Source organism: Mesoplodon bidens (genome assembly GCF_964165515.1).
Source record: "Mesoplodon bidens genome assembly, chromosome: Y".
Lineage (NCBI taxonomy): Eukaryota > Metazoa > Chordata > Mammalia > Artiodactyla > Ziphiidae > Mesoplodon > Mesoplodon bidens.
In genome coordinates this window covers 6,860,443-7,004,621 of record NC_138180.1, presented here as the reverse complement: position 1 = coordinate 7,004,621, position 144,179 = coordinate 6,860,443, and positions in this window count along the sequence as shown.

Below are 144,179 nucleotides of genomic sequence, written 5' to 3'. Positions count from 1 at the left end.
GAGGTCCCTGTTTTCTACAAGTGTTGGTGCAATACTCTCTCTAGAGGCAGGGACACAGACAGGGCTGCTTTGCGGGTCCCGATATGGGGCAGGGGCAGCCAGTGGCCGGTGGACCGGGCAGGATCATCTCCGCGTGTGTCGCAGGGACCCATCTGCCTGCGAACTTCGGTCACCTGGCAGGAAGCTACGATGCCCAGACCTATGGTTAGCTGTGCAGCGAGGTGTACTGCACGGACAGGTTACACACACACTTCAAGTAAGAGGGAGGGCTGCGTGGAAAGGTGAGAGTTTGGGCAGCTGTGCAGACAAAGATGGTGCCCTTTGGCCTGGGCCTAAATGCTTGTGAAACCGCACTGGGGCTGAATGCTCTGAGGGCCCTGCACTGGACGACCTGCTCCCCTGCTTTTGTTCAGTCACAGCAGAGATGGCCACACATTCTCCCTTAGTGAGGGCAGTGTTCCAGCCTCCCTCAGCCCCGCGCCCTCTTCGCAGGTTACCATGGACTACAGATGCTGCATTCTGAGGCCAGGGCGTTCCGAGAATGCCAAGGGCAGACAGGATGACCTTAAATGATTTCCTCTAATGTCCATTTTTATAAACTTTAGGAGCTAGGAAATGGTCCACTTTACAGAAATATTCAAATTTACTGGCATTCCATATATTCTCTGCGACAACATTCTCCGGATTTTTTCTGTATATTCTTTACTTATGTTTTGGTTTTCTTTAATCAAAGTGTGTATTTTAAATATTGTCAAAGAATATTCTATGGACTTACTACATCACCTGAATTTTATACGTTTTCTGTTGTATTAAGTTCTGCTCATAACTTTATTTATCTTTTTTCTATGCTCTCAGGGTTTATTGTTTTGATCATCTGATGTCAATTAAAACACTTGGTTATTCATTTTAATAAATCTTTTTACTTATAACGATTTGAAATTTTCAAGATTCCAGCTTACCTGTAAGTTTCTAAGGGTCAGGTCCTCTACATTGTTGCTGGCCTAAGGCTTAGTTCACAATATAGCAAAGTATACATTGACCTATTTTCCCCTCGACTTTCTGTGATTTCCTACATCTCACCTTTCTTTGCAGACAAGCCATTTGAAATACCCTTAACTTATTTCACAGCCAATAAGTCTTTGAAATAATGTGTATTTTTAGAGAAATCTTCTTATATATTTAGGCAGAAAATCTGACCTGCCATAGTTTTCAAAACAGCATAATTTCACTCTTCTCAATGATGAATCTGTTGTATTACACAACCTTTGAGTATTTAGCTTTATCAATGACATGTACTTTAAAAATGTTTTAGAGATCCTAACAGTCTTTGATAACATCCTTGTTCCTTGTTTCAGTTCCAGTTTCATGTATATTTTCTGCCTTGCACCTGATTATTCCAACGCCTTCTGTATGGCATAGGGAATCTAATTCTGGTATTGATTGTTTTTGCTGATTGTCTCCCCCTGTAGCTGATTTCTTCATTATTGTGTAAATTTAGATCATGAGCTCATGTTTAGCTAAACATCTGACCTTGTAAGAGGCTTAGGTGTGAACACTCGTAAGCTTCATCAGAAAGTCCGCAAAGATTTATTTGTGTCCCTCCAATGAGTTACCCGCGAGGACCCCGTTTACTACAAATGTTGGTCCAATACTCCCTTTAGAGGCACGGCCTCAGACAGGGCTGCTTTGTGCCCCACGATCTGGGGCAGTGGCATTGGGCGGCCTGTGGCCCGGGCAGGAGCCTCTCCGCGTGTCTCCCAGGGTCCCATCTGCCTGTGAACTTCGGTCACCTGGCAGGAAGCTATGATGCCCAGACCTATGGTTAGCTGTGCAGCGAGGTGTACTGCGCGGACAGGTTCCACACACACTTCAAGTAAGAGGGAGGCCCGAGTGGAAAGGTGAGAGTTTGGGCAGCTGTGCATACAAAGAAGGCGCCCTTTGGCCTGGGCCTAAATGCTTGTGACACCCCACTGTGCCTGCCGTGCTCTGAGGGCCCTGCCCTGGGCCCCATGCTCCCCTGCCCTTTGTTCAGTCATAGCAGAGATGACCACACCTACTCCCTCAGTGAGGGCAGTGTTCCAACCTCCCTCAGCGCCGCCCCCTCTGCGCAGGTTACCATGCACTACAGATGCTGCATTCTGAGGCCAGAGCGTTCCGAGAATGCCAAGGGCAGACATGATGACTTTAAATGATTTCCTCTTGTGTCAGTTTTGGTAAACTTTAGGAGCTAGGAAATGGTTCAGTTTACACAAATGTTCAAATTTACTGGCATTTCAGATATTCTCTGCTATAACATTGTCCTGATTCTTTCTGTATATTCTTTACTTATGTTTTTGTTTTCCTTAATCAACATGTGTCTTTTAAATCTTGTCAAAGAATATTCTTTGGACTTACTACATCACCTGAAATTTATACGTTTTCCGTTGTATTAAGATCTGCTCATAACTTTATTTTTCTTTTTTCTATGTTCTCAGGGTTTATTGCTTTGAACTTCTGATGTCAATTAAAACACTTGGGTACTCATTTTAATAAATCTTTTTACTTATAAAGATTTGAACTTTTGAAGATTCCAGCATCCTTGTAACTTTCTAAGGGTCAGGTCCTCTACATTGTTGCTGGCCTAAGGCTTTGTTCACAATATAGTAAAGTGTATATTGACCTATTTTCCCCTCGACTTTCTGTGATACCCTACATCTCCCCTTTCTTTGCAGACAAGCCATTTGAAATACCCTTAACTTATTTCACAGCCAATAAGTCTTTGAAATAATGTCTATTTTTTAGAGAAATCTTCTTATATAATTAGGCAGAAAATCTCACCTGCCATAGTTTTCAAAACAGCATAATTTCACTCTTCTCAATGCTTAATCTGTGGTATTAAACAACCCTAGAGTATTTAGGTTTATCAACGACATGTACTTTAAAAATGTTTTAGAGATCCTACCAGCCTTTGAAAACCTCCTTGTTCCTTGTTTCAGTTCCAGTTTTATGTATATTTTCTGCCTTGCACCTGATTATTCCAACATCAGATGGATGGCCTAGGGAATCTCATTCTGGTATTGATTGTTTCCGCTGATTGTCTCCCTTTGTAGCTGATTTCTTCAATATTGTGTAAATTTAGATCATGAGCTCATGTTTAGCTAAACAGCTGACCGTGTAAGAGGCTTAGGTGTGGACGCTGGTAAGCTTCAGCAGAAAGTCGGCAAAGATTTATTTGTGTCCCTCCAATGAGTTGCCCGCAAGGGCCCCGTTTTCTACAAGTGTTGGTCCAATACTCCTTCGAGAGGCAGTGGACTCAGACATGGCTGCTTTTCAGCCTTCGATCTGGGGCAGGGCCTGTGGGCGGCCTGTGGCCCGGGCAAGAGCCTCTCCGCATGTGTCCCAGGGACCCATTTGCCTGCGAACTTCGGTCACCTGGCAGGAAGCTATTATGCCCTGACCTATGGTGAGCTGTGCAGCGAGGAGTACTGCGCGGACAGGTTCCAAACACACTTCAAATAAGAGGGCGGCCTGAGTGGAAAGGTGAGAGTTTGGGCAGCTGTGCAGACAAAGAAGGCGCCCTTTGGCCTGGGCCTAAATGCTTGTGACACCCCACTGGGTCTGCCGGGCTCTGAGGGCCCTGCCCTGGGGCCCCTGCTCCCCTGCCCTTTGTTCAGTCACAGCAGAGATGGCCACACCCACTCCCTCAGTGAGGGCAGACTTCCAACCTCCCTCAGCCACGCCCCCTCTCCGCAGGTTACCATGGACTACAGATGCTGCATTCTGAGGCCAGGGCGTTCCGAGAATGCCAAGGGCAGACATGATGACCTTAAATGATTTCCTCTTGTGTCAGTTTTGGTAAACTTTAGGAGCTAGGAAATGGTCCGCTTTACAGAAATGTTCAAATTTACTGGCATTTCATATATTCTCTGTTATAACATTGTCCTGATTCTTTCTATATATTCTTTAATTATGTTTGTGTTTTCCTTAATCAAAGTGTGTCTTTTAAATCTTTTCAAAGAATATTCTTTGGACTTACTACCTCACCTGAATTTTATACGTTTTCTGTGGTATTAAGTTCTGCTCATATCTTTATTTATCTTTTTTCTATGTTCTCAGTGTTTATTGTTTTGATTTTCTGATGTCAAGTAAAACACTTGGTTATTCATTTTCATCAATCTTTTTACTTATAAAGATATGAACTTTTAAAGATTCCAGCTCACTTTTAAGTTTCTAAGGGTCAGGTCCTCTACATTGTGGCTGGCCTAAGGCTTAGTTCACCATATAGAAACGTATATATTGACATTTTCCCCTCGAGTTTCTGTGATTCCCTACATCTCACCTTTCTTTGCAGAAAAGCCATTTGAAATACACTTAACTTATTTCACAACCAATAAGTCTTTGAAATAATGTCTATTTTTTAATCTTCTTATATAATTAGGCAGAAAATCTCACCTGCCATAGTTTTCAAAACAGCATAATTTCACTCTTCTCAATGCTTAATCTGTGGTATTAAACAATCTTTGAGTATTTAGGTTTATCAACGACATGTACTTTAAAAATGTTTTAGAGATCCTACCAGCCTTTGAAAACCTCCTTGTTCCTTGTTTCAGTTCCAGGTTAATGTATATTTTCTGCCTTGCACCTGATTATTCCAACATCAGATGGATGGCCTAGGGAATCTAATTCTGGTATTGATTGTTTTTGCTGATTGTCTCACTTTGTAGCTGATTTCTTCAATATTGTGTAAATTTAGTTCATGAGCTCATGTTTAGCTAAACAGCTGACCTTGTAAGAGGCTTAGTTGTGAACGCTGGTAAGCTTCAGCAGAAAGTCGGCAAAGATTTATTTGTGTCCCTCCAATGAGTTGCCCGCAAGGACCCCGTTTTCTACAAGTGTTGGTCCAATACTCCTTCGAGAGGCAGTGGACTCAGACATGGCTGCTTTTCAGCCTTCGATCTGGGGCAGGGCCAGTGAGCGGCCTGTGGCCTGGCAGGAGCCTCTCCGCATGTGTCCCAGGGACCCATTTGCCTGCGAACTTCGGTCACCTGGTAGGAAGCTACGATGCCCTGACCTATGGTTAGCTGTGCAGCGAGGTGTACTGTGCGGACAGGTTCCAAAAACACTTCAAGTAAGAGGGCGGCCTGAGTGGAAAGGTGAGAGTTTGGGCAGCTGTGCAGACAAAGAAGGCGCCCTTTGGCCTGGGCCTAAATGCTTGTGACACCCAACTGGGTCTGCCGGGCTCTGAGCGCCCTGCCCTGGGCCCCCTGCTCCGCTGCCCTTTGTTGAGTCACAGCAGAGATGGCCACACCCACTCCCTCCGTAAGGGCAGTCTTCCAACCTCCCTCAGCCATGCCCCCTCTCCGCAGGTTACCATGGACTACAGATGCTGCATTCTGAGGCCAGGGCTTTCCGAGAATGCCAAGGGCAGACATGATGACCTTAAATGATTTCCTCTTGTGTCAGTTTTGGTAAACTGTAGGAGCTAGGAAATGGTCCACTTTACAGAAATGTTCAAATTTACTGGCATTTCATATATTCTCTGCTATAACATTGTCCTGATTCTTTCTATATATTCTTTAATTATGTTTGTGTTTTCCTTAATCAAATTGTGTCTTTTAAATCTTTTCAAAGAATATTCTTTGGACTTACTACCTCACCTGAATTTTATACGTTTTCTGAGGTATTAAGTTCTGCTCATATCTTTATTTATCTTTTTTCTATGTTCTCAGGGTTTATTGTTTTGATCTTCTGATGTCCATTAAAACTCTTCGTTATTCATTTAATAAATCTTTTTACTTATAAAGATTTGAACTTTTAAAGATTCCAGCTCACTTTTAAGTTTTAAGGGTCAGGTCCTCTACATTGTGGCTGGTCTAAGGCTTAGTTCACCATATAGCAATGAATATATTGACATTTTCCACTCGACTTTCTGTGATTCCCTTCATCTCACCTTTCTTTGCAGACAAGCCATTTGAAATACACTTAACTTATTTCACAGCCAATAAGTCTTTGAAATAATGTCTATTTTTTAGAGAAATCTTCTTATATAATTAGGCAGAAAATCCCACCTGCCATAGTTTTCAAAACAACATAATTTCACTCTTCACAATGCTTAATGTGTGGCATTAAACAACCTTTGAGTATTTAGGTTTATCAACGACATGTACTTTAAAAATGTTTTAGAGATCGTACCATCCTTTGAAAACCTCCTTGTTCCTTGTTTCAGTTCCAGTTTTATGTATATTTTCTGCCTTGCACCTGATTATTCCAACATCAGATGGATTGCCTAGGGAATCTCATTCTGGTATTGATTGTTTTTGCTGATTGTCTCACTTTGTAGCTGATTTCTTCAATACTGTGTAAATTTATTTCATGAGCTCATGTTTAGCTAAACAGCTGACCTTGTAAGAGGCTTAGGTGTGAACGCTGGTAAGCTTCAGCAGAAAGTCAGCAAAGATTTATTTGTGTCCCTCCAATGAGTTGCCCGCAAGGACACCGTTTACTTCAAGTGTTGGTCCAATACTCCTTCGAGAGGCAGTGGTCACAGACACGGCTGCTTTTCAGCCTTCGTTCTGGGGCAGGGCCAGTGGGCGGCCTGTGGCAGGGCGGAGCCTCTCTGCATGTGTCCCAGGGACCCATTTGCCTGCGAACTTCGGTCACCTGGCAGGAAGCTACGATGCCCTGAACTATGGTTAGCAGTACAGCAAGGTGTACTGCGCGGACAGGTTCCAAACACACTTCAAATAAGAGGGTGGCCTGGGTGGAAAGGTGAGAGTTTGGGCAGCTGTGCAGACAAAGAAGGCGCCCTTTGGCCTGGGCCTAAATGCTTGTGACACCCCACTGGGTGTGCCGGGCTCTGAGGGCACTGCCCTGGGCCCCATGCTCCCCTGCCCTTTTTCAGTCACAGCAGAGATGGCCACACCCACTCCCTCAGTGAGGGCAGTCTTCCAACCACCCTCAGCCACGTCCCCTCTCCGCAGTTACCATGGACTACAGATGCTTCATTCTGAGGCCAGGGCGTTCCGAGAATGCCAAGGGCAGATATGATGACCTTAAATGATTTCCTCTTGTGTCAGTTTTGGTTTACTGTAGGAGCTAGAAAATGGTCCACTTTACAGAAATGTTCAAATTTACTGGCATTTCATATATTCTCTTTTATAACATTGTCCTGATTCTTTCTATATATTCTTTAATTATGTTTGTGTTTTCCTTAATCAAAGTGTGTCTTTTAAATCTTTTCAAAGAATATTCTTTGGACTTACTACATCACCTGAATTTTATACGTTTTCTGTGGTATTAAGTTCTGCTCATATCTTTATTTATCTTATTTCTATGTTCTCAGTTTTTATTGTTTTGATTTTCTGATGTCAAGTAAAACACTTGGTTATTCATTTTAATAAATCTTTTTACTTATAAAGATATGAACTTTTAAAGATTCCAGCTCACTTTTAAGTTTCTAAGGGTCAGGTCCTCTACATTGTGGCTGGCCTAAGGCTTAGTTCACCATATAGAAACGTATATATTGACATTTTCCCCTCGAGTTTCTGTGATTCCCTACATCTCACCTTTCTTTGCAGACAAGCCATTTGAAATACACTTAACTTATTTCACAACCAATAAGTCTTTGAAATAATATCTATTTTTTAATCTTCTTATATAATTAGGCAGAAAATCTCACCTGCCACAGTTTTCAAAACAGCATAATTTCACTCTTCTCAATGCTTAATCTGTGGTATTAAACAATCTTTGAGTATTTAGGTTTATCAACGACATGTACTTTAAAAATGTTTTAGAGATCCTACCAGCCTTTGAAAACCTCCTTGTTCCTTGTTTCAGTTCCAGTTTTGTGTATATTTTCTGCCTTGCACCTGATTATTCCAACTTCTGTTTGATGGCCTAAGGAATCTAATTCTGATATTGATGGTTTTTCGTGATTGTTTCCCCTTGTAGCTGATTTCTTCATTATTTTGTAAATTTAGATGATGAGCTCATGTTTAGCTAAAAAGCTGACCCTGTATGAGCCTTAGGTGTGAACGCTCGTAAGCTTCAGCAAAAAGTCGGAAAAGATTTACTTGTGTCCCTCCAATGAGTTGCCCGCGAGGACACCGTTTTCTACAAATGTTGGTCCAATACTCCCTCTAGTGGGAGAGGACACAGAGAGGGCTGTTTGCAGACCCCAATCATGGGCAGGGGCTCTGGGCGGCCTGTGGCCCGGACAGGAAACTCTCCACGTCTCTCCCAGTGACCCCTCTGCCTGCGAACTTCGGTCACCTGTCAGGAAGCTACGATGCCCAGACCTATGGTTAGCTGTTCAGGGAGGTGTACTGTGCGGACAGGTTCCACACACACTTCAACTAAGAGGGCGGCCTGAGGGGAAATGTGAGATTTTGGGCAGCTGTGCAGACAAAGATGGCGTCCTTTGGCCTGGGCCTAAATGCTTGTGACACACCACTGGGACTGCCCGGCTCTGAGGGCCCCGCCCTGGGACCCTTGTTCCCCTGCCATTTGTTCAGTCGCAGCAGAGTTGGCCGCACCCACTCCCTCAGTGAGGGCAGTGTTCCAAACTCCCTCAGCCTCGCCCCCTCTCCGCAGGTTACCATGGATTACAGATGCAGCATTCTGAAGACAGGGCATTCCGAGGATGCCAAGGGCAGACATGATGACCTTAAATGATTTCCTCTTGTGTCAGTTTTGGTAAACTTTAGGAGCTAGGAAATGGTCCACTTTACAGAAATGTTCAAATTTACGGGCATTTCATATATTATCTGCTATAACATTGTCCTTATTCTTTCTGTATATGCTTTACTTATGTTTTTGTTTTCCTTAATCAAACTCTGTCTTTTAAATCTTTAAAGAAAATTCTTTGGCCTTACTGCATCACCTGAATTGTATACGTTTTCTTTCGTATTAAGTTCTGCTCATATCTTTATTTATCTTTTTTCTATGTTCTCAGGGCTTAATGTTTTGATCTTCTGATGTCAATTAAAACACTTGGTTATTCATTTTAATAAAACGTTTTACTTATAAAGATTTGAAATTTTGAAGCTTCCAGCTTACTTGTAAGTTTCTAAGGGTGAGGTCCTCTACATTGTTGCTGGCCTAAGGCTTAGTTCACCATATACCAATGTATATATTCACCTATTCTGCCCTCGGCTTTCTGTGATTTCCTACATCTCTGCTTTCTTTGCAGACAAGCCAGTTGAAATACACTTAACTTATTTCACAGCTAATAAGTCTTTGAAATAATGTGTATTTTTTAGAGAAATATTATTATATAATGAGGCAGAAAATCTCACCTGCCATACTTTTCAAAACAGCATAATTTCACTCTTCTCAATGATGAATCTGTTGTATTACACAACCTTTGAGTATTTAGTTTTATCAATGACATGTACTTTAAAGATGTTTTAGAGATCCTATCAGGCTTTGAAAACATCCTTGTTCCTTGTTTCAGTTCCAGTTTTGTGTATATTTTCTGCCTTGCACCTGATTATTCCAACATCTGATGGATGGCCTACAGAATCTAATTCTGGTATTGATTGTTTTTGCTGATTCTCTCCTCTTGTAACTGATTTCTTAATTATTGTGTAAATTTAGATCATGAGCTCATGTTGAGCTAAACAGCTTACCTTGTAAGAGGCTTAGGGGTGATTGCTAGTAAGCTTCAGCAGAAGGCGGCAATGGTTTATTTGTGTCCCTCAAATGAGTTGCCCGCGAGGACCCCATTTTCTACAAGAGTTGTTCCAATCCTCCCTCTTGAGGCAGGGGAATCAGAGGGGGCTGCTTTGCGATCCCCGATCTGGCGAAGGGGCAGTGGGCGGCCGGTGGCCCGGGCAGGAGCCTGTCCGCGTGTGTCCCAGGGACCCATCTGACTGCGAACTTCAGTCACCTGGCAGGAAGCTACGATGCCCAGACATATGGTTAGCTGTGCAGCGAGGTGTACTGCGCGGACAGGTTCCACACACACTTCAAATAAGAGGGCGGCCTGAGGGGAAAGGTGAGAGTTTGGGCAGATGTGCAGACAATGATGGTGCCCTTTGCCTGGGCCTAAATGCTTGTGACACCCCACTGGGCCTGCAGGGCTCTGAGGGCCCTGCCATGCTCCCCTTGTTACCCTGCCCTTTGTTCAGTCACAGCAGAGAATGCCACACCCTCTCCCTCAGTGAGTGCAGTGTTCCAACCTCCCTCAGCTCCGCCCCTTCTCCGCAGGTTACCATGGACTACAGATGCTGCATTCTGAGGCCAGGGCTTTCCTAGAATGCCAAGGGAAGACATGATGACCTTAAATGATTTCCACTTGTGTCAGTTTTGGTAAACTTTAGGAGCTAGGAAATGGTCCACTTTACAGAAATGTTCAAATTTTCGGGCATTTCATATATTCTCTGCAATAACATTGTCCTAATTCTTTCTGTATATGCTTTACTTATTTTTTTTTTTCCTTAATCAAACTCTGTCTTTTAAATCTTTTCAAAGAATATTCTTTGGACTTACTACATCAACTGAGTTGTATACGTTTTCTGTTGTATTAAGTTCTGCTCATATCTTTATTTATCTTTTTTCTATGTTCTCAGGGTTTAATGTATTGATCTTCTGATGTCAATTAAAACACCTGGTTATTCATTTTAATAAATCTTTTTACCTATAAAGATTTGAAATTTTGAGGATTCCAGGTTACTTGCAAGTTTCTAAGGGTCAGTTCCTCTACATTCTTGCTGGCCTAAGGCTTAGTTCACCATATAGCAATTATATATTGACCTATTTTGCCCTCGACTTTCTGTGAGTCCCTACATCTCACCTTTCTTTGCAGACAAGTCATTTGCAATACCCTTAACTTATTTCACAGCCAATAAGTCCTTGAAATAATGTGTATTTTTTAGAAAAATCTTCTTATATAATTAGGCAGAAAATCTGACCGGCCATAGCTTTCAAAAGAGCATAATTTCACTCTTCTGGACTATGAATCTATTGTATTACACAACCTTTGAGTATTTAGCTTTATCAATGACATGTACTTTAAAAATGTTTTAGACATCTTATCAGTCTTTGATAACATCCTTGTTCCTTGTTTCAGTTCCAGTTTTGTGTATATTTTCTGCCTTGCAGCTGATTATTCTAACATCTGATGGATGGCCTAGGGAATCAAATTCTGGTATTGATTGTTTTTGCTGTTGTCTCCCCCTTGTAGCTGATTTCTTCATTATTGTGTAAATTTAGATCATGAGCAAATGTTTAGCTAAACAGCTGACCTTGTAAGAGGCTTAGGTGGGAACGCTCGTAAGCTTCAGCAGAAAGTAGGCAAAGGTTTATTTATGTCCCTCCAATGAGTTGCCCGCGAGGTCCCTGTTTTCTACAAGTGTTGGTGCAATACTCTCTCTAGAGGCAGGGACACAGACAGGGCTGCTTTGCGGGTCCCGATATGGGGCAGGGGCAGCCAGTGGCCGGTGGACCGGGCAGGATCATCTCCGCGTGTGTCGCAGGGACCCATCTGCCTGCGAACTTCGGTCACCTGGCAGGAAGCTACGATGCCCAGACCTATGGTTAGCTGTGCAGCGAGGTGTACTGCACGGACAGGTTACACACACACTTCAAGTAAGAGGGAGGGCTGCGTGGAAAGGTGAGAGTTTGGGCAGCTGTGCAGACAAAGATGGTGCCCTTTGGCCTGGGCCTAAATGCTTGTGAAACCGCACTGGGGCTGAATGCTCTGAGGGCCCTGCACTGGACGACCTGCTCCCCTGCTTTTGTTCAGTCACAGCAGAGATGGCCACACATTCTCCCTTAGTGAGGGCAGTGTTCCAGCCTCCCTCAGCCCCGCGCCCTCTTCGCAGGTTACCATGGACTACAGATGCTGCATTCTGAGGCCAGGGCGTTCCGAGAATGCCAAGGGCAGACAGGATGACCTTAAATGATTTCCTCTTGTGTCAGTTTTGGTAAACTTTAGGAGCAAGGAAATGGTCCACTTTACAGAAATGTTCAAATTTACTGGCATTTCAGATCCTCTCTGCTATAACTTTGTCCTGATTCTTTCTGTAAATTCTTAACTTATGTTTTTGTTTTCCTTAATCAAAGTGTGTTTTTTAAATCTTTTCAATGAATATTCTTTGGACGTACTACATCACATGAATTTTATACGTAATCTGTTGTATTAAGTTCTGCTCATATCTTTATTTATCTTTTTTCTATGTTCTCAGGGTTTATTGTTTTGATCTTCTGATGTCAATTAAAACACTTGGTTATTCATTTTCATAAATCTTTTTACTTATAAAGATTTCAATTTGAAGATTCCAGCTTACTTGTAAGTTTATATGGGTTACGTCCTCTACATTATTGCTAGCCTAAGGCTTAGTTCACCGTGTAGCTATATATGTATTGACATATTTTCCCCTGGGCTTTCTGTGATTCCCTACATCTCACCTTTCTTTGCAGACAAGCCTTTTGAAATACCCTTAACTTATTTCACAGCCAATAAGTCTTTGAAATAATGTGTATTTTTTAGAGAAATCTTCGTATATAATTAGGCAGAAAATCTGACCTGCCGTAGTTTTTAAAACAGCATAATTTCACTCTTCTCAATGATGAATCTGTTGTATTACACAACTTTTGAGTATTTAGCTTTATCAATCACATGTACTTTAAAAATGTTTTATAGATCCTACCAGTCTTTGAAAACATCCTTGTTCCTTGTTTCAGTTCCAGTTTTAGGTATATTTTCTGCCTTGCACCTGATTATTCCAACATCTGATGGATGGCCTAGGGAATCTAATCCTGGTATTGATTGTTTTTGCTGATTGTCTCCCCCTTGTAGCTGATTTCTGCATTATTGTGTAAATTTAGATAATGAGCTCATGTTTAGCTAAACAGCTGACCTTGTAAGAGGCTTAGGTGTGAACGCTCGTAAGCTTCGTCAGAAAGTCAGCAAAGATTTATTTGTGTCCCTCCAATGAGTGGCCCGCGAGGACCCAGTTTTCTACAAGTGTTGGTCCAATACTCCCTCTTGAGGCACGGACTCAGAAAAGGTTGATTTGCTGCCGCAGATCTGGTGCAGGGGCAGTTGGAGGCCTGGTGCCAGGGCAGGAGCCTCTCCGCGTGTGTCCCAGGGACCCATCTGCCTGCGAACTTCGGTCTCATGGCAGGAAGCTACGATGCCCAGACCTATGGTTAGCCGTGCAGCAAGTTGTACTGCATGGACAGGTTCCACACACACTTCACATAAGAGGGCGGGCTGAGTGGAAAGGTGAGAGTTTGGGCAGCAGTGCAGACAAAGAGGGCGCCATTTGGCCTGGGCCTAAATGCTTTTGACACGCCACTGAGCCTGCCGGGCTCTGTGGGCCCTGCCCAGGACGCCCCTCTCCCCTGCCCTATGTTCAGACACAGCAGAGAGGGCCACACCCACTCCCTCAATGAGGGCAGTGTTCCAATTCCCTCAGCCCCGCCCCGTCTCCGCTGTTTACCATGGACTACAGATGATGCATTCCGAGGCCTGGGCGTTCCGAGAATGCCTAGGGCAGACATAATGATCTTAAATTGTTTCCGCTTGTGTCACTTTTGGTTAATTGTAGGAGCTAGGAAATGGTCCACTTTACAGAAATGTTCAATTTTACTGGCATTCCAGATGTTCTCTTCTATAACATTGTCCTGATTCTTTCTGTATATTCTTACTTATGTTTTTGTTTTCATTAATCAAAGTGTGTCTTTTACATCTTTTCAAAAATATTCTTTGGACTTACTACATCACCTGAACTTTATACGTTTTCTGTTGTATTAAGTTCTGCTCATATCTTTATTTATCTTTTTTTCTATGTTCTCAGGGTTTATTGTTTTGATATTCTGATGCCAATTAAAACACTTGGTTATTCATTTTCATAAATCTTTTTACTTATAAAAATTTGAACTTTTGAATATTCCAACTTACTTGTAAGTTTCTAAGGGTCAGGTCCTCTACATTGTTGCTGCCATAAGGCTTAGTTCACCATAGAGCAATGTACATATTGACCTATTTTCCCCGCGACTTTCTGTGATTCCCTACATCTCACCTTTCCTTGCAGACAAGCCATTTGAAATACCCTTAACTTATTTCACAGCCAATAAGACTATGAAATAATGTGTACTTTTTAGAGAAATCTTCTTATATAATTAGGCAGAAAATCTGACCTGCCATAATTGTCAAAACAGCATAATTTCACTCTTCTCAGTGATGAATCTGTTGTATTACAAAACCTTTGAGTATTTAGCTTTATCAATGACATGTACTTTAAAAATATTTTCGAGATCCTACCAGTCTTTGAAAACATCCTTGTTCCTTGTTTCAGTTCCAATTTTATGTATAATTTCTGCCTTGCACCTGATTATTCCAACATCTGATGGATGGCCTAGGGAATCTAATTCTGGTATTGATTGTTTTTGCTGTTTGTCTCCCCCTTGTAGCTGATTTCTTCATTATTGTGTAAATTTAGATCATGAGCTCATGTTTAGCTAAACAGCTGACCTTGTAAGAGGCTTATGTGTGAACGCTGGTAATCTTCAGCCGAAAGTAGGCAAAGATTTATTTATGTCCCTCCAATGAGGTGTCCGCGAGGACCCCGTTTTCTACATGTGTTGGTCCAATACTCCCTCTAGAGGCAGGGACACAGACAGGGCTGCTTTGCGGCCCCCGATATGGGGCAAGGGCTGTCGGAGGCCTGTGGACCGGGCAGGATCCTCTCCGCGTGTGTCGCAGGGACGCATCTGCCTGCGAACTTCGGTCACCTGGCAGGAAGCTACGATGCCCAGACCTATGGTTAGCTGTTGAGCGAGGTGTACTGCGTGGACAGGTTCCACACACACTTCAAGTAAGAGGGCGGGCTGAGTGGAAAGGTGAGGGTTTGGGCAGCTGTGCAGACAATGAAGGCGCCCTTTGGCCTGGGCCTAAATGCTTTTGACACCCCACTGGGCCTGCCGGGCTCTGAGGGCCATGCACAGACTCTCTGCTCCCCTGCCCTTTGTTCAGTCAGAGCAGAGATGGCCACACACACTCCCTCAGTGAGGGCAGTGTTCCAACCTCCCGCAGCACCGCCCCCTCTCCGCAGGTTACCATGGACTACAGATGCTGCCTTCTGAGGCCAGGGCGTTCCGAGAATGCCAAGGGCAGACATGATGACCTTAAATGATTTCCTCTTGTGTCAGTTTTGGTAAACTTTAAGAGCTAGGAAATGGTCCACTTTACAGAAATGTTCAAATTTACTGGCATTTCAGATCTTCTCTGCTATAATATTGTCTTGATTCTTTCTGTATATTCTTTACTTATGTTTTGTTTTCCTTAATCAAAGTGTGTCTTTTAAAGCTCTTTTCCACAAACATTCTTCGGACTTACAAAACCACCTCAATTTTATACGTTTTCTGTTGTATTAAGTTCTGCTCATATCTTTATTTATCTTTTTTCTATGTTCTCAGGGTTTATTGTTTTGATCTTCTGATGCCAATTAAAACACTTGGTTATTCATTTTCATAAATCTTTTTACTTATAAAGATTTGAACTTTTGAAGATTCCGACTTACTTGTAAGTTTCTACGGGTAAGGTCCTCTACATTGTTGCTGGCCTAAGGCTTAGTTCACCATATAGCAAAGTATATATTGACCTATTTTCCCCTCGACTTTCTGTGATTCCCTACATCTCACCTTTCATTGCAGACAAGCCATTTGAAATACCCTTATCTTATTTCACAGCCAATAAGTCTTTGAAATAACGTGTATTTTTTAGAGAAATCTTCTTATATAATTAGGCAGAAAATCTGACCTGCCATAGTTTTCAGAACAGCATAATTTCACTCTTCTCAATGATGAATCTGTTGTATTACATAACATTTGAGTATTTAGCATTATCAATGACATGTACTTTAAAAATGATTTAGTTATCCTACCAGTCTTTGAAAACATCCTTGTTCCTTGTTTCAGTTCCAGTTTTAGGTATATTTTCTGCCTTGCACCTGATTATTCCAACATCTGATTGATTGCCTAGGGAATCTATTTCTGGTATTGATTGTTTTTGCTGATTGTCTCCCCCTTGTAGCTGATTTCTTCATTATTGTGTAAATTTAGATCATGAGCTCATGTTTAGCTAAACAGCTGACCTTGTAAGAGGCTTAGGTTTGAACTCTCGTAAGCTTCATCAGAAAGTCGGCAAAGATGTATTTGTGTCCCTCCAATGAGTGGCCCGCGAGGACCCAGTTTTCTACAAGTGTTGGTCCAATACTCCCTCTTTAGGTACGGACTCAGAAAAGGTTGCTTTGCGGCCCCCGATGTGGTACAGGGTCAGTTGGCGTCCTATGGCCCTTGCAGGAGCCTCTCAGCGTGTGTCCCAACTACCCATCTGCCTGCGAACTTCGGTCTCCTGGCAGGAAGCTACGATGCCGAGACCTATGGTTAGCTGTGCAGCAAGTTGTACTGCATGGACAGGTTCCACACACACTTCACGTAAGAGGGCGGGCTGAGTGGAAAGGTGAGAGTTTGGGCAGGTGTGCAGACAAAGAAGGCGCCCTTTGGCCTGGGCCTAAATGCTTGTGACACCCCACTGGGCCTGCCGGGCTCTGAGGGCCATGCACAGACTCTCTGCTCCACTGCCCTTTGTTCAGTCACAGCAGAAATGGCCACACCCACTCCCTCAGTGAGGGCAGGTTTCCAATCTCCCTCAGCCCCGCCCCCTCTCCGCAGGTTACCATGGACTTCAGATGTTGCATTCTGAGTCCAGGGCGTTCCGAGAATGCCAAGGGCAGACATAATGTTCTTAAATGGTTTCCTCTAGTGTCAGTTTTGGTAAACTTTAGGAGCTAGGAAATGGTCCACTTTACAGAAATGTTCAAATTTACTGGCATTTCAGATCTTCTCTGCTATAATATTGTCTTGATTCTTTCTGTATATTCTTTACTTATGTTTTGTTTTCCTTAATCAAAGTGTGTCTTTTAAAGCTCTTTTCCACAAACATTCTTCAGACTTACTAAACCACCTCAATTTTATACGTTTTCTGTTGTATTAAGTTCTGCTCATATCTTTATTTATCTTTTTTCTATGTTCTCAGGGTTTATAGTTTTGATCTTCTGATGCCAATTAAAACACTTGGTTATTAATTTTCATAAAACTTTTTACTTATAAAGATTTGAACTTTTGAAGATTCCAACTTACTTGTAAGTTTCTAAGGGTCTGGTCCTCTACATTTTTGCTGGCCTAAGGCTTAGTTCTCCACATAGCAATGTATAAATTGACCTATTATTTTCCCTCGACTTTCTGTGATTCCCTACATCTCACCTTTCTTTGCAGACAAGCCATTTGAAATAACCTTATCTTATTTCACAGCCAATAAGTCTTTGAAATAATGTGTATTTTTTAGAGAAATATTCTTATATAATTAGGCAGAAAATCTGACCTGCCATAGTTTTCAAAACAGCATAATTTCACTCTTCTCAATGATGAATCTGTTGTATAACACAACCTTTGAGTATTTAGCTTTATCAATGACATGTACTTTAAAAATATTTTCGAGATCCTACCAGTCTTTGAAAACATCCTTGTTCCTTGTTTCAGTTCCAATTTTATGTATAATTTCTGCCTTGCACCTGATTATTCCAACATCTGATGGATGGCCTAGGGAATCTAATTCTGGTATTGATTGTTTTTGCTGTTTGTCTCCCCCTTGTAGCTGATTTCTTCATTATTGTGTAAATTTAGATCATGAGCTCATGTTTAGCTAAACAGCTGACCTTGTAAGAGGCTTATGTGTGAACGCTGGTAATCTTCAGCCGAAAGTAGGCAAAGATTTATTTATGTCCCTCCAATGAGGTGTCCGCGAGGACCCCGTTTTCTACATGTGTTGGTCCAATACTCCCTCTAGAGGCAGGGACACAGACAGGGCTGCTTTGCGGCCCCCAATATGGGGCAAGGGCTGTCGGAGGCCTGTGGACCGGGCAGGATCCTCTCCGCGTGTGTCGCAGGGACGCATCTGCCTGCGAACTTCGGTCACCTGGCAGGAAGCTACGATGCCCAGACCTATGGTTAGCTGTTGAGCGAGGTGTACTGCGTGGACAGGTTCCACACACACTTCAAGTAAGAGGGCGGGCTGAGTGGAAAGGTGAGGGTTTGGGCAGCTGTGCAGACAATGAAGGCGCCCTTTGGCCTGGGCCTAAATGCTTTTGACACCCCACTGGGCCTGCCGGGCTCTGAGGGCCATGCACAGACTCTCTGCTCCCCTGCCCTTTGTTCAGTCAGAGCAGAGATGGCCACACACACTCCCTCAGTGAGGGCAGTGTTCCAACCTCCCGCAGCACCGCCCCCTCTCCGCAGGTTACCATGGACTACAGATGCTGCCTTCTGAGGCCAGGGCGTTCCGAGAATGCCAAGGGCAGACATGATGACCTTAAATGATTTCCTCTTGTGTCAGTTTTGGTAAACTTTAAGAGCTAGGAAATGGTCCACTTTACAGAAATGTTCAAATTTACTGGCATTTCAGATCTTCTCTGCTATAATATTGTCTTGATTCTTTCTGTATATTCTTTACTTATGTTTTGTTTTCCTTAATCAAAGTGTGTCTTTTAAAGCTCTTTTCCACAAACATTCTTCGGACTTACAAAACCACCTCAATTTTATACGTTTTCTGTTGTATTAAGTTCTGCTCATATCTTTATTTATCTTTTTTCTATGTTCTCAGGGTTTATTGTTTTGATCTTCTGATGCCAATTAAAACACTTGGTTATTCATTTTCATAAATCTTTTTACTTATAAAGATTTGAACTTTTGAAGATTCCGACTTACTTGTAAGTTTCTACGGGTAAGGTCCTCTACATTGTTGCTGGCCTAAGGCTTAGTTCACCATATAGCAAAGTATATATTGACCTATTTTCCCCTCGACTTTCTGTGATTCCCTACATCTCACCTTTCATTGCAGACAAGCCATTTGAAATACCCTTATCTTATTTCACAGCCAATAAGTCTTTGAAATAACGTGTATTTTTTAGAGAAATCTTCTTATATAATTAGGCAGAAAATCTGACCTGCCATAGTTTTCAAAACAGCATAATTTCACTCTTCTCAATGATGAATCTGTTGTATTACATAACATTTGAGTATTTAGCATTATCAATGACATGTACTTTAAAAATGATTTAGTTATCCTACCAGTCTTTGAAAACATCCTTGTTCCTTGTTTCAGTTCCAGTTTTAGGTATATTTTCTGCCTTGCACCTGATTATTCCAACATCTGATTGATTGCCTAGGGAATCTATTTCTGGTATTGATTGTTTTTGCTGATTGTCTCCCCCTTGTAGCTGATTTCTTCATTATTGTGTAAATTTAGATCATGAGCTCATGTTTAGCTAAACAGCTGACCTTGTAAGAGGCTTAGGTTTGAACTCTCGTAAGCTTCATCAGAAAGTCGGCAAAGATGTATTTGTGTCCCTCCAATGAGTGGCCCGCGAGGACCCAGTTTTCTACAAGTGTTGGTCCAATACTCCCTCTTTAGGTACGGACTCAGAAAAGGTTGCTTTGCGGCCCCCGATGTGGTACAGGGTCAGTTGGCGTCCTATGGCCCTTGCAGGAGCCTCTCAGCGTGTGTCCCAACTACCCATCTGCCTGCGAACTTCGGTCTCCTGGCAGGAAGCTACGATGCCGAGACCTATGGTTAGCTGTGCAGCAAGTTGTACTGCATGGACAGGTTCCACACACACTTCACGTAAGAGGGCGGGCTGAGTGGAAAGGTGAGAGTTTGGGCAGCTGTGCAGACAAAGAAGGCGCCCTTTGGCCTGGGCCTAAATGCTTGTGACACCCCACTGGGCCTGCCGGGCTCTGAGGGCCATGCACAGACTCTCTGCTCCACTGCCCTTTGTTCAGTCACAGCAGAAATGGCCACACCCACTCCCTCAGTGAGGGCAGGGTTCCAAACTCCCTCAGCACCGCCCCCTCTCCGCAGGTTACCATGAACTACAGATGCTGAATTCTGAGGCCAGGGCGTTCCGAGAATGCCAAGGGCAGACATGATGACCTTAAATGATTTCCTCTAGTGTCAGTTTTGGTAAACTTTAGGAGCTGGAAATGGTCCACTTTACAGAAATGTTCAAATTTACTGGCATTTCAGATCTTCTCTGCTATAATATTGTCTTGATTCTTTCTGTATATTCTTTACTTATGTTTTGTTTTCCTTAATCAAAGTGTGTCTTTTAAAGCTCTTTTCCACAAACATTCTTCAGACTTACTAAACCACCTCAATTTTATACGTTTTCTGTTGTATTAAGTTCTGCTCATATCTTTATTTATCTTTTTTCTATGTTCTCAGGGTTTATTGTTTTGATCTTCTGATGCCAATTAAAACACTTGGTTATTAATTTTCATAAAACTTTTTACTTATAAAGATTTGAACTTTTGAAGATTCCAACTTACTTGTAAGTTTCTAAGGGTCTGGTCCTCTACATTTTTGCTGGCCTAAGGCTTAGTTCTCCACATAGCAATGTATAAATTGACCTATTATTTTCCCTCGACTTTCTGTGATTCCCTACATCTCACCTTTCTTTGCAGACAAGCCATTTGAAATAACCTTATCTTATTTCACAGCCAATAAGTCTTTGAAATAATGTGTATTTTTTAGAGAAATATTCTTATATAATTAGGCAGAAAATCTGACCTGCCATAGTTTTCAAAACAGCATAATTTCACTCTTCTCAATGATGAATCTGTTGTATAACACAACCTTTGAGTATTTAGCTTTATCAATGACATGTACTTTAAAAATATTTTCGAGATCCTACCAGTCTTTGAAAACATCCTTGTTCCTTGTTTCAGTTCCAATTTTATGTATAATTTCTGCCTTGCACCTGATTATTCCAACATCTGATGGATGGCCTAGGGAATCTAATTCTGGTATTGATTGTTTTTGCTGTTTGTCTCCCCCTTGTAGCTGATTTCTTCATTATTGTGTAAATTTAGATCATGAGCTCATGTTTAGCTAAACAGCTGACCTTGTAAGAGGCTTATGTGTGAACGCTGGTAATCTTCAGCCGAAAGTAGGCAAAGATTTATTTATGTCCCTCCAATGAGGTGTCCGCGAGGACCCCGTTTTCTACATGTGTTGGTCCAATACTCCCTCTAGAGGCAGGGACACAGACAGGGCTGCTTTGCGGCCCCCAATATGGGGCAAGGGCTGTCGGAGGCCTGTGGACCGGGCAGGATCCTCTCCGCGTGTGTCGCAGGGACGCATCTGCCTGCGAACTTCGGTCACCTGGCAGGAAGCTACGATGCCCAGACCTATGGTTAGCTGTTGAGCGAGGTGTACTGCGTGGACAGGTTCCACACACACTTCAAGTAAGAGGGCGGGCTGAGTGGAAAGGTGAGGGTTTGGGCAGCTGTGCAGACAATGAAGGCGCCCTTTGGCCTGGGCCTAAATGCTTTTGACACCCCACTGGGCCTGCCGGGCTCTGAGGGCCATGCACAGACTCTCTGCTCCCCTGCCCTTTGTTCAGTCAGAGCAGAGATGGCCACACACACTCCCTCAGTGAGGGCAGTGTTCCAACCTCCCGCAGCACCGCCCCCTCTCCGCAGGTTACCATGGACTACAGATGCTGCCTTCTGAGGCCAGGGCGTTCCGAGAATGCCAAGGGCAGACATGATGACCTTAAATGATTTCCTCTTGTGTCAGTTTTGGTAAACTTTAAGAGCTAGGAAATGGTCCACTTTACAGAAATGTTCAAATTTACTGGCATTTCAGATCTTCTCTGCTATAATATTGTCTTGATTCTTTCTGTATATTCTTTACTTATGTTTTGTTTTCCTTAATCAAAGTGTGTCTTTTAAAGCTCTTTTCCACAAACATTCTTCGGACTTACAAAACCACCTCAATTTTATACGTTTTCTGTTGTATTAAGTTCTGCTCATATCTTTATTTATCTTTTTTCTATGTTCTCAGGGTTTATTGTTTTGATCTTCTGATGCCAATTAAAACACTTGGTTATTCATTTTCATAAATCTTTTTACTTATAAAGATTTGAACTTTTGAAGATTCCGACTTACTTGTAAGTTTCTACGGGTAAGGTCCTCTACATTGTTGCTGGCCTAAGGCTTAGTTCACCATATAGCAAAGTATATATTGACCTATTTTCCCCTCGACTTTCTGTGATTCCCTACATCTCACCTTTCATTGCAGACAAGCCATTTGAAATACCCTTATCTTATTTCACAGCCAATAAGTCTTTGAAATAACGTGTATTTTTTAGAGAAATCTTCTTATATAATTAGGCAGAAAATCTGACCTGCCATAGTTTTCAAAACAGCATAATTTCACTCTTCTCAATGATGAATCTGTTGTATTACATAACATTTGAGTATTTAGCATTATCAATGACATGTACTTTAGAAATGATTTAGTTATCCTACCAGTCTTTGAAAACATCCTTGTTCCTTGTTTCAGTTCCAGTTTTAGGTATATTTTCTGCCTTGCACCTGATTATTCCAACATCTGATTGATTGCCTAGGGAATCTATTACTGGTATTGATTGTTTTTGCTGATTGTCTCCCCCTTGTAGCTGATTTCTTCATTATTGTGTAAATTTAGATCATGAGCTCATGTTTAGCTAAACAGCTGACCTTGTAAGAGGCTTAGGTTTGAACTCTCGTAAGCTTCATCAGAAAGTCGGCAAAGATGTATTTGTGTCCCTCCAATGAGTGGCCCGTGAGGACCCAGTTTTCTACAAGTGTTGGTCCAATACTCCCTCTTTAGGTACGGACTCAGAAAAGGTTGCTTTGCGGCCCCCGATGTGGTACAGGGTCAGTTGGCGTCCTATGGCCCTTGCAGGAGCCTCTCAGCGTGTGTCCCAACTACCCATCTGCCTGCGAACTTCGGTCTCCTGGCAGGAAGCTACGATGCCGAGACCTATGGTTAGCTGTGCAGCAAGTTGTACTGCATGGACAGGTTCCACACACACTTCACGTAAGAGGGCGGGCTGAGTGGAAAGGTGAGAGTTTGGGCAGCTGTGCAGACAAAGAAGGCGCCCTTTGGCCTGGGCCTAAATGCTTGTGACACCCCACTGGGCCTGCCGGGCTCTGAGGGCCATGCACAGACTCTCTGCTCCACTGCCCTTTGTTCAGTCACAGCAGAAATGGCCACACCCACTCCCTCAGTGAGGGCAGGGTTCCAAACTCCCTCAGCACCGCCCCCTCTCCGCAGGTTACCATGGACTACAGATGCTGAATTCTGAGGCCAGGGCGTTCCGAGAATGCCAAGGGCAGACATGATGACCTTAAATGATTTCCTCTAGTGTCAGTTTTGGTAAACTTTAGGAGCTGGAAATGGTCCACTTTACAGAAATGTTCAAATTTACTGGCATTTCAGATCTTCTCTGCTATAATATTGTCTTGATTCTTTCTGTATATTCTTTACTTATGTTTTGTTTTCCTTAATCAAAGTGTGTCTTTTAAAGCTCTTTTCCACAAACATTCTTCAGACTTACTAAACCACCTCAATTTTATACGTTTTCTGTTGTATTAAGTTCTGCTCATATCTTTATTTATCTTTTTTCTATGTTCTCAGGGTTTATTGTTTTGATCTTCTGATGCCAATTAAAACACTTGGTTATTAATTTTCATAAAACTTTTTACTTATAAAGATTTGAACTTTTGAAGATTCCAACTTACTTGTAAGTTTCTAAGGGTCTGGTCCTCTACATTTTTGCTGGCCTAAGGCTTAGTTCTCCACATAGCAATGTATAAATTGACCTATTATTTTCCCTCGACTTTCTGTGATTCCCTACATCTCACCTTTCTTTGCAGACAAGCCATTTGAAATAACCTTATCTTATTTCACAGCCAATAAGTCTTTGAAATAATGTGTATTTTTTAGAGAAATATTCTTATATAATTAGGCAGAAAATCTGACCTGCCATAGTTTTCAAAACAGCATAATTTCACTCTTCTCAATGATGAATCTGTTGTATAACACAACCTTTGAGTATTTAGCTTTATCAATGACATGTACTTTAAAAATATTTTCGAGATCCTACCAGTCTTTGAAAACATCCTTGTTCCTTGTTTCAGTTCCAATTTTATGTATAATTTCTGCCTTGCACCTGATTATTCCAACATCTGATGGATGGCCTAGGGAATCTAATTCTGGTATTGATTGTTTTTGCTGTTTGTCTCCCCCTTGTAGCTGATTTCTTCATTATTGTGTAAATTTAGATCATGAGCTCATGTTTAGCTAAACAGCTGACCTTGTAAGAGGCTTATGTGTGAACGCTGGTAATCTTCAGCCGAAAGTAGGCAAAGATTTATTTATGTCCCTCCAATGAGGTGTCCGCGAGGACCCCGTTTTCTACATGTGTTGGTCCAATACTCCCTCTAGAGGCAGGGACACAGACAGGGCTGCTTTGCGGCCCCCAATATGGGGCAAGGGCTGTCGGAGGCCTGTGGACCGGGCAGGATCCTCTCCGCGTGTGTCGCAGGGACGCATCTGCCTGCGAACTTCGGTCACCTGGCAGGAAGCTACGATGCCCAGACCTATGGTTAGCTGTTGAGCGAGGTGTACTGCGTGGACAGGTTCCACACACACTTCAAGTAAGAGGGCGGGCTGAGTGGAAAGGTGAGGGTTTGGGCAGCTGTGCAGACAATGAAGGCGCCCTTTGGCCTGGGCCTAAATGCTTTTGACACCCCACTGGGCCTGCCGGGCTCTGAGGGCCATGCACAGACTCTCTGCTCCCCTGCCCTTTGTTCAGTCAGAGCAGAGATGGCCACACACACTCCCTCAGTGAGGGCAGTGTTCCAACCTCCCGCAGCACCGCCCCCTCTCCGCAGGTTACCATGGACTACAGATGCTGCCTTCTGAGGCCAGGGCGTTCCGAGAATGCCAAGGGCAGACATGATGACCTTAAATGATTTCCTCTTGTGTCAGTTTTGGTAAACTTTAAGAGCTAGGAAATGGTCCACTTTACAGAAATGTTCAAATTTACTGGCATTTCAGATCTTCTCTGCTATAATATTGTCTTGATTCTTTCTGTATATTCTTTACTTATGTTTTGTTTTCCTTAATCAAAGTGTGTCTTTTAAAGCTCTTTTCCACAAACATTCTTCGGACTTACAAAACCACCTCAATTTTATACGTTTTCTGTTGTATTAAGTTCTGCTCATATCTTTATTTATCTTTTTTCTATGTTCTCAGGGTTTATTGTTTTGATCTTCTGATGCCAATTAAAACACTTGGTTATTCATTTTCATAAATCTTTTTACTTATAAAGATTTGAACTTTTGAAGATTCCGACTTACTTGTAAGTTTCTACGGGTAAGGTCCTCTACATTGTTGCTGGCCTAAGGCTTAGTTCACCATATAGCAAAGTATATATTGACCTATTTTCCCCTCGACTTTCTGTGATTCCCTACATCTCACCTTTCATTGCAGACAAGCCATTTGAAATACCCTTATCTTATTTCACAGCCAATAAGTCTTTGAAATAACGTGTATTTTTTAGAGAAATCTTCTTATATAATTAGGCAGAAAATCTGACCTGCCATAGTTTTCAAAACAGCATAATTTCACTCTTCTCAATGATGAATCTGTTGTATTACATAACATTTGAGTATTTAGCATTATCAATGACATGTACTTTAGAAATGATTTAGTTATCCTACCAGTCTTTGAAAACATCCTTGTTCCTTGTTTCAGTTCCAGTTTTAGGTATATTTTCTGCCTTGCACCTGATTATTCCAACATCTGATTGATTGCCTAGGGAATCTATTACTGGTATTGATTGTTTTTGCTGATTGTCTCCCCCTTGTAGCTGATTTCTTCATTATTGTGTAAATTTAGATCATGAGCTCATGTTTAGCTAAACAGCTGACCTTGTAAGAGGCTTAGGTTTGAACTCTCGTAAGCTTCATCAGAAAGTCGGCAAAGATGTATTTGTGTCCCTCCAATGAGTGGCCCGCGAGGACCCAGTTTTCTACAAGTGTTGGTCCAATACTCCCTCTTTAGGTACGGACTCAGAAAAGGTTGCTTTGCGGCCCCCGATGTGGTACAGGGTCAGTTGGCGTCCTATGGCCCTTGCAGGAGCCTCTCAGCGTGTGTCCCAACTACCCATCTGCCTGCGAACTTCGGTCTCCTGGCAGGAAGCTACGATGCCGAGACCTATGGTTAGCTGTGCAGCAAGTTGTACTGCATGGACAGGTTCCACACACACTTCACGTAAGAGGGCGGGCTGAGTGGAAAGGTGAGAGTTTGGGCAGCTGTGCAGACAAAGAAGGCGCCCTTTGGCCTGGGCCTAAATGCTTGTGACACCCCACTGGGCCTGCCGGGCTCTGAGGGCCATGCACAGACTCTCTGCTCCACTGCCCTTTGTTCAGTCACAGCAGAAATGGCCACACCCACTCCCTCAGTGAGGGCAGGGTTCCAAACTCCCTCAGCACCGCCCCCTCTCCGCAGGTTACCATGGACTACAGATGCTGAATTCTGAGGCCAGGGCGTTCCGAGAATGCCAAGGGCAGACATGATGACCTTAAATGATTTCCTCTAGTGTCAGTTTTGGTAAACTTTAGGAGCTGGAAATGGTCCACTTTACAGAAATGTTCAAATTTACTGGCATTTCAGATCTTCTCTGCTATAATATTGTCTTGATTCTTTCTGTATATTCTTTACTTATGTTTTGTTTTCCTTAATCAAAGTGTGTCTTTTAAAGCTCTTTTCCACAAACATTCTTCAGACTTACTAAACCACCTCAATTTTATACGTTTTCTGTTGTATTAAGTTCTGCTCATATCTTTATTTATCTTTTTTCTATGTTCTCAGGGTTTATTGTTTTGATCTTCTGATGCCAATTAAAACACTTGGTTATTAATTTTCATAAAACTTTTTACTTATAAAGATTTGAACTTTTGAAGATTCCAACTTACTTGTAAGTTTCTAAGGGTCTGGTCCTCTACATTTTTGCTGGCCTAAGGCTTAGTTCTCCACATAGCAATGTATAAATTGACCTATTATTTTCCCTCGACTTTCTGTGATTCCCTACATCTCACCTTTCTTTGCAGACAAGCCATTTGAAATAACCTTATCTTATTTCACAGCCAATAAGTCTTTGAAATAATGTGTATTTTTTAGAGAAATATTCTTATATAATTAGGCAGAAAATCTGACCTGCCATAGTTTTCAAAACAGCATAATTTCACTCTTCTCAATGATGAATCTGTTGTATAACACAACCTTTGAGTATTTAGCTTTATCAATGACATGTACTTTAAAAATATTTTCGAGATCCTACCAGTCTTTGAAAACATCCTTGTTCCTTGTTTCAGTTCCAATTTTATGTATAATTTCTGCCTTGCACCTGATTATTCCAACATCTGATGGATGGCCTAGGGAATCTAATTCTGGTATTGATTGTTTTTGCTGTTTGTCTCCCCCTTGTAGCTGATTTCTTCATTATTGTGTAAATTTAGATCATGAGCTCATGTTTAGCTAAACAGCTGACCTTGTAAGAGGCTTATGTGTGAACGCTGGTAATCTTCAGCCGAAAGTAGGCAAAGATTTATTTATGTCCCTCCAATGAGGTGTCCGCGAGGACCCCGTTTTCTACATGTGTTGGTCCAATACTCCCTCTAGAGGCAGGGACACAGACAGGGCTGCTTTGCGGCCCCCAATATGGGGCAAGGGCTGTCGGAGGCCTGTGGACCGGGCAGGATCCTCTCCGCGTGTGTCGCAGGGACGCATCTGCCTGCGAACTTCGGTCACCTGGCAGGAAGCTACGATGCCCAGACCTATGGTTAGCTGTTGAGCGAGGTGTACTGCGTGGACAGGTTCCACACACACTTCAAGTAAGAGGGCGGGCTGAGTGGAAAGGTGAGGGTTTGGGCAGCTGTGCAGACAATGAAGGCGCCCTTTGGCCTGGGCCTAAATGCTTTTGACACCCCACTGGGCCTGCCGGGCTCTGAGGGCCATGCACAGACTCTCTGCTCCCCTGCCCTTTGTTCAGTCAGAGCAGAGATGGCCACACACACTCCCTCAGTGAGGGCAGTGTTCCAACCTCCCGCAGCACCGCCCCCTCTCCGCAGGTTACCATGGACTACAGATGCTGCCTTCTGAGGCCAGGGCGTTCCGAGAATGCCAAGGGCAGACATGATGACCTTAAATGATTTCCTCTTGTGTCAGTTTTGGTAAACTTTAAGAGCTAGGAAATGGTCCACTTTACAGAAATGTTCAAATTTACTGGCATTTCAGATCTTCTCTGCTATAATATTGTCTTGATTCTTTCTGTATATTCTTTACTTATGTTTTGTTTTCCTTAATCAAAGTGTGTCTTTTAAAGCTCTTTTCCACAAACATTCTTCGGACTTACAAAACCACCTCAATTTTATACGTTTTCTGTTGTATTAAGTTCTGCTCATATCTTTATTTATCTTTTTTCTATGTTCTCAGGGTTTATTGTTTTGATCTTCTGATGCCAATTAAAACACTTGGTTATTCATTTTCATAAATCTTTTTACTTATAAAGATTTGAACTTTTGAAGATTCCGACTTACTTGTAAGTTTCTACGGGTAAGGTCCTCTACATTGTTGCTGGCCTAAGGCTTAGTTCACCATATAGCAAAGTATATATTGACCTATTTTCCCCTCGACTTTCTGTGATTCCCTACATCTCACCTTTCATTGCAGACAAGCCATTTGAAATACCCTTATCTTATTTCACAGCCAATAAGTCTTTGAAATAACGTGTATTTTTTAGAGAAATCTTCTTATATAATTAGGCAGAAAATCTGACCTGCCATAGTTTTCAAAACAGCATAATTTCACTCTTCTCAATGATGAATCTGTTGTATTACATAACATTTGAGTATTTAGCATTATCAATGACATGTACTTTAAAAATGATTTAGTTATCCTACCAGTCTTTGAAAACATCCTTGTTCCTTGTTTCAGTTCCAGTTTTAGGTATATTTTCTGCCTTGCACCTGATTATTCCAACATCTGATTGATTGCCTAGGGAATCTATTACTGGTATTGATTGTTTTTGCTGATTGTCTCCCCCTTGTAGCTGATTTCTTCATTATTGTGTAAATTTAGATCATGAGCTCATGTTTAGCTAAACAGCTGACCTTGTAAGAGGCTTAGGTTTGAACTCTCGTAAGCTTCATCAGAAAGTCGGCAAAGATGTATTTGTGTCCCTCCAATGAGTGGCCCGCGAGGACCCAGTTTTCTACAAGTGTTGGTCCAATACTCCCTCTTTAGGTACGGACTCAGAAAAGGTTGCTTTGCGGCCCCCGATGTGGTACAGGGTCAGTTGGCGTCCTATGGCCCTTGCAGGAGCCTCTCAGCGTGTGTCCCAACTACCCATCTGCCTGCGAACTTCGGTCTCCTGGCAGGAAGCTACGATGCCGAGACCTATGGTTAGCTGTGCAGCAAGTTGTACTGCATGGACAGGTTCCACACACACTTCACGTAAGAGGGCGGGCTGAGTGGAAAGGTGAGAGTTTGGGCAGCTGTGCAGACAAAGAAGGCGCCCTTTGGCCTGGGCCTAAATGCTTGTGACACCCCACTGGGCCTGCCGGGCTCTGAGGGCCATGCACAGACTCTCTGCTCCACTGCCCTTTGTTCAGTCACAGCAGAAATGGCCACACCCACTCCCTCAGTGAGGGCAGGGTTCCAAACTCCCTCAGCACCGCCCCCTCTCCGCAGGTTACCATGGACTACAGATGCTGAATTCTGAGGCCAGGGCGTTCCGAGAATGCCAAGGGCAGACATGATGACCTTAAATGATTTCCTCTAGTGTCAGTTTTGGTAAACTTTAGGAGCTGGAAATGGTCCACTTTACAGAAATGTTCAAATTTACTGGCATTTCAGATCTTCTCTGCTATAATATTGTCTTGATTCTTTCTGTATATTCTTTACTTATGTTTTGTTTTCCTTAATCAAAGTGTGTCTTTTAAAGCTCTTTTCCACAAACATTCTTCAGACTTACTAAACCACCTCAATTTTATACGTTTTCTGTTGTATTAAGTTCTGCTCATATCTTTATTTATCTTTTTTCTATGTTCTCAGGGTTTATTGTTTTGATCTTCTGATGCCAATTAAAACACTTGGTTATTAATTTTCATAAAACTTTTTACTTATAAAGATTTGAACTTTTGAAGATTCCAACTTACCTGTAAGTTTCTAAGGGTCTGGTCCTCTACATTTTTGCTGGCCTAAGGCTTAGTTCTCCACATAGCAATGTATAAATTGACCTATTATTTTCCCTCGACTTTCTGTGATTCCCTACATCTCACCTTTCTTTGCAGACAAGCCATTTGAAATAACCTTATCTTATTTCACAGCCAATAAGTCTTTGAAATAATGTGTATTTTTTAGAGAAATATTCTTATATAATTAGGCAGAAAATCTGACCTGCCATAGTTTTCAAAACAGCATAATTTCACTCTTCTCAATGATGAATCTGTTGTATAACACAACCTTTGAGTATTTAGCTTTATCAATGACATGTACTTTAAAAATATTTTCGAGATCCTACCAGTCTTTGAAAACATCCTTGTTCCTTGTTTCAGTTCCAATTTTATGTATAATTTCTGCCTTGCACCTGATTATTCCAACATCTGATGGATGGCCTAGGGAATCTAATTCTGGTATTGATTGTTTTTGCTGTTTGTCTCCCCCTTGTAGCTGATTTCTTCATTATTGTGTAAATTTAGATCATGAGCTCATGTTTAGCTAAACAGCTGACCTTGTAAGAGGCTTATGTGTGAACGCTGGTAATCTTCAGCCGAAAGTAGGCAAAGATTTATTTATGTCCCTCCAATGAGGTGTCCGCGAGGACCCCGTTTACTACATGTGTTGGTCCAATACTCCCTCTAGAGGCAGGGACACAGACAGGGCTGCTTTGCGGCCCCCAATATGGGGCAAGGGCTGTCGGAGGCCTGTGGACCGGGCAGGATCCTCTCCGCGTGTGTCGCAGGGACGCATCTGCCTGCGAACTTCGGTCACCTGGCAGGAAGCTACGATGCCCAGACCTATGGTTAGCTGTTGAGCGAGGTGTACTGCGTGGACAGGTTCCACACACACTTCAAGTAAGAGGGCGGGCTGAGTGGAAAGGTGAGGGTTTGGGCAGCTGTGCAGACAATGAAGGCGCCCTTTGGCCTGGGCCTAAATGCTTTTGACACCCCACTGGGCCTGCCGGGCTCTGAGGGCCATGCACAGACTCTCTGCTCCCCTGCCCTTTGTTCAGTCAGAGCAGAGATGGCCACACACACTCCCTCAGTGAGGGCAGTGTTCCAACCTCCCGCAGCACCGCCCCCTCTCCGCAGGTTACCATGGACTACAGATGCTGCCTTCTGAGGCCAGGGCGTTCCGAGAATGCCAAGGGCAGACATGATGACCTTAAATGATTTCCTCTTGTGTCAGTTTTGGTAAACTTTAAGAGCTAGGAAATGGTCCACTTTACAGAAATGTTCAAATTTACTGGCATTTCAGATCTTCTCTGCTATAATATTGTCTTGATTCTTTCTGTATATTCTTTACTTATGTTTTGTTTTCCTTAATCAAAGTGTGTCTTTTAAAGCTCTTTTCCACAAACATTCTTCGGACTTACAAAACCACCTCAATTTTATACGTTTTCTGTTGTATTAAGTTCTGCTCATATCTTTATTTATCTTTTTTCTATGTTCTCAGGGTTTATTGTTTTGATCTTCTGATGCCAATTAAAACACTTGGTTATTCATTTTCATAAATCTTTTTACTTATAAAGATTTGAACTTTTGAAGATTCCGACTTACTTGTAAGTTTCTACGGGTAAGGTCCTCTACATTGTTGCTGGCCTAAGGCTTAGTTCACCATATAGCAAAGTATATATTGACCTATTTTCCCCTCGACTTTCTGTGATTCCCTACATCTCACCTTTCATTGCAGACAAGCCATTTGAAATACCCTTATCTTATTTCACAGCCAATAAGTCTTTGAAATAACGTGTATTTTTTAGAGAAATCTTCTTATATAATTAGGCAGAAAATCTGACCTGCCATAGTTTTCAAAACAGCATAATTTCACTCTTCTCAATGATGAATCTGTTGTATTACATAACATTTGAGTATTTAGCATTATCAATGACATGTACTTTAGAAATGATTTAGTTATCCTACCAGTCTTTGAAAACATCCTTGTTCCTTGTTTCAGTTCCAGTTTTAGGTATATTTTCTGCCTTGCACCTGATTATTCCAACATCTGATTGATTGCCTAGGGAATCTATTACTGGTATTGATTGTTTTTGCTGATTGTCTCCCCCTTGTAGCTGATTTCTTCATTATTGTGTAAATTTAGATCATGAGCTCATGTTTAGCTAAACAGCTGACCTTGTAAGAGGCTTAGGTTTGAACTCTCGTAAGCTTCATCAGAAAGTCGGCAAAGATGTATTTGTGTCCCTCCAATGAGTGGCCCGCGAGGACCCAGTTTTCTACAAGTGTTGGTCCAATACTCCCTCTTTAGGTACGGACTCAGAAAAGGTTGCTTTGCGGCCCCCGATGTGGTACAGGGTCAGTTGGCGTCCTATGGCCCTTGCAGGAGCCTCTCAGCGTGTGTCCCAACTACCCATCTGCCTGCGAACTTCGGTCTCCTGGCAGGAAGCTACGATGCCGAGACCTATGGTTAGCTGTGCAGCAAGTTGTACTGCATGGACAGGTTCCACACACACTTCACGTAAGAGGGCGGGCTGAGTGGAAAGGTGAGAGTTTGGGCAGCTGTGCAGACAAAGAAGGCGCCCTTTGGCCTGGGCCTAAATGCTTGTGACACCCCACTGGGCCTGCCGGGCTCTGAGGGCCATGCACAGACTCTCTGCTCCACTGCCCTTTGTTCAGTCACAGCAGAAATGGCCACACCCACTCCCTCAGTGAGGGCAGGGTTCCAAACTCCCTCAGCACCGCCCCCTCTCCGCAGGTTACCATGGACTACAGATGCTGAATTCTGAGGCCAGGGCGTTCCGAGAATGCCAAGGGCAGACATGATGACCTTAAATGATTTCCTCTAGTGTCAGTTTTGGTAAACTTTAGGAGCTGGAAATGGTCCACTTTACAGAAATGTTCAAATTTACTGGCATTTCAGATCTTCTCTGCTATAATATTGTCTTGATTCTTTCTGTATATTCTTTACTTATGTTTTGTTTTCCTTAATCAAAGTGTGTCTTTTAAAGCTCTTTTCCACAAACATTCTTCAGACTTACTAAACCACCTCAATTTTATACGTTTTCTGTTGTATTAAGTTCTGCTCATATCTTTATTTATCTTTTTTCTATGTTCTCAGGGTTTATTGTTTTGATCTTCTGATGCCAATTAAAACACTTGGTTATTAATTTTCATAAAACTTTTTACTTATAAAGATTTGAACTTTTGAAGATTCCAACTTACTTGTAAGTTTCTAAGGGTCTGGTCCTCTACATTTTTGCTGGCCTAAGGCTTAGTTCTCCACATAGCAATGTATAAATTGACCTATTATTTTCCCTCGACTTTCTGTGATTCCCTACATCTCACCTTTCTTTGCAGACAAGCCATTTGAAATAACCTTATCTTATTTCACAGCCAATAAGTCTTTGAAATAATGTGTATTTTTTAGAGAAATATTCTTATATAATTAGGCAGAAAATCTGACCTGCCATAGTTTTCAAAACAGCATAATTTCACTCTTCTCAATGATGAATCTGTTGTATAACACAACCTTTGAGTATTTAGCTTTATCAATGACATGTACTTTAAAAATATTTTCGAGATCCTACCAGTCTTTGAAAACATCCTTGTTCCTTGTTTCAGTTCCAATTTTATGTATAATTTCTGCCTTGCACCTGATTATTCCAACATCTGATGGATGGCCTAGGGAATCTAATTCTGGTATTGATTGTTTTTGCTGTTTGTCTCCCCCTTGTAGCTGATTTCTTCATTATTGTGTAAATTTAGATCATGAGCTCATGTTTAGCTAAACAGCTGACCTTGTAAGAGGCTTATGTGTGAACGCTGGTAATCTTCAGCCGAAAGTAGGCAAAGATTTATTTATGTCCCTCCAATGAGGTGTCCGCGAGGACCCCGTTTTCTACATGTGTTGGTCCAATACTCCCTCTAGAGGCAGGGACACAGACAGGGCTGCTTTGCGGCCCCCAATATGGGGCAAGGGCTGTCGGAGGCCTGTGGACCGGGCAGGATCCTCTCCGCGTGTGTCGCAGGGACGCATCTGCCTGCGAACTTCGGTCACCTGGCAGGAAGCTACGATGCCCAGACCTATGGTTAGCTGTTGAGCGAGGTGTACTGCGTGGACAGGTTCCACACACACTTCAAGTAAGAGGGCGGGCTGAGTGGAAAGGTGAGGGTTTGGGCAGCTGTGCAGACAATGAAGGCGCCCTTTGGCCTGGGCCTAAATGCTTTTGACACCCCACTGGGCCTGCCGGGCTCTGAGGGCCATGCACAGACTCTCTGCTCCCCTGCCCTTTGTTCAGTCAGAGCAGAGATGGCCACACACACTCCCTCAGTGAGGGCAGTGTTCCAACCTCCCGCAGCACCGCCCCCTCTCCGCAGGTTACCATGGACTACAGATGCTGCCTTCTGAGGCCAGGGCGTTCCGAGAATGCCAAGGGCAGACATGATGACCTTAAATGATTTCCTCTTGTGTCAGTTTTGGTAAACTTTAAGAGCTAGGAAATGGTCCACTTTACAGAAATGTTCAAATTTACTGGCATTTCAGATCTTCTCTGCTATAATATTGTCTTGATTCTTTCTGTATATTCTTTACTTATGTTTTGTTTTCCTTAATCAAAGTGTGTCTTTTAAAGCTCTTTTCCACAAACATTCTTCGGACTTACAAAACCACCTCAATTTTATACGTTTTCTGTTGTATTAAGTTCTGCTCATATCTTTATTTATCTTTTTTCTATGTTCTCAGGGTTTATTGTTTTGATCTTCTGATGCCAATTAAAACACTTGGTTATTCATTTTCATAAATCTTTTTACTTATAAAGATTTGAACTTTTGAAGATTCCGACTTACTTGTAAGTTTCTACGGGTAAGGTCCTCTACATTGTTGCTGGCCTAAGGCTTAGTTCACCATATAGCAAAGTATATATTGACCTATTTTCCCCTCGACTTTCTGTGATTCCCTACATCTCACCTTTCATTGCAGACAAGCCATTTGAAATACCCTTATCTTATTTCACAGCCAATAAGTCTTTGAAATAACGTGTATTTTTTAGAGAAATCTTCTTATATAATTAGGCAGAAAATCTGACCTGCCATAGTTTTCAAAACAGCATAATTTCACTCTTCTCAATGATGAATCTGTTGTATTACATAACATTTGAGTATTTAGCATTATCAATGACATGTACTTTAGAAATGATTTAGTTATCCTACCAGTCTTTGAAAACATCCTTGTTCCTTGTTTCAGTTCCAGTTTTAGGTATATTTTCTGCCTTGCACCTGATTATTCCAACATCTGATTGATTGCCTAGGGAATCTATTACTGGTATTGATTGTTTTTGCTGATTGTCTCCCCCTTGTAGCTGATTTCTTCATTATTGTGTAAATTTAGATCATGAGCTCATGTTTAGCTAAACAGCTGACCTTGTAAGAGGCTTAGGTTTGAACTCTCGTAAGCTTCATCAGAAAGTCGGCAAATATGTATTTGTGTCCCTCCAATGAGTGGCCCGCGAGGACCCAGTTTTCTACAAGTGTTGGTCCAATACTCCCTCTTTAGGTACGGACTCAGAAAAGGTTGCTTTGCGGCCCCCGATGTGGTACAGGGTCAGTTGGCGTCCTATGGCCCTTGCAGGAGCCTCTCAGCGTGTGTCCCAACTACCCATCTGCCTGCGAACTTCGGTCTCCTGGCAGGAAGCTACGATGCCGAGACCTATGGTTAGCTGTGCAGCAAGTTGTACTGCATGGACAGGTTCCACACACACTTCACGTAAGAGGGCGGGCTGAGTGGAAAGGTGAGAGTTTGGGCAGCTGTGCAGACAAAGAAGGCGCCCTTTGGCCTGGGCCTAAATGCTTGTGACACCCCACTGGGCCTGCCGGGCTCTGAGGGCCATGCACAGACTCTCTGCTCCACTGCCCTTTGTTCAGTCACAGCAGAAATGGCCACACCCACTCCCTCAGTGAGGGCAGGGTTCCAAACTCCCTCAGCACCGCCCCCTCTCCGCAGGTTACCATGGACTACAGATGCTGAATTCTGAGGCCAGGGCGTTCCGAGAATGCCAAGGGCAGACATGATGACCTTAAATGATTTCCTCTAGTGTCAGTTTTGGTAAACTTTAGGAGCTGGAAATGGTCCACTTTACAGAAATGTTCAAATTTACTGGCATTTCAGATCTTCTCTGCTATAATATTGTCTTGATTCTTTCTGTATATTCTTTACTTATGTTTTGTTTTCCTTAATCAAAGTGTGTCTTTTAAAGCTCTTTTCCACAAACATTCTTCAGACTTACTAAACCACCTCAATTTTATACGTTTTCTGTTGTATTAAGTTCTGCTCATATCTTTATTTATCTTTTTTCTATGTTCTCAGGGTTTATTGTTTTGATCTTCTGATGCCAATTAAAACACTTGGTTATTAATTTTCATAAAACTTTTTACTTATAAAGATTTGAACTTTTGAAGATTCCAACTTACCTGTAAGTTTCTAAGGGTCTGGTCCTCTACATTTTTGCTGGCCTAAGGCTTAGTTCTCCACATAGCAATGTATAAATTGACCTATTATTTTCCCTCGACTTTCTGTGATTCCCTACATCTCACCTTTCTTTGCAGACAAGCCATTTGAAATAACCTTATCTTATTTCACAGCCAATAAGTCTTTGAAATAATGTGTATTTTTTAGAGAAATATTCTTATATAATTAGGCAGAAAATCTGACCTGCCATAGTTTTCAAAACAGCATAATTTCACTCTTCTCAATGATGAATCTGTTGTATAACACAACCTTTGAGTATTTAGCTTTATCAATGACATGTACTTTAAAAATATTTTCGAGATCCTACCAGTCTTTGAAAACATCCTTGTTCCTTGTTTCAGTTCCAATTTTATGTATAATTTCTGCCTTGCACCTGATTATTCCAACATCTGATGGATGGCCTAGGGAATCTAATTCTGGTATTGATTGTTTTTGCTGTTTGTCTCCCCCTTGTAGCTGATTTCTTCATTATTGTGTAAATTTAGATCATGAGCTCATGTTTAGCTAAACAGCTGACCTTGTAAGAGGCTTATGTGTGAACGCTGGTAATCTTCAGCCGAAAGTAGGCAAAGATTTATTTATGTCCCTCCAATGAGGTGTCCGCGAGGACCCCGTTTTCTACATGTGTTGGTCCAATACTCCCTCTAGAGGCAGGGACACAGACAGGGCTGCTTTGCGGCCCCCGATATGGGGCAAGGGCTGTCGGAGGCCTGTGGACCGGGCAGGATCCTCTCCGCGTGTGTCGCAGGGACGCATCTGCCTGCGAACTTCGGTCACCTGGCAGGAAGCTACGATGCCCAGACCTATGGTTAGCTGTTGAGCGAGGTGTACTGCGTGGACAGGTTCCACACACACTTCAAGTAAGAGGGCGGGCTGAGTGGAAAGGTGAGGGTTTGGGCAGCTGTGCAGACAATGAAGGCGCCCTTTGGCCTGGGCCTAAATGCTTTTGACACCCCACTGGGCCTGCCGGGCTCTGAGGGCCATGCACAGACTCTCTGCTCCCCTGCCCTTTGTTCAGTCAGAGCAGAGATGGCCACACACACTCCCTCAGTGAGGGCAGTGTTCCAACCTCCCGCAGCACCGCCCCCTCTCCGCAGGTTACCATGGACTACAGATGCTGCCTTCTGAGGCCAGGGCGTTCCGAGAATGCCAAGGGCAGACATGATGACCTTAAATGATTTCCTCTTGTGTCAGTTTTGATAAACTTTAAGAGCTAGGAAATGGTCCACTTTACAGAAATGTTCAAATTTACTGGCATTTCAGATCTTCTCTGCTATAATATTGTCTTGATTCTTTCTGTATATTCTTTACTTATGTTTTGTTTTCCTTAATCAAAGTGTGTCTTTTAAAGCTCTTTTCCACAAACATTCTTCGGACTTACAAAACCACCTCAATTTTATACGTTTTCTGTTGTATTAAGTTCTGCTCATATCTTTATTTATCTTTTTTCTATGTTCTCAGGGTTTATTGTTTTGATCTTCTGATGCCAATTAAAACACTTGGTTATTCATTTTCATAAATCTTTTTACTTATAAAGATTTGAACTTTTGAAGATTCCGACTTACTTGTAAGTTTCTACGGGTAAGGTCCTCTACATTGTTGCTGGCCTAAGGCTTAGTTCACCATATAGCAAAGTATATATTGACCTATTTTCCCCTCGACTTTCTGTGATTCCCTACATCTCACCTTTCATTGCAGACAAGCCATTTGAAATACCCTTATCTTATTTCACAGCCAATAAGTCTTTGAAATAACGTGTATTTTTTAGAGAAATCTTCTTATATAATTAGGCAGAAAATCTGACCTGCCATAGTTTTCAAAACAGCATAATTTCACTCTTCTCAATGATGAATCTGTTGTATTACATAACATTTGAGTATTTAGCATTATCAATGACATGTACTTTAGAAATGATTTAGTTATCCTACCAGTCTTTGAAAACATCCGTGTTCCTTGTTTCAGTTCCAGTTTTAGGTATATTTTCTGCCTTGCACCTGATTATTCCAACATCTGATTGATTGCCTAGGGAATCTATTACTGGTATTGATTGTTTTTGCTGATTGTCTCCCCCTTGTAGCTGATTTCTTCATTATTGTGTAAATTTAGATCATGAGCTCATGTTTAGCTAAACAGCTGACCTTGTAAGAGGCTTAGGTTTGAACTCTCGTAAGCTTCATCAGAAAGTCGGCAAAGATGTATTTGTGTCCCTCCAATGAGTGGCCCGCGAGGACCCAGTTTTCTACAAGTGTTGGTCCAATACTCCCTCTTTAGGTACGGACTCAGAAAAGGTTGCTTTGCGGCCCCCGATGTGGTACAGGGTCAGTTGGCGTCCTATGGCCCTTGCAGGAGCCTCTCAGCGTGTGTCCCAACTACCCATCTGCCTGCGAACTTCGGTCTCCTGGCAGGAAGCTACGATGCCGAGACCTATGGTTAGCTGTGCAGCAAGTTGTACTGCATGGACAGGTTCCACACACACTTCACGTAAGAGGGCGGGCTGAGTGGAAAGGTGAGAGTTTGGGCAGCTGTGCAGACAAAGAAGGCGCCCTTTGGCCTGGGCCTAAATGCTTGTGACACCCCACTGGGCCTGCCGGGCTCTGAGGGCCATGCACAGACTCTCTGCTCCACTGCCCTTTGTTCAGTCACAGCAGAAATGGCCACACCCACTCCCTCAGTGAGGGCAGGGTTCCAAACTCCCTCAGCACCGCCCCCTCTCCGCAGGTTACCATGGACTACAGATGCTGAATTCTGAGGCCAGGGCGTTCCGAGAATGCCAAGGGCAGACATGATGACCTTAAATGATTTCCTCTAGTGTCAGTTTTGGTAAACTTTAGGAGCTGGAAATGGTCCACTTTACAGAAATGTTCAAATTTACTGGCATTTCAGATCTTCTCTGCTATAATATTGTCTTGATTCTTTCTGTATATTCTTTACTTATGTTTTGTTTTCCTTAATCAAAGTGTGTCTTTTAAAGCTCTTTTCCACAAACATTCTTCAGACTTACTAAACCACCTCAATTTTATACGTTTTCTGTTGTATTAAGTTCTGCTCATATCTTTATTTATCTTTTTTCTATGTTCTCAGGGTTTATTGTTTTGATCTTCTGATGCCAATTAAAACACTTGGTTATTAATTTTCATAAAACTTTTTACTTATAAAGATTTGAACTTTTGAAGATTCCAACTTACTTGTAAGTTTCTAAGGGTCTGGTCCTCTACATTTTTGCTGGCCTAAGGCTTAGTTCTCCACATAGCAATGTATAAATTGACCTATTATTTTCCCTCGACTTTCTGTGATTCCCTACATCTCACCTTTCTTTGCAGACAAGCCATTTGAAATAACCTTATCTTATTTCACAGCCAATAAGTCTTTGAAATAATGTGTATTTTTTAGAGAAATATTCTTATATAATTAGGCAGAAAATCTGACCTGCCATAGTTTTCAAAACAGCATAATTTCACTCTTCTCAATGATGAATCTGTTGTATAACACAACCTTTGAGTATTTAGCTTTATCAATGACATGTACTTTAAAAATATTTTCGAGATCCTACCAGTCTTTGAAAACATCCTTGTTCCTTGTTTCAGTTCCAATTTTATGTATATTTTCTGCCTTGCACCTGATTATTCCAACATCTGATGGATGGCCTAGGGAATCTAATTCTGGTATTGATTGTTTTTGCTGTTTGTCTCCCCCTTGTAGCTGATTTCTTCATTATTGTGTAAATTTAGATCATGAGCTCATGTTTAGCTAAACAGCTGACCTTGTAAGAGGCTTATGTGTGAACGCTGGTAATCTTCATCAGAAAGTCGGCAAAGATGTATTTGTGTCCCTCCAATGAGGTGTCCGCGAGGACCCCGTTTTCTACATGTGTTGGTCCAATACTCCCTCTAGAGGCAGGGACACAGACAGGGCTGCTTTGCGGCCCCCAATATGGGGCAAGGGCTGTCGGAGGCCTGTGGACCGGGCAGGATCCTCTCAGCGTGTGTCCCAACTACCCATCTGCCTGCGAACTTCGGTCACCTGGCAGGAAGCTACGATGCCGAGACCTATGGTTAGCTGTGCAGCAAGTTGTACTGCATGGACAGGTTCCACACACACTTCACGTAAGAGGGCGGGCTGAGTGGAAAGGTGAGAGTTTGGGCAGCTGTGCAGACAAAGAAGGCGCCCTTTGGCCTGGGCCTAAATGCTTGTGACACCCCACTGGGCCTGCCGGGCTCTGAGGGCCATGCACAGACTCTCTGCTCCACTGCCCTTTGTTCAGTCACAGCAGAAATGGCCACACCCACTCCCTCAGTGAGGGCAGGGTTCCAAACTCCCTCAGCACCGCCCCCTCTCCGCAGGTTACCATGGACTACAGATGCTGAATTCTGAGGCCAGGGCGTTCCGAGAATGCCAAGGGCAGACATGATGACCTTAAATGATTTCCTCTAGTGTCAGTTTTGGTAAACTTTAGGAGCTGGAAATGGTCCACTTTACAGAAATGTTCAAATTTACTGGCATTTCAGATCTTCTCTGCTATAATATTGTCTTGATTCTTTCTGTATATTCTTTACTTATGTTTTGTTTTCCTTAATCAAAGTGTGTCTTTTAAAGCTCTTTTCCACAAACATTCTTCAGACTTACTAAACCACCTCAATTTTATACGTTTTCTGTTGTATTAAGTTCTGCTCATATCTTTATTTATCTTTTTTCTATGTTCTCAGGGTTTATTGTTTTGATCTTCTGATGCCAATTAAAACACTTGGTTATTAATTTTCATAAAACTTTTTACTTATAAAGATTTGAACTTTTGAAGATTCCAACTTACTTGTAAGTTTCTAAGGGTCTGGTCCTCTACATTTTTGCTGGACTAAGGCTTAGTTCTCCACATAGCAATGTATAAATTGACCTATTATTTTCCCTCGACTTTCTGTGATTCCCTACATCTCACCTTTCTTTGCAGACAAGCCATTTGAAATAACCTTATCTTATTTCACAGCCAATAAGTCTTTGAAATAATGTGTATTTTTTAGAGAAATATTCTTATATAATTAGGCAGAAAATCTGACCTGCCATAGTTTTCAAAACAGCATAATTTCACTCTTCTCAATGATGAATCTGTTGTATAACACAACCTTTGAGTATTTAGCTTTATCAATGACATGTACTTTAAAAATATTTTCGAGATCCTACCAGTCTTTGAAAACATCCTTGTTCCTTGTTTCAGTTCCAATTTTATGTATAATTTCGGCCTTGCACCTGATTATTCCAACATCTGATGGATGGCCTAGGGAATCTAATTCTGGTATTGATTGTTTTTGCTGTTTGTCTCCCCCTTGTAGCTGATTTCTTCATTATTGTGTAAATTTAGATCATGAGCTCATGTTTAGCTAAACAGCTGACCTTGTAAGAGGCTTATGTGTGAACGCTGGTAATCTTCAGCCGAAAGTAGGCAAAGATTTATTTATGTCCCTCCAATGAGGTGTCCGCGAGGACCCCGTTTTCTACATGTGTTGGTCCAATACTCCCTCTAGAGGCAGGGACACAGACAGGGCTGCTTTGCGGCCCCCAATATGGGGCAAGGGCTGTCGGAGGCCTGTGGACCGGGCAGGATCCTCTCCGCGTGTGTCGCAGGGACGCATCTGCCTGCGAACTTCGGTCACCTGGCAGGAAGCTACGATGCCCAGACCTATGGTTAGCTGTTGAGCGAGGTGTACTGCGTGGACAGGTTCCACACACACTTCAAGTAAGAGGGCGGGCTGAGTGGAAAGGTGAGGGTTTGGGCAGCTGTGCAGACAATGAAGGCGCCCTTTGGCCTGGGCCTAAATGCTTTTGACACCCCACTGGGCCTGCCGGGCTCTGAGGGCCATGCACAGACTCTCTGCTCCCCTGCCCTTTGTTCAGTCAGAGCAGAGATGGCCACACACACTCCCTCAGTGAGGGCAGTGTTCCAACCTCCCGCAGCACCGCCCCCTCTCCGCAGGTTACCATGGACTACAGATGCTGCCTTCTGAGGCCAGGGCGTTCCGAGAATGCCAAGGGCAGACATGATGACCTTAAATGATTTCCTCTTGTGTCAGTTTTGGTAAACTTTAAGAGCTAGGAAATGGTCCACTTTACAGAAATGTTCAAATTTACTGGCATTTCAGATCTTCTCTGCTATAATATTGTCTTGATTCTTTCTGTATATTCTTTACTTATGTTTTGTTTTCCTTAATCAAAGTGTGTCTTTTAAAGCTCTTTTCCACAAACATTCTTCGGACTTACAAAACCACCTCAATTTTATACGTTTTCTGTTGTATTAAGTTCTGCTCATATCTTTATTTATCTTTTTTCTATGTTCTCAGGGTTTATTGTTTTGATCTTCTGATGCCAATTAAAACACTTGGTTATTCATTTTCATAAATCTTTTTACTTATAAAGATTTGAACTTTTGAAGATTCCGACTTACTTGTAAGTTTCTACGGGTAAGGTCCTCTACATTGTTGCTGGCCTAAGGCTTAGTTCACCATATAGCAAAGTATATATTGACCTATTTTCCCCTCGACTTTCTGTGATTCCCTACATCTCACCTTTCATTGCAGACAAGCCATTTGAAATACCCTTATCTTATTTCACAGCCAATAAGTCTTTGAAATAACGTGTATTTTTTAGAGAAATCTTCTTATATAATTAGGCAGAAAATCTGACCTGCCATAGTTTTCAAAACAGCATAATTTCACTCTTCTCAATGATGAATCTGTTGTATTACATAACATTTGAGTATTTAGCATTATCAATGACATGTACTTTAGAAATGATTTAGTTATCCTACCAGTCTTTGAAAACATCCTTGTTCCTTGTTTCAGTTCCAGTTTTAGGTATATTTTCTGCCTTGCACCTGATTATTCCAACATCTGATTGATTGCCTAGGGAATCTATTACTGGTATTGATTGTTTTTGCTGATTGTCTCCCCCTTGTAGCTGATTTCTTCATTATTGTGTAAATTTAGATCATGAGCTCATGTTTAGCTAAACAGCTGACCTTGTAAGAGGCTTAGGTTTGAACTCTCGTAAGCTTCATCAGAAAGTCGGCAAAGATGTATTTGTGTCCCTCCAATGAGTGGCCCGCGAGGACCCAGTTTTCTACAAGTGTTGGTCCAATACTCCCTCTTTAGGTACGGACTCAGAAAAGGTTGCTTTGCGGCCCCCGATGTGGTACAGGGTCAGTTGGCGTCCTATGGCCCTTGCAGGAGCCTCTCAGCGTGTGTCCCAACTACCCATCTGCCTGCGAACTTCGGTCTCCTGGCAGGAAGCTACGATGCCGAGACCTATGGTTAGCTGTGCAGCAAGTTGTACTGCATGGACAGGTTCCACACACACTTCACGTAAGAGGGCGGGCTGAGTGGAAAGGTGAGAGTTTGGGCAGCTGTGCAGACAAAGAAGGTGCCCTTTGGCCTGGGCCTAAATGCTTGTGACACCCCACTAGGCCTGCCGGGCTCTGAGGGCCATGCACAGACTCTCTGCTCCACTGCCCTTTGTTCAGTCACAGCAGAAATGGCCACACCCACTCCCTCAGTGAGGGCAGGGTTCCAAACTCCCTCAGCACCGCCCCCTCTCCGCAGGTTACCATGGACTACAGATGCTGAATTCTGAGGCCAGGGCGTTCCGAGAATGCCAAGGGCAGACATGATGACCTTAAATGATTTCCTCTAGTGTCAGTTTTGGTAAACTTTAGGAGCTGGAAATGGTCCACTTTACAGAAATGTTCAAATTTACTGGCATTTCAGATCTTCTCTGCTATAATATTGTCTTGATTCTTTCTGTATATTCTTTACTTATGTTTTGTTTTCCTTAATCAAAGTGTGTCTTTTAAAGCTCTTTTCCACAAACATTCTTCAGACTTACTAAACCACCTCAATTTTATACGTTTTCTGTTGTATTAAGTTCTGCTCATATCTTTATTTATCTTTTTTCTATGTTCTCAGGGTTTATTGTTTTGATCTTCTGATGCCAATTAAAACACTTGGTTATTAATTTTCATAAAACTTTTTACTTATAAAGATTTGAACTTTTGAAGATTCCAACTTACTTGTAAGTTTCTAAGGGTCTGGTCCTCTACATTTTTGCTGGCCTAAGGCTTAGTTCTCCACATAGCAATGTATAAATTGACCTATTATTTTCCCTCGACTTTCTGTGATTCCCTACATCTCACCTTTCTTTGCAGACAAGCCATTTGAAATAACCTTATCTTATTTCACAGCCAATAAGTCTTTGAAATAATGTGTATTTTTTAGAGAAATATTCTTATATAATTAGGCAGAAAATCTGACCTGCCATAGTTTTCAAAACAGCATAATTTCACTCTTCTCAATGATGAATCTGTTGTATAACACAACCTTTGAGTATTTAGCTTTATCAATGACATGTACTTTAAAAATATTTTCGAGATCCTACCAGTCTTTGAAAACATCCTTGTTCCTTGTTTCAGTTCCAATTTTATGTATATTTTCTGCCTTGCACCTGATTATTCCAACATCTGATGGATGGCCTAGGGAATCTAATTCTGGTATTGATTGTTTTTGCTGTTTGTCTCCCCCTTGTAGCTGATTTCTTCATTATTGTGTAAATTTAGATCATGAGCTCATGTTTAGCTAAACAGCTGACCTTGTAAGAGGCTTATGTGTGAACGCTGGTAATCTTCATCAGAAAGTCGGCAAAGATGTATTTGTGTCCCTCCAATGAGGTGTCCGCGAGGACCCCGTTTTCTACATGTGTTGGTCCAATACTCCCTCTAGAGGCAGGGACACAGACAGGGCTGCTTTGCGGCCCCCAATATGGGGCAAGGGCTGTCGGAGGCCTGTGGACCGGGCAGGATCCTCTCAGCGTGTGTCCCAACTACCCATCTGCCTGCGAACTTCGGTCACCTGGCAGGAAGCTACGATGCCGAGACCTATGGTTAGCTGTGCAGCAAGTTGTACTGCATGGACAGGTTCCACACACACTTCACGTAAGAGGGCGGGCTGAGTGGAAAGGTGAGAGTTTGGGCAGCTGTGCAGACAAAGAAGGCGCCCTTTGGCCTGGGCCTAAATGCTTGTGACACCCCACTGGGCCTGCCGGGCTCTGAGGGCCATGCACAGACTCTCTGCTCCACTGCCCTTTGTTCAGTCACAGCAGAAATGGCCACACCCACTCCCTCAGTGAGGGCAGGGTTCCAAACTCCCTCAGCACCGCCCCCTCTCCGCAGGTTACCATGGACTACAGATGCTGAATTCTGAGGCCAGGGCGTTCCGAGAATGCCAAGGGCAGACATGATGACCTTAAATGATTTCCTCTAGTGTCAGTTTTGGTAAACTTTAGGAGCTGGAAATGGTCCACTTTACAGAAATGTTCAAATTTACTGGCATTTCAGATCTTCTCTGCTATAATATTGTCTTGATTCTTTCTGTATATTCTTTACTTATGTTTTGTTTTCCTTAATCAAAGTGTGTCTTTTAAAGCTCTTTTCCACAAACATTCTTCAGACTTACTAAACCACCTCAATTTTATACGTTTTCTGTTGTATTAAGTTCTGCTCATATCTTTATTTATCTTTTTTCTATGTTCTCAGGGTTTATTGTTTTGATCTTCTGATGCCAATTAAAACACTTGGTTATTAATTTTCATAAAACTTTTTACTTATAAAGATTTGAACTTTTGAAGATTCCAACTTACTTGTAAGTTTCTAAGGGTCTGGTCCTCTACATTTTTGCTGGACTAAGGCTTAGTTCTCCACATAGCAATGTATAAATTGACCTATTATTTTCCCTCGACTTTCTGTGATTCCCTACATCTCACCTTTCTTTGCAGACAAGCCATTTGAAATAACCTTATCTTATTTCACAGCCAATAAGTCTTTGAAATAATGTGTATTTTTTAGAGAAATATTCTTATATAATTAGGCAGAAAATCTGACCTGCCATAGTTTTCAAAACAGCATAATTTCACTCTTCTCAATGATGAATCTGTTGTATAACACAACCTTTGAGTATTTAGCTTTATCAATGACATGTACTTTAAAAATATTTTCGAGATCCTACCAGTCTTTGAAAACATCCTTGTTCCTTGTTTCAGTTCCAATTTTATGTATAATTTCTGCCTTGCACCTGATTATTCCAACATCTGATGGATGGCCTAGGGAATCTAATTCTGGTATTGATTGTTTTTGCTGTTTGTCTCCCCCTTGTAGCTGATTTCTTCATTATTGTGTAAATTTAGATCATGAGCTCATGTTTAGCTAAACAGCTGACCTTGTAAGAGGCTTATGTGTGAACGCTGGTAATCTTCAGCCGAAAGTAGGCAAAGATTTATTTATGTCCCTCCAATGAGGTGTCCGCGAGGACCCCGTTTTCTACATGTGTTGGTCCAATACTCCCTCTAGAGGCAGGGACACAGACAGGGCTGCTTTGCGGCCCCCAATATGGGGCAAGGGCTGTCGGAGGCCTGTGGACCGGGCAGGATCCTCTCCGCGTGTGTCGCAGGGACGCATCTGCCTGCGAACTTCGGTCACCTGGCAGGAAGCTACGATGCCCAGACCTATGGTTAGCTGTTGAGCGAGGTGTACTGCGTGGACAGGTTCCACACACACTTCAAGTAAGAGGGCGGGCTGAGTGGAAAGGTGAGGGTTTGGGCAGCTGTGCAGACAATGAAGGTGCCCTTTGGCCTGGGCCTAAATGCTTTTGACACCCCACTGGGCCTGCCGGGCTCTGAGGGCCATGCACAGACTCTCTGCTCCCCTGCCCTTTGTTCAGTCAGAGCAGAGATGGCCACACACACTCCCTCAGTGAGGGCAGTGTTCCAACCTCCCGCAGCACCGCCCCCTCTCCGCAGGTTACCATGGACTACAGATGCTGCCTTCTGAGGCCAGGGCGTTCCGAGAATGCCAAGGGCAGACATGATGACCTTAAATGATTTCCTCTTGTGTCAGTTTTGGTAAACTTTAAGAGCTAGGAAATGGTCCACTTTACAGAAATGTTCAAATTTACTGGCATTTCAGATCTTCTCTGCTATAATATTGTCTTGATTCTTTCTGTATATTCTTTACTTATGTTTTGTTTTCCTTAATCAAAGTGTGTCTTTTAAAGCTCTTTTCCACAAACATTCTTCGGACTTACAAAACCACCTCAATTTTATACGTTTTCTGTTGTATTAAGTTCTGCTCATATCTTTATTTATCTTTTTTCTATGTTCTCAGGGTTTATTGTTTTGATCTTCTGATGCCAATTAAAACACTTGGTTATTCATTTTCATAAATCTTTTTACTTATAAAGATTTGAACTTTTGAAGATTCCGACTTACTTGTAAGTTTCTACGGGTAAGGTCCTCTACATTGTTGCTGGCCTAAGGCTTAGTTCACCATATAGCAAAGTATATATTGACCTATTTTCCCCTCGACTTTCTGTGATTCCCTACATCTCACCTTTCATTGCAGACAAGCCATTTGAAATACCCTTATCTTATTTCACAGCCAATAAGTCTTTGAAATAACGTGTATTTTTTAGAGAAATCTTCTTATATAATTAGGCAGAAAATCTGACCTGCCATAGTTTTCAAAACAGCATAATTTCACTCTTCTCAATGATGAATCTGTTGTATTACATAACATTTGAGTATTTAGCATTATCAATGACATGTACTTTAGAAATGATTTAGTTATCCTACCAGTCTTTGAAAACATCCTTGTTCCTTGTTTCAGTTCCAGTTTTAGGTATATTTTCTGCCTTGCACCTGATTATTCCAACATCTGATTGATTGCCTAGGGAATCTATTACTGGTATTGATTGTTTTTGCTGATTGTCTCCCCCTTGTAGCTGATTTCTTCATTATTGTGTAAATTTAGATCATGAGCTCATGTTTAGCTAAACAGCTGACCTTGTAAGAGGCTTAGGTTTGAACTCTCGTAAGCTTCATCAGAAAGTCGGCAAAGATGTATTTGTGTCCCTCCAATGAGTGGCCCGCGAGGACCCAGTTTTCTACAAGTGTTGGTCCAATACTCCCTCTTTAGGTACGGACTCAGAAAAGGTTGCTTTGCGGCCCCCGATGTGGTACAGGGTCAGTTGGCGTCCTATGGCCCTTGCAGGAGCCTCTCAGCGTGTGTCCCAACTACCCATCTGCCTGCGAACTTCGGTCTCCTGGCAGGAAGCTACGATGCCGAGACCTATGGTTAGCTGTGCAGCAAGTTGTACTGCATGGACAGGTTCCACACACACTTCACGTAAGAGGGCGGGCTGAGTGGAAAGGTGAGAGTTTGGGCAGCTGTGCAGACAAAGAAGGCGCCCTTTGGCCTGGGCCTAAATGCTTGTGACACCCCACTGGGCCTGCCGGGCTCTGAGGGCCATGCACAGACTCTCTGCTCCACTGCCCTTTGTTCAGTCACAGCAGAAATGGCCACACCCACTCCCTCAGTGAGGGCAGGGTTCCAAACTCCCTCAGCACCGCCCCCTCTCCGCAGGTTACCATGGACTACAGATGCTGAATTCTGAGGCCAGGGCGTTCCGAGAATGCCAAGGGCAGACATGATGACCTTAAATGATTTCCTCTAGTGTCAGTTTTGGTAAACTTTAGGAGCTGGAAATGGTCCACTTTACAGAAATGTTCAAATTTACTGGCATTTCAGATCTTCTCTGCTATAATATTGTCTTGATTCTTTCTGTATATTCTTTACTTATGTTTTGTTTTCCTTAATCAAAGTGTGTCTTTTAAAGCTCTTTTCCACAAACATTCTTCAGACTTACTAAACCACCTCAATTTTATACGTTTTCTGTTGTATTAAGTTCTGCTCATATCTTTATTTATCTTTTTTCTATGTTCTCAGGGTTTATTGTTTTGATCTTCTGATGCCAATTAAAACACTTGGTTATTAATTTTCATAAAACTTTTTACTTATAAAGATTTGAACTTTTGAAGATTCCAACTTACTTGTAAGTTTCTAAGGGTCTGGTCCTCTACATTTTTGCTGGCCTAAGGCTTAGTTCTCCACATAGCAATGTATAAATTGACCTATTATTTTCCCTCGACTTTCTGTGATTCCCTACATCTCACCTTTCTTTGCAGACAAGCCATTTGAAATAACCTTATCTTATTTCACAGCCAATAAGTCTTTGAAATAATGTGTATTTTTTAGAGAAATATTCTTATATAATTAGGCAGAAAATCTGACCTGCCATAGTTTTCAAAACAGCATAATTTCACTCTTCTCAATGATGAATCTGTTGTATAACACAACCTTTGAGTATTTAGCTTTATCAATGACATGTACTTTAAAAATATTTTCGAGATCCTACCAGTCTTTGAAAACATCCTTGTTCCTTGTTTCAGTTCCAATTTTATGTATAATTTCTGCCTTGCACCTGATTATTCCAACATCTGATGGATGGCCTAGGGAATCTAATTCTGGTATTGATTGTTTTTGCTGTTTGTCTCCCCCTTGTAGCTGATTTCTTCATTATTGTGTAAATTTAGATCATGAGCTCATGTTTAGCTAAACAGCTGACCTTGTAAGAGGCTTATGTGTGAACGCTGGTAATCTTCAGCCGAAAGTAGGCAAAGATTTATTTATGTCCCTCCAATGAGGTGTCCGCGAGGACCCCGTTTTCTACATGTGTTGGTCCAATACTCCCTCTAGAGGCAGGGACACAGACAGGGCTGCTTTGCGGCCCCCGATATGGGGCAAGGGCTGTCGGAGGCCTGTGGACCGGGCAGGATCCTCTCCGCGTGTGTCGCAGGGACGCATCTGCCTGCGAACTTCGGTCACCTGGCAGGAAGCTACGATGCCCAGACCTATGGTTAGCTGTTGAGCGAGGTGTACTGCGTGGACAGGTTCCACACACACTTCAAGTAAGAGGGCGGGCTGAGTGGAAAGGTGAGGGTTTGGGCAGCTGTGCAGACAATGAAGGCGCCCTTTGGCCTGGGCCTAAATGCTTTTGACACCCCACTGGGCCTGCCGGGCTCTGAGGGCCATGCACAGACTCTCTGCTCCCCTGCCCTTTGTTCAGTCAGAGCAGAGATGGCCACACACACTCCCTCAGTGAGGGCAGTGTTCCAACCTCCCGCAGCACTGCCCCCTCTCCGCAGGTTACCATGGACTACAGATGCTGCCTTCTGAGGCCAGGGCGTTCCGAGAATGCCAAGGGCAGACATGATGACCTTAAATGATTTCCTCTTGTGTCAGTTTTGGTAAACTTTAAGAGCTAGGAAATGGTCCACTTTACAGAAATGTTCAAATTTACTGGCATTTCAGATCTTCTCTGCTATAATATTGTCTTGATTCTTTCTGTATATTCTTTACTTATGTTTTGTTTTCCTTAATCAAAGTGTGTCTTTTAAAGCTCTTTTCCACAAACATTCTTCGGACTTACAAAACCACCTCAATTTTATACGTTTTCTGTTGTATTAAGTTCTGCTCATATCTTTATTTATCTTTTTTCTATGTTCTCAGGGTTTATTGTTTTGATCTTCTGATGCCAATTAAAACACTTGGTTATTCATTTTCATAAATCTTTTTACTTATAAAGATTTGAACTTTTGAAGATTCCGACTTACTTGTAAGTTTCTACGGGTAAGGTCCTCTACATTGTTGCTGGCCTAAGGCTTAGTTCACCATATAGCAAAGTATATATTGACCTATTTTCCCCTCGACTTTCTGTGATTCCCTACATCTCACCTTTCATTGCAGACAAGCCATTTGAAATACCCTTATCTTATTTCACAGCCAATAAGTCTTTGAAATAACGTGTATTTTTTAGAGAAATCTTCTTATATAATTAGGCAGAAAATCTGACCTGCCATAGTTTTCAAAACAGCATAATTTCACTCTTCTCAATGATGAATCTGTTGTATTACATAACATTTGAGTATTTAGCATTATCAATGACATGTACTTTAAAAATGATTTAGTTATCCTACCAGTCTTTGAAAACATCCTTGTTCCTTGTTTCAGTTCCAGTTTTAGGAATATTTTCTGCCTTGCACCTGATTATTCCAACATCTGATTGATTGCCTAGGGAATCTATTACTGGTATTGATTGTTTTTGCTGATTGTCTCCCCCTTGTAGCTGATTTCTTCATTATTGTGTAAATTTAGATCATGAGCTCATGTTTAGCTAAACAGCTGACCTTGTAAGAGGCTTAGGTTTGAACTCTCGTAAGCTTCATCAGAAAGTCGGCAAAGATGTATTTGTGTCCCTCCAATGAGTGGCCCGCGAGGACCCAGTTTTCTACAAGTGTTGGTCCAATACTCCCTCTTTAGGTACGGACTCAGAAAAGGTTGCTTTGCGGCCCCCGATGTGGTACAGGGTCAGTTGGCGTCCTATGGCCCTTGCAGGAGCCTCTCAGCGTGTGTCCCAACTACCCATCTGCCTGCGAACTTCGGTCTCCTGGCAGGAAGCTACGATGCCGAGACCTATGGTTAGCTGTGCAGCAAGTTGTACTGCATGGACAGGTTCCACACACACTTCACGTAAGAGGGCGGGCTGAGTGGAAAGGTGAGAGTTTGGGCAGCTGTGCAGACAAAGAAGGCGCCCTTTGGCCTGGGCCTAAATGCTTGTGACACCCCACTGGGCCTGCCGGGCTCTGAGGGCCATGCACAGACTCTCTGCTCCACTGCCCTTTGTTCAGTCACAGCAGAAATGGCCACACCCACTCCCTCAGTGAGGGCAGGGTTCCAAACTCCCTCAGCACCGCCCCCTCTCCGCAGGTTACCATGGACTACAGATGCTGAATTCTGAGGCCAGGGCGTTCCGAGAATGCCAAGGGCAGACATGATGACCTTAAATGATTTCCTCTAGTGTCAGTTTTGGTAAACTTTAGGAGCTGGAAATGGTCCACTTTACAGAAATGTTCAAATTTACTGGCATTTCAGATCTTCTCTGCTATAATATTGTCTTGATTCTTTCTGTATATTCTTTACTTATGTTTTGTTTTCCTTAATCAAAGTGTGTCTTTTAAAGCTCTTTTCCACAAACATTCTTCAGACTTACTAAACCACCTCAATTTTATACGTTTTCTGTTGTATTAAGTTCTGCTCATATCTTTATTTATCTTTTTTCTATGTTCTCAGGGTTTATTGTTTTGATCTTCTGATGCCAATTAAAACACTTGGTTATTAATTTTCATAAAACTTTTTACTTATAAAGATTTGAACTTTTGAAGATTCCAACTTACTTGTAAGTTTCTAAGGGTCTGGTCCTCTACATTTTTGCTGGCCTAAGGCTTAGTTCTCCACATAGCAATGTATAAATTGACCTATTATTTTCCCTCGACTTTCTGTGATTCCCTACATCTCACCTTTCTTTGCAGACAAGCCATTTGAAATAACCTTATCTTATTTCACAGCCAATAAGTCTTTGAAATAATGTGTATTTTTTAGAGAAATATTCTTATATAATTAGGCAGAAAATCTGACCTGCCATAGTTTTCAAAACAGCATAATTTCACTCTTCTCAATGATGAATCTGTTGTATAACACAACCTTTGAGTATTTAGCTTTATCAATGACATGTACTTTAAAAATATTTTCGAGATCCTACCAGTCTTTGAAAACATCCTTGTTCCTTGTTTCAGTTCCAATTTTATGTATAATTTCTGCCTTGCACCTGATTATTCCAACATCTGATGGATGGCCTAGGGAATCTAATTCTGGTATTGATTGTTTTTGCTGTTTGTCTCCCCCTTGTAGCTGATTTCTTCATTATTGTGTAAATTTAGATCATGAGCTCATGTTTAGCTAAACAGCTGACCTTGTAAGAGGCTTATGTGTGAACGCTGGTAATCTTCAGCCAAAAGTAGGCAAAGATTTATTTATGTCCCTCCAATGAGGTGTCCGCGAGGACCCCGTTTTCTACATGTGTTGGTCCAATACTCCCTCTAGAGGCAGGGACACAGACAGGGCTGCTTTGCGGCCCCCGATATGGGGCAAGGGCTGTCGGAGGCCTGTGGACCGGGCAGGATCCTCTCCGCGTGTGTCGCAGGGACGCATCTGCCTGCGAACTTCGGTCACCTGGCAGGAAGCTACGATGCCCAGACCTATGGTTAGCTGTTGAGCGAGGTGTACTGCGTGGACAGGTTCCACACACACTTCAAGTAAGAGGGCGGGCTGAGTGGAAAGGTGAGGGTTTGGGCAGCTGTGCAGACAATGAAGGCGCCCTTTGGCCTGGGCCTAAATGCTTTTGACACCCCACTGGGCCTGCCGGGCTCTGAGGGCCATGCACAGACTCTCTGCTCCCCTGCCCTTTGTTCAGTCAGAGCAGAGATGGCCACACACACTCCCTCAGTGAGGGCAGTGTTCCAACCTCCCGCAGCACCGCCCCCTCTCCGCAGGTTACCATGGACTACAGATGCTGCCTTCTGAGGCCAGGGCGTTCCGAGAATGCCAAGGGCAGACATGATGACCTTAAATGATTTCCTCTTGTGTCAGTTTTGGTAAACTTTAAGAGCTAGGAAATGGTCCACTTTACAGAAATGTTCAAATTTACTGGCATTTCAGATCTTCTCTGCTATAATATTGTCTTGATTCTTTCTGTATATTCTTTACTTATGTTTTGTTTTCCTTAATCAAAGTGTGTCTTTTAAAGCTCTTTTCCACAAACATTCTTCGGACTTACAAAACCACCTCAATTTTATACGTTTTCTGTTGTATTAAGTTCTGCTCATATCTTTATTTATCTTTTTTCTATGTTCTCAGGGTTTATTGTTTTGATCTTCTGATGCCAATTAAAACACTTGGTTATTCATTTTCATAAATCTTTTTACTTATAAAGATTTGAACTTTTGAAGATTCCGACTTACTTGTAAGTTTCTACGGGTAAGGTCCTCTACATTGTTGCTGGCCTAAGGCTTAGTTCACCATATAGCAAAGTATATATTGACCTATTTTCCCCTCGACTTTCTGTGATTCCCTACATCTCACCTTTCATTGCAGACAAGCCATTTGAAATACCCTTATCTTATTTCACAGCCAATAAGTCTTTGAAATAACGTGTATTTTTTAGAGAAATCTTCTTATATAATTAGGCAGAAAATCTGACCTGCCATAGTTTTCAGAACAGCATAATTTCACTCTTCTCAATGATGAATCTGTTGTATTACATAACATTTGAGTATTTAGCATTATCAATGACATGTACTTTAAAAATGATTTAGTTATCCTACCAGTCTTTGAAAACATCCTTGTTCCTTGTTTCAGTTCCAGTTTTAGGTATATTTTCTGCCTTGCACCTGATTATTCCAACATCTGATTGATTGCCTAGGGAATCTATTACTGGTATTGATTGTTTTTGCTGATTGTCTCCCCCTTGTAGCTGATTTCTTCATTATTGTGTAAATTTAGATCATGAGCTCATGTTTAGCTAAACAGCTGACCTTGTAAGAGGCTTAGGTTTGAACTCTCGTAAGCTTCATCAGAAAGTCGGCAAAGATGTATTTGTGTCCCTCCAATGAGTGGCCCGCGAGGACCCAGTTTTCTACAAGTGTTGGTCCAATACTCCCTCTTTAGGTACGGACTCAGAAAAGGTTGCTTTGCGGCCCCCGATGTGGTACAGGGTCAGTTGGCGTCCTATGGCCCTTGCAGGAGCCTCTCAGCGTGTGTCCCAACTACCCATCTGCCTGCGAACTTCGGTCTCCTGGCAGGAAGCTACGATGCCGAGACCTATGGTTAGCTGTGCAGCAAGTTGTACTGCATGGACAGGTTCCACACACACTTCACGTAAGAGGGCGGGCTGAGTGGAAAGGTGAGAGTTTGGGCAGGTGTGCAGACAAAGAAGGCGCCCTTTGGCCTGGGCCTAAATGCTTGTGACACCCCACTGGGCCTGCCGGGCTCTGAGGGCCATGCACAGACTCTCTGCTCCACTGCCCTTTGTTCAGTCACAGCAGAAATGGCCACACCCACTCCCTCAGTGAGGGCAGGTTTCCAATCTCCCTCAGCCCCGCCCCCTCTCCGCAGGTTACCATGGACTTCAGATGTTGCATTCTGAGTCCAGGGCGTTCCGAGAATGCCAAGGGCAGACATAATGTTCTTAAATGGTTTCCTCTAGTGTCAGTTTTGGTAAACTTTAGGAGCTAGGAAATGGTCCACTTTACAGAAATGTTCAAATTTACTGGCATTTCAGATCTTCTCTGCTATAATATTGTCTTGATTCTTTCTGTATATTCTTTACTTATGTTTTGTTTTCCTTAATCAAAGTGTGTCTTTTAAAGCTCTTTTCCACAAACATTCTTCAGACTTACTAAACCACCTCAATTTTATACGTTTTCTGTTGTATTAAGTTCTGCTCATATCTTTATTTATCTTTTTTCTATGTTCTCAGGGTTTATAGTTTTGATCTTCTGATGCCAATTAAAACACTTGGTTATTAATTTTCATAAAACTTTTTACTTATAAAGATTTGAACTTTTGAAGATTCCAACTTACTTGTAAGTTTCTAAGGGTCTGGTCCTCTACATTTTTGCTGGCCTAAGGCTTAGTTCTCCACATAGCAATGTATAAATTGACCTATTATTTTCCCTCGACTTTCTGTGATTCCCTACATCTCACCTTTCTTTGCAGACAAGCCATTTGAAATAACCTTATCTTATTTCACAGCCAATAAGTCTTTGAAATAATGTGTATTTTTTAGAGAAATATTCTTATATAATTAGGCAGAAAATCTGACCTGCCATAGTTTTCAAAACAGCATAATTTCACTCTTCTCAATGATGAATCTGTTGTATAACACAACCTTTGAGTATTTAGCTTTATCAATGACATGTACTTTAAAAATATTTTCGAGATCCTACCAGTCTTTGAAAACATCCTTGTTCCTTGTTTCAGTTCCAATTTTATGTATAATTTCTGCCTTGCACCTGATTATTCCAACATCTGATGGATGGCCTAGGGAATCTAATTCTGGTATTGATTGTTTTTGCTGTTTGTCTCCCCCTTGTAGCTGATTTCTTCATTATTGTGTAAATTTAGATCATGAGCTCATGTTTAGCTAAACAGCTGACCTTGTAAGAGGCTTATGTGTGAACGCTGGTAATCTTCAGCCGAAAGTAGGCAAAGATTTATTTATGTCCCTCCAATGAGGTGTCCGCGAGGACCCCGTTTTCTACATGTGTTGGTCCAATACTCCCTCTAGAGGCAGGGACACAGACAGGGCTGCTTTGCGGCCCCCGATATGGGGCAAGGGCTGTCGGAGGCCTGTGGACCGGGCAGGATCCTCTCCGCGTGTGTCGCAGGGACGCATCTGTCTGCGAACTTCGGTCACCTGGCAGGAAGCTACGATGCCCAGACCTATGGTTAGCTGTTGAGCGAGGTGTACTGCGTGGACAGGTTCCACACACACTTCAAGTAAGAGGGCGGGCTGAGTGGAAAGGTGAGGGTTTGGGCAGCTGTGCAGACAATGAAGGCGCCCTTTGGCCTGGGCCTAAATGCTTTTGACACCCCACTGGGCCTGCCGGGCTCTGAGGGCCATGCACAGACTCTCTGCTCCCCTGCCCTTTGTTCAGTCAGAGCAGAGATGGCCACACACACTCCCTCAGTGAGGGCAGTGTTCCAACCTCCCGCAGCACCGCCCCCTCTCCGCAGGTTACCATGGACTACAGATGCTGCCTTCTGAGGCCAGGGCGTTCCGAGAATGCCAAGGGCAGACATGATGACCTTAAATGATTTCCTCTTGTGTCAGTTTTGGTAAACTTTAAGAGCTAGGAAATGGTCCACTTTACAGAAATGTTCAAATTTACTGGCATTTCAGATCTTCTCTGCTATAATATTGTCTTGATTCTTTCTGTATATTCTTTACTTATGTTTTGTTTTCCTTAATCAAAGTGTGTCTTTTAAAGCTCTTTTCCACAAACATTCTTCGGACTTACAAAACCACCTCAATTTTATACGTTTTCTGTTGTATTAAGTTCTGCTCATATCTTTATTTATCTTTTTTCTATGTTCTCAGGGTTTATTGTTTTGATCTTCTGATGCCAATTAAAACACTTGGTTATTCATTTTCATAAATCTTTTTACTTATAAAGATTTGAACTTTTGAAGATTCCGACTTACTTGTAAGTTTCTACGGGTAAGGTCCTCTACATTGTTGCTGGCCTAAGGCTTAGTTCACCATATAGCAAAGTATATATTGACCTATTTTCCCCTCGACTTTCTGTGATTCCCTACATCTCACCTTTCATTGCAGACAAGCCATTTGAAATACCCTTATCTTATTTCACAGCCAATAAGTCTTTGAAATAACGTGTATTTTTTAGAGAAATCTTCTTATATAATTAGGCAGAAAATCTGACCTGCCATAGTTTTCAGAACAGCATAATTTCACTCTTCTCAATGATGAATCTGTTGTATTACATAACATTTGAGTATTTAGCATTATCAATGACATGTACTTTAAAAATGATTTAGTTATCCTACCAGTCTTTGAAAACATCCTTGTTCCTTGTTTCAGTTCCAGTTTTAGGTATATTTTCTGCCTTGCACCTGATTATTCCAACATCTGATTGATTGCCTAGGGAATCTATTTCTGGTATTGATTGTTTTTGCTGATTGTCTCCCCCTTGTAGCTGATTTCTTCATTATTGTGTAAATTTAGATCATGAGCTCATGTTTAGCTAAACAGCTGACCTTGTAAGAGGCTTAGGTTTGAACTCTCGTAAGCTTCATCAGAAAGTCGGCAAAGATGTATTTGTGTCCCTCCAATGAGTGGCCCGCGAGGACCCAGTTTTCTACAAGTGTTGGTCCAATACTCCCTCTTTAGGTACGGACTCAGAAAAGGTTGCTTTGCGGCCCCCGATGTGGTACAGGGTCAGTTGGCGTCCTATGGCCCTTGCAGGAGCCTCTCAGCGTGTGTCCCAACTACCCATCTGCCTGCGAACTTCGGTCTCCTGGCAGGAAGCTACGATGCCGAGACCTATGGTTAGCTGTGCAGCAAGTTGTACTGCATGGACAGGTTCCACACACACTTCACGTAAGAGGGCGGGCTGAGTGGAAAGGTGAGAGTTTGGGCAGGTGTGCAGACAAAGAAGGCGCCCTTTGGCCTGGGCCTAAATGCTTGTGACACCCCACTGGGCCTGCCGGGCTCTGAGGGCCATGCACAGACTCTCTGCTCCACTGCCCTTTGTTCAGTCACAGCAGAAATGGCCACACCCACTCCCTCAGTGAGGGCAGGTTTCCAATCTCCCTCAGCCCCGCCCCCTCTCCGCAGGTTACCATGGACTTCAGATGTTGCATTCTGAGTCCAGGGCGTTCCGAGAATGCCAAGGGCAGACATAATGTTCTTAAATGGTTTCCTCTAGTGTCAGTTTTGGTAAACTTTAGGAGCTAGGAAATGGTCCACTTTACAGAAATGTTCAAATTTACTGGCATTTCAGATCTTCTCTGCTATAATATTGTCTTGATTCTTTCTGTATATTCTTTACTTATGTTTTGTTTTCCTTAATCAAAGTGTGTCTTTTAAAGCTCTTTTCCACAAACATTCTTCAGACTTACTAAACCACCTCAATTTTATACGTATTCTGTTGTATTAAGTTCTGCTCATATCTTTATTTATCTTTTTTCTATGTTCTCAGGGTTTATAGTTTTGATCTTCTGATGCCAATTAAAACACTTGGTTATTAATTTTCATAAAACTTTTTACTTATAAAGATTTGAACTTTTGAAGATTCCAACTTACTTGTAAGTTTCTAAGGGTCTGGTCCTCTACATTTTTGCTGGCCTAAGGCTTAGTTCTCCACATAGCAATGTATAAATTGACCTATTTTTCCCTCGACTTTCTGTGATTCCCTACATCTCACCTGTCTTTGCAGACAAGCCATTTGAAATAACCTTATCTTAGTTCACAGCCAATAAGTCTTTGAAATAATGTGTATTTTTTAGAGAAATATTCTTATATAATTAGGCAGAAATTCTGACCTGCCATAGATTTCAAAACAGCATAATTTCACTCTTCTCAATGATGAATCTGTTGTATAACACAACCTTTGAGTATTTAGCTTTATCAATGACATGTACTTTAAAAATATTTTCGAGATCCTACCAGTCTTTGAAAACATCCTTGCTCCTTGTTTCTGTTCCAATTTTATGTATAATTTCTGCCTTGCACCTGATTATTCCAACATCTGATGGATGGCCTAGGGAATCTAATTCTGGTATTGATTGTTTTTGCTGTTTGTCTCCCCCTTTTAGCTGATTTCTTCATTATTGTGTAAATTTAGATCATGAGCTCATGTTTAGCTAAACAGCTGACCTTGTAAGAGGCTTATGTGTGAACGCTGGTAAGCTTCAGCAGAAAGTAGGCAAAGATTTATTTATGTCCCTCCAATGAGGTGTCCGCGAGGACCCCGTTTCCTACATGTGTTGGTCCAATACTCCCTCTAGAGGCAGGGACACAGACAGGGCTGCTTTGCGGCCCCCGATATGGGGCAAGGGCTGTCGGAGGCCTGTGGACCGGGCAGGATCCTCTCCGCGTGTGTCGCAGGGACGCATCTGCCTGCGAACTTCGGTCACCTGGCAGGAAGCTACGATGCCCAGACCTATGGTTAGCTGTTGAGCGAGGTGTACTGCGTGGACAGGTTCCACACACACTTCAAGTAAGAGGGCGGGCTGAGTGGAAAGGTGAGGGTTTGGGCAGCTGTGCAGACAATGAAGGCGCCCTTTGGCCTGGGCCTAAATGCTTTTGACACCCCACTGGGCCTGCCGGGCTCTGAGGGCCATGCACAGACTCTCTGCTCCCCTGCCCTTTGTTCAGTCAGAGCAGAGATGGCCACACACACTCCCTCAGTGAGGGCAGTGTTCCAACCTCCCGCAGCACCGCCCCCTCTCCGCAGGTTACCATGGACTACAGATGCTGCCTTCTGAGGCCAGGGCGTTCCGAGAATGCCAAGGGCAGACATGATGACCTTAAATGATTTCCTCTTGTGTCAGTTTTGGTAAACTTTAAGAGCTAGGAAATGGTCCACTTTACAGAAATGTTCAAATTTACTGACATTTCAGATCTTCTCTGCTATAATATTGTCTTGATTCTTTCTGTATATTCTTTACTTATGTTTTGTTTTCCTTAATCAAAGTGTGTCTTTTAAAGCTCTTTTCCACAAACATTCTTCGGACTTACAAAACCACCTAAGTTTTATACGTTTTCTGTTGTATTAAGTTCTGCTCATATCTTTATTTATCTTTTTTCTATGTTCTCAGGGTTTATTGTTTTGATCTTCTGATGCCAATTAAAACACTTGGTTATTCATTTTCATAAATCTTTTAACTTATAAAGATTTGAACTTTTGAAGATTCCGACTTACTTGTAAGTTTCTAAGGGTCAGGTCCTCTACATTGTTGCTGGCCTAAGGCTTAGTTCACCATATAGCAAAGTATATATTGACCTATTTTCCCCTCGACTTTCTGTGATTCCCTACATCTCACCTTTCTTTGCAGACAAGCCATTTGAAATACCCTTATCTTATTTCACAGCCAATAAGTCTTTGAAATAACGTGTATTTTTTTAGAGAAATCTTCTTATATAATTAGGCAGAAAATCTGACCTGCCATAGTTTTCAAAACAGCATAATTTCACTCTTCTCAATGATGAATCTGTTGTATTACATAACATTTGAGTATTTAGCATTATCAATGACATGTACTTTAAAAATGATTTAGTTATCCTACCAGTCTTTGAAAACATCCTTGTTCCTTCTTTCAGTTCAAGTTTTAGGTATATTTTCTGCCTTGCACCTGATTATTCCAACATCTGATTGATTGCCTAGGGAATCTATTTCTGGTATTGATTGTTTTTGCTGATTGTCTCCCCCTTGTAGCTGATTTCTTCATTATTGTGTAAATTTAGATCATGAGCTCATGTTTAGCTAAACAGCTGACCTTGTAAGAGGCTTAGGTTTGAACTCTCGTAAGCTTCATCAGAAAGTCGGCAAAGATGTATTTGTGTCCCTCCAATGAGTGGCCCGCGAGGACCCAGTTTTCTACAAGTGTTGGTCCAATACTCCCTCTTTAGGTACGGACTCAGAAAAGGTTGCTTTGCGGCCCCCGATGTGGTACAGGGTCAGTTGGCTTCCTGTGGCCCTTGCAGGAGCCTCTCAGCGTGTGTCCCAACTACCCATCTGCCTGCGAACTTCGGTCTCCTGGCAGGAAGCTACGATGCCGAGACCTATGGTTAGCTGTGCAGCAAGTTGTACTGCATGGACAGGTTCCACACCCACTTCACGTAAGAGTGCGGGCTGAGTGGAAAGGTGAGAGTTTGGGCAGCTGTGCAGACAAAGAAGGCGCCCTTTGGCCTGGGCCTAAATGCTTGTGACACCCCACTGGGCCTGCCGGGCTCTGAGGGCCCTGCCCAGACTCTCTGCTCCACTGCCCTTTGTTCAGTCACAGCAGAAATGGCCACACCCACTCCCTCAGTGAGGGCAGGGTTCCAAACTCCCTCAGCCCCGCCCCCTCTCCGCAGGTTACCATGGACTACAGATGTTGCATTCTGAGTCCAGGGCGTTCCGAGAATGCCAAGGGCAAACATAATGTTCTTAAATGGTTTCCTCTAGTGTCAGTTTTGGTAAACTTTAGTAGCTAGGAAATGGTCCACTTTACAGAAATGTTCAAATTTACTGGCATTTCAGATCTTCTCTGCTATAATATTGTCTTGATTCTTTCTGTATATTCTTTACTTATGTTTTGTTTTCCTTAATCAAAGTGTGTCTTTTAAAGCTCTTTTCCACAAACATTCTTCAGACTTACTAAACCACCTCAATTTTATACGTTTTCTGTTGTATTAAGTTCTGCTCATATCTTTATTTATCTTTTTTCTATGTTCTCAGGGTTTATTGTTTTGATCTTCTGATGCCAATTAAAACACTTGGTTATTAATTTTCATAAAACTTCTTACTTATAAAGATTTGAACTTTTGAAGATTCCAACTTACTTGTAAGTTTCTAAGGGTCTGGTCCTCTACATTTTTGCTGGCCTAAGGCTTAGTTCTCCACATAGCAATGTATAAATTCACCTATTTTTCCCTCGACTTTCTGTGATTCCCTACATCTCACCTTTCTTTGCAGACAAGCCATTTGAAATAACCTTATCTTATTTCACAGCCAATAAGTCTTTGAAATAATGTGTATTTTTTAGAGAAATATTCTTATATAATTAGGCAGAAATTCTGACCTGCCATAGTTTTCAAAACAGCATAATTTCACTCTTCTCAATGATGAATCTGTTGTATAACACAACCTTTGAGTATTTAGCTTTATCAATGACATGTACTTTAAAAATATTTTAGAGATCCTACCAGTCTTTGAAAACATCCTTGCTCCTTGTTTCAGTTCCAATTTTATGTATAATTTCTGCCTTGCACCTGATTATTCCAACATCTGATGGATGGCCTAGGGAATCTAATTCTGGTATTGATTGTTTTTGCTGTTTGTCTCCCCCTTGTAGCTGATTTCTTCATTATTGTGTAAATTTAGATCATGAGCTCATGTTTAGCTAAACAGCTGACCTTGTAAGAGGCTTATGTGTGAACGCTGGTAAGCTTCAGCAGTAAGTAGGCAAAGATTTATTTATGTCCCTCCAATGAGGTGTCCGCGAGGACCCCGTTTTCTACATGTGTTGGTCCAATACTCCCTCTAGAGGCATGGACACAGACAGGGCTGCTTTGCGGCCCCCGATATGGGGCAAGGGCTGTCGGAGGCCTGTGGACCTGGCAGGATCCTCTCCGCGTGTGTCGCAGTGACGCATCTGCCTGCGAACTTCGGTCACCTGGCAGGAAGCTACGATGCCCAGACCTATGGTTAGCTGTTGAGCGAGGTGTACTGCGTGGACAGGTTCCACACACACTTCAAGTAAGAGGGCGGGCTGAGTGGAAAGGTGAGGGTTTGGGCAGCTGTGCAGACAATGAAGGCGCCCTTTGGCCTGGGCCTAAATGCTTTTGACACCCCACTGGGCCTGCCGGGCTCTGAGGGCCATGCACAGACTCTCTGCTCCCCTGCCCTTTGTTCAGTCAGAGCAGAGATGGCCACACACACTCCCTCAGTGAGGGCAGTGTTCCAACCTCCCGCAGCATCGCCCCCTCTCCGCAGGTTACCATGGACTACAGATGCTGCCTTCTGAGGCCAGGGCGTTCCGAGAATGCCAAGGGCAGACATGATGACCTTAAATGATTTCCTCTTGTGTCAGTTTTGGTAAACTTTAAGAGCTAGGAAATGGTCCACTTTACAGAAATGTTCAAATTTACTGGCATTTCAGATCTTCTCTGCTATAATATTGTCTTGATTCTTTCTGTATATTCTTTACTTATGTTTTGTTTTCCTTAATCAAAGTGTGTCTTTTAAAGCTCTTTTCCACAAACATTCTTCGGACTTACAAAACCACCTCAGTTTTATACGTTTTCTGTTGTATTAAGTTCTGCTCATATCTTTATTTATCTTTTTTCTATGTTCTCTGGGTTTATTGTTTTGATTTTCTGATGCCAATTAAAACACTTGGTTATTCATTTTCATAAATCTTTTTACTTATAAAGATTTGAACTTTTGAAGATTCCGACTTACTTGTAAGTTTCTAAGGGTCAGGTCCTCTACATTGTTGCTGGCCTAAGGCTTAGTTCACCATATAGCAAAGTATATATTGACCTATTTTCCCCTTGACTTTCTGTGATTCCCTACATCTCACCTTCCTTTGCAGACAAGCCATTTGAAATACCCTTATCTTATTTCACAGCCAATAAGTCTTTGAAATAACGTGTATTTTTTAGAGAAATCTTCTTATATAATTAGGCAGAAAATCTGACCTGCCATAGTTTTCAAAACAGCATAATTTCACTCTTCTCAATGATGAATCTGTTGTATTACATAACATTTGAGTATTTAGCATTATCAATGACATGTACTTTAAAAATGATTTAGTTATCCTACCAGTCTTTGAAAACATCCTTGTTCCTTGTTTCAGTTCCAGTTTTAGGTATATTTTCTGCCTTGCACCTGATTATTCCGACGTCGGATTGATGGCCTAGGGAATCTATTTCTGGTATTGATTGTTTTTGCTGATTGTCTCCCCCTTGTAGCTGATTTCTTCATTATTGTGTAAATTTAGATCATGAGCTCATGTTTAGCTAAACAGCTGACCTTGTAAGAGGCTTAGGTTTGAACTCTCGTAAGCTTCATCAGAAAGTCGGCAAAGATGTATTTGTGTCCCTCCAATGAGTGGCCCGCGAGGACCCAGTTTTCTACAAGTGTTGGTCCAATACTCCCTCTTTAGGTACGGACTCAGAAAAGGTTGCTTTGCGGCCCCCGATGTGGTACAGGGTCAGTTGGCGTCCTGTGGCCCTTGCAGGAGCCTCTCAGCGTGTGTCCCAACTACCCATCTGCCTGCGAACTTCGGTCTCCTGGCAGGAAGCTACGATGCCGAGACCTATGGTTAGCTGTGCAGCAAGTTGTACTGCATGGACAGGTTCCACACACACTTCACGTAAGAGGGCGGGCTGAGTGGAAAGGTGAGAGTTTGGGCAGCTGTGCAGACAAAGAAGGCGCCCTTTGGCCTGGGCCTAAATGCTTGTGACACCCCACTGGGCCTGCCGGGCTCTGAGGGCCCTGCCCAGACTCTCTGCTCCACTGCCCTTTGTTCAGTCACAGCAGAAATGGCCACACCCACTCCCTCAGTGAGGGCAGGTTTCCAAACTCCCTCAGCCCCGCCCCCTCTCCGCAGGTTACCATGGACTACAGATGTTGCATTCTGAGTCCAGGGCGTTCCGAGAATGCCAAGGGCAGACATAATGTTCTTAAATGGTTTCCTCTAGTGTCAGTTTTGGTAAACTTTAGGAGCTAGGAAATGGTCCACTTTACAGAAATGTTCAAATTTACTGGCATTTCAGATCTTCTCTGCTATAATATTGTCTTGATTCTTTCTGTATATTCTTTACTTATGTTTTGTTTTCCTTAATCAAAGTGTGTCTTTTAAAGCTCTTTTCCACAAACATTCTTCAGACTTACTAAACCACCTCAATTTTATACGTTTTCTGTTGTATTAAGTTCTGCTCATATCTTTATTTATCTTTTTTCTATGTTCTCAGGGTTTATAGTTTTGATCTTCTGATGCCAATTAAAACACTTGGTTATTAATTTTCATAAAACTTTTTACTTATAAAGATTTGAACTTTTGAAGATTCCAACTTACTTGTAAGTTTCTAAGGGTCTGGTCCTCTACATTTTTGCTGGCCTAAGGCATAGTTCTCCACATAGCAATGTATAAATTGACCTATTTTTCCCTCGACTTTCTGTGATTCCCTACATCTCACCTTTCTTTGCAGACAAGCCATTTGAAATAACCTTATCTTATTTCACAGCCAAAAAGTCTTTGAAATAATGTGTATTTTTTAGAGAAATATTCTTATATAATTAGGCAGAAATTCTGACCTGCCATAGTTTTCAAAACAGCATAATTTCACTCTTCTCAATGATGAATCTGTTGTATTACACAACCTTTGAGTATTTAGCTTTATCAATGACATGTACTTTAAAAATGTTTTAGAGATCCTACCAGTCTTTGAAAACATCCTTGTTCCTTGTTTCAGTTCCAAATTTATGTATAATTTCTGCCTTGCACCTGATTATTCCAACATCAGATGGATGGCCTAGGGAATCTAATTCTGGTATTGATTGTTTTTGCTGTTTGTCTCCCCCTTGTAGCTGATTTCTTCATTATTGTGTAAATTTAGATCATGAGCTCATGTTTAGCTAAACAGCTGACCTTGTAAGAGGCTTATGTTTGAACGCTGGTAAGCTTCAGCAGAAAGTAGGCAAAGATTTATTTATGTTCCTCCAATGAGGTGTCCGCGAGGACCCCGTTTTCTACATGTGTTGGTCCAATACTCCCTCTAGAGGCAGGGACACAGACAGGGCTGCTTTGCGGCCCCCGATATGGGGCAAGGGCTGTCGGTGGCCTGTGGACCGGGCAGGATCCTCCCCGCGTGTGTCACAGGGACGCATCTGCCTGCGAAGTTCGGTCACCTGGCAGGAAGCTACGATGCCCAGACCTATGGTTAGCTGTTGAGCGAGGTGTACTGCGTGGACAGGTTCCACACACACTTCAAGTAAGAGGGCGGGCTGAGTGGAAAGGTGAGGGTTTGGGCAGCTGTGCAGACAATGATGGCGCCCTTTGGCCTGGGCCTAAATGCTTTTGACACCCCACTGGGCCTGCCGGGCTCTGAGGGCCATGCACAGACTCTCTGCTCCCCTGCCCTTTGTTCAGTCAGAGCAGAGATGGCCACACACACTCCCTCAGTGAGGGCAGTGTTCCAACCTCCCGCAGCACCGCCCCCTCTCCGCAGGTTACCATGGACTACAGATGCTGCCTTCTGAGGCCAGGGCGTTCCGAGAATGCCAAGGGCAGACATGATGACCTTAAATGATTTCCTCTTGTGTCAGTTTTGGTAAACTTTAAGAGCTAGGAAATGGTCCACTTTACAGAAATGTTCAAATTTACTGGCATTTCAGATCTTCTCTGCTATAATATTGTCTTGATTCTTTCTGTATATTCTTTACTTATGTTTTGTTTTCCTTAATCAAAGTGTGTCTTTTAAAGCTCTTTTCCACAAACATTCTTCGGACTTACAAAACCACCTCAGTTTTATACGTTTTCTGTTGTATTAAGTTCTGCTCATATCTTTATTTATCTTTTTTCTATGTTCTCAGGGTTTATTGTTTTGATCTTCTGATGCCAATTAAAACACTTGGTTATTCATTTTCATAAATCTTTTTACTTATAAAGATTTGAACTTTTGAAGATTCCGACTTACTTGTAAGTTTCTAAGGGTCAGGTCCTCTACATTGTTGCTGGCCTAAGGCTTAGTTCAACATATAGCAAAGTATATATTGACCTATTTTCCCCTCGACTTTCTGTGATTCCCTATATCTCACCTTTCTTTGCAGACAAGCCATTTGAAATACCCTTATCTTATTTCACAGCCAATAAGTCTTTGAAATAACGTGTATTTTTTAGAGAAATCTTCTTATATAATTAGGCAGAAAATCTGACCTGCCATAGTTTTCAAAACAGCATAATTTCACTCTTCTCAATGATGAATCTGTTGTATTACATAACATTTGAGTATTTAGCATTATCAATGACATGTACTTTAAAAATGATTTAGTTATCCTACCAGTCTTTGAAAACATCCTTGTTCCTTCTTTCAGTTCCAGTTTTAGGTATATTTTCTGCCTTGCACCTGATTATTCCAACATCTGATTGATTGCCTAGGGAATCTATTTCTGGTATTGATTGTTTTTGCTGATTGTCTCCCCCATGTAGGTGATTTCTTCATTATTGTGTAAATTTAGATCATGAGCTCATGTTTAGCTAAACAGCTGACCTTGTAAGAGGCTTAGGTTTGAACTCTCGTAAGCTTCATCAGAAAGTCGGCAAAGATGTATTTGTGTCCCTCCAATGAGTGGCCCGCGAGGACCCAGTTTTCTACAAGTGTTGGTCCAATACTCCCTCTTGAGGCACGGACTCAGAAAAGGTTGCTTTGCGGCCCCCGATGTTGTACAGGGTCAGTTGGCGTCCTGTGGCCCTTGCAGGAGCCTCTCAGCATGTGTCCCAACTACCCATCTGCCTGCGAACTTCGGTCTCCTGGCAGGAAGCTACGATGCCGAGACCTATGGTTAGCTGTGCAGCAAGTTGTACTGCATGGACAGGTTCCACACACACTTCACGTAAGAGGGCGGGCTGAGTGGAAAGGTGAGAGTTTGGGCAGCTGTGCAGACAAAGAAGGCGCCCTTTGGCCTGGGCCTAAATGCTTGTGACACCCCACTGGGCCTGCCGGGCTCTGAGGGCCCTGCCCAGACTCTCTGCTCCACTGCCCTTTGTTCAGTCACAGCAGAAATTGCCACACCCACTCCCTCAGTGAGGGCTGTGCTCCAAACTCCCTCAGCCCCGCCCCCTCTCCGCAGGTTACCATGGACTACAGATGTTGCATTCTGAGTCCAGGGCGTTCCGAGAATGCCAAGGGGAGACATAATGTTCTTAAATGTTTTCCTCTAGTGTCAGTTTTGGTAAACTTTAGGAGCTAGGAAATGGTCCACTTTACAGAAATGTTCAAATTTACTGGCATTCCAGATGTTCTCTGCTATAACATTGTCCTGATTCTTTCTGTATATTCTTTACTTATGTTTTTGTTTTCCTTAATCAAAGTGTGTATTTTAAATCTTCTACAAAATATTCTTTGGACTTACTACCTCACCTGAATTTTATATGTTTTCTGTTGTATTAAGTTCTGCTCATATCTTTATCTTTTTTCTATGTTCTCAGGGTTTATTGTTTTGATCTTCTGATGTCAATTAAAACACTTGGTTATTCATTTTCATAAATCTTTTTACATATAAAGAATTGAACTTTTGAGGATTCCAACTTACATGTAAGTTTCTATGGGTAAGGTCCTCTACATTGTTGCTCGCCTAAGGCTTAGTTCACCATAGAGCAATGTATATATTGACCTATTTTCCCCTCGACTTTCTATGATTCCCTACATCTCACCTTTCTTTGCAGACAAGCTATTTGAAATACCCTTAACTTATTTCACAGCCAATAAGTCTTTGAAATAATGTGTAATTTTTAGAGAAATCTTCTTATATAATTAGGCAGAAAATCTGACCTGCCATAGTTTTCAAAATAGCATAATTTCACTCTTCTCATTGATGAATCTGTTGTATGACACAACCTTTGAGTATTTAGCTTTATCAATGACATGTACTTTAAAAATGTTTTAGAGATCCTACCAGTCTTTGAAAACATCCTTGTTCCTTGTTTCAGTTCCAGGTTTATGTATATTTTCTGCCTTGCACCTGATTATTCCAACATCTGATGGATGTCCTAGGGAATCTAATTCTGGTATTGATTGTTTTTGCTGATTGTCTCCCCCTTGTAGCTGATTTCTTCATTATTGTGTAAATTTAGATCATGAGCTCATGTTTAGCTAAACAGCTGACCTTCTAAGACGCTTAGGTGTGAACTGTCGTAAGCTTCATCAGAAAGTCGGCAAATAATTATTTGTGTCCCTCCAATGAGTGGCCCGCGAGGACCCAGTTTTCTACAAGTGATTGTCTAATACTCCCTGTAGAGGCAGGGACACAGACAAGGTTGCTTTGCGTCACCCAATCTGGTGCAGGGGCAGTTGGAACCCTTTTGCCCGGGCAGGAGCCTCTCCGCGTGTGTCCCAGGGACGTATCTGCCTTCAAACTTCGGTCACCTGGCAGGGAGCTACGATTCCCAGACCTATGGTTATCTGTGCAGGAAGGTGTACTGCTCGGACAGGTTCCACACACACTTCACGTAAGAGGGCGGGTTGAGTGGAAAATTGAGAGTTTGGGCAGTTGTGCAGACCAAGAAGGCGCCCTTTGGCTTGGGCCTAAATGCTTGTGACACGCCACTGGGCATGCCGGGCTCTGAGGGCCCTGCCCTGGACGCCCTGCTCCCCTGCCCTTTGTTCCGTCACAGCAGAGATGGCCACACCCACTCCCTCAGTGAGGGCAGTGTTCCAAACTCCCTCAGCCGTGCCCCCTCTCCGCAGTTTAACATGGAATACAGATGCTGCATTCTGAGGCCAGGGTGTTCCGAGAATGCCAAGGGCAGACATGATGACCTTAAATGATTTCCTCTTGTGTCAGTTTTGGTAAACTTTAGGAGCTAGGAAATGGTCCACTTTACAGAAATGTTCAAATTTACTGGCATTTCAGATCTTCTCTGCTATAACATTGTCCTGATTCTTTCTGTATATTGTTTACTTTTTTTTGTTTTCCTTAATCAAATTGTGTCTTTTAAATCTTTTCAATGAATATTCTTTGGACTTACTACATCACCTAAATTTTATACGTTTTCTGTTGTATTAAGTTCTGCTCATATCTTTATTTATCTTTTTTCTATGTTCTCATGGTTTATTGTTTTGATCTTCTGATGCGAATTAAAACACTTGGTTATTCATTTTAATAAATCTTTTTCTTATAAAGATTTGAACTTTTGAAGATTCCAGCTTACTTGTAAGTTTCTAAGGGTCGTGTACTCTACACTGCTGCTGGCCTAAGGCTTAGTTCACCATATAGCAATGTATATATTGACCTATTTTCTCCTCGGCTTTCTGTGATTCCCTACATCTCACCTTTCTTTGCAGACAAGCCATTTGAAATACCCTTAACTTATTTCACAGCCAAATAGTCTTTGAAATAATGTGTATTTTTTAGAGAAATCTTCTTATATAATTTGGCAGAAAATCTGACCTGCCATAGTTTTCAAAACAGCATAATTTCACTCTTCTCAATGATGAATCTGTTGTATTACAGAACCTTTGAGTATTTAGCATTATCAATGACATATACTTTAAAAATGTTTTAGAGATCCTACCCGTCTTTGAAAACATCCCTGTTCCTTGTTTCATTTCCAGTTTTATGTATATTTTCTGCCTTGCACCTGATTATTCCAACATCTGATAGATGGGCTTGGGAATCTAATTCTGGTATTGATGGTTTTTGCTGATGTTCTCCCCTTGTAGCTGATTTCTTCATTATTGTGTAAATTTAGATCATGAGCTCATGTTTAGCTAAACAGCTGACCTTGTAAGAGGCTTAGGTGTGAACGCACGTAAGCTTCAGCAGAAAGTCCACAAAGATTTATTTGTGTCCCTCCAATGAGTTGCCTGCGAGGATCCCGTTTTCTACAAGTGTTGATTCAATACATCCTCTAGAGGCAGGGGATTCAGAGAGAGCTGCTTTGCAGCCCCCGATCTGGGGCAGGGGCAGTGGGCGGCCTGTGGCCCGGGCAGGAGCCTCTCCGCGTGTTTACCAGGGACCCATCTGCTTGAGAACTTCGGTCAACCTGCAGGAAGCTACTATGCCCGGACCTATGGTTATCTCTGAAGCGAGGTGTACTGCACAGACAGGTTCCACACACACTTCAAATAAGAGGGAGGCCTGAGGGGAAAGGTGAGAGTTTGGGCTGCTGTGCAGACAAAGAAGGCATCCTTTGACCTGGGCCTAAATGCTTGTGACAACCCACTGGGACTGCCGGGCTCTGAGGGCCCTGACCTGGGCCTCCTGCTCCCCTGCCCTTTGTTCAGTCACGACAGAGATGGCTGCACCCACTCCCTCAGTGAGGGCAGTGTTCCAACCTCCCTCAGCGCCGCCCCCTATCCGCAGGTTACCATGGACTACATATGCTGCATTCTGAGGCCATGGCGTTCCGAGAATGCCAAGGGCAGACATGATGACCTTAAATGATTTCCTCTTGTGTCAGTTTTGGTAAACTTTAGGAACTAGGAAATGGTCCACTTTACCTAAATGATCAAATTTACTGGCATTTCAGATATTCTCTGCTATATCATTGTCCTGATTCTTTCTGTATATTCTTCACTTATGTTTTTGTTTTCCTTAATCAAAGTGTGTCTTTTAAATCTTTTCAAAGAAAATTCTTTGGACTTACTACATCACCTGAATTTTATACGTTTTCTGTTGTATAAAGTTCTGCTCATATCTTTATTTATCTTTTTTCTATGTTCTCAGGGTTTATTGTTTTGATCTTCTGATGTCAATTAAAACACTTGGTTATTCATTTTCATAAATCTTTTTACTTATAAAGATTTCAACTTTTGAAGATTCCAGCTTACTTGTAAGTTTATAAGGGTCAGGTCCTCTACATTGTTGCTGGCCTAAGGTTTAGTTCACCATAGAGCAATGTATATATTGACCTATTTTCCCCTCGGCTTTCTGGGATTTCCTACATCTCACCTTTCTTGGCAGACAAGCCATTTGAAATACCCTTAACTTATTTCACAGCCAATAAGTGGTTGAAATAATGCGTATTTTTTAGAGAAATGTTCTTATATAATTAGGCAGAAAATCTGACCTGCCATAGTTTTCAAAAGAGCATTATTTCACTCTTCTCAATGATGAATCTGTTGTCTTACACAACCTCTGAGTATTTACCTTTATCAATGACATGTACTTTAAAAATGTTTTAGAGATCCTACCAGTCTTTGAAAACATCCTTGTTCCTTGTTTCAGTTCCAGTTTTGTGTATATTTTCTGCCTTGCACCTGATTATTCCAACATCTGATTGATGGCCTAAGGAATCTAATTCTGATATTGATGGTTTTTCGTGATTGTTTCCCCTTGTAGCTGATTTCTTCATTAGTTTGTAAATTTAGATGATGAGCTCATGTTTAGCTAAACAGCTGACCCTGTATGAGCCTTAGGTGTGAACGCTCGTAAGCTTCAGCAAAAAGTCGGCAAAGATTTACTTGTGTCCCTCCAATGAGTTGCCCGCGAGGACCCCGTTTTCTACAAATGTTGGTCCAATACTCCCTCTAGTGGCAGGGGACTCAGAGAGGGCTGTTTGCAGACCCCGATCATGGGCAGGGGCTCTGGGCGGCCTGTGGCCCAGGCAGGAACCTCTCCACGTCTCTCCCAGTGACCCCTCTGCCTGCGAACTTCGGTCACCGTTCAGGAAGCTACGATGCCCAGACCTATGGTTAGCTGTTCAGGGAGGTGTACTGCGCGGACAGGTTCCACACACACTTCAAGTAAGAGGGCGGCCTGAGGGGAAAGGTGAGAGTTTGGGCAGCAGTGCAGACAAAGATGGCGTCCTTTTGCCTGGGCCTAAATGCTTGTGACACCCCACTGGGACTGCCCGCCTCTGAGGGCCGCTCCCTGGGACCCGTGTTCCCCTGCCATTTGTTCAGTCACAGCAGAGATGGCCTCACCCACTCCCTCAGTGAGGGCAGTGTTCCAAACTCCCTCAGCCCCGCCCCCTCTCCGCAGGTTACCATGGACTACAGATGCAGCATTCTGAGGACAGGGCATTCCGAGGATGCCAAGGGCAGACATGATAACCTTAAATGATTTCCTCTTGTGTCAGTTTTGGTAAACTGTAGGAGCTAGGAAATGGTCCACTTTACAGAAATGTTCAAATTTACGGGCATTTCATATATTATCTGCTATAACATTATCCTTATTCTTTCTGTATATGCTTTACTTATGTTTTTGTTTTCCTTAATCAAACTCTGTCTTTTAAATCTTTTAAAGAAAATTCTTTGGCCTTACTACTTCACCTGAATTGTATACGTTTTCTTTCGTATTAAGTTCTGCTCATATCTTTATTTATCTTTTTTCTATGTTCTCAGGGCTTAATGTTTTGATCTTCTGATGTCAATTAAAACACTTGGTTATTCATTTTAATAAAATGTTTTACTTATAAAGATTTGAAATTTTGAAGGTTCCAGCTTACTTGTAAATTTCTAAGGGTCAGGTCCTCTACATTGTTCCTGGCCTAAGGCTTAGTTCACCATATAGCAATGTATATATTCACCTATTCTCCCCTCGGCTTTCTGTGATTTCCTACATCTCTGCTTTCTTTGCAGACAAGCCATTTGAAATACACTTAACTTATTTAACAGCTAATAAGTCTTTGAAATAATGTGTATTTTTTAGAGAAATCTTCTTATATAATGAGGCAGAAAATCTCACCTGCCATAGTTTTCAAAACAGCATAATTTCAGTCTTCTCAATGATGAATCTGTTGTATTACACAACCTTTGAGTATTCAGCTTTATCAATGACAAGTTCTTTAAAAATGTTTTAGAGACCCTACCATTCTTTGAAAACATCCTTGTTCCTTGTTTCAGTTCCAGTTTTGTGTATATTTTCTGCCTTGCACCTGATTATTCCAACATCTGATGGATGGCCTAGGGAATCTAATTCTGGTATTGATTGTTTTTGTTGATTGTTTCCCCTTGTAGCTGATTTCTTCATTATTGTGTAAATTTAGATGATGAGCTCATGTTTAGAGAAACAGCTGACCTTGTAAGAGGCTTAGATGTGAACGCTCGTAAGCTTCAGCAGAAAGTCGGCAAAGATTTATGTGTGTCTCTCCAATGAGTTGCCCGCGAGGACCCCGTTTTCTACAAGTGTTGGTCCAATACACCCTCTAGTGGCAGGGGACTAAGAAAGGGCTGTTTGCGGCCACCGATCTGGGGCAGGGGCAGTGGGCGGCCTGTGGCCTGGGCCGGAGGCTCTCCACGTGTGTCACAGAGAACATCTGCCTGCAAACTTTGGTCAACCGGCAGGATGCTACGATGCCCGACCTATGGTTAGCTCTGCAGTGAGGTGTACTGCACGGACAGCTTCCACACACACTTCAAGTAAGAGGGCTGCCTGAGGGTAAAGGTGAGAGTTTGGGCAGCTGTGCAGGCAAAGAAGACGCCCTTTGCAATGGGCCTAAATGCTTGTGACACCCCACAGGGACTGCTGGGCTCTGAGGGCCCTGCACTGGTCCCCCTTCTCCCCTGCCCTTTGTTCAGTCACAGCAGAGATGGCCACACCCACTCCCACAGTGAGGGCAGTGTTCCAAACTCCCTCAGCCCCGCCCCCTCTCCGCAGGTTACCATGGACTACAGATGCTGCATTCTGAGGCCAGGGCGTTCCGAGAATGCCAAGGGCAGGCATGATGACCTTAAATGATTTCCTCTTGTGTCAGTTTTGGTAAACTGTAGGAGCTAGGAAATGGTCCACTTTACACAAATGTTCAAATTTACTGGCATTTCAGATATTCTCTGCTATAACATTGTTCTGATTCTCTTCTATATTTTTTACTTATGTTTTTGTTTTCCTTAATCAAAGTGTGTCTTTTAAGTCTTTTCAAAGAATATTCTTCAGACTTACTACATCACCTGAATTTTATACGTTTTCTGTTGTATTAAGTTCTGCTCATATCTTTATTTATCTTTTTTCTATGTTCTCATGGTTTATTGCTTTGATCTTCTGATGTCAATTAAAACACTTGGTTATTCATTTTCATAAATCTTTTTACTTATAAAGATTTGAACTTTTGAAGATTCCAGCTTACTTGTAAATTTCTAAGGGTCACGTCCTCTACATTGATGCTGGCCTAAGGCTTAGTTCACCATACAACAATGTATATATTAACCTATTTTTCCCTCGGCTTTCTGTGATTCCCTACATCTCACCTTTCTTTGCAGACAAGCCATTTGAAATATCCTTAACTTATTTCACAGCCAATAAGTCTTTGAAATAATGTGAATTTTTTAGATAAATCTTCTTATATAATTAGGCAAAAATCTGACCTGCCATAGTTTTCAAAACAGCATAATTTCACTCTTCTCAATGATGAATTTGTTGTATTAAGCAACCTTTGAGTATTTGGTTTTATCAATGACATGTACTTTAAAAATGTTTTAGAGATCCTATCAGGCTTTGAAAACATCCTTGTTCCTTGTTTCAGTTCCAGGTTTGTGTATATTTTCTGTCTTGCACCTGATTATTCCAACATCTGATGGATGGCCTACAGAATATAATTCTGGTATTGATTGTTTTTGCTGATTCTCTCCTCTTGTAACTGATTTCTTAATTATTGTGTAAATTTAGATCATGAGCTCATGTTGAGCTAAACAGCTTACCTTGTAAAGGCTTAGGTGTGATTGCTCGTAAGCATCAGCAGAAGGCGGCAATGGTTTATTTGCGTCCCTCAAATGAGTTGCCTGCGAGGACCCCATTTTCTACAAGAGTTGTTCCAATCCTCCCTCTTGAGGCATGGGAATCAGAGGGGGCTGCTTTGCGATCCCCGATCTGGGGCAGGGGCAGTGGGCGGCCGGTGGCCCGGGCAGGAGCCTGTCCGCGTGTGTCCCAGGGACACATCTGACTGCGAACTTCAGTCACCTGGCAGGAAGCTACGATGCCCAGACCTATGGATAGCTGTGCAGCGAGGTGTACTGCGCGGACAGGTTCCACCCACACTTCAAGTAAGAGTGCGGCCTGAGTGGAAAGGTGAGTGTTTGGGCAGCTGTGCAGACAAAGAAGGCGTCCCTTGGCCTGGGCCTAAATGCTTGTGACACCCCACTGGGCCTGCAGGGCTCTGAGGGCCCTGCCATGCTCCCCTTGTTCCCCTGCCCTTTGTTCAGTCACAGCAGAGAATGCCACACCCTCTCCCTCAGTGAGGGCAGTGTTCCAACCTCCCTCAGCTCCGCCCCTTCTCCGCAGGTTACCATGGACTACAGATGCTGCATTCTGAGGCCAGGGCGTTCCTAGAATGCCAAGGGCATACATGATGACCTTAAATGATTTCCACTTGTGTCAGTTTTGGTAAACTTTAGGAGCTAGGAAATGGTCCACTTTAAGGAAATGTTCAAATTTACTGGCATTTCATATATTCTCTGCTATAACATTGTCCTATAGCTTTCTGTATATGCTTTACTTATTTTTTTTTTTTTTGTTTTCCTTAATCAAACTCTGTCTTTTAAATCTTTTCAAAGAATATTCTTTGGACTTACTACATCACCTGAATTGTATACGTTTTCTGTTGTATTAAGTTCTGCTCATATCATTATTTATCTTTTTTCTATGTTCTCAGGGCTTAATGTATTGATCTTCTGATGTCAATTAAAACACCTGGTTATTCATTTTAATAAATCTGTTTACTTATAAAGATTTGAAATTTTGAGGATTCCAGCTTACTTGTAAGTTTCTAAGGGTCAGTTCCTCTACATTGTTGCTGGCCTAAGGCTTAGTTCACCATATAGCAATTATATATTGACCTATTTTGCCCTCGACTTTCTGTGAGTCCCAACATCTCACCTTTCTTTGCAAACAAGTCATTTGCAATTCCCTTAACTTATTTCACAGCCAATAAGTCCTTGAAATAATGTGTATTTTTTAGAAAAATCTTCTTATATAATTAGGCAGAAAATCTGACCTGCCATAGTTTTCAAAATAGCATAATTTCACTCTTCTCAGTGCTGAATCTGTTGTATGACACAACCTTTGAGTATTTAGCTTTATCAATGACATGTACTTTAAAAATGTTTTAGAGATCCTACCAGTTTTGAAAACATCGTTATTCCTTGTTTTTGTTCCAGGTTTGTGTATATTTTATGCCTTGCACCTGATTATTCCAACATCTGATGGATTGCCTAAGGAATTTAATTCTGGTATTGATTGTTTTTGCTGATAGTCTCCCCTTGTAGCTGATTTCTTCATTATTGTGTAAATTTAGATCATGAGCAAATGTTTAGCTAAACAGCTGACCTTGTAAGAGGCTTAGGTGTGAACGCTCGTAAGCTTCAGCAGAAAGTAGGCAAAGGTTTATTTATGTCCCTACAATGAGTTTCCCGTGAGGACCCTGTTTTCTACAAGTGTTGGTCCAATACTCTCTCTAGAGGCAGGGACACAGACAGGGCTGCTTTGCGGGCCCCGATATGGGGCAGGGGCAGTCAGTGGCCTGTGGACCGGGCAGGATCATCTCCGCGTGTGTCGCAGGGACCCATCTGCCTGCGAACTTCGGTCACCTGGCAGGAAGCTACGATGCCCAGACCTATGGTTAGCTGTGCAGCGAGGTGTACTGCGCGGACAGGTTACACACACACTTCAAGTAAGAGGGAGGGCTGCGTGGAAAGGTGAGAGTTTGGGCAGCTGTGCAGAAAAAGAGGGTGCCCTTTGGCCTGGGCCTAAATGCTTGTGAAACCGCACTGGGCCTGAGGGCTCTGAGGGCCCTGCACAGGACGACCTGCTCCCCTGCCCTTTGTTCAGTCACAGCAGGGATGGCCACACACTCTCCCTTAGTGAGGGCAGTGTTCCAGCCTCCCTCAGCCCAGCGCCCTCTTCGCAGGTTACCATGGACTACAGATGCTGCATTCTGAGGCCAGGGCTTTCTGAGAATGCCAAGGGCAGACAGGATGACCTTAAATGATTTCCTCTTGTGTCAGTTTTGGTAAACTTTAGGAGCTAGGAAATGGTCCACTTTACAGAAATGTTCAAATTTACTGGCATTTCAGATCTTCTCTGCTATAACATTGTCCTGATTCTTTCTGTATATTCTTAACTTATGTTTTTGTTTTCCTTAATCAAAGTGTGTCTTTTAAATCATTCCAATGAATATTCTTTGGACGTACTACATCACATGAATTTTATACGTAATCTGTTGTATTAAGTTCTGCTCATATCTTTATTTATCTTTTTTCTATGTTCTCAGGGTTTATTGTTTTGATCTTCTGATGTCAATTAAAACACTTGGTTATTCATTTTAATAAATCTTTTTACTTATAAAGATTTCAACTTTTGAAGATTCCAGCTTACTTGTAAGTTTCTAAGGGTTACGTCCTCTACATTATTGCTAGCATAAGGCTTAGTTCACCGTGTAGCTATATATGTATTGACCTATTTTCCCCTGGGCTTTCTGTGATTCCCTACATCTCACCTTTCTTTGCAGACAAGCCATTTGAAATACCCTTAACTTATTTCACAGCCAATAAGTCTTTGAAATAATGTGTATTTTTTAGAGAAATCTTCGTATATAATTAGGCAGAAAATCTTACCTGCCATAGTTTTCAAAACAGCATAATTTCACTCTTCTCAATGATGAATCGGTTGTATTACACAACCTTTGAGTATTTAGCTTTATCAATCACATGTACTTTAAAAATGTTTTATAGATCCTACCAATCTTTGAAAATATCCTTGTTCCTTGTTTCAGTTCCAGTTTTAGGTATATTTTCTGCCTTGCACCTGATTATTCCAACATCTGATGGATGGCCTAGGGAATCTAATTCTGGTATTGATTGTTTTTGCTGATTGTCTCCCCCTTGTAGCTGATTTCTTCATTATTGTGTAAATTTAGATCATGAGCTCATGTTTAGCTAAACAGCTGACCTTGTAAGAGGCTTAGATGTGAACGCTCGTAAGCTTCGTCAGAAAGTCCGCAAAGATTTATTTGTGTCCATCCAATGAGTGGCCCGCGAGGACCCAGTTTTCTACAAGTGTTGGTCCAATACTCCCTCTTGAGGCACGGACTCCGAAAAGGTTGATTTGCGGCCCCTGATCTGGTGCAGGGGCAGTTGGAGGCCTGTGGCCCGGGCAGGAGCCTCTCCGCGTGTGTCCCAGGGACCCATCTGCCTGCGAACTTCCGTCTCCTGGCAGGAAGCTACGATGCCCAGACCTATGGTTAGCTGTGAAGCAAGTTGTACTGCATGGACAGGTTCCACACACACTTCACGTAAGAGGGCGGGCTGAGTGGAATGGTGAGAGTTTGGGCAGCTGTGCAGACAAAGCAGGCGCCCTTTGGCCTGGGCCTAAATGCTTTTGACACGCCACTGAGCCTGCCGGGCTCTGAGGGCCCTGCCCAGGACGCCCTTCTCCCCTGCCCTATGTTCAGACACAGCAGAGAGGGCCACACCCACTCCCTCAGTGAGGGCAGTGTTCCAATTCCCTCAGCCCCGAACCCTCTCCGCAGTTTACCATGGACTACAGATGTTGCATTCCGAGGCCAGGGCGTTCTGAGTATGCCTAGGGCAGACATAATGATCTTAAATGGTTTCCTCTTGAGTCAGTTTTGGTAAACTGTAGGAGCTAGGAAATGGTCCACTTTACAGAAATGTTCAATTTTACTGGCATTCCAGATGTTCTCTGCTATAACATTTTCCTGATTCTTTCTGTATATTCTTACTTATGTTTTTGTTTTCATTAATCAAAGTGTGTCTTTTACATCTTTTCAAAAATATTCTTTGGACTTACTACATCACCTGAACTTTATACGTTTTCTGTTGTATTAAGTTCTGCTCATATCTTTATTTATCTTTTTTCTATGTTCTCAGGGTTTATTGTTTTGATATTCTGATGCCAATTAAACCCTTGGTTATTCATTTTCATAAATCTTTTTACTTATAAAAATTTGAACTTTTGAATATTCCAACTTACTTGTAAGTTTCTAAGGGTCAGGTCCTCTACATTGTTGCTGCCATAAGGCTTAGTTCACCATAGAGCAATGTATATATTGACCTATTTTCCCCGCGACTTTCTGTGATTCCCTACATCTCACCTTTCTTTGCAGACAAGCCATTTGAAATACCCTTAACTTATTTCACAGCCAATAAGACAATGAAATAATGTGTACTTTTTAGAGAAATCTTCTTATATAATTAGGCAGAAAATCTGACCTGCCATAATTTTCAAAACAGCATAATTTCACTCTTCTCAGTGATGAATCTGTTGTATTACAAAACCTTTGAGTATTTAGCTTTATCAATCACATGTACTTTAAAAATGTTTTAGAGATCCTACCAGTGTTTGAAAACATCCTTGTTCCTTGTTTCAGTTCCAGTTTAGTGCATATTTTCTGCCATGCACCTGATTATTCCAACATCTGATTGATTCCCTAGGGAATCTAATTCTGGAATTGATTGTTTTTGCTGATTTTCTCCCCTTGGAGCTGATTTCTTCATTATTGTGTAAATTTAGATCATGAGCTCATGTTTAGCTAAACATCTGACCTTGTAAGTGGCTTAGGTGTGAACGCACGTAAGCTTCAGCAGAAATTCGGCAGAGTTATTTGTGTCCCTCCAATGAGTTGCCCGCGAGGAACACCTTTTATACCAGTGTTGGTCCAATACTCCCTCTACAGGCAGGGGACTCAGACAGGGCTGCTTTGCGGCTCCCGATCTGGGGCAGGGACAGTGGGCGGCCTGTGGCCGTGGCAGGAGCCTCCCCGCGTGTGTCCCAGTGACCCATCTGCCTGCGCACTTCGGTCACCTGGCAGGAAGCTATGATTCCCAAACCTATGGTTAGCTGTGCAGCGAGGTGTACTGCGCGGACCGTTACCACCCACACTTCAAGTAAGAGGGCGGCCTGAGTGGAAAGGTGAGTGTTTGGGCAGCTGTGCAGACAAAGAAAGCGCCCTTTGTCCTGGGCTTAAATGCCTGTGGCACCCCACTGGGCCTGCCGGTCCCTGAGGTCCCTGCCCTGGGCCCCTTGCTACCCTGCTTTGTTCAGCCACAGCAGAGATGGCCACACTCACTCCCTCAGTGAGGGCAGTGTTCCAACCTCCCTCAGCCCCTCCCCCTCTCCACAGGTTACCATGGACTACAGATGCTGCATTCTGAGGCCAGGACGTTCCGAGAATGCCAAGGGCAGACATGATGACCTTAAATGATTTCCTCTTGTGTCAGTTTTGGTAAACTTTATGAGCTAGGAAATGGTCCACTTTACACAAATATTCAAATTTACTGCCATTTCATATATTCTCTGCTATAACATTGTCCAGATTCTTTCTGTATGTTATTTACTTATGTTTTTGTTTTCCTTAATCAAAGTGTGTCTTTTAAATGTTTCAAAGAATATTCTTTGGACTTACTACATCACCTGAATTTTATACGTTTTCTGTTGTATTAAGTTCTGCTCATATCTTTATTTATCTTTTTTCTATGTTCTCAGTGTTTATTGTTTTGATCTTCTGATGTCCATGAAAACACTTGTGAATTCATTTTCATAAATCTTTTTACTTATAAAGATTATAACTTTTGAAGATTCCAGCTTACTTGTAAGTATCTAAGCGTCAGGTCCTCTACATTGTTTCTGGCCTAAGGCTTAGTTCACCATAGAGCAATGTATATATTGACCTATTTTACCCTCGGCTTTCTGTGATTTCCTACATCTCACCTTTCTTTGCAGACAAGCCATTTGAAATACCCTTAACTTATTTCACAGCCAATAAGTCTTTGAAATAATGTGTATTTTTTAGAGAAATATTCTTATATAATGAGGCAGAAAATCTGTCCTGCCATAGTTTTCAAAACAGCATAATTTCACTCTTCTCAATGATGAATCTGTTGTCTTACACAACCTTTGAGTATTTAGCTTTATCAATGACATGTACTTTAAAAATATTTTAGAGATCCTACCAGTCTTTGAAAACATCCTTGTTTCTTGTTTCATTTCCAGGTTTATGTATATTTTCTGCCTAGCACCTGATTATTCCAACACCTGACGGATGGCCTAGGGAATGAAATTCTGGTATTGATTGTTTTTGCTGATTGTCTCACTTTGTAGCTGATTTCTTCATTATTGTGTAAATTTAGATCATGAGCTCATGTTTAGCTTAACAGCTGACCTTGTAAGAGGCTTAAGTGTGAACGCTCGTAAGTTTCAGCAAAAAGTCGGCAAAGATTTATTTGTGTCCCTCAATGAGTTGCCCACAAGGACTCCGTTTTCTAGAAGTGTTGGTCCAATACTCCCTCTAGGGGTAGGGGACTTAGACAGGCTGCTTTCGGCCCCAGATCTTGGGCAGGGGCAGTGGGCGGCCTGTGGACCATCAGGAGCCTCTCTGCGTGTGAACCTGGGAATCATCTCTCCTGCGTACTTCGGTCACCTGGCAGGAAGCTACGATGCACAGACCTATGTTTAGTTGTGCAGCGAGGTATACTGCACGGACACGTTCCACACACACTTCAACTAAGTGGGTGATCTGAGTGGAAAAGTGAGAGTTTGGGCAGCTGTGCAGACAAAGAAGGCGCCCTATGGCCTGGGCCTAAATGCTTGTGACACCCCACTGGGCCTTCCGGGCTCTGAGGGCCCTGCCCTGGGCCACCTGCTCCCCTGCCCTTTGTTCAGTCACAGCAGAGATGGCCACACCCACTCCCTCAGTGAGGGCAGTGTTCCAGCCTCCCTCAGCCCCGCTCACTCTCCGCTGGTTACCATGGACTACAGATGCTGCATTCTGAGGCCAGGGTTTTCCGAGAATGCCAATGGCCGACATGATGACCTTAAATGATTCCCTCTTGTGCCAGTTTTGGTAAACTGTAGGAGCTAGGAAATGGTCCACTTTACCGAAATGTTCAAATTTACTGTCATTTCATATATTCTCTGCTATAACATTGTCCTGATTCTTTCTATATATTCTTTAATTATGTTTGTGTTTACCTTAATCAAAGTGTGTCTTTTAAATCTTTTCAAAGAATATTCTTTGGACTTACTACCTCACCTGAATTTTATACGTTTTCTGTGGTATTAAGTTCTGCTCATACCTTTATTTATATTTTTTCTATGTTTCAGGGTTTATTGTTTTGATTTTCTGATGTCAATTAAAGCACTTGGTTATTCATATTCATAAATCATTTTACTTATAAACAATTGAACTTTTAAAGATTCCAGCTCACTTTTAAGTTTTTAAGGGTCAGGTCCTCTACATTGTGGCTGGCCTAAGGCTTAGTTCACCATATAGCAATGTATATATTGTCATTTTCCCCTCGACTTTCTGTGATTCCCTACGTCTCACCTTTCTTTGCAGACAAGCCATTTGAAATACACTTAACTTATTTCACAGCCAATAAGTCTTTGAAATAATGTCTATTTTTTAGAGAAATTTTCTTATATAATTAGGCAGAAAATCCCACCTGCCATAGTTTTCAAAACAACATAATTACACTCTTCTCAAAGCTTAATCTGTGGTATTAAACAACCTTTGAGTATTTAGGTTTATCAACGACATGTACTTTAAAAATGTTTTAGAGATCCTACCAACCTTTGAAAACCTCCTTGTTCTTTGTTTCATTTCAAGTTTTATGTATATTTTCTGCCTTGCACCTGATTATTCCAACATCAAATGGATTGCCTAGGGAATCTAATTCTGGTATTGATTGTTTTTGCTGATTGTCTCACTTTGTAGCTGATTTCTTCAATATTGTGTAAATTTGGATCATGAGCTCATGTTTAGCTAAACAGCTGACCTTGTAAGAGGCTTAGGTGTGAACGCTGGTAAGCTTCAGCAGAAAGTCGGCAAAGATTTATTTGTGTCCATCCAATGAGTTGCCCGCAAGGACCCCGTTTACTACAAGTGTTGGTCCCATACTCCTTCGAGAGGCAGTGGACTCAGACATGGCTGCTTTACAGCTTTCGATCTTTGGCAGGGCCTGTGGGCGGCCTGTGGCCCGGGCAGGAGCCTCTCTGCATGTGTCCCAGGGACCCATTTGCCTGTGAACTTCGGTCACCTGGAAGGAAGCTACGATGCCCTGACCTATGGTTAGCAGTGAAGCGAGGTGTACTGCGCGTACAGGTTCCAAACACACTTCAAATAAGATGGCAGACTGGGTGGAAAGGTGAGAGTTTGGGCAGCTGTGCAGAAAAAGAAGGCGCCCTTTGTCCTGGGCCTAAATGCTTGTGACACCCCACTGGGTCTGCCGTACTCTGAGGGCACTGCCCTGGGCCCCATGCTCCCCTGCTCTTTTTTCAGTCACAGCAGAGATGGCCACACCCACTCCCTCACTGAGGGCAGTCTTCCAACCTCCCTCAGCCACGCCCCCTCTCCGCAGGTTACCATGGACTACAGATGCTGCATTCTGAGGCCAGGGCGTTCCGAGAATGCCAAGGGCAGACATGATGACCTTAAATGATTTCCTCTTGTGTCAGTTTTGGTAAACTTTAGGAGCTAGGAAATGGTCCACTTTACAGAAATGTTCAAATTTACTGGCATTTCATATATTCTCTGCTATAACTTTTTCCTGATTCTTTCTGTATATTCTTTACTTATGTTTTTGTTTTCATTAATCAAAGTGCGTCTTTTAAATCTTTTCAAAGAATATTCTTTGGACTTACTAAATCACCTGAATTTTATACGTTTTCTGTGGTATTAAGTTCTGCTCATATCTTTATTTATCTTTTTTCTATGTTCTCAGGGTTTATTGTTTTGATCTTCTGATGTCAATTAAAACAATTGGTTATTCATTTTTTTTTTTTTTTTTTTTTTCTTTTTGCGGTATGTGGGCCTCTCACTGCTGTGGCCTCTCCCGTTGCGGAGCACAGGCTCCGGACGCGCAGGCCCAGCGGCCATGGCTCACGGGCCCAGCCGCTCCGCGGCATATGGGATCCTCCCAGACCGGGGCACGAACCCGTATCCCCTGCATCGGCAGGCGGACTCTCAACCACTGCGCCACCAGGGAGGCCCTGGTTATTCATTTTAATAAATGTTTTTCCATATAAAGATTTGAACTTTTAAAGATTCCAGCTTACTTGTACGTTTCTAAGGGTCCATTCCTCTACACTGTTGCCTGCCTAAGGCTTAGTTCACCATATAGCAATGTATATATTGACATATTATACCCTCGGCTTTCTGTGATTCCCTACATCTCACCTTTCTTTGCAGACAAAACATTTGAAATACCGTTAACTTATTTCACAGCCAATAAGTCTTTGAAATAATGGGTATTTTTTAGAGAAATCATCTTATATAATTAGGCAGAAAATCTCACCTTCCATAGTTTTCTAAATAGCATAATTTCACTCTACTCACTGCTTAATTTGTTGTATTAAACCACCTATGAGTATTTAGCTTTATCAATGACATGTACTTTAAAAATGTTTTAGAGATCCTACCAGTGTTTGAAAACATCCTTGTTCCTTGTTTCATTCCCAGGTTTATGTATATTTTCTGCCTAGCACCTGATTATTCCAACATCTGACGGATGGCCTAGGGAATCTAATTCTGGTATTGATTCTTTTTGGTGATTGTCTCCCTTTGTAGCTGATTTCTTCATTATTGTGTAAATTTAGATCATGAGCTCATGTTTAGCTAAACAGCTGACCTTGTAAGAGGCTTAGGTGGGAACGCTCGTAAGTTTCAGCAAAAAGTCGGCAAAGATTTATTTGTGTCCCTCCAATGAGTTGCCCACAAGGACCCCGTTTTCTAGAAGTGTTGGTCCAATACTCCCTCTAGTGGTAGGGGACTTAGACAAGGCTGCTTTCGACCCCCGATCTTGGGCATGGGCAGTGGGCGGCCTGTGGCCCGGGCAGGAGCCTCTCTGCGTGTGAACCAAGGAATCATCTCTCCTGTGAACTTCGGTCAAATGGCAGGAAGGTACGATGCACAGACCTATGGATAGCTGTGCAGCGAGGTATACTGCGCTGACAGGTTCCACACACACTTCAACTAAGTGGGCGGCCTGAGTGGAAAAGTGAGAGTGTGGGCAGCTGTGCAGACAAAGAAGGCGCCCTATGGCCTGGGCCTAAATGCTTGTGTCACCCCACAGGGCCTGCCGGGATCTGAGGGCCCTGCCCTGGGCCCCCTGCTCCCCTGCCCTTTGTTCAGTCACAGCAGAGATGGCCACACCCACTCCCTCAGTGAGGGCAGTCTTCCAACCTCCCTCAGCCACGCCCCCTCTCCGCAGGTTACCATGTACTACAGATGCTGCATTCTGAGGCCAGTGCGTTCCGAGAATGCCAAGGGCAGACAGGATGACCATAAATGATTTCCTCTTTTGTCAGTTTTGGTAAACTTTAGGCGCTAGGAAATGGTCCACTTTACAGAAATGTTCAAATTTACTGGCATTTCTTATATTCTCTGCTCTAACATTGTCCTGATTCTTTCTGTGTATTCTTTACTTTTTTTGTTTTCCTTAATCAAAGTGTGTCTTGGAAATCTTTTCAAAGAATATTCTTTGGACTTACTAAATCACGTGAATTTTATATGTTTTCTGTTGTATTATGTTCTGCTCATATCTTTATTTATCTTTTTTCTATGTTCTCAAGGTTTATTGTTTTGATTTTCTGATGTTAATTAAAACACTTGTTTATTCATTTTAATAAAGCTTTTTACTTATAAAGATTTGAACTTTTAAAGATTCCAGCTTACTTGTACGTTTCTAAGGGTCCATTCCTCTACATTGTTGCCCGGCCTAAGGCTTAGTTCACCATATAGCAATGTATATATTGACATATTATCCCCTCGGCTTTCTGTGATTCCCTACATCTCTCCATTCTTTGCAGACAAGCCATTTGAAATACCCTTAACTTATTTCACAGCCAATAAGTCTTTGAAATAATGTGTATTTTTTAGAGAAATCATCTTATATAATTAGGCAGAAAATCTCACCTTCCATAGTTTTCTAAACAGCATAATTTCACTCTTCTCACTGCTTAATTTGTTGTATTAAACAACCTTTGAGTATTTAGCTTTATCAATGACATGTACTTCAAAAATGCTTTAGAGATCCTACCAGTCTTTGAAAACATGCTTGTTCCTTGTTTCATTTCCAGGTTTATGTATATTTTCTGCCTAGCCCCTGATTATTCCAACATCTGACGGATGGCCTAGGGAATCTAATTCTGGTATTGATTGTTTTTGCTGATTGTCTCCCTTTGTAGCTGATTTCTTCATTATTGTGTAAATTTAGATCATGAGCTCATGTTTAGCTAAACAGCTGACCTTGTAAGAGGCTTAGGTGTGAACGCTTGTAAGTTTCAGCAAAAAGTCGGCAAAGAATTATTTGTGTCCCTCCAATGAGTGGCCCACAAGGACCCCGTTTTCTAGAAGTGTTGGTCCAATACTCCCTCTAGGGGTAGGGGACTTAGACAGGGCTGCTTTCGGCCCCCGATCTCGGGCAGGGGCAGTGGGCGGCCTGTAGCCCGGGCAGGAGCCTCTCTGCGTTTGAACCTGGGAATCATCTCTCCTGCGAACTTCGGTCACCTGGCAGGAGGCTACGATGCCCAGACCTATGGTTAGCTGTGCAGCGAGGTGTACTGCGCGGACAGGTTCCACACACACTTCAACTAAGTGGGCGGCCTGTGTGCAAAAATGAGAGATTGGGCAGCTGTGCAGACAAAGAAGGCGCCCTATGGCCAGGGCCTAAATGCTTCTGACACACCACAGGGCCTGCCGGGCTCTGAGGGCCCTGCCCTGGGCCCCCTGCTCCCCTGCCCTTTGTTCAGTCACAGCAGAGATGGCCACACCCACTCACTCAGTGAGGGCAGTGTTCCAGTCTCCCTCTCCCCTCCCACTCTCCGCAGTTTACCATGGACTACAGATGCTGCATTCTGAGCCCAGGGCGTTCCGAGAATGCCAGGGGCCGACATGTTGACCTTAAATGATTTCCTCTTGTGTCAGTTTTGGTAAACTGTAGGAGCTAGGAAATGGTCCACTTTACAGAAATGTTCAAATTTACTGGCATTTCATATATTCTTTGCTATAACATTTTCCTGATTCTTTCTATATATTCTTTAATTATGTTCGTTTTTTCCTTAATCAAAGTGAGTCTTTTAAATCTTTTCAAAGAATATTCTTTGGACTTACTACCTCAACTGAATTTTATACGTTGTCTGTGGTATTAAGTTCTGCTCATATCTTTATTTATCTTTTTTCTCTGTTCACAGGGTTCATTGGTTTGATCTTCTGATGTCATTTAAAACACTTGGTTATTCATTTTAATAAATATTTTTACTTATAAAGATTTGAACTTTTGAAGATTCCAGCTTACTTGTAAGTTTCTAAGGGTCAGGTTCTCTACATTGTGGCTGGCCTAAGGCTTAGTTCACCATATAGCAATGTATATATTGACCTATTTTCCCCTCGACTTTCTGTGATTCCCTACATCTCACCTTTCTTTGCAGACTAGCCATTTGAAATACCCTTTACTTATTTCACCGCCAATAAGTCTTTGAAATAATATGTATTTTTTAGAGAAATATTCTTATATAATTGGCAGAAAATCTGACCTGCCATAGTTTTCAAAACAGCATAATTCCACTCTTCTCAATGATGAATCTGTTGTATTACACAACCTTTGAGTATTTATCTTTATCAATGACATGTACTTTAAAAATGTTTGAGATATCCTACCAGTCTTTGAAAACATCCTTGTTAGTTGTTTCAGTTCCAGTTTTATGTATATTTTCTGCCTTGCACCTGATTATTCCAACATCTGAAGCATGGCCTAGGGAATCTAATACTGGTATGGATTTTTTTTGCTGATTGTCTCCCCTTGTTGCTCATTTCTTCCTTATTGTGTAAATTTAGATCATGAGTTCATGTTTAGCTAAACAGCTGACCTTGTAAGAGGCTTAGCTGTGAACGCTCGTAAGCTTCAGCAGAAAGTCGGCAAAGATTTTTTTCTGTCCCTACAAAGAGGTGCCCGCGAGGACCCCGTTTTCTACAAGTGTTGGTCCTATACTCCCTCTAGACGCAGGGGACTCAGACAGGGTTTTTGCAGCCCTTGATTTGGGGCAGGGGCAGAGGGCGGCCTGTGGCCCGGGCAGGAGCCTCTCCACGTGTGTCCCAGGGACACATCTGCCAACGAACTTCGGTCAACTGGCACAAGCTACGATGCCCAGACCTATGGTTAGCTGTGCAGCGAGGTGTACTGAGCAGACAGGTTCCACACACACTTTAACTAAGTGAGCGGCCTGAATGGAAAAGTGAGAGTTTGGGCAGCTGTGCAGACAAATAAGGCGCCCTATGGCCTGGGCCTAAATGCTTGTGACACCCCACTGGGCCTGCCGGGCTATGAGGGCCCTGCCCTTGGCCCCCTGCTCCACTGCCATTTGTTCCGTCACAGCAGAGATGGCCACACCCACTCCCTCAGTGAGGGCAGTGTTCTAGCCTCCCTCAGCCACGCCCACTCTCCGCAGTTTACCATGGACTACTGATGCTGCATTCTGAGGCCAGGGCATTCCGAGAATGCCAAGAGCAGACATGATGACCTTAAATGATTTCCTCTTGTGTCAGTTTTGGTAAACTCTAGGAGCTAGGAAATGGTCAACTTTACAGAAATGTTCAAATTTACTGGCATTTCATATATTCTCTGCTATAATATTGTCCTGATTCTTTCTATATATTCTTTAATTATGTTTGTGTTTTCCTTAATCAAAGTGTGTCTTTTAAATCTTTTCAAAGAATATTCTTTGCACTTACTACCTCACCTGAATTTTATACGTTTTCTGTGGTATTAAGTTCTGCTCATATCTTTATTTATCTTTTTTCTATGTTCACAGGGTTTATTGTTTTGATCTTCTGATGTCCATTAAAACACTTGTTATTCATTTTCATAAATCTTTTTACTTATAAAAATTTGAACTTTTAAAGATTCCAGCTCACTTTTAAGTTTCTAAGGGTCAGGTCCTCTACATTGTGGCTGGCCTAAGGCTTAGTTCTCCATATAGCAATGTATATATTGACATTTTCCCCTCGACTTTCTGTGATTCCCTACATCTCACCTTTCTTTGCAGACAAGCCATTTGAAATACACTTAACTTATTTCACAGCCAATAAGTCTTTGAAATAATGTCTATTTTTTAGAGAAATCTTCTTATATAATTAGGCTGAAAATCTCACCTGCCATAGTTTTCAAAACAGCATAATTTCTCTCTTCTCAATGCTTAATCTGTGGTATTAAACAACCTTTGAGTATTTAGGTTTATAAACGGCATGTACTTTAAAAATGTTTTCGAGATCCTACCAGCCTTTGAAAACCTCCTTGTTCCTTGTTTCAGTTCCAGTTTTATGTATATTTTCTGCCTTGCACCTGATTATTCCAACATCAGAAGGATGGCATAGGCAATATCATTCTGGTATTGATTGTTTTTGCTGATTGTCTCACTTTGTAGCTGATTTCTTCAATATTGTGTAAATTTAGATCATGAGCTCATGTTTAGCTAAACAGCTGACCTTGTAAGAGGCTTAGGTGTGAACGCTGGTAAGCTTCAGCAGAAAGTCGGCAAGGATTTATTTGTGTCCCTCCAATGAGTTGCCCGCAAGGATCCCGTTTTCTACAAGTGTTGGTCCAATACTTCTTCGAGAGGCAGAGGACTCAGACATGGCTGCTTTTCAACCTTCGATCTGGGGCAGGTCCAGTGGGTGGCCTGTGGCCCGGGAAGGAGCCTCTCCGCATGTGTCCCAGGGACCCATTTGCCTGCGAACTTCGGTCACCTGGCAGGAAGCTACGATGCCTAGACCTATGGTTAGCTGTGCAGCGAGGTGTACTGCCAGGACAGGTTCCTCACACACTTCAACTAAGTGGGCGGCCTGTGTGGAAAAATGAGAGTTTGGACAGCTGTGCAGAAAAAGAAGGCGCCCTATGGCCTGGGCCTAAATGTTTGTCACACCCCACTTGACCTTCCGAGCTCTGAGGGCACGGCCCTGGGCCCCCTGCTCCCCTGCCATTTGTTCAGTCACAGCAGAGATGGCCACACTCACTCCCTCAGTGAGGGCAGTCTTCAGCCTCCCTCAGCCCCGCCCCCTCTCCGCAGGATACCATGGACTACAGAGGCAGCATTCTGAGGCCAGGGCGTTCCGAGAATACCAAGGGCAGACATGATGACCTTAAATGAATTCCTCTTTTGTCAGTTTTGGTAAACCATAGGAACTAGGAAATGGTCCACTTTACAGAAATATTCAAATTTACTGGCATTTCATATATTCTCTGCTATAACATTGTCCTGATTCTTTCTGTATATTCTTTACTTATGTTTTTGTTTTCCTTTATCAAAGTGTGTCTTTTAAATCTTTTCAAAGAATATTCTTTGGACTTACTAAATCACCTGAATTTTATAACTTTTCTGTTGTATTAAGTTCTGCTCATATCTTTATTTATCTTTTTTCTATGTTCACAGGGTTTATTGTTTTGATTTTCTGATGTCAATTAAAACACTTGGATATTCATTTTAATAAATCTTTTTACTTATAAAGATTTGAACTTTTAAAGATTCCAGCTTACTTGTACGTTTCTAAGGGTCCATTCCTCTACACTGTTGCCGGCCTAAGGCTTAGTTCACCATATAGCAATGTATATATTGACACATTATCCCCTCGGCTTTCTGTGATTCCCTACATCTCACCTTTCTTTGCAGGCAAGCCATTTGAAATACCCTTAACTTATTTCACAGCCAATAAGTCTTTGAAATAATGTGTATTATTTAGAGAAATCATCTTATATAATTAGGCAGAAAATCTCAACTGCCATAGTTTTCTAAACAGCATAATTTCACTCTTCTCACTGCTTAATTTGTTGTATTAAAGAACCTTTGAGTATTTAGCTTTATCAATGCCATGTACTTTAAAAATGTTTATAGATCCTACCAGTCTTTGAAAACATCCTTGTTCCTTGTTTCATTTCCAGGTTTATGTATATTTTCTGCCTAGCACCTGATTATTCCAACATCTGACGGATGGCCTAGGGAATCTAATTCTGGTATTTATTGTTTTTGCTGATTGTCTTCCTTTGTAGCTGATTTCTTCATTATTGTGTAAATTTAGATCATGAGCTCATGTTTAGCTAAACAGCTGACCTTGTAAGAGGCTTAGGTGTGAACGCTCGTAAGTTTCAGCAAAAAGTCGGCAAAGATTTCTTTGTGTCCCTCCAATGAGATGCCCACAAGGACCCCGTTTTCTAGAAGTGTTGGTCCAATACTCCCTCTAGGGTTAGGGGACTTAGACAGGGCTGCTTTCGGCCCCCGATCTTGGGCAGGGGCATTGGGCGGCCTGTGGCCCGGGCAGGAGCCTCTCTACGTGTGAACCTGGGAATCATCTCTCCTGAGAACTTCGGTCACCAGGCAGGAAGCTATGATGTCCTGACCTATGGTTAGCTATGCAGGGAGGTATACAGCGTGGACAGGTTCCACACACACTTCAACTAAGTGGACGGCTTGAGTGGAATAGTGAGAGTTTGGGCAGCTGTGCAGACAAAGAAGGCGCCCTATGGCCTGGGCCTAAATGCTTTTGACACCCCACTGGGCCTGCCTGGCTCTGAGGGCCCTGCCCTGGGACCTCTGCTCCCCTGCCCTTTGTTCAGTCACGGCAGATATGGCCACTCCTACTCCCTCAGTGAGGGCAGTGTTCCAGCCTCCCTCAGCCCCGCCCACTCTCCGCAGGTTATCATGGACTACAGATGCTTCATTCTGAGGACAGTGCGTTCCGACAATGCCAAGGGCCGAAATGATGACCTTAAATGATTTCCTCTTGTGTCAGTTTTGGTAAAATGTAGGAGCTAGGAAATGGTCAACTGTACAGAAATGTTCAAATTTACTGGCATTTCATATATTCTCTGCTATAACATTGTCCTGATTCTTTCTGTATATTCTTTAATTATGTTAGTGTTTTCCTTAATCAAAGTGTGTCTTTTAAATCTTTTCAAAGAATATTCTTTGGACTTACTACCTCACCTGAATTTTATACGTTTTCTGTGGTATTAAGTTCTGCTCATATATTTATTTATCTTTTTTCTCTGTTCACAGGGTTCATTGTTTTGATCTTCTGATGTCATTTAAAACACTTTGTTATTCATTTTAATAAATATTTTTACTTATAAAGATTTGAACTTTTGAAGGTTCCTGCTTACTTGTAAGTTTCTAAGGGTCAGGTTCTCTACATTGTGGCTGGCCTAAGGCTTAGTTCACCATATAGCAATGTATATATTGACCTATTTTCCCCTCGACTTTCTGTGATTCCCTACATCTCACCTTTCTTTGCAGACAAGCCATTTGAAATACCCTTTACTTATTTCACAGCCAATAAGTCTTTGAAATAATATGTATTTTTTAGAGAAATATTCTTATATAATTAGGCAGAAAATCTGACCTGCCACAGTTTTCAAAACAGCATAATTTCACTCTTCTCAATAATGAATCTGTTGTATTACATAACATTTGAGTATTTAGTTTTATCAATGACATGTACTTTAAAAATGTTTGAGAGATCCTACCAGTCTTTGAAAACATCCTTGTTAGTTGTTTCAGTTCCAGTTTTATGTATATTTTCTGCCTTGCACCTGATTATTCCAACATCTGTTGGATGGCATAGGGAATCTAATACTGGTATGGATTTTTTTTGCTGATTGTCTCGCCTTGTAGCTGATTTCTTCCTTATTGTGTAAATTTAGATCATGAGCACATGTTTAGCTAAACAGCTGACCTTGTAAGAGGCTTAGCTGTGAACGCTCGTAAGCTTCAACAGAAAGTCGGCAAAGATTTATTTGTGTCCCTCCAAAGAGTTGCCGGCGAGGACCCCGTTTTCTACAAGTGTTGGACCTATACTCCCTCTAGACGCAGGGGACTCAGACAGGGTTTTTTGCAGCCCCCGATTTGTGGCAGGGGCAGAGGGCGGCCTGTGGCACGGGCAGGAGCCTCTCCACGTGTGTCCCAGGGACACATCTGCCAGCGAACTTCTGTCACCTGGCACAGGGTACGATGCCCAGACCTATGGTTAGCTGTGCAGCGAGGTGTACTGAGCAGACAGGTTCCACACACACTTCAACTAAGTGAGCGGCCTGAATGGAAAAGTGAGAGTGTGGGCAGCTGTGCAGACAAAGAAGGCGCCCTATGGCCTGGGCCTAAATGCTTGTGACACCACACTGGGCCTTCCGGGCTATGAGGGCCCTGCCCTGGGCCCCCTGCTCCCCTGCCCTTTGTTCAGTCACAGCAGAGATGGCCACACCCACTCCCTCCGTGAGGGCAGTCTTCCAACCTCCCTCAGCCACGCCCCCTCTCCGCATGTTACCATGGACTACAGATGCTGCATTCTGAGGCCAGGGCATTCCGAGAATGCCAAGAGCAGACATGATGACCTTAAATGATTTCCTCTTGTGTCAGTTTTGGTAAACTGTAGGAGCTAGGAAATGGTCCACTTTACAGAAATGTTCAAATTTACTGGCATTTCATATATTCTCTGCTATAACATTGTCCTGATTCTTTCTATATATTCTTTAATTATGTTTGTGTTTTCCTTAATCAAAGTGTGTCTTTTAAATCCTTTCAAAGAATATTCTTTGCACTTACTACCTCACCTGAATTTTATACGTTTTCTGTGGTATTAAGTTCTGCTCATATCTTTATTTATCCTTTTTCTATGTTCACAGGGTTTATTGTTTTGATCTTCTGATGTCCATTAAAACACTTGTTATTCATTTTCATAAATCTTTTTACTTATAAAGATTTGAACTTTTAAAGATTCCAGCTCACTTTTAAGTTTGTAAGGGTCAGGTCCTCTACATTGTGGCTGGCCTAAGGCTTAGTTCTCCATATAGCAATGTATATATTGACATTTTCCCCTCGACTTTCTGTGATTCCCTACATCTCACCTTTCTTTGCAGACAAGCCATTTGAAATACACTTAACTTATTTCACAGCCAATAAGTCTTTGAAATAATGTCTATTTTTTAGAGAAATCTTCTTATATAATTAGGCTGAAAATCTCACCTGCCATAGTTTTCAAAACAGCATAATTTCACTCTTCTCAATGCTTAATCTGTGGTATTAAACAACCTTTGAGTATTTAGGTTTATCAACGACATGTACTTTAAAAATGTTTTCGAGATCCTACCAGCCTTTGAAAACCTCCTTGTTCCTTGTTTCAGTTCCAGTTTTATGTATATTTTCTGCCTTGCACCTGATTATTCCAACATCAGATGGATGGCATAGGGAATCTCATTCTGGTATTGATTGTTTTTGCTGATTGTCTCCCTTTGTAGCTGATTTCTTCAATATTGTGTAAATTTAGATCATGAGCTCATGTTTAGCTAAACAGCTGACCTTGTAAGAGGCTTAGGTGTGAATGCTGGTAACCTTCAGGAGAAAGTCGGCAAGCATTTATTTGTGTCCCTCCAATGAGTTGCCCGCAAGGATCCCGTTTTCTACAAGTGTTGGTCCAATACTACTTCGAGAGGCAGTGGACTCAGACATGGCTGCTTTTCAGTCTTCGATCTGGGGCATGGCCATTGGGTGGCCTGTGGCCCGGGCAGGAGCCTCTCCGCATGTGTCCCAGAGACCCATTTGCCTGCGAACTTCGGTCACCTGCAAGGAAGCTACGATGCCATGACCTATGGTTAGCTGTGCAGCGAGGTGTACTGCGCGGACAGGTTCCAAACACACTTCAAATAAGAGGGCGGCCTGACTGGAAAGGTGAGTGTTTGGGCAGCTGTGCAGCCAAAGAAGGCGCCCTTTGTCCTGGGCCTAAATGCTTGTGACACCCATAGGTTCTGCCGGTCTCTGAAGGCCCTGCCCTTGTCCCCCTGCTCACCTGCCCTTTGTTCAGTCACAGCAGAGATGGCCACACCCACTCCCTCAGTGAGGGCAGTCTTCCAACCTCCCTCAGCCACGCCCCCACTCCGCAGGTTACCATGGACTACAGATGCTGCATTCTGAGGCCAGGGCGTTCCGAGAATGCCAAGGGCAGTCATGATGACCTTAAATGATTTCCTCTTGTGTCAGTTTTGGTAAACTTTAGGAGCTAGGAAATGGTCCACTTTACAGAAATGTTCAAATTTACTGGCATTTCATATATTCTCTGCTATAACATTGTCCTGATTCTTTCTGTATATTCTTTACTTATGTTTTTGTTTTCCTTAATCAAAGTGTGTCTTTTAAATCTTTTCAACGAATATTCTTTGGACTTACTAAATCACCTAAATTTTATACGTTTTCTGTGGTATTATATTCTGCTCATATCTTTATTTATCTTTTTTCTATGTTCTCAGGGTTTATTGTTTTGATTTTCTGATGTCAAATAAAACACTTGGTTATTCATATTAATAAATCTTTTTACTTATAAAGATTTGAACTTTTAAAGATTCCAGCTTACTTGTACGTTTCTAAGGGTCCATTCCTCTACACTGTTGCTGGCCTAAGGCTTAGTTCACCATATAGCAATGTATATATTGACATATTATCCCCTCGGCTTTCTGTGATTCCCTACATCTCACCTTTCTTTGCAGACAAGCCATTTGAAATACCATTAACGTATTTCACAGCCAATAAGTCTTTGAAATAATGTGTATTTTTTAGAGAAATCATCTTATATAATTAGGCAGAAAATCTCATCTTCCATAGTTTTCTAAACAGCATAATTTCACTCTTCTCACTGCTTAATTTGTTGTATTAAAGAACCTTTGAGTATTTAGCTTTATCAATGCCATGTACTTCAAAAATGCTTTAGAGATCCTACCAGTCTTTGAAAACATCCTTGTTCCTTGTTTCATTTCCAGGTTTATGTATATTTTCTGCCTAGCACCTGATTATTCCAACATCTGACGGATGGCCTAGGGAATCTAATTCTGGTATTGATTGTTTTTGCTGATTGTCTCCCTTTGTAGCTGATTTCTTCATTATTGTGTAAATTTAGATCATGAGCTCATGTTTAGCTAAACAGCTGACCTTGTAAGAGGCTTAGGTGTGAACGAATGCTCATAAGTTTCAGCAAAAAGTCGGCAAAGATTTATTTGTGTCCCTCCAATGAGTTGCCCACAAGGACCCCGTTTTCTAGAAGTGTTGGTCCAATACTCCATCTAGGGGTAGGGGACTTAGACAGGGCTGCTTTCGGCCCCAGATCTTGGGCAGGGGCAGTGGGCGGCATGTGGCCCGGGCATGAGTCTCTCTGCGTGTGAACCAAGGAATCATCTCTCCTGTGAAATTCGGTCAACTGGCAGGAAGGTACGATGCCCAGGCCTATGGATAGCTGTGCAACGAGGTATACTGCGTGGACAGGTTCCACACACAGTTCAACTGAGTGGGCGGCCTGAGTGGAAAAGTGAGAGTTTGGGCAACTGTGCAGACAAAGAAGGCGCCCTATGGCCTGGGCCTAAATGCTTGTGACACCCCACTGGGCCTGCTGGGCTCTGAGGGTCCTGCCCTGGGCCAACTGCTCCCCTGCCCTTTGTTCAGTCACAGCAGAGATGGCCACACCCACTCCCACAGTGAGGGCAGTGTTCCAGCCTCCCTCAGCCCGGCCCACTCTCCGCAGGTTACCATGGACTACAGATGATGCATTCTGAGTCCAGGGCGTTCCGAGAATGCCAAGGGCCGACATGATGACCTTAAATGATTTCCTCTTGTGTCAGTTTTGGTAAACTGTAGGAGCTAGGAAATGGTCCACTTTACAGAAATGTTCAAATTTACTGGTATTTCATATATTCTCTGCTATAACATTGTCCTGATTCTTTCTATATATTCTTTAATTATGTTTGTGTTTTCCTTAATCAAAGTGTGTCTTTTAAATCTTTTCAAAGAATATTCTTTGGATTTACTACCTCACCTGAATTTTATACGTTTTCTGTGGTATTAAGTTCTGCTCATATCTTTATTTATCTTTTTTCTATGTTCTCAGGGTTTATTGTTTTGATCTTCTGATGTCAATTAAAACACTAGATTATTCATTTTAATAAATATTTTTACTTATAAAGATTTGAACTTTTAAAGATTCCAGCTCACTTTTAAGTTTCTAAGGGTCAGTTCCTCTACATTGTGGCTGGCCTAAGGCTTAGTTCTCCATATAGCAATGTATATATTGACATTTTCCCCTCGACTTTCTGTGATTCCCTACATCTCACCTTTCTTTGCAGACAAGCCATTTGAAATACACTTAACTTATTTCACAGCCAATAAGTCTTTGAAATAATATCTATTTTTTAGAGAAATCTTCTTATATAATTAGGCAGAAAATCTCACCTGCCATAGTTTTCAAAACAGCATAATTTCACTCTTCTCAATGCTTAATCTGTGGTATTAAACAACCTTTGAGTATTTAGGTTTATCAACGACATGTACTTTAAAAATGTTTTCGAGATCCTACCAGCCTTTGAAAACCTCCTTGTTCCTTGTTTCAGTTCCAGTTTTATGTATATTTTCTGCCTTGCACCTGATTATTCCAACATCAGATGGATGGCCTAGGGAATCTCATTCTGGTATTGATTGTTTTTGCTGATTGTCTCCCTTTGTATCTGATTTCTTCAATATTGTGTAAATTTAGATCATGAGCTCATGTTTAGCTAAACAGCTGACCTTGTAAGAGGCTTAGGTGTGAATGCTGGTAACCTTCAGGAGAAAGTCGGCAAGGATTTATTTGTGTCCCTCCAATGAGTTGCCCGCAAGGATCCCGTTTTCTACAAGTGTTGGTCCAATACTACTTCGAGAGGCAGTGGACTCATACATGGCTGCTTTTCAGCCTTCGATCTGGGGCAGGGCCATTGGGTGGCCTGTGGCCCGGGCAGGAGCCTCTCCGCATGTGTCCCAGGGACCCATTTGCCTGCGAACTTCGGTCACCTGCAAGGAAGCTACGATGCCATGACCTATGGTTAGCTGTGCAGCGAGGTGTACTGCGCGGACAGGTTCCAAACACACTTCAAATAAGAGGGCGGCCTGACTGGAAAGGTGAGAGTTTGGGCAGCTGTGCAGCCAAAGAAGGCGCCCTTGGTCCTGGGCCTAAATGCTTGTGACACCCATAGGTTCTGCCGGGCTCTGAGGGCCCTGCCCTTGTCCCCCTGCTCACCTGCCCTTTGTTCAGTCACAGCAGAGATGGCCACACCCACTCCCTCAGTGAGGGCAGTCTTCCAACCTCCCTCAGCCACGCCCCCACTCCGCAGGTTACCATGGACTACAGATGCTGCATTCTGAGGCCAGGGCGTTCCGAGAATGCCAAGGGCAGTCATGATGACCTTAAATGATTTCCTCTTGTGTCAGTTTTGGTAAACTTTAGGAGCTAGGAAATGGTCCACTTTACAGAAATGTTCAAATTTACTGGCATTTCATATATTCTCTGCTATAACATTGTCCTGATTCTTTCTGTATATTCTTTACTTATGTTTTTGTTTTCCTTAATCAAAGTGTGTCTTTTAAATCTTTTCAAAGAATATTCTTTGGACTTACTAAATCACCTAAATTTTATACGTTTTCTGTGGTATTATGTTCTGCTCATATCTTTATTTATCTTTTTTCTATGTTCTCAGGGTTTATTGTTTTGATTTTCTGATGTCAAATAAAACACTTGGTTATTCATATTAATAAATCTTTTTACTTATAAAGATTAGAACTTTTAAAGATTCCAGCTTACTTGTACGTTTCTAAGGGTCCATTCCTCTACACTGTTGCTGGCCTAAGGCTTAGTTCACCATATAGCAATGTATATATTGACATATTATCCCCTCGGCTTTCTGTGATTCCCTGCATCTCACCTTTCTTTGCAGACAAGCCATTTGAAATACAATTAACGTATTTCACAGCCAATAAGTCTTTGAAATAATGTGTATTTTTTAGAGAAATCATCTTATATAATTAGGCAGAAAATCTCATCTTCCATAGTTTTCTAAACAGCATAATTTCACTCTTCTCACTGCTTAATTTGTTGTATTAAAGAACCTTTGAGTATTTAGCTTTATCAATGCCATGTACTTCAAAAATGCTTTAGAGATCCTACCAGTCTTTGAAAACATCCTTGTTCCTTGTTTCATTTCCAGGTTTATGTATATTTTCTGCCTAGCACCTGATTATTCCAACATCTGACGGATGGCCTAGGGAATCTAATTCTGGTATTGATTGTTTTTGCTGATTGTCTCCCTTTGTAGCTGATTTCTTCATTATTGTGTAAATTTAGATCATGAGCTCATGTTTAGCTAAACAGCTGACCTTGTAAGAGGCTTAGGTGTGAACGAATGCTCATAAGTTTCAGCAAAAAGTCGGCAAAGATTTATTTGTGTCCCTCCAATGAGTTGCCCACAAGGACCCCGTTTTCTAGAAGTGTTGGTCCAATACTCCATCTAGGTGTAGGGGACTTAGACAGGGCTGATTTCGGCCCCCGATCTTGGGCAGGGGCAGTGGGCGGCCTGTGGCCCGGGCAGGAGCCTCTCTGCGTGTGAACCAAGGAATCATCTCTCCTGTGAAATTCGGTCAACTGGCAGGAAGGTACGATGCCCAGGCCTATGGATAGCTGTGCAACGAGGTATACTGCGTGGACAGGTTCCACACACAGTTCAACTGACTGGGCGGCCTGAGTGGAAAAGTGAGAGTTTGGGCAGCTGTGCAGACAAAGAAGGCGCCCTATGGCCTGGGCCTAAATGCTTGTGACACCCCACTGGGCCTGCTGGGCTCTGAGGGTCCTGCCCTGGGCCCACTGCTCCCCTGCCCTTTGTTCAGGCACATCAGAGATGGCCACACCCACTCCCACAGTGAGGGCAGTGTTCCAGCCTCCCTCAGCCCGGCCCACTCTCCGCAGGTTACCATGGACTACAGATGATGCATTCTGAGGCCAGGGCGTTCCGAGAATGCCAAGGGCCGACATGATGACCTTAAATGATTTCCTCTTGTGTCAGTTTTGGTAAACTGTAGGAGCTAGGAAATGGTCCACTTTACAGAAATGTTCAAATTTACTGGTATTTCATATATTCTGTGCTATAACATTGTCCTGATTCTTTCTATATATTCTTTAATTATGTTTGTGTTTTCCTTAATCAAAGTGTGTCTTTTAAATCTTTTCAAAGAATATTCTTTGGATTTACTACCTCACCTGAATTTTATACGTTTTCTGTGGTATTAAGTTCTGCTCATATCTTTATTTATCTTTTTTCTATGTTCTCAGGGTTTATTGTTTTGATCTTCTGATGTCAATTAAAACACTAGGTTATTCATTTTAATAAATATTTTTACTTATAAAGATTTGAACTTTTAAAGATTCCAGCTCACTTTTAAGTTTCTAAGGGTCAGTTCCTCTACATTGTGGCTGGCCTAATGCTTAGTTCTCCATATAGCAATGTATATATTGACATTTTCCCCTCGACTTTCTGTGATTCCCTACATCTCACCTTTCTTTGCAGACAAGCCATTTGAAATACACTTAACTTATTTCACAGCCAATAAGTCTTTGAAGTAATATCTATTTTTTAGAGAAATCTCCTTATATAATTAGGCAGAAAATCTCACCTGCCATAGTTTTCAAAACAGCATAATTTCACTCTTCTCAATGCTTAATCTGTGGTATTAAACAACCTTTGAGTATTTAGGTTTATCAACGAACTGTACTTTAAAAAGGTTTTCGAGATCCTACCAGCCTTTGAAAACCTCCTTGTTCCTTGTTTCAGTTCCAGTTTTATGTATATTTTCTGCCTTGCACCTGATTATTCTAACATCAGATGGATGGCCTAGGGAATCTCATTCTGGTATAGATTGTTTTTGCTGATTGTCTCACTTTGTAGCTGATTTCTTCAATATTGTGTAAATTTAGATCATGAGCTCATGTTTAGCTAAATAGCTGACCTTGTAAGAGGCTTAGGTGTGAATGCTGGTAAGCTTCAGCAGAAAGTCGGCAAGGATTTATTTGTGTCCCTCCAATGAGTTGCCCTCAAGGACCCCGTTTTCTACAAGTGTTGGTCCAATACTCCTTCGAGAGGCAGTGGACTCAGACATGGCTGCTTTTCAGCCTTCGATCAGGGGCAGGGCCAGTGTGCAGCCTGTGGCCCGGGCAGGAGCCTCTCCGCATGTGTCCCAGGGGCCCATTTGCCTGCGAACTTCGGTCACCTATTAGGAAGCTAGGATGCCCTGACCTATGGTTAGCTGTGCAGCGAGGTATACTGTGCGGACAGGTTCAAACACACTTCACATAAGAGGGCGGCCTGAGTGGAAAGGTGAGAGTTGGGGCGGCTGTGCAGACAAAGAAGGCGCCCTTTGACCTGGGCCTAAATGCTTGTGACACCCCACTGGGTCTGCCAGGTTCTGAGGGCCATGACCTGGGCCCCCTGCTCCCTTGCCCTTTGTTCAGTCACAGCAGAGATGGCCACACCCACTCCCTCAGTGAGGGCAGTCTTCCAACCTCCCTCAGCAACGCCCCCTCTCCGCAGGTTACCATGGAATACAGATGCTGTATTCTGAGGCCAGGGCGTTCCGGGAATGCCAAGGGCAGACATGGTGACCTTAAATGATTTCCTCTTGTGTCAGTTTTGGTAAACTTTAGGAGCTAGTCAATGGTCCACTTTACAGATATGTTCAAATTTACTGGCATTTCATATATTCTCTGCTATAACATTGTCCTGATTCTTTCTGTATATTCTTTACTTATGTTTTTGTTTTCCTTTATCAAAGTGGGTCTTTTAAATATTTTCAAAGAATATTCTTTGGACTTACTACATCACCTGAATTTTATACGTTTTCTGTGGTATTAAGTTCTGCTCATATCTTTATTTATCTTTTTTTATGTTCTCAGGGTTTATTGTTTTGATTTTCTGATGTCCAATAAAACACTTGGTTATTCATTTTAATAAACCTTTTTACTTATAAAGATTTGAACTTTTAAAGATTCCAGCTTACTTGTACGTTTCTAAGGGTCAATTCCTCTACAGTGTTTCCGGCCTAATGCTTAGTTCACCATATAGCAATGTATATATTGACATATTATCCCCTCGGCTTTCTGTGATACCCTACATCTCACCTTTCTTTGCAGACAAGCCATTTGAAATACCATTAACTTATTTCACAGCCAATAAGTCTTTGAAATAATGTGTATTTTTTAGAGAAATCATCTTATATAATTAGGCAGAAAATCTCATCTTCCATAGTTTTCTAAACAGCATAATTTCACTCTTCTCACTGCTTAATTTGTTGTATTAAACAACCTTTGATTATTTAGCTTTATCAATGCCATGTACTTCAAAAATGCTTCAGAGATCCTACCAGTGTTTGAAAACATCCTTGTTCCTTGTTTCATTTCCAGGTTTATGTATATTTTCTGCCTAGCACCTGATTATTCCAACATCTGACGGGTGGCCTAGGGAATCTAATTCTGGTATTGATTGTTTTTGCTGATTTTCTCCCTTTGTAGCTGATTTCTTCATTATTGTGTAAATTTAGATCATGAGCTCATGTTTAGCTAAACAGCTGACCTTGTAAGAGGCTTAGGTGTGAACGCTCGTAAGTTTCAGCAAAAAGTCGGCAAAGATTTATTTGTGTCCCTCCAATGAGTTGTCCACAAGGACCCCGTTTTCTAGAAGTGTTGGTCCAATATTCCCTCTAGGGGTAGGGGACTTAGACAGGGCTGCTTTCGGCCCCCGAACTTGGGCAGGGGCAGTGGGCGGCCTGTGGCCCGGGCAGGAGCCTCTCTGCGTGTGAACCAAGGAATCATCTCTCCTGCGAACTTCGGTCACTTGGCAGGAAGCTAAGATGCCCAGACCTATGGATAGCTGTGCAGCGAGGTATACTGCGTCGACAGGTTCCACACCCACTTCAACTAAGTGGGTGGCCTGATTGGAAAAATGAGGGTTTGGGCAGTTCTGCAGACAAAGAAGTCGCCCTATGGCCTGGGCCTAAATGCTTGTGACACCCCACTGGGCCTGCCGGACTCTGAGGGCCCTGCCCTGGGCCCCCTGCTCCCCTGCCCATTGTTCAGTCACAGCAGAGATGGCTACACCCACTCCCTCTGTGAGGGCAGTGTTCCAGCCTCCCTCAGCCCCGCCCACTCTCCGCAGATTACCATGGACTACAGATGCTGCATTCTGAGGCCAGGGCGTTCCGAGAATGCCAAGGGCAGACATGATGACCTTAAATGATTTCCTCTTGTGTCAATTTTGGTAAAATGTAGGAGCTAGGAAATGGTCCACTTTACAGAAATGTTCAAAATTACTGGCATTTCATATATTCTCTGCTATAACATTGTCCTGATTCTTTCTATATATTCTTTAATTATGTTTGTGTTTTCCTTAATCAAAGTGTGTCTTTTAAATCTTTTCAAAGAATATTCTTTTGACTTACTACCTCACCTGAATTTTATACGTTTTCTGTGGTTTTAAGTTCTGCTCATATCTTTATTTATCTTTCTTCTATGTTCTAAGGGTTTATTGTTTTGATCTTCTGAAGTCAATTAAAACACTCGGTTATTCATTTTAATAAATCATTTTACTTATAAAGATTTGAACTTTTAAAGATTCCAGCTCACTTTTAATTTTCTAAGGGTCAGGTCCTCTACTTTGTGGCTGGCCTAAAGCTTAGTTCACCATATAGTAATGTATATATTGACATTTTCCCCTCGACTTTCTTGATCCCCTACATCTCACCTTTCTTTTCACACTAGCCTTTTGAAATACACTTAACTTATTTCACAGCCAATAAATCTTTGAAATAATGTCTATTTTTTAGAGAAATCTTCTTATATAATTCGGCAGAAAATCTCACCTGCCATAGTTTTCAAAACAGCATAATTTCACTCTTCTCAATGCTTAATCTGTGGTATTAAACAACCTTTCAGTATTTAGGTTTATCAACGACATGTACTTTAAAAATGTTTTAGAGATCCTACCAGCCTTTGAAAACCTCCTTGTTCCTTGTTTCAGTTCCAGTTTTATGTATATTTTCTGCCTTGCACCTGATTATTCCAACATCAGATGGATGGCCTAGGGAATCTCATTCTGGTATTGATTGTTTTTGCTGATTGTCTCACTTTGTAGCTGATTTCTTCAATATTGTTTAAATTTAGATCATGAGCTCATGTTTAGCTAAACAGCTGACCTTGTAAGTGGCTTAGGTGTGAACGCTGGTAAGCTTCAGCAGAAAGTCGGCAAAGATTTATTTGTATCCCTCCAATGAGTTGCCCGCAAGGACCCCGTTTTCTACAAGTGTTGGTCCAATACTCCTTCGAGAGGCAATGGATTCAGACATGGCTGCTTTTCAGCCTTCGATCTGAGGCAGGGCCATTGGGCAGCCTGTGGCCCGGGCAGGAGCCTTTCCGCATGTGTCCCAGAGACCCATTTGCCTGTGAACTTCTGTCACCTGGCAGGAAGTTACGATGCCCTGTCCGATGGATAACTGTGCAGCGAGGTGTACTGCGCGTACCGGTTCCAAAAACACTTCAAAGAAGAGGGCGGCCTGAGTGGAAAGGTGAGAGTTTGAGCAGCTGTGCAGACAAAGAAGGCGCCCTTTTGCCTGGGGCTAAATGCTTGTGGCACCCATGGTGTCTGCCGGGTTCTGAGGGCCCTGCCCTGGGCCCCCAGCTCCCCTGCCCTTTGTTCAGTCACAGCAGAGATGGCCACAACCACTCCCTCAGTGAGGGCAGTCTTCCAACCTCCCTCAGCCACGCCCCCTCTCCGCAGGTTACCATGGACTACAGATGCTGCATTCTCAGGCCAGGGCGTTCCGAGAATGCCAAGGGCAGTCATGATGACCTTAAATGATTTCCTCCTGTGTCAGTTTTGGTAAACTTTAGGAGCTAGGAAATGGTCCACTTTAAGGAAATGTTCAAATTTACTGGCATTTCATATATTCTCTGCTATAACATTGTCCTGATTCTTTCTGTATATTCTTTACTTATGTTTTTGTTTTCCTTTATCAAAGTGTGTCTTTTATATCTTTTCAAAGAATATTCTTTGGACTTACTAAATCTCCTGAATTTTATACGTTTTCTGTGGTATTAAGTTCTGCTCATATCTTTATTTATCTTTTTTCTATGTTCTCAGGGTTTATTGTTTTGATTTTCTGATGTCAAGTAAAACACTTGGTTATTCATTTTAATAAACCTTTTTACTTATAAAGATTTGAACTTTTAAAGATTCCAGCGTACTTGTTCGTTTCTAAGGGTCCATTCCTCTACACTGTTGCCGGCCTAAGGCTTAGTTCACCATATAGCAATGTATATATTGACATATTATCCCCTCGGCTTTCTGTGATTCCCTACATCTCACATTTCTTTGCAGACAAGCCATTTGATATACCATTAACTTATTTCACAGCCAATAAGTCTTTGAAATGATGTGTATTTTTTAGAGAAATCATCTTATATAATTAGGCAGAAAATCTCATCTTCCATAGTTTTCTAAACAGCATAATTTCACTCTTCTCACTGCTTAATTTGTTGTATTAAACAACCTTTTAGTATTTAGCTTTATCAATGACATGTACTTTAAAAATGTTTTAGAGATCCTACCAGTGTTTGAAAACATCCTTGTTCCTTATTTCATTTCCAGGTTTATGTATATTTTCTGCCTAGCACCTGATTATTCCAACATATGACGGATGGCCTAGACAATCTAATTCTGGTATTGATTGTTTTTGCTGATTGTCTCCTTTTGTAGCTGATTTCTTCATTATTGTGTAAATTTAGATCATGAGCTCATGTTTAGCTAAACAGCTGACCTTGTAAGAGGATTAGGTGTGAACGCTCGTAAGTTTCAACAAAAAGTCGCCAAAGATTTATTTGTGTCCCAGCAATGAGTTGCCCACAAGGACCCCGTTTACTAGAAGTGTTGGTCCAATACTCCCTCTAGGGGTAGGGGACTTAGACAGGGCTCCTTTCGGCCCACGCTCCTGGACAGGGGCAGTGGGCGGCCTGTGGCCCGGGCAGGAGCCTCTCTGCGTGTGAACCTTGGAATCATCTCTCCTGCGAACTTCGGTCACCTGCCCGGAAGCTACGATGCCCAGACCTATGCTTCGCTGTGCAGCGAGGTATACTGCACGGACAGGTTCCACACACACTTCAACTAAGTGGGTGGCCTGAGTGGAAAAGTGAGAGTTTGGGCAGCTGTGCAGACAAAGAAGGCGCCCTATGGCCAGGGCCTAAATGCTTGTGACACCCCACTGGGCCTGCCTGGCTCTGAGTGCCCTGCCCAGGGCCCCATGCTCCCCTGCCCTTTGTTCAGTCACAGCAGAGATGGCCACACCCACTCCTTCAGTGAGGGCAGTGTTCCAGCCTCCCTCACCCCGCCCACTCTCCGCAGGTTACCATGGACTACAGATGCTGCATACTGAGGCCAGGGCGTTCTGAGAATGCGAAGGGCAGACATGATGACCTTAAATGATTTCCTCTTGTGTCAGTTTTGGTAAACTGTAGGAGCTAGGAAATGGTCCACTTTACAGAAATGTTCAAATTTACTGGCATTTCATATAGTCTCTGCTATAACATTGTCCTGATTCTTTCTATATATTCTTTAATTATGTTTGTGTTTTCCTTAATCAAATTGTGTCTTTTAAATCTTTTCAAAGAATATTCTTTGGACTTACTACCTCACCTGAATTTTATACGTTTTCTGAGGTATTAAGTTCTGCTCGTATCTTTATTTATCTTTTTTCTATGTTCTCAGGGTTTATTGTTTTGATCTTCTGATGTCCATTAAAACTCTTGGTTATTCATTTAATAAATCTTTTTACTTATAAAGATTTGAACTTTTAAAAATTCCAGCTCACTTTTAAGTTTCTAAGGGTCAGGTCCTCTACATTGTGGCTGGCCTAAGGCTTAGTTCACCATATAGCAATGAATATATTGACATTTTCCCCTCGACTTTCTGTGATTCCCTACATCTCACCATTCTTTGCAGACAAGCCCTTTGAAATACACTTAAATTATTTCACAGCCAATAAGTCTTTGAAATAAAGTCTATTTTTTAGAGTAATCTTCTTATATAATTAGGCAGAAAATCCCACCTGCCATAGTTCAAAACAACATAATTTCACTCTTCACAATGCTTAATGTGTGGTATTAAACAACCTTTGAGTATTTAGGTTTATTAACGACATGTACTTTAAAAATGTTTTAGAGATCCTACCATCCTTTGAAAACCTCCTTGTTCCTTGTTTCAGTTCCAGTTTTATGTATATTTTCTGCCTTGCACCTGATTATTCCAACATCAGATGGATTGCCTAGGGAATCTAATTCTGGTATTGATTGTTTTTGCTGATTGTCTCACTTTGTAGCTGATTTCTTCAATATTGTGTAAATTTAGATCATGAGCTCATGTTTAGCTAAACAGCTGACCTTGTAAGAGGCTTAGGTGTGAACGCTGGTAAGCTTCAGCAGAAAGTCGGCAAAGATTTATTTGTGTCCCTCCAATGAGTTGCCCGCAAGGACCCCGTTTACTACAAGTGTTGGTCCAATACTCCTTCGAGAGGCAGTTGTCACAGACACGGCTGCTTTTCAGCCTTCGATCTGGGGCAGGGCCAGTGGGCGGCCTGTGGCCGGGCGGAGCCTCTCTGCATGTGTCCCAGGGACGCATTTGCCTGCGATCTTCTGTCACCTGGCAGGAAGCTACGATGCCCTGACTTATGGTTAGCAGTACAGCAAGGTGTACTGCGCGGACAGGTTCCAAACACACTTCAAATAAGAGGGCGGCCTGTGTGGAAAGGTGAGAGTTTGGGCAGCAGTGCAGACAAAGAAGGCGCCCTTTGGCCTGGGCCTAAATGCTTGTGATACCCCACTGGGTGTACCGGGCTCTGAGGGCACTGCCCTGGGGCCCATGCTCCCCTTCCCTTTGTTCAGTCACAGCAGAGATGGCCACACCCACTCCCTCAGTGAGGGCAGTCTTCCAACCTCCCTCAGCCACGTCCCCTCTCCGCAGTTACCATGGACTACAGATGCTGCATTCTGAGGCCAGGGCTTTCCGAGAATGCCAAGGGCAGACTTGATGACCTTAAATGATTTCCTCTTGTGTCAGTTTTGGTAAACTTTAGGAGCTAGGAAATGGTCCACTTTACAGAAATGTTCAAATTTACTGGCATTTCATATATTCTCTGCTATAACATTTTCCTGACTCTTTCTGTATATTCTTTACTTATGTTTTTGTTTTCCTTAATCAAAATGTGTCTTTTAAATATTTTCAAAGAATATTCTTTGGACTTACTAAATCACCTGAATTTTATACGTTTTCTGTGGTATTAAGTTCTGCGCATATCTTTATTTATCTTTTTTCTATGTTCTCAGTGTTTATTGTTTTGATCTTCTGATGTCAATTAAAACAATTGGTTATTCATTTTAATAAAACTTTTTACTTATAAAGATTTGAACTTTTAAAGATTCCAGCTTACTTGTACGTTTCTAAGGGTCCATTCCTCTACACTGTTGCCGGCCTAAGGCTTAGCTCATCATAGAGCAATGTATATATTGACATATTATCCCCTCGGCTTTCTGTGATTCCCTACATCTCACCTTTCTTTGCAGACAAAACATTTGAAATACCGTTAACTTATTTCACAGCCAATAAGTCTTTGAAATAATGTGTATTTTTTAGAGAAATCATCATATAATTAGGCAGAAAATCTCACCTTCCATAGTTTTCTAAACAGCATAATTTCACTCTTCTCACTGCTTAATTTGTTGTATTAAACAACCTATGAGTATTTAGCTTTATCAATGACATGTACCTTAAAAATGTTTAAGAGATCCTACCAGTGTTTGAAAACATCCTTGTTCCTTGTTTCATTCCCAGGTTTATGTATATGTTCTGCCTAGCACCTGATTATTCCAACGTCTGACGGATGGCCTAGGGAATCTAATTCTGGTATTGATTGTTTTTGCTGATTGTCTCCCTTTGTAGCTGATTTCTTCATTATTGTGTAAATTTAGATCATGAGCTCATGTTTAGCTAAACAGCTGACCTTGTAAGAGGCTTAGGTGTGAACGCTCGTAAGTTTCAGCAAAAAGTCGGCAAAGATTTATTTGTGTCCCTCCAATGAGTTGCCCACAAGGACCCCGTTTTCTAGAAGTGTTGGTCCAATACTCTCTCTAGGCGTAGGGGACTTAGACAGGGTTGCTTTCGGCCCCCGATCTTGGGCAGGGGCAGTGGGCGGCCTGTGGCCCGGGCAGGAGCCTCTCTGCGTGTGAACCAAGGAATCATCTCTCCGGAGAACTTCGGACACCTGGCAGGAAAGTACGATGCCCAGACCTATGGATAGCTGTGCAGCGAGGTATACTGTGCGAACAGGTTCCACACACACTTCAACTAAGTGGGCGGACTGAGTGGAAAAGTGAGAGTTTGGGCAGCTGTGCAGACAAAGAAGGCGACCTACGGCCTGGGCCTAAATGCTTGTGACACCCCACTGAGCCTGCCGGGCTCTGAGGGCACTGCCCTGGGCCCCCTGCTCCCCTGCCCTTTGTTCAGTCACAGCAGGGATGGCCACACCCACTCCCTCAGTGAGGGCAGTGTTCCAGCCTCCCTCAGCCCCGCCCACTCTCCGCAGTTTACCATGGACTACAGATGCTGCATTCTGAGGCCAGGGCGTTCCGAGAATGCCAAGGGCAGATATGATGACCTTAAATGATTTCCTCTTGTGTCAGTTTTGGTTTACTGTAGGAGCTAGAAAATGGTCCACTTTACAGAAATGTTCAAATTTACTGGCATTTCATATATTCTCTGTTATAACATTGTCCTGATTCTTTCTATATATTCTTTAATTATGTTTGTGTTTTCCTTAATCAAAGTGTGTCTTTTAAATCTTTTCAAAGAATATTCTTTGGACTTACTACCTCACCTGAATTTTATACGTTTTCTGTGGTATTAAGTTCTGCTCATATCTTTATTTATCTTATTTCTATGTTCTCAGTGTTTATTGTTTTGATTTTCTGATGTCAAGTAAAACACTTGGTTATTCATTTTAATAAATCTTTTTACTTATAAAGATATGAACTTTTAAAGATTCCAGCTCACTTTTAAGTTTCTAAGGGTCAGGTCCTCTACATTGTGGCTGGCCTAAGGCTTAGTTCACCATATAGCAACGTATATATTGACATTTTCCCCTCGACTTTCTGTGATTCCCTACATCTCACCTTTCTTTGCAGACAAGCCATTTGAAATACACTTAACTTATTTCACAACCAATAAGTCTTTGAAATAATGTCTATTTTTTAATCTTCTTATATAATTAGGCAGAAAATCTCTCCTGCCATAGTTTTCAAAACAGCAAAATTTCACTCTTCTCAATGCTTAATCTGTGGTATTAAACAACCTTTGAGTATTTAGGTTTATCAACGACATGTACTTTAAAAATGTTTTAGAGATCCTACCAGCCTTTGAAAACCTCCTTGTTCCCTGTTTCAGTTCCAGTTTTATGTATATTTTCTGCCTTGCACCTGATTATTCCAACATCAGATGGATGGCCTAGGGAATCTCATTCTGGTATTGATTGTTTTTGCTGATTGTCTCCCTTTGTAGCTGATTTCTTCAATATTGTGTAAATTTAGTTCATGAGCTCATGTTTAGCTAAACAGCTGACCTTGTAAGAGGCTTAGGTGTGAACGCTGGTAAGCTTCAGCAGAAAGTCGGCAAAAATTAATTTGTGTCCCTCCAATGAGTTGCCCGCAAGGACCCCGTTTTCTACAAGTGTTGGTCCAATACTCCTTCGAGAGGCAGAGGACTCAGACAGGGCTGCTTTTCAGCCTTTTATCTGGGGCAGGGCCATTGAGCGGCCTGTGGCCTGGCAGGAGCCTCTCCGCATGTGTCCCAGGGACCCATTTGCCTGCGAACTTCGGTCACCTGGTAGGAAGCTACGATGCCCTGACCTATGGTTAGCTGTGCAGCGAGGTGTACTGCGCGGACAGGTTCCAAAAACACTTCAAGTAAGAGGGCGGCCTGAGTGGAAAGTTGAGAGTTTGGGCAGCTGTGCAGACAAAGAAGGCGCCCTTTGGCCTGGGCCTAAATGCTTGTGACACCCCACTGGGTCTGCCGTGCTCTGAGCGCCCTGCCCTGGGCTCCCTGCTCCGCTGCCCTATGTTCAGTCACAGCAGAGATGACCACACCCACTCCCTCAGTGAGGGCAGTCTTCCAACCTCCCTCAGCCACGCCCCCTCTCCGCAGGTTACCATGGACTACAGATGCTGCATTCTGAGGCCAAAGCGTTCCGAGAATGCCAAGGGCAGATATGATGACCTTAAATGATTTCCTCTTGTGTCAGTTTTGGTATCCTGTAGGAGCTAGAAAATGGTCCACTTTACAGAAATGTTCAAATTTACTGGCATTTCATATATTCTCTGTTATGACATTGTCCTGATTCTTTCTATATATTCTTTAATTATGTTTGTGTTTTCCTTAATCAAAGTGTGTCTTTTAAATCTTTTCAAAGAATATTCTTTGGACTTACTACCTCACCTGAATTTTATACGTTTTCTGTGGTATTAAGTTCTGCTCATATCTTTATTTATCTTATTTCTATGTTCTCAGTGTTTACTGTTTTGGTTTTCTGATGTCAAGTAAAACACTTAGTTATTCATTTTATTAAATCTTTTTACTTATAAAGATATGAACTTTTAAAGATTCCAGCTCACTTTTAAGTTTCTAAGGGTCAGGTCCTCTACATTGTGGCTGGCCTAAGGCTTAGTTCACCATATAGCAACGTATATATTGACATTTTCCCCTCGACTTTCTGTGATTCCCTACATCTCACCTTTCTTTGCAGACAAGCCATTTGAAATAACCTTAACTTATTTCACAGCCAATAAGTCTTTGAAATAATGTGTAGTTTTCAGAGAAATCTTCTTATATATTCAGGCAGAAAATCGGACCTGCCATAGTTTTCAAAACAGCATAATTTCACTCTTCTCAATGATGAATCTGTTGTATTACACAACCTTTGAGTATTTAGCTTTATCAATGACATGTACTGTAAAAATGTTTTAGAGATCCTACCAGTCTTGAAAACATCCTTGTTCCTTGTTTCAGTTCCAGTTTTATGTATATTTTCTGCCTTGCACCTGATTATTCCAACATCAGATGGATGGCCTAGGGAATCTCATTCTGGTATTGATTGTTTTTGCTGATTGTCTCCCTTTGTAGCTGATTTCTTCAATATTGTGTAAATTTAGTTCATGAGCTCATGTTTAGCTAAACAGCTGACCTTGTAAGAGGCTTAGGTGTGAACGCTGGTAAGCTTCAGCAGAAAGTCGGCAAAGATTAATTTGTGTCCCTCCAATGAGTTGCCCGCAAGGACCCCGTTTTCTACAAGTGTTGGTCCAATACTCCTTCGAGAGGCAGTGGACTCAGACATGGCTGCTTTTCAGCCTTTTATCTGGGGCAGGGCCAGTGAGCGGCCTGTGGCCTGGCAGGAGCCTCTCCGCATGTGTCCCAGGGACCCAGTTGCCTGCGAACTTCGGTCACCTGGTAGGAAGCTACGATGCCCTGACCTATGGTTAGCTGTGCAGCGAGGTGTACTGCGCGGACAGGTTCCAAAAACACTTCAAGTAAGGGGGCGGCCTGGGTGGAAAGTTGAGAGTCTGGGCAGCTGTGCAGACAAAGAAGGCGCCCTTTGGCCTGGGCCTAAATGCTTGTGACACCCCACTGGGTCTGCCGGGCTCTGAGCGCCCTGCCCTGGGCCCCCTGCTCCGCTGCCCTTTGTTCAGTCACAGCAGAGATGGCCACACCCACTCCCTCAGTGAGGGCAGTCTTCCAACCTCCCTCAGCCACGCCCCCTCTCGGCAGGTTACCATGGACTACAGATGCTGCATTCTGAGGCCAGGGAGTTCCGAGAATGCCAAGGGCAGACATGATGACCTTAAATGATTTCCTCTTGTGTCAGTTTTGGTAAACTTTAGGAGCTAGGAAATGGTCCACTTTACAGAAATGTTCAAATTTACTGGCATTTCATATATTCTCTGCTATAACATTGTCCTGATTCTTTCTGTATATTCTTTACTTATGTTTTTGTTTTCCTTTATCAAAGTGTGTCTTTTAAATCTGTTCAAAGAATATTCTATGGACTTACTAAATCACCTGAATTTTATAACTTTTCTGTTGTATTAAGTTGTGCTCATATCTTTATTTATCTTTTTTCTATGTTCTCACGGTTTATTGTTTTGATTTTCTGATGTCATTTAAAACACTTGGTTATTCATTTTAATAAATCTTTTTACTTATAAAGATTTGAAATTTTAAAGATTCCAGCTTACTTGTACGTTTCTATGGGTCCATTCCTCTACACTGTTGCTGGCCTAAGTCATAGTTCACCATATAGCAATGTATATATTGACATATTATCCCCTCGGCTTTCTGTGATTCCCTACATCTCACCTTTCTTTGCAGACAAGCCATTTGAAATACCCTTAACTTATTTCACAGCCAATAAGTCTTTGAAATAATGTGTATTTTTTAGAGAAATCATCTTATATAATTAGGCAGAAAATCTCACCTTCCATAGTTTTCTAAACAGCATAATTTCACTCTTCTCACTGCTTAATTTGTTGTATTAAAGAACCTTTGAGTATTTAGCTTTATCAATGCCATGTACTTTAAAAATGTTTTAGAGATCCTACCAGTCTTTGAAAACATCCTTGTTCCTGGTTTCATTTCCATGTTTATGTATATTTTCTACCTTGCACCTGATTATTCCAACATCAGATGGATGGCCTAGGGAATCTCATTCTGGTATTGATTGTTTTTGCTGATTGTCTCACTTTGTAGCTGATTTCTTCAATATTGTGTAAATTTAGTTCATGAGCTCATGTTTAGCTAAACATTTGACCTTGTAAGAGGCTTAGGTGTGAACGCTGGTAAGCTTCGGCAGAAAGTCGGCAAGGATTTATTTGTGTCCCTCCAATGAGTTGCCCGCAAGGACCCCGTTTACTACAAGTGTTGGTCCAATACTCCTTCGAGAGGCAGTGGACTCAGACATGGCTGCTTTACTGCGTTCGATCTGGGGCAGGGCGAGTGGGCGCCCTGTGGCCCGGGCAGGAGCCTCTTTGCCTGTGTCCCTGTGACACATTTGCCTGCGAACTTCGGTCACCTGGCAGGAAGCTACGATGCCCTGACCTATGGTTAGCAGTGCAGCGAGGTGTACTGCGCGGACAGGTTCCAAACACACTTCAAATAAGAGGGCGGTCTGGGTGGAAAGATGAGAGTTTGGGCAGCTGTGCAGACAAAGAAGGCGCCCTTTGGCCTTGGCCTAAATGGTTGTGACACCCCACTGGGTCTGCCGGAATCTGAGGGACCTACCCTGGGCCTCCTGTTCCCCTGCCCTTTTTTCAGTCACAGCAGAGATGGCCGCACCCACTGCTTCAGTGTGGGCAGTCTTCCAACCTCCCTCAGCCACGCCCCTTCTGCGCAGGTTACCATGGACTACAGATGCTGCATTCTGAGGCCAGGGAGTTCCGAGAATGCGAAGGGCAGACATGATGACCTTAAATGATTTCCTCTTGTGTCAGTTTTGGTAAACTTTAGGAGCTAGGAGATGGTCCACTTCACACAAATGTTCAAATTTACTGGCATTTCATATATTCTCTGCTATAACATTGTCCTGATTCTTTCTGTATATTCTTTACTTATGTTTTTGTTTTCCTTAATCAAAGTGTGTCTTTTAAATCTTTTCAAATACTATTCTTTGGACTTACTAAATCACCTGAATTTTATACGTTTTCTGTGGTATTAAGTTCTGCTCATATTTTTATTTATCTTTTTTCCATGTTCTCCGGGTTTATTGTTTTGATCTTCTGATGTCAATTAAAACAATTGGTTATTCATTTTAATAAAACTTTTTACATATAAAGATTAGAACTTTTAAGGATTCCAGCTTACTTGTAAGTTTCTAAGGGTCCATTCCTCTACACTGTTGCCGGCCTAAGGCTTAGTTCACCATATAGCAATGTATATATTGACATATTATCCCCTCGGCTTTCTGTGATTCCCTACATCTCACCTTTATTTGCAGACAAGCCATTTGAAATACACTTAAGTTATTTCACAGCCAATAAGTCTTCGAAATAATGTGTATTTTTTAGAGAAATATTCTTATACTATTAGGCAGAAAATGTCACCTGCCATAGTTTTCAAAACAGCATTATTCCACTCTTCTCAATGATGAATCTGTTGTATTACACAACCTTTGAGTATTTAGTTTTATCAATGACATGTACTTTAAAAATGTTTGAGAGATCCTACCAGTCTTTGAAAACATCCTTGTTCCTTGTTTCAGTTCCAGTTTTATGTATATTTTCTGCCTTGCACCTGATTATTCCAACATCTGATGGATGGCATAGGGAATCTAATTCTGGTATGGATTGTTTTTGCTGATTGTCTCCCCTTGTAGCTGATTTCTTCCTTATTGTGTAAATTTAGATCATGAGCTCATGTTTAGCTAAACAGCTGAGCTTGTAAGAGGCTTAGGTGTGAATGCTCGTAAGCTTCAGCAGAAAGTCGGCAAGATATATTTGTGTCCCTCCAATGAGTTGCCCACGAGGACCGCGTTTTCTCCAAGTGTTGGTCCAAAACTCTCTCTAGACGCAGGGGACTCAGACATGGCTGTTTGCCGACCCCGATTTGGGGCAGGGGCAGAGGGCGGCCTGTGGCCCGGGCAGGAGCCTCTCCACGTGTGTCCCAGGGACACATCTGCCTGCGAACTTCGGTCACCTGGCACGAGCTACGATGCCCAGACCTATGGTTAGCTGTGCAGCGAGGTGTACTGCGCGGACAGGTTCCAAACACACTTCGAGTAAGTGGGCGTCCTGAGTGGAAAGGTGAGAGTTTGGGCAGCTGTGCTGACAATGAAGGCACACTTTGGCCTGAGCCTAAATGCTTGTGACACCCCACTGGGCCTGCCGGGCTCTGAGGGCCCTGCTCTGGGCCTCCTGCTCCCCTGCCCTTTGTTCAGTCACAGCAGAGATGGCCACACCCACACCCTCAGTGAGGGCTGTATTCCAAACTCCCTCAGCCCCGACCCCTCTCCGCAGGTTACCATGGACTACAGATGCTGCATTCTGAGGCCAGGGCGTTCCGAGAATGCCAAGGGCAGACATGAGGACATTAAATGATTTCCTCTAGTGTCAGTTTTGGTAAACTTTAGGAGCAAGGAAATGGTCCACTTTACAGAAATGTTCAAACTTAATGGCATTTCATATATTCTCTGCTATAACATTGTCCTGATTCTTTCTGTATATTCTTTACTTATGTTTTTGTTTTCCTTTATCAAGGGTGTCTTCTAAATATTTTCAAAGAATATTCTTTAACTTACTAAATCACCTCTATTTTACACGTTTTCTTTTGTATTATGTTCTGCTCATATCTTTATCTTTTTTCTATGTTCTCAGGGTTTATTGTTTTGATCTTCTGATGTCTATTAAAACACTTGGTTATTCATTTTAATAAATCTATTTACTTATAAAGATTTGTAGTTTTGAAGATTCGAACTTACTTGTAAATTTTTAAGGGTCAGGTCCTCTACATTGTTGATCGCCTAACACTTAGTTCAACATATAGCAATGTATATATTGACCTATTTTCCCCTCGACTTTCTGTGATTCCCTACATCTCTCCATTCTTTGCAGACAAGCCATTTGAAATACCCTTAACTTATTTCACAGCCAATAAGACTTTGATATAATGTGTAATTTTTAGAGAAATCTTCTTATATAATTAGGCAGAAAATCTGACATGCCATAGTTTTCAAAACAGCATAATTTCACTCTTCTCAATTATGAATCTGTTTTGAGTATTTAGCTTTATCAATGACATGTACTTTAAAAATGTTTTAGAGATCCTATCAGTCTTTGAAAATATCCTTGTTCCTTGTTTCAGTTCCAGTTTTATGTATATTTTCTGACTTGCACCTGATTATTCCATCATCTGATGGATGGCCTAGGGAATCTAATTCTGGTATTGATTGTTTTGCTGATTGTCTCCCCTTGTAGCTGATTTCTTCCTTTTGTGTAAATTGAGATCATGAACTCATGTTTATCTAAACAGCTGACCTTGTAAGAGGCTTAGGTGTGAACGCTGGTAAGCTTCAGCAGAAAGTCGGCAAGGATTTATTTCTGTCCCTCCAATGAGTTGCCCGCAAGGACCCCGTTTTCTACAAGTGTGGTCCAATACGCCCTCTAGAGCCAGGGGTTTCAGACAGGGCTGCTTTGCCGCCCCCGATCTGGGGCAGGGGCTGTGGGCGTCCTGTGGCCCGGGCAGGAGACTCTCCACGTGTGTCCCAGGGACCCACGTGCCTGCGAAATTCGTTCCACGGGTAGGAAGCTACGATGCTCAGAAATATGGTTAGCTGTGCAGTGAGGTGTACTGGGCGGACAGGTTCCACACACACTTCAAGTAAGAGGGCGGCCTGAGTGGAAAGGTGAGAGTTTGGGCAGCTGTGCAGACAAAGAATGCGCCCTTTGGCCTGGCCGAAATGCTTGTGACACCCCACTGGGCCTGACGTGTTCTGAGGGCCCTGCCATGGGGCCCCTGCACCCCTGCGCTTTGTTCAGTCACAGCAGAGTTGGCCACACACACTCCCTCATTGAGGGTAGTGTTCCAACCTCCCTCAGCACCGCCCCCTTTCCGCAGGTTACCTTGGACTACAAATGCTGCATTCTGAGGCCAGGGCTTTCCGAGAATGACAAGGGCAGACATGATGACCTTAAATGATTACCTCTTGTGTCAGTTTTGGTAAACTTTAGGAGCTGGGAAAGGTTCCACTTTACAGAAATGTTCAAATTTACTGGCATTTCATATATTCTCTGCTATAACATTGTACTGATTCTTTCTGTATATTCTTTACTTATGTTTTTTTTTTTTTCCTTAATCAAAGTGTGGCTTTTAAATCATTTCAAAGAATATTGTTTGGACTTACTACATCAACTGAATTGTTTACGTTTTCTGATGTTTTAAGTGCTGCTCATATCTTTATTTTTCTTTTTTCTATGTTCTCAGTGTTTATAGTTTTGAACTTCTGATGTCAATTAAAACACTCGGTTTTTCATTTTAATAAATCATTTTACTTATAATGATTTGAACTTTGGAAGATTCCATCTTAGTTGTAAGTTTCCAAGGGTCAGGTGCTCTACATTGTTTCTGGCCTCAGACTTAATTCACCATATAGCAATGTATATATTGACCTATTTTCCCCTCGACTTTCTGTGATTCCCTACATCTCACGTTTTTTTGCAGTCAAGCCATTTGAAATACACTTTACTTATTTCACAGCCAATAAGTCTTCGAAATAATGTGTATTTTTTAGAGAAATCTTCTTATATAATTAGGCAAAAAATCTGACCTGCCATAGTTTTCAAAACTGCATAATTCCACTCTTCTCAATGTTGAATCGATTGTATTACACAACCTTTAGTATTTAGCTTTATCAATGATATGTACTTTAAAAATGTTTGAGAGATCCTACCAGTCTTTGAAAATATCCTTGTTCCTTGTTTCAGTTCCAGTTTTATGTATATTTTCTGCCTTGCACCTGATTATTCCAACATCAGATGGATGGCCTAGGGAATCTAATTCTTGTATTGATTGTTTTTCCTGATTGTCTCCATTTGTAGCTGATTTCTTCAATATTGTGTAAATTTAGATCATGAGCTCATGTTTAGCTATACAGCTGAACATGTAAGAGGCTTAGTTGTGAACGCTGGTAAGCTTCAGCAGAAAGGCGGCAAAGATTTTTTTGTGTCCCTCCAATGAATTGCCCGCAACGACCCCGTTTCCTACAAGTGTTGGGCCATTACTCCTTCGAGAGGCCGGGAATCAGATATGGCTGCTTTGCCGCCTCCGTTCTGGGGCAGGGGCAGTGGGCGGCATGTGGCCCAGGCAGGAGCCTCTACGCATGGGTCCCAGGGACCCATCTCCCTGCGAACTTCGGTCACCTGGTAGGAAGCTATGATGCCCCGACCTATGGTTAGCAGTGCAGCGCGGTGTACTTCACGGACCGGTTCCAAACACACTTCAAGTAAGAGGGCAGCCTGAGTGGAAAGGTGAGAGTTTGGGCAGCTGTGCAGACAAAGACGGTGCCCTATGGCCTGGGCCTAAATACTTGTGACACAACACTGGGCCTCCCGGGCTCTGAGGGCCCTGCGCTGGGGCCGCTGCTCCCCTGCCCTTTGTTCAGTCACAGCAGAGATGGCCACACCCACTCCCTCAGTGAGGGCAGTCTTCCAAGCTCCCTCAGACCGGCCCCCTCTCCGCAGGTTACCATGGACTACAGATGCTGCATTCTGAGGCCAGTGCGTTCCGAGAATGCCAAGGGCAGACATAATGACCTTAAATGATTTGCTCTTGTGTCAGTTTTGGTAAACTTTAGGAACTAGGAAATGGTCCACTTTACAGAAATGTTCAAATTTACTGGCATTTCATATATTCTCTTCTATAACATTGTCCTGATTCTTTCTGTATATTCTTTACTTATGTTTTTGTTTTCCTTAATCAAAATCTGTCCTTTAAATCTTTTCAAAGAATATTCTTTGTACTTACTTCATCACCTGAATTGTATACGTTTTCTGTTATATTAAGTGATGCTCATATCTTTATTTATCTTTTTTCTATGTTCTCAGGGTTTATTGTTTTGATCTTCTGGTGTCAATTAAAACACTTGGTTATTCATTTTAATAAATCTTTTTACTTATAAAAATTTGAACTTTTGAAGATTCCAGCTTACTTGTAAGTTTCTAAGTGTCAGGTACTCAACATTGTGTCTGGCCTAAGGCTTAGTTTACCATATAGCAATGTATATATTGACCTATTTTCCCCTCGTTTTTCTGTTATTCCCTATATCTCACCTTTCTTTGCATACAAGCCATTAGATTTACCCTTATTTCCTGCCATTAAGTCTTTGAAATAATGTGTATTTTTTAGAGAAATCTTCTTATATAATTAGGAAGAAAATCTGACCTGCCATTGTTTTGAAAACAGCATAATTTAACTCTTCTCAATGATGAATCTGTTTTGATTATTTAGCTTTATCAATGACATGTACTTTAAAAAAGTTTTAGAGATCCTATCAGTCTTTGAAAACATCCTTGTTCCTTGTTTGCGTTCCAGTTTTATGTATATTTTCTGCCTTGCACCTGATTATTCCAACATCTGATGGATGGCCTAGGGAATGTCATTCTGGTATGTATTGTTTTTGCTGACTGTCTCCCCTTGTAGCTGATTTCTTCCTTATTGTGTAAATTTAGATCATGAGCTCATGTTTAGCTAAACAGCTGACCTTGTAAACGGCTTAGGTGTGAACGCTGGTAAGCTTCAGCAGAAAGTCGGCAAAGATTTATTTGTGTCCCTCCAATGAATTGCCCGCGAGGACCCCGTTTTCTACAAGTGTTGGTCCAATACTCCCTGTAGACGCAGGGGACTCAGACAGGGCTATTTGTAGCCCCCGATTTGGCGCAGGGGCAGACGGCGGCCTGTGGCCCGGGCAGGAGCCTCTCCACGTGTGTCTCTGGGAATCATCTGCCTGCGAACTTCGGTCACCTGGCACAAGCTACGATGCCCAGACATATGGTTAGCTGTGCAGCGAGGTGTACTGCGCGGACAGGTTCCACACACACTTCAAGTAAGTGGGCGGCCTGAGTGGAAAGGTGAGAGATTGGGCAGCTGTGCCGACAATGAAGGCACCCTTTGGCCTTGGCCTAAGTTCTTGTGACACCCCACTGGGCCTGCCGGGCTCTGAGGGACTTGCCCTGGCCCCCCTGCTCCCCTGCCCTTTGTTCAGTCACAGCAGAGATGGCCACACCCACTCCCTCAGTGAGGGCCGTGTTCCAAACTCCCTCAGCCCGGCCCCCACTTCGCACGTTACCATGGACTACAGATGCTGCATTCTGAGGCCAGGGCGTTCCGAGAATGCCAAGGGCAGACATGACGACATTAAATGATTTCGTCTAGTGTCGGTTTTGGTAAACTTTAGGAGCTAGGAAATGGTCCACTTTACAGAAATGTTCAAATTTACTGGCATTTCATATATTCTCTGCTATAACAATGTCCTGATTCTTTGTGTATATTCTTTACTTATGTTTTTGTTTTCCTTAATCAAGGGTGTCTTTTAAATCTTTTCAAAGAATATTCTTTGGACTTACTAAATCACCTCAATTTTATACGTTTTCTTTTGTATTAAGTTCTGATCATATCTTTATCTTTTTTCTATGTTCTCAGGGTTTATTGTTTTGATCTTCTGATGTCTATTAAAACACTTGTTTATTCATTTTAATAAATCAGTTTACTTATAAAGATTTGTAGTTTTGAAGATTCGAACTTACTTGTAAGTTTTTAAGCGTCAGGTCCTCTACAATGTTGCTCGCCTAACGCTTAGTTCAACATGTAGCAATGTATATATTGACCTATTTTCCCCTCGACTTTCTGTGATTCCCTACATCTCACCTTTCTTTGCAGACAAGCCATTTGAAATACCCTTAACTAAATTCACAGCCAATAAGTCTTTAATATAATGTGTAATTTTTAGAGAAATCTTCTTATATAATTAGGCAGAAAATCTTACATGCCATAGTTTTCAAAAGAGCATAATTTCACTCTTCTCAATGATGAATCTGTTTTGCGTATTTAGCTTTATCAATGACATGTACTTTAAAAATGTTTTAGAGTTCCTATCAGTCTTTGAAAACATCCTTGTTCCTTGTTTCAGTTCCAGTTTTATGTATATTTTCTGCCTTGCACCTGATTATTCCATCATCTGATGGATGGCCTAGGGAATCTCATTCTGGTATGGATTGTTTTTGCTGACTGTCTCCCCTTGAAGCTGATTTCTTCCTTTTTGTGTAAATTTAGATCATGAGCTCATGTTTAGCTAAACAGATGACCTTGTAAAAGGCTTAGGTGTGAACGCTCGTAAGCTTCAGCAGAAAGTCGGCAAAGATTTATTTGTGTCCCTCCAATGAGTTGCACGCAAGGACACCATTTTCTAAAAGTGTTGGTCCAATACTCCCTCTAGACGCAGTGGACTCAGACAGGGCTCTTTGCAGCCCCCGATTTGGCGCAGGGGCAGTGGGCGGCCTGTGGCCCGGGCAGGATCCTCTCCACGTGTGTCTCAGGGAATCATCTGCCTGCGAACTTCGGTCACCTGGAACAAGCTACGATGCCCAGAACTGTGGTTAGCTGTGCAGCGATGTGTACTGCGTGGACATGTTCCACACACACTTCAAGTAAGTGGGCGGCATGTTTGGAAAGTTGAGAGATTGGGCTGCTGTGCCGACAATGAAGGCACCCTTTGGCCTGGGCCTAAGTTCTTGTGACACCCCACTGGGCCTGCCGGGCTCTGAGGGACTTGTCCTGGACCCCCTGCTCCCCTGCCCTATGTTCAGTCACAGCAGAGATGGCCACACCCACTCCCTCAGTGAGAGCCGTGTTCCACACTCCCACAGCCCGGCCCCCTCTTCGCAGGTTACCATGGACTACAGATGCTGCATTCTGAGGACAGGGCGTTCCAAGAATGCCAAGGGCAGACATGACGACCTTAAATGATTTCCTCTAGTGTCGGTTTTGGTAAACTTTAGGAGCTAGGAAATGGTCCACTTTACAGAAATATTCAAATTTACTGGCATTTCATATATTCTCTGCTATAACATTGTCCTGATTCTTTTTTATATACTTTACTGATGTTTTTGTTTTCCTTAATCAAGGGTGTCTTTTAAATCATTTCAAAGAATATTCTTTGGACTTACAAAATCACCTCAATTTTATACGTTTTCTTTTTTATTAAGTTCTGCTCATATCTTTATCTTTTTTCTATGTTCTCAGGGTTTATTGTTTTGATCTTCTGATGTCAATTAAAACACTTGGTTATTCATTTTAATAAATCTGTTTACATATAAGGATTTGTAGTTTTGAAGATTCGAACTTACTTGTAAGTTTTTAAGGGTCAGGTCCTCTACATTGTTGCTCGCCTAACGCTTAGTTCAACATATAACAAAGTATATATTGACCTATTTTCCCCTCGACTTTCTGTGATTCCTTACATCTCACCTTTCTTTGAAGACAAGCCATTTGAAATACCCTTAACTTATTTCACAGCCAATAAGTCTTTGATATAATGTGTAATTTTTAGAGAAATTTCTTATATAATTAGGCAGAAAATCTGACCTGCCATAGTTTTCAAAACAGAATAATTTCACTCTTCTCAATGATGAATCTCTTTTGAGTATTTAGCTTTATCAATGACATGTACTTTAAAAACGTTTTAGAGATCCTATCAGTCTTTGAAAACATCCTTCTTCCTTGTTTCAGTTCCAGTTTTATGTATATTTTCTGCCTTGCACCTGATTATTCCAACATCTGATGGATGGCCTAGGGAATCTAATTCTGGTATTGATTGTTTTTGCTGATTGTCTCCCCTTGTAGCTGATTTCTTCCTTTTGTGTAAATTTAGATCATGAGCTCATGTTTAGCTAAACAGCTGACCTTGTAAGAGGCATAGGTGTGAACTATCGGAAGCTTCAGCAGAAAGTCGGCAAAGATTTATTTGTGTACCTACAATGAGTTTCCCTCGAAGACCCCATTTTCTACAAGTGTTGGTCCAATACACCCTCCAGAGGCAGGGGATTCAGACAGGGCTGCTTTGCGGTCCCCGATCTGGGGCAGGGGCAGTGGGCGGCCTGTGGCCCTGGCAGGAGACTCTCCACGTGTGTCACAGGGACCCATCTGCCTGCGAACTTCGGTCCACGGGCAGGAAGCTAGGATGCTCAGACATATGGTTAGCTGTGCAGCGAGGTGTACTGGTCGGATAGGTTCCACACACACTTCAAGTAAGAGGGCGGCCTGAGTAGAAAGGTAAGAGTTTGGGCAGCTGTGCAGACAAAGAAGGCGCCGTTTGGCCTGGGCCTAAATGCTTGTGACACCCCACTGGGCCTACCGGGTTCTGTGGGCCCAGCCCTGGGCCCCCTGCTCCCCCGCACTTTGTTCAGTCACAGCAGAAATGGCCACAACCACTCCCTCAGTGAGGGTAGTGTTCCAACCTCCCTCAGCACCACCCACTCTCCGCAGGTTACCATGGACTACAAATGCTGCATTCTGAGGCCAGGGCTTTCTGAGAATGCCAAGGGCAGACATGATGACCTTAGATGATTTCCTCTTGTATCAGATTTGGTAAACTTTAGGAGCTAGGAAATGGTCCACCTTTCAGAAATGTTCATCTTTACTGGCATTTCATATATACTCTGCTATAACATTGTCCTGATTCTTTCTGTATATTCTTAACTTATGTTTTTGTTTTCCTTAATCAAAATGTGTCTTTTAAATCTTTTCAAAGAATATTCTTTGGGCTTACTACATCACCTGAATTTTATTCGTTTTCTGTTGTATTAAGTGCTGCTCATATCGTTATTTTTCTTCTTTCTATGTTCTCAGGTTTTATTATTTTGATATTCTGATGTCAATTAAAACACTTTGATTTTCATTTTAATAAATCTTTTTACATATAATGATTTGAACTTTTGAAGATTCCAGCTAACCTGTAAGTTTCTAAGGGTCAGGTGCTCTACATTGTTGCTGGCCTAAAGACTTAGTTCACCCTATAGCAATGTATATATTGACCTATTTTCCCCTCGACTTTCTGTGATTACCTACATCTCACCTTCCTTTGCAGAAAGCCATTTGATATACCCTTTACTTATTAAACAGCCAATAAGTCTTTGAAATAATGTGTATTTTTTAGAGAAATATTCTTATATAATTAGGCAGAAAATCTGACCTGCCATAGTTTTCAAATCAGCATAATTTCACTCTTCTCAATGTTGAATCGGTTGTATTACACAACCTTTGAGTATTTAGCTTTATCAATGAAATGTACTTTAAAAATGTTTGAGAGATCCTACCAGTCTTTGGAAACATCCTTGTTCCTTGTTTCAGTTCCAGTTTTATGTATATGTTCTGCCTTGCACCTGGTTATTCCAACATCTGATGGATGGCCTAGGGAATCTAAATCTGGTATTGATTGTTTTTGCAGATTGCCTCCCCTTGTAGCTGATTTCTTCATTATTGTGTAAATTTAGATCATGAGTTCATGTTTAGCTGAACAGCTGACCATGTAAGAGGCTTAGGTGTGAACGCTCGTAAGCTTCAGCAGAGGGTCGGCAAAGATTTATTTGTGTCTCTCCAATGAGGTTCCCGCGAGGACCCCGTTTTCTACAAGTTTTGGTCCAATACACCCTCTAGAGGCAGGGGACTCAGAGAGGGCTGCTTTGCGGCCCCCGATCTGGGGCAGGGGAAGTGGGCGGCCTGTGGCCGGGGCAGGAATCTCTCCGCGTGTGTCCCAGGGACCTATCTGCCTGCGAACTTCGGTCACCTGGCAGGAAGCTATGATGCCGAGAACTATTGTTAGCTGTTCAGCGAGCTGGACTGCGCGGACAGGTTCCACACACACTTCAAGTAAGAGGGCGGCTTGAGGGAAAAGGTGAGAGTTTGGGCATCTGTGCAGACAAAGAAGGCACCATTTGACATGGTCCTAAATGGTTTTGACAACCCTCTGGGCCTGCCGGGCCCTGAGGGCCCTTCCCTGGTCGACCTGCTCCCCTGTCTTTTGTTCAGTCACAGCAGAGATGGCCACACCCACTCCCTCAGTGAGGGCAGTGATCGAACCTCCCTCAGCCCCGCCCCCACTCCGCAGGTTACCATGGACTACAGATGCTGCATTCTGAGGCCAGGACGTTCCGAGAATGCCAAGGGCTAACATAATCTTCTTAAATGGTTTCCTCTTGTGTCAGTTTTGGAAAACTGTAGGAGCTAGTAAATGGTCCACTTACAGAAATGTTCAAATTTACTGGCATTTCAGATATTCTCTGATATAACATTGTCCTGATTCTTTCTGTATATTCTTGACTTATGTTTTTGTTTTCCTTAATCAAATTGTGTCTTTTAAATCTTTTCAAAGAATATTCTTTGACTTACTACATCACCTGAATTTCATACGTTTTCTGTTGTACTAAGTTCTGCTCATATCTTTATTTATCTTTTTTCTATGTTCTCAGGTTTTATTGTTTGGATCTTCTGATGCCAATTAAAACACTTGTTTATTCATTTTAGTAAATCTTTTTACTTATAAATATTTGAACTTTTGAAGATTCCAACTTACTTACTTGTAAGAGGTCAGGTCTTCTACATTGTTGCTGGCCTAAATCTTAGTTCACCATATAGCAATGTATATATTGAACTATTTTCCCCTGGGCTTTCTGTGATTTCCTACATCTCACCTTTCTTTGTAGACAAGCCATTTGAATTACACTTAACTTATTTCACAGCCAATAAGTCTTTAAAATAATGTGTATTTTTTAGTGAAATCTTCTTATATAATCTGGCAAAAATCTGACTTGCGATAGTTTTCAAAATAGCATAATGTCACTCTTCTCAATGATGTATCTGTTGTATTACACAACCTTTGATTATTTAGCTTTATCAATGACATGTACTTTAAAAATGTTTTAGTGATGCTACCAGTCTTTGAAAACATCCTTATTCCTTGTTTCAGTTCCAGTTTTATGTATATTTTCTCCCTTGCACCTCATTATACCAATATCTGATGGATGGCCTAGGGAATCTAATTCTGCTATTGATTGTTTTTGCTGATTGTCTCCGCCTTGTAGCTGATTTCTTCATTATTGTGTAAATTTAGATCGTGAGCTCATGTTTAGCCAAACAGCTAACCTTGTTAGAGACTTAGATGTGAACGCTCGTAAGCTTCATCAGAAAGTCGGGAAAGATTTATTTCTGTCCCTCCAATGAGTTGCCCGCGAGGACCCCGTTTTCTACAAGTGTTGGTCCAATACAACCTCTAGAGGCAGGGGCTCGGACAGGGCTGCTTTGCGGCTGCCGATCTGGCACAGGGTCTTTGGGCCGCACGTGGCCCAGGCAGGAACCTCTCCGCGTGTGTCCCACGGATCCATCTGCCTGCGAACTTCGGTCACCTGGCAGGAAGCTTACGATGCCCAGACCTATGGTTAGCTTTGCAGCGAGGTGTACTGCCAGGACAGGTTCCACACACACATCAAGTCAGAGTGCGGCCTGAGTGGAAAGGTGAGAGTTTGGGCAGCTGTGCTGACAAAGAAGGCTCACTTTGACCTGGGCCTAAATGCTTGTGACACAAGACTGGGCCTGCCGGATTCTGAGGGCCCTGCACTGGGCCCCCCGCACCCTTGCCATTTGTTCAGTCACAGCAGAGATGGCCACACCCACTCCCTCAGTGAGGGCAGTGTTCCAGCAGCCCTCCGCCCTGCCCGATCTCCGCAGGTTACCATGGACGGCAGATGATGCATTCTGAGGCCAGGGCGTTCCGAAAATGCCAAGGGCAGACAAAATGACCTTAAATGCTTTCCTCTTGTGTCAGTTCTGGTAAACTTTAGGAGATAGGAAATGGTCCACTTTACAGAAATGTTCAAATTTACTGGCATTTCATATATTCTCTGCTATAATATGGTCCTGATACTTTCTCTGTATGCTTTACTTATGTTTTTGTTTTCCTCAATCAAAGTGTATATTTTAAATCTTTCAAAGAATATTATTTGGACTTACTACAACACCTGAATTTTATACGTTTTCTGTTGTATTAAGTTCTGCTCATATCTTTATTTATCCTTTTTCTATGTTCTCAGGGTTTATTGTTTTGGTATTCTGATATCAATTAAAACACTTCCTTATTCATTTTATAAATTTCTTACTTATAAAGATTTGAACTTTTGAAGATTTTTGCTTACTTGTAAGTTTCTAAGGGTCAGGTACTCTACATTGTTGCTGGCCTAAGGCTTAGTTCACCATATAGCAATGTATATATTGACCTATTTTCCCCTCGACTTTCTGTGATTCCCTACATCTCTCCTTTCTTTGCAGACAGGCCATTTGAAATACCCTTAACTTATTTCACAGCCAATAAGTCTTTGAAATAATGTGTATTTTTTAGAGAAATCTCCTTATATAATTAGGCAGAAAATCTGACCTGCCATAGTTTTCAAAACAGCATAAATTCACTCTTCTCAAAGATTAATCTGTTGTATTACACAACCTTTGAGTACTTAGCTTTATCAATGACATGTACTCTAAAAATGTTTTAGAGATCCTACCAGTCTTTGAAAACATCCTTGTTCCTTGTTTCAGTTCCAGTTTTATGTATATTTTCTGCCTTGCACCTGATTATTCCAACATCTGATGGATGGCCTAGGGAATCTCATTCTGGTATTGATTGTTTTTGCTGTTTGTCTTCCCCTTGTAGCTGATTTCTTCATTATTGTGTAAATTTAGATCATGAGCTCATGTTTAGCTAAACAGCTGACCTTGTAAGAGGCTTTTGTGTGAACGCTCGTAAGCTTCAGCAGAATGTTGGCAAAGATTTATTTATGTCCCTCCAATGAGTTGCCCGCGAGGACCCTGTTTTCTACAAGTGTAGGTCCAATACTCCCTCTAGAGGCATGGACACAGACAGTGCTGCTTTGCGGGCCCCAATATGGGGCAGGGGCACTCAGTGGCCGGTGGACCGGGCAGGATCATCTCCGCGTGTGTCGCAGTGACACATCTGCCTACGAACTTCGGTCACCTGTAGGAAGCTACGATGCCCAGACTTATGGTTAGCTGTGCAGCGAGGTGTACTGCACGGACAGGTTACACACACACTTCAAGTAAGAGGGAGGGCTGCATGGAAAGGTGAGAGTTTGGGCAGCTGTGCAGACAAAGATGGTGCCCTTTGGCCTGGGCCTAAATGCTTGTGAAACAGCACTGGGCCTGAGGGCTCTGAGGGCCCTGCACTGGACTACCTGCTCCCCTGCCCTTTGTTCAGTCACAGCAGAGATGGCCACACACTCTCCCTTAGTGAGGGCATTGTTCCAGCCTCCCTCAGCCCCGCGCCCTCTTCGCAGGTTACCATGGACTACAGATGCTGCATTCTGAGGCCAGGGCGTTCCGAGAATGCCAAGGGCAGACCGGATGACCTTAAATGATTTGCTCTTGTGTCAGTTTTGGTAAACTTTAGGAGCTAGGAAATGGTCCACTTTACAGAAATGTTCAAATTTACTGGCATTTCAGACCTTCTCTGCTATAACATTGTCCTGATTCTTTCTGTATATTCTTCACTTATGTTTTTGTTTTCCTTAATCAATGTGTGTCTTTTAAATCTTTTCAAAGAAAATTCTTTGGACTTACTACATCACATGAATTTTTTACGTTTTCTGTGGTATTAAGTTCTGCTCATATCTTTATTTAACTTTTTTCTATGTTCTCAGGGTTTATTGTTTTGATCTTCTGATGTCAATTAAAACACTTGGTTATTCAGTTTCATAAATCATTTTACTTATAAAGATTTCAACTTTTGAAGATTCCAGCTTACTTGTAAGTTTATAAGGGTCAGGTCCTCTACATTGTTGCTGGCCTAAGATTTAGTTCAGCATATAGCAATGTATATATTGACCTATTTTCCCCTCGGCTTTCTGTGATTTCCTACATCTCACCTTTCTTTGCAGACAAGCCATTTGAAATACCCTAAACTTATTTCACAGCCAATAAGTGGTTGAAATAATGCGTATTTTTTAGAGAAATGTTCTTATATAATTAGGCAAAATATCTGACCTGCCATAGTTTTCAAAAGAGCATTATTTCACTCTTCTCAATGATGAATCTGTTGTCTTACACAACCTCTGAGTATTTACCTTTATCAATGACATGTACTTTAAAAATGTTTTAGAGATCCTACCAGTCTTTGAAAACATCCTTGTTCCTTGTTTCAGTTCCACTTTTGTGTATATTTTCTGCCTTGCACCTGATTATTCCAACATCTGTTTGATGGCCTAAGGAATCTAATTCTGATATTGATGGTTTTTCGTGATTGTTTCCCCTTGTAGCTGATTTCTTCATTAGTTTGTAAATTTAGATGATGAGCTCATGTTTAGCTAAACAGCTGACCTTGTATGAGCCTTAGGTGTGAACGCTCGTAAGCTTCAGCAAAAAGTCGGCAAAGATTTACTTGTGTCCCTCCAATGAGTTGCCCGGGAGGACCCCTTTTTCTACAAATGTTGGTCCAATACTCCCTCTAGTGGGAGGGGACACAGAGAGGGCTGTTTGCAGACCCCAATCATAGGCAGGGGTTCTGGGCGGCCTGTGGCCAGGGCAGGAAACTCTCCACGTCTCTCCCAGTGACCCCTCTGCCTGCGAACTTCGGTCAACTGTCAGGAAGCTACGATGCCCAGACCTATGGTTAGCTGTTCAGGGAGGTGTACTGCGCGGACAGGTTCCACACACACTTCAAGTAAGAGGGCGGCCTGAGGGGAAAGGTGAGAGTTCGGGCAGCTGTGCAGAACAAAGATGGCGTCCTTTGGCCTGTGCCTAAATGCTTGTGACACCCCACTGGGACTGCCCGGCTCTGAGGGCCCCGCCCTGGGACCCTTGTTCCCCTGACATTTGTTCAGTCACAGCAGAGATGGCCGCACCCACTCCCTCAGTGAGGGCAGTGTTCCAAACTCCCTCAGCCCCGCCCCCTCTCCGCAGGTTACCATGGACTACAGATGCAGCATTCTGAGGACAGGGCATTCCGAGGATGCCAAGTGCAGACATGATGACCTTAAATGATTTCCTCTTGTGTCAGTTTTGATAAACTTTAGGAGCTAGGAAATGGTCCACTTTACAGAAATGTTCAAATTTACGGGCATTTCATATATTATCTGCTATAACATTGTCCTTATTCTTTCTGTATATGCTTTACTTATGTTTTAGTTTTCCTTAATCAAACTCTGTCTTTTAAATCTTTTAAAGAAAATTCTTTGGCCTTACTGCATCAGCTGAATTGTATACGTTTTCTTTCGTATTAAGTTCTGCTGATATCTTTATTTATCTTTTTTCTATGTTCTCAGGGCTTAATGTTTTGATCTTCTGATGTCAATTAAAACACTTGGTTATTCATTTTAATAAATCTTTTTACTTATAAAGATTTGAAATTTTGAAGATTCCAGCTTACTAGTAAGTTTCTAAGGGTGAGGTCCTCTACATTGTTGCTGGCCTAAGGCTTAGTTCACCATATAGCAATGTATATATTCACCTATTTTCCCCTCGGCTTTCTGTGATTTCCTACATCTCTGCTTTCTTTGCAGACAAGCCATTTGAAATACACTTAACTTATTTCACAGCTAATAAGTCTTTGAAATAATGTGTATTTTTTAGAGAAATCTTCTTATATAATGAGGCAGAAAATCTCACCTGCCATAGTTTTCAAAACAGCATAATTTCAGTCTTCTCAGTGATGAATCTGTTGTATTACACAACCTTTGAGTATTCAGCTTTATCAATGACAAGTACTTTAAAAATGTTTTAGAGACCCTACCATTCTTTGAAAACATCCTTGTTCCTTGTTTCAGTTCCAATTTTTTGTATATTTTCTGCCTTGCACCTGATTATTCCAACATCTGCTGGATGGCCTAGGGAATCTAATTCTGGTATTGATTGTTTTTGGTGATTGTTTCCCCTTGTAGCTGATTTCTTCATTATTGTGTAAATTTAGATGATGAGCTCATGTTTAGAGAAACAGCTGTCCTTGTAAGAGGCTAAGTTGTGAACGCTCGTAAGCTTCAGCAGAAAGTCGGCAAAGATTTATGTGTGTCTCTCCAATGAGTTGCCCGCGAGGACCCCGTTTTCTACAAGTGTTGGTCCAATACACACTCTAGTGGCAGGGGACTAAGAGAGGGCTGTTTGCGGCCCCCGATCTGGGGCAGGGGCAGTGGGCGGCCTGTGGCCTGGGCAGGAGGCTCTCCACGTGTGTCACAGAGAACATCTGCCTGCAAACTTTGGTCAACCGGCAGGATGCTACGATGCCCGACCTATGGTTAGCTCTGCAGTGAGGTGTACTGCACGGACAGCTTCCACACACACTTCAAGTAAGAGGGCTGCCTGAGGGTAAAGGTGAGAGTTTGGGCAGCTGTGCAGGCAAAGAAGACGCCCTTTGCAATGGGCCTAAATGCTTGTGACACCGCACAGGGACTACTGGGCTCTGAGGGCCCTGCCCTGGTCCCCCTTCTTCCCTGCCCTTTGTTCAGTCACAGCAGAGATGGCCACACCCACTCCCTCAGTGAGAGAAGTGTTCCAAACTCCCTCAGCCACGCCCACTCTCCGCAGGTTTCCATGGACTACAGATGCTGCATTCTGAGGCCAGGGCGTTCCGAGAATGCCAAGGGCAGGCATGATGACCTTAAATGATGTCCTCTTGTGTCAGTTTTGGTAAACTGTAGGAGCTAGGAAGTGGTCCACTTTACACAAATGTTCAAATTTACTGGCATTTCATATATTCTCTGCTATAACATTGTTCTGATTCTCTTGTATATTTTTTACTTATGTTTTTGTTTTCCTTAATCAAAGTGTGTCTTTTAAGTCTTTTCAAAAAATATTCTTCAGACTTACTACATCACCTGAATTTTATACGTTTTCTGTTGTATTAAGTTCTGCTCATATCTTTATTTATCTTTTTTCTATGTTCTCATGGTTTATTGCTTTGATCTTCTGATGTCAATTAAAACACTTGGTTATTCATTTTCATAAATCTTTTTACTTATAAAGATTTGAACTTTTGAAGATTCCAGCTTACTTGTAAATTTCTAAGGGTCACGTCCTCTACTTTGTTGCTGGCCTAAGCCTTAGTTCACCATACAGCAATGTATATATTAACCTATTTTTCCCTCGGCTTTCTGTGATTCCCTACATCTCACCTTTCTTTGCAGACAAGCCATTTGAAATATCCTTAACTTATTTCACAGCCAATAAGTCTTTGAAATAATGTGAATTTTTTAGATAAATCTTCTTATATAATTAGGCAGAAAATCTGACCTGCCATAGTTTTCAAAACAGCATAATTTCACTCTTCTCATTGATGAATTTGTTGTATTAAGCAACCTTTGAGTATTTAGTTTTATCAATGACATGTACTTTAAAAATGTTTTAGAGATCCTATCAGGCTTTGAAAACATCCTTGTTCCTTGTTTCAGTTCCAGTTTTGTGTATATTTTCTGCCTTGAACCTGATTATTCCAACATCTGATGGATGGCCTACAGAATCAAATTCTGGTATTGATTGTTTTTGCTGATTCTCTCCTCTTGTAACTGATTTCTTAATTATTGTGTAAATTTAGATCATGAGCTCATGTTGAGCTAAACAGCTTACCTTGTAAGAGGCTTAGGTGTGATTGCTCGTAAGGTTCAGCAGAAGGCGGCAATGGTTTATTTGTGTCCCTCAAATGAGTTGCGCACGAGGACCCCATTTTCTACAAGAGTTGTTCCAATCCTCCCTCTTGAGGCAGTGGAATCAGAGGGGGCTGCTTTGCGATCCCCGATCTGGGGCAGGGGCTGTGGGCGGCCGGTGGCCCGGGCAGGAGCCTGTCCGCGTGTGTCCCAGGGACCCATCTGCCTGCGAACTTCAGTCACCTGTCAGGAAGCTACGATGCCCAGACATATGGTTAGCTGTGCAGCGAGGTGTACTGAGCGGACAGGTTCCACACACACTTCAAATAAGACGGCGGCCTGAGGGGAAAGGTAAGAGTTTGGGCAGCTGTGCAGACAAAGATGGTACCCTTTGCCTGGGCCTAAATGCTTGTGATACCACACTGGGCCTGCAGGGCTCTGAGGGCCCTGCCATGCTCCCCTTGTTACCCTGCCTTTTGTTCAGTCACAGCAGAGAATGCCACACCCTCTCCCTCAGTGAGGGCAGTGTTCCAACCTCCCTCAGCTCCGCCCCTTCTCCGCAGGTTACCATGGACTACAGATGCTGCATTCTGAGGCCAGGGCGTTCCTAGAATGCCAAGGGAAGACATGATGACCTTAAATGATTTCCACTTGTGTCAGTTTTGGTAAACTTTAGGAGCTAGGAAATGGTCCACTTTACAGAAATGTTCAAATTTTCGGGCATTTCATATATTCTCTACTATAACATTGTCCTAATTCTTTCTGTATATGCTTTACTTATTTTTTTTTTTGTTTTCCTTAATCAAACTCTGTCTTTTAAATCTTTTCAAAGAATATTCTTTGGACTTACTACATCACCTGAATTGTATACGTTTTCTGTTGTATTAAGTTCTGCTCATATCTTTATTTATCTTTTTTCTATGTTCTCAGGACTTAATGTATTGATCTTCTGATGTCAATTAAAACACCTGGTTATTCATTTTAATAAATCTTTTTACTTATAAAGATTTGAAATTTTGAGGATTCCAGCTTACTTGTAAGTTTCTAAGGGTCAGTTCCTCTACATTGTTGCTGGCCTAAGGCTTAGTTCAACATATAGCAAATATATATTGACCTATTTTGCCCTCGACTTTCTGTGAGTCCCTACATCTCACCTTTCTTTGCAGACAAGTCATTTGCAATTCCCTTAACTTATTTCACAGCCAATAAGTCCTTGAAATAATGTGTATTTTTTAGAAAAATCTTCTTATATAATTAGGCAGAAAATCTGACCTGCCATAGTTTTCAAAAGAGCATAATTTCACTCTTCTGGACTATGATTCTATTGTATTACGCAACCTTTGAGTATTTAGCTTTATCAATGACATGTACTTTAAAAATGTTTTAGACATCTTATCAGTCTTTGATAACATCCTTGTTCCTTGTTTCAGTTCCAGTTTTGTGTATATTTTCTGCCTTGCACCTGATTATTCTAACATCTGATGGATGGCCTAGGGAATCTAATTCTGGTATTGATTGTTTTTGCTGTTTGTCTCCCCCTTGTAGCTGATTTCTTCATTATTGTGTAAATTTAGATCATGAGCAAATGTTTAGCTAAACAGCTGACCGTGTAAGAGGCTTAGGTGTGAACGCTCGTAAGCTTCAGCAGAAAGTAGGCAAAAGTTTATTAATGTCCCTCCAATGAGTTGCCCGCGTGGACCCTGTTTTCTACAAGTGTTGGTCCAATACTCTCTCTAGAGGCAGGGACACAGACAGGGCCGCTTTGCGGGCCCCGATATGGGGCAGGGGCAGTCAGTGGCCGGTGGACCGGGCAGGATCATCTCGCCGTGTGTCGCAGGGACCCATCTGCCTGCGAACTTCGGTCACCTGGCAGGAAGCTACGATGCCCAGACCTATGGTTAGCTGTGCAGCGAGGTGTGCTGCGTGGACAGGTTACACACACACTTCAAGTAAGAGGGAGGGCTTCGTGGAAAGGTGAGAGTTTGGGCAGCTGGGCAGACAAAGATGGTGCCCTTTGGCCTGGGCCTAAATGCTTGTGAAACCGCACTGGGCCTGAGGGCTCTGAGGGCCCTGCACTGACGACCTGCTCCCCTGCCCTTTGTTCAGTCACAGCAGAGATGGCCACACACTCTCCCTTAGTGAGGGCAGTGTTCCAGCATCCCTCAGCCCCGCGCCCTCTTCGCCGGTTACCATGGACTACAGATGCTGCATTCTTAGGCCACGGCGTTCCGAGAATGCCAAGGGCAGACAGGATGACCCTAAATGATTTCCTCTTGTGTCAGTTTTGGTAAACTTTAGGAGCCAGGAAATGGTCCACTTTACAGAAATGTTCAAATTTACTGGCATTTCAATTCTTCTCTGCTATAACATTGTCCTGATTCTTTCTGTATATTCTTAACTTATGTTTTTGTTTTCCTTAATAAAGTGTGTCTTTTAAATCTTTTCAATGAATATTCTTTGGACGTACTACATCACATGAATTTTATACGTAATCTGTTGTATTAAGTTCTGCTCATATCTTTATTTATCTTTTTTCTATGTTCTCAGGATTTATTGTTTTGATCTTCTGATGTCAATTAAAACACTTGGTTATTCATTTTCATAAATCTTTTTACTTATAAAGATTTGAACTTTTGAAGATTCCAGCTTACTTGTAAGTTTCTAAGGGTTACGTCCTCTACATTATTGCTAGCCTAAGGCTTAGTTCACCATGTAGCTATATATGTATTGACCTATTTTACCCTGGGTTTTCTGTGATTCCCTACATCTCACCTTTCTTTGCAGACAAGCCTTTTGAAATACCCTTAACTTATTTCACAGCCAATAAGTCTTTGAAATAATGTGTATTTTTTAGAGAAATCTTCTTATATAATTAGGCAGAAAATCTGACCTGCCATAGTTTTCAAAACAGCATAATTTCACTCTTTTCAATGATGAATCTGTTGTATTACACAACCTTTGAGTATTTAGCTTTATCAATCACATGTACTTTAAAAATGTTTTAGAGATCCTACCAGTCTTTGAAAACATCCTTGTTCCTTGTTTCAGTTCCAGTTTAGTGTATATTTTCTGCCTTGCACCTGATTATTCCACCATCAGATGGATGGCCTAGGGAATCTCATTCTGGTATTGATTGTTTTTGCTGATTGTCTCCCCCTTTTAGCTGATTTCTTCACTATTGTGTAAATTTAGATCATGAGCTCATGTTTAGCTAAACAGCTGACCTTGTAAGAGGCTTAGGTGTGAACGCTTGTAAGCTTCAGCAGAAAGTCGGCAAAGATTTATTTATGTTCCTCCAATGAGTTGCCCGTGAGGACCCCATTTTCTACCAGTGTTGGTCCAATACTCCCTCAAGAGGCAGGGACACAGACAGGGCTGCTTTACAGAACCCGATATGGGGCAGGGGCAGTCGACGGCCTGTGGACCGGGCAGGAACCTCTCCGCGTATGTCGCAGGGATGCATCTGCCAGCGAACTTCTGTCTCCTTGCAGGAAACTACGATGCCCAGACCTATTGTTAGCTATGCAGCGAGGTGTACTGCATGGACATGTTCCACACACTCTTCAAGTAAGTGGACGGGCTGAGTGGAAAGGTGAGAGTTTGGGCACCTGTGCAGACAAAGAAGGCGCCCTTTGGCCTTGGCTTAAATTCTTGTGAAACCGCATTGGGCCTTCCGGGCTCTGAGGGCCCTGCACTGCACGACTTGATCCCCTGCCCTTTGTTCAGTGACCTCAGAGATGGCCACAACAACTCCCTCAGTGAGGGCAGGGTTCCAACCTCCCACAGCACCGCCCCCTCTCCGCAGGTCACTATGGACTACGGATGCTGAATTCTGAGACCAGGGTGTTCCGAGAATGCCAAGGGCAGACATGATGACCTTAAATGATTTCCTCTTGTGTCAGTTTTGGTAAACTTTAGGAGCTAGGAAATGGTCCACTTTACAGAAATGTTCAAATTTACTGGCATTTCAGATCTTCTCTGCTATAATATTGTCTTGATTCTTTCTGTATATTCTTTACTTATGTTTTGGTTTCCTTAATAAAGTATGTCTTTTAAAGCTCTTTTCCACAAACATTCTTCAGACTTACTAAACCACCTCAATTTTATACGTTTTCTGTTGTATTAAGTTCTGCTCATATCTTTATTTATCTTTTTTCTATGTTCTCAGGGTTTATTGTTTTGATCTTCTGATGCCATTTAATACACTTGGTTATTAATTTTCATAAAACTTTTTACTTATAAAGATTTGAACTTTTGAAGATTCCAACTTACTTGTAAGTTTCTAAGGGTCTGGTCCTATACATTTTTGCTTGCCTAAGGCTTAGTTCTCCACATAGCAATGTATAAATTGACCTATTTTTCCCTCGACTTTCTGTGATTCCATACATCTCACCTTTCTTTGCAGACAAGCCATTTGAAATAACCTTATCTTATTTCACAGCCAATAAGTCTTTGAAATAATGTGTATTTTTTAGAGAAATCTTCTTATATAATTAGGCAGAAAATCTCACCTGCCATAGTTTTCAAAACAGCATAATTTCACTCTTCTCAATGATGAATCTGTTGTGTTACACAACCTTTGAGTATTTAGCTTTATCAATGACATGTACTTTAAAAATGTTTTCGAGATCCTACCAGTCTTTGAAAACATCCTTGTTCCTTGTTTCAGTTCAAATTTTATGTATAATTTCTGCCTTGCACCTGATTATTCCAACATCTGATGGATGGCCTAGGGAATCTAATTCTGGTATTGATTGTTTTTGCTGTTTGTCTCCCCCTTGTAGCTGATTTCTTCATTATTGTGTAAATTTAGATCATGAGCTCATGTTTAGCTAAACAGCTGACCTTGTAAGAGGCTTATGTGTGAACGCTCGTAAGCTTCAGCAGAAAGTAGGCAAAGATTTATTTATGTCCCTCCAATGAGGTGTCCGCGAGGACCCCGTTTTCTACATGTGCTGGTCCAATACTCCCTCTAGAGACAGGGACACAGACAGGGCTGCTTTGCGGCCCCCGATATGGGGCAAGGGCTGTCGTTGGCCTGTGGACCGGGCAGGATCCTCTCCGCGTGTGTCGCAGGGACGCATCTGCCTGCGAACTTCGGTCACCTGGCTGGAAGTTGTGATGCCCAGACCTATGGTTAGCTGTTGAGCGAGGTGTACTGCGTGGACAGGTTCCACACACACTTCAAGTAAGAGGGCGGGCTGAGTGGAAAGGTGAGTGTTTGGGCAGCTGTGCAGACAATGGAGGCGCCCTTTGGACTGGGCCTAAATGCTTTTGACACTCCACTGTGCCTGCCGGGCTCTGAGGGCCATGCCCAGACTCTCTGCTCCCCTGCCCTTTGTTCAGTCAGAGCAGAGATGGCCACACACACTCCCTCAGTGAGGGCAGTGTTCCAACCTCCCGCAGCACCGCCCCCTCTCCGCAGGTTACCATGGACTACAGATGCTGCCTTCTGAGGCCAGGGCGTTCCGAGAATGACAAGGGCAGACATGATGACCTTAAATGATTTCCTCTTGTGTCAGTTTTGGTAAACTTTAAGAGCTAGGAAATGGTGCATTTTTCAGAAATTTTCAAATTTACTGGCATTTCAGATCTTCTCTGCTATAATATTGTCTTGATTCTTTCTGTATATTCTTTACTTATGTTTTGTTTTCCTTAATCAAAGTGTGTCTTTTAAAGCTCTTTTCCACAAACATTCTTCGGACTTACAAAACCACCTCAATTTTATACGTTTTCTGTTGTATTAAGTTCTGCTCATATCTTTATTTATCTTTTTTCTATGTTCTCAGGGTTTATTGTTTTGATCTTCTGATGCCAATTAAAACACTTGGTTATTCATTTTCATAAATCTTTTTACTTATAAAGGTTTGAACTTTTGAAGATTCCGACTTACTTGTAAGTTTCTAAGGGTCAGGTCCTCTACATTTTTGCTGGCCTAAGGCTTAGTTCACCATATAGCAAAGTATATATTGACCTATTTTCCCCTCGACTTTCTGTGATTCCCTACATCTCACCTTTCTTTGCAGACAAGCCATTTGAAATAACCTTATCTTATTTCACAGCCAATAAGTCTTTGATATAACGTGTATTTTTTAGAGAAATCTTCTTATATTATTAGGCAGAAAATCTGACCTGCCATAGTTTTCAAAACAGCATAATTTCACTCTTCTCAATGATGAATTTGTTGTATTAAGCAACCTTTGAGTATTTAGTTTTATCAATGACATGTACTTTAAAAATGTTTTAGAGATCCTATCAGGCTTTGAAAACATCCTTGTTCCTTGTTTCATTTCCAGTTTTGTGTATATTTTCTGCCTTGCACCTGATTATTCCAACATCTGATGGATGGACTACAGAATCTATTTCTGGTATTGATTGTTTTTGCTGATTCTCTCCTCTTGTAACTGATTTCTTAATTATTGTGTAAATTTAGATCATGAGCTCATGTTGAGCTAAACAGCTTACCTTGTAAGAGGCTTAGGTGTGATTGCTAGTAAGCTTCAGCAGAAGGCGGCAAAGGTTTATTTGTGTCCCTCAAATGAGTTGCCCGCGAGGACCCCATTTTCTACAAGAGTTGTTCCAATCCTCCCTCTTGAGGCAGGGGAATCAGAGGGGGCTGCTTTGCGATCCCCGATCTGGGGCAGGGGCAGTGGGCGGCCGGTGGCCCGGGCAGGAGCCTGTCCGCGTGAGTCCCAGGGACCCATCTGCCTGCGAACTTCAGTCACCTGGCAGGAAGCTACGATGCCCAGACATATGGTTAGCTGTGCAGCGAGGTGTACTGCGTGGACAGGTTCCACACACACTTCAAATAAGAGGGCGGCCTGAGGGGAAAGGTGAGAGTTTGGGCAGATGTGCAGACAAAGATGGTGCCCTTTGCCTGGGCCTAAATGCTTGTGACACCCCACTGGGCCTGCCGGGCTCTGAGGGCCCTGCCATGCTCCCCTTGTTACCCTGCCTTTTGTTCAGTCACAGCAGAGAATGCCACACCCTCTCCCTCAGTGAGGGCAGTGTTCCAACCTCCCTCAGCTCCGCCCCTTCTCCGCAGGTTACCATGGACTACAGATGCTGCATTCTGAGGCCAGGGCGTTCCTAGAATGCCAAGGGAAGACATGATGACCTTAAATGATTTCCACTTGTGTCAGTTTTGGTAAACTTTAGGAGCTAGGAAATGGTCCACTTTACAGAAATGTTCAAATTTTCGGGCATTTCATATATTCTCTACTATAACATTGTCCTAATTCTTTCTGTATATGCTTTACTTATTTTTTTTTTGTTTTCCTTAATCAAACTCTGTCTTTTAAATCTTTTCAAAGAATATTCTTTGGACTTACTACATCACCTGAATTGTATACGTTTTCTGTTGTATTAAGTTCTGCTCATATCTTTATTTATCTTTTTTCTATGTTCTCAGGACTTAATGTATTGATCTTCTGATGTCAATTAAAACACCTGGTTATTCATTTTAATAAATCTTTTTACTTATAAAGATTTGAAATTTTGAGGATTCCAGCTTACTTGTAAGTTTCTAAGGGTCAGTTCCTCTACATTGTTGCTGGCCTAAGGCTTAGTTCAACATATAGCAAATATATATTGACCTATTTTGCCCTCGACTTTCTGTGAGTCCCTACATCTCACCTTTCTTTGCAGACAAGTCATTTGCAATTCCCTTAACTTATTTCACAGCCAATAAGTCCTTGAAATAATGTGTATTTTTTAGAAAAATCTTCTTATATAATTAGGCAGAAAATCTGACCTGCCATAGTTTTCAAAAGAGCATAATTTCACTCTTCTGGACTATGATTCTATTGTATTACGCAACCTTTGAGTATTTAGCTTTATCAATGACATGTACTTTAAAAATGTTTTAGACATCTTATCAGTCTTTGATAACATCCTTGTTCCTTGTTTCAGTTCCAGTTTTGTGTATATTTTCTGCCTTGCACCTGATTATTCTAACATCTGATGGATGGCCTAGGGAATCTAATTCTGGTATTGATTGTTTTTGCTGTTTGTCTCCCCCTTGTAGCTGATTTCTTCATTATTGTGTAAATTTAGATCATGAGCAAATGTTTAGCTAAACAGCTGACCGTGTAAGAGGCTTAGGTGTGAACGCTCGTAAGCTTCAGCAGAAAGTAGGCAAAAGTTTATTAATGTCCCTCCAATGAGTTGCCCGCGTGGACCCTGTTTTCTACAAGTGTTGGTCCAATACTCTCTCTAGAGGCAGGGACACAGACAGGGCCGCTTTGCGGGCCCCGATATGGGGCAGGGGCAGTCAGTGGCCGGTGGACCGGGCAGGATCATCTCGCCGTGTGTCGCAGGGACCCATCTGCCTGCGAACTTCGGTCACCTGGCAGGAAGCTACGATGCCCAGACCTATGGTTAGCTGTGCAGCGAGGTGTGCTGCGCGGACAGGTTACACACACACTTCAAGTAAGAGGGAGGGCTTCGTGGAAAGGTGAGAGTTTGGGCAGCTGGGCAGACAAAGATGGTGCCCTTTGGCCTGGGCCTAAATGCTTGTGAAACCGCACTGGGCCTGAGGGCTCTGAGGGCCCTGCACTGACGACCTGCTCCCCTGCCCTTTGTTCAGTCACAGCAGAGATGGCCACACACTCTCCCTTAGTGAGGGCAGTGTTCCAGCATCCCTCAGCCCCGCGCCCTCTTCGCCGGTTACCATGGACTACAGATGCTGCATTCTTAGGCCACGGCGTTCCGAGAATGCCAAGGGCAGACAGGATGACCCTAAATGATTTCCTCTTGTGTCAGTTTTGGTAAACTTTAGGAGCCAGGAAATGGTCCACTTTACAGAAATGTTCAAATTTACTGGCATTTCAATTCTTCTCTGCTATAACATTGTCCTGATTCTTTCTGTATATTCTTAACTTATGTTTTTGTTTTCCTTAATAAAGTGTGTCTTTTAAATCTTTTCAATGAATATTCTTTGGACGTACTACATCACATGAATTTTATACGTAATCTGTTGTATTAAGTTCTGCTCATATCTTTATTTATCTTTTTTCTATGTTCTCAGGATTTATTGTTTTGATCTTCTGATGTCAATTAAAACACTTGGTTATTCATTTTCATAAATCTTTTTACTTATAAAGATTTGAACTTTTGAAGATTCCAGCTTACTTGTAAGTTTCTAAGGGTTACGTCCTCTACATTATTGCTAGCCTAAGGCTTAGTTCACCATGTAGCGATATATGTATTGACCTATTTTACCCTGGGTTTTCTGTGATTCCCTACATCTCACCTTTCTTTGCAGACAAGCCTTTTGAAATACCCTTAACTTATTTCACAGCCAATAAGTCTTTGAAATAATGTGTATTTTTTAGAGAAATCTTCGTATATAATTAGGCAGAAAATCTGACCTGCCATAGTTTTCAAAACAGCATAATTTCACTCTTTTCAATGATGAATCTGTTGTATTACACAACCTTTGAGTATTTAGCTTTATCAATCACATGTACTTTAAAAATGTTTTAGAGATCCTACCAGTCTTTGAAAACATCCTTGTTCCTTGTTTCAGTTCCAGTTTAGTGTATATTTTCTGCCTTGCACCTGATTATTCCACCATCAGATGGATGGCCTAGGGAATCTCATTCTGGTATTGATTGTTTTTGCTGATTGTCTCCCCCTTTTAGCTGATTTCTTCACTATTGTGTAAATTTAGATCATGAG